At 46.1% G+C, this 144,179-nt stretch overlaps 2 protein-coding genes across 2 annotated transcripts; both read right to left on the bottom strand.

Annotated features, from left to right (window-relative positions):
• Positions 1 to 39,692: 39,692 nt before the first annotated feature.
• LOC144720868 (ETS translocation variant 1-like) lies at positions 39,693 to 56,180 on the bottom strand. Its single transcript, XM_078597966.1, has 12 exons — positions 55,971 to 56,180; positions 53,273 to 53,362; positions 52,615 to 52,705; positions 52,312 to 52,359; positions 51,104 to 51,157; positions 47,741 to 47,864; positions 46,780 to 47,052; positions 45,284 to 45,612; positions 44,047 to 44,109; positions 43,117 to 43,280; positions 42,445 to 42,546; positions 39,693 to 41,691 (listed from the first exon to the last, which is right to left on the bottom strand). Exons 2-12 carry the CDS (start codon positions 53,315 to 53,317, stop codon positions 41,491 to 41,493), a joined length of 1,494 nt encoding a protein of 497 aa, XP_078454092.1. The 5' UTR covers positions 53,318 to 53,362; positions 55,971 to 56,180; the 3' UTR covers positions 39,693 to 41,490.
• A 4,919-nt stretch (positions 56,181 to 61,099) lies between these two features.
• On the bottom strand, positions 61,100 to 126,620 carry LOC144720867 (diacylglycerol kinase beta-like). Its single transcript, XM_078597965.1, has 26 exons — positions 126,137 to 126,620; positions 121,817 to 121,893; positions 119,369 to 119,389; positions 118,286 to 118,448; positions 116,061 to 116,123; positions 113,513 to 113,779; positions 109,565 to 109,729; positions 106,343 to 106,392; positions 105,209 to 105,283; positions 104,067 to 104,186; positions 103,573 to 103,690; positions 101,873 to 101,961; positions 99,798 to 99,917; positions 96,397 to 96,495; positions 95,009 to 95,128; positions 93,076 to 93,149; positions 91,349 to 91,423; positions 90,229 to 90,314; positions 89,068 to 89,157; positions 88,051 to 88,211; positions 87,003 to 87,067; positions 76,656 to 76,746; positions 75,665 to 75,866; positions 69,261 to 69,381; positions 67,813 to 67,873; positions 61,100 to 64,545 (listed from the first exon to the last, which is right to left on the bottom strand). Exons 1-26 carry the CDS (start codon positions 126,198 to 126,200, stop codon positions 64,450 to 64,452), a joined length of 2,733 nt encoding a protein of 910 aa, XP_078454091.1. The 5' UTR covers positions 126,201 to 126,620; the 3' UTR covers positions 61,100 to 64,449.
• Positions 126,621 to 144,179: the final 17,559 nt, after the last annotated feature.

Genomic DNA, 144,179 nt, shown 5'->3' with positions numbered 1-144,179 from the left:
TACAAGCAGGTTAATTTATCTGATAATGTAAATGCCTGTAGCCAAACAGATAATACAGGGATTCAACTAAACTATTTTTATTTTACCAGGTAAGGCCCACTGAGCTATATCGCTCTTTATAGAAGCGACTTGGCCACAAATTATAGCCCAACGAAGTGGCTTATCGCGTGGACATTTCTAGCAGCCAAATACTCTAAACGCATGTTGATTCTAAATGTGGAGGGAAGAACTGGAGGACCCTGAAAAAAATCCACGCGACCGCGGGGAGAGAGAGAACATGCAAAATCCAATTATACAGGCGTCAGTGTCGGGATGTATACCGAGTGAGGGTGTTAACATCTCACCACCGTGGCGCCCCTCAGATTGTATGGAGAAAGTCACAAATTGCAAATCAAAATGAGAGACAGGCAAGGAGATGGCCTCTCGCCAAAGCCGTCCATAAATGACGTCACGCGATTTTGTACGATTTTTGACCCCCCCCCCCCCCCATTCGTCACACGGCATCACAAAATGTCAGACCCCCCTCAAATATGACGTCACAAAGCTCTGTGCCCCGCCCCCCCCCAAAATGCTTCAAATCGCTTTAAACTATTGTCATTGTAGTGCGTATTTAATGTGGCGCTGTACTCTGATGTTGTAGGAGAAAACATTTATTAAAAAGTCTATTTAATTATGTGACGTCACATTTCTCAACCCCCCCCCCCCTCGTCACACATTGTCATAAATGTCTGACCCCCCCCCCCTAGGTGCGTGACGTCATTTATGAACAACCCCAAAGTGGGGCTCAAGATAAATACATGTACATATATATGTATGGACGTACATACCTTGTGAAATTATTGAAGGCAGACCGGGATAAAAATTCTGAAATAAAAACAATAATTATTCTTGTTATGTGAGACCTGGTTGGAGTGATTTTGGAACTTGATGGTGCAAAGCAAAACGAGTAATGTTGCGCATCGCCTGCGATGACATATGGGTTAGACAACCCACTGCAGAGGTGGGGCGATGAGATGAACTCGCGTGCAGGAGCTAGATAGATTGTTGCATCACGAGACCTCGAAGTTTTGGCAACAATTTGGAGACACTTTCATCCAGCAGTGGATCGATCATCGCTGATGGTGGTGGAGCACGGTTGGTGCCACACGCTTGGACTCCAGCACTGGAGAGGCGACGGTTGGTGGATTACACAGATGTTGTGAAACTCCCTTTATGGCAGTATAAAGGTGCCATACCCTGGTTTGCCAGGAGAACGTGGTACGGAAAATGTGAACTCCACCCATTGCACGCGTAGGTTTCTTCGGATGTTCTTGTTTTCTTCCAGATGTAAACACTCATTATATGGCCGTACAATACCTTAATATGCAGGAGGTCGTGGGTTTGATCCTGATCCTGACGCCTGTATATTTGGAGTTTGCATGTTCTCCCCGTGGTTGCGTGGATTTTTCTCCGGGTCCTTCGGTTCTTTCCCTCCACGTTTGCAAACGTGCGTTTTGAGTATTTGGCTGATATACATTTCCACGTGATAAGCCGCTTCTTTGAGCTATATAGCTCAGTGGGCCTTGCCTGCTAAAATATAAAATTGTTGAGTTTTTCTTTTCAATATATTGAGGAACGCAGAGTTTGGGCAATTATTGATGCTGCATTCCCGCCTGTCTGTGGTACCTTGCGCCTGCAAGTCGCAACTTTCTCCTCGAGAGTGAGCAAATACTGTGTGGCGCATTTCAAGTTGAAATTATTCGAATATTTTCATTGTTAAAATAGGAAAGGGGACGGGAGATCGAGTGAAATTCACTGCGATGAGCACGCCTGTGTGCAGATGCTGTACGTAGGTTCACCAGCAAAGTGAAACCCCAAATCGACGAGGCCACGCCGCGAGTGAAAAGCTGCCGTCGAGAAAATGGGCTGCCCCATTTTCTCGAGTTCGCGGTGGATTCATTCGTCAGCAGTGCGCGCGATGACGTCTGTCGATGGAAGAAGGGGAACGCCCCCATCAGAGATGCTGCACACAAAAAAAAAGAATCGAGCGTCTGGAATTCCGCTTGACACCGTGGCTTCAGGCTGCCAGAACTCTCGCGAAGGCTTGAGTCCTCAGCCAGGGGACAATTTTTATTGTTGTTGTTGTTCTCACAAACGCAGGTGGAGGTATTGGCAGTCTGTCTGCGATATTGGGAGTTTTATTTTTTTCGCTCGCACTTAGCAATTGATATGGTGCAAAATAGCAGAACTCAATTCTGTTTATGCACATGAATAAATAACAAATATATTCGAACCCATCAGCCTATTAGCTTTCCAGACCAATGTTATCATGCAAGCAGCATTCGTTTAAGCAAAGCAAACTCTGGGATCTTCGATGTGTCATCAGCAGAGTCCGACTTGTTAAGTAAATGCTGCTGAATTGCCATCTGGGCTTGGCCTCAGCATTTCATCTAAACGATGGGGCCCTATTAAACCAAAAGAGGCAATACAATATTGTAGATGATGCGTCCTCACAAAGCCAGGGGGCCTCTGTTCTCTCGCAAATGCAGTGAATGTATTTATTTAAGTCGGGTTTCTCTGAGATAATAGGGGTTAAATTTCGATTTAAAGCTTTCGTGACTGCAGGGATTCATCTTTTTGGTTCTTTCGGTAAAGTCACGTAGAAGGGAAGTAATAAAATAATAAAAACAAAACATAATAAAATAATTCTCACGACGTTTCGGCCACAACGCAAGCAGCCGTCCTTAGGCCGTCCTTAGGCTGCTTGCGTTGTGGCCGAAACGTCGTGAGAATTATTTTATTATGTTTTGTTTTTATTATTTTATTACTTCCCTTCTACGTGACTTTACCGAAAGAACCAAGAAGATAATAGGGGTTGTTTGTTTGTTTGTTTTTTGCTTTTAAGCACTGCCGTGCCGTGGTGAGTGCCTGCTGTAATTACACCACAGCACGGCCTTCGAGTCACGAAACGGCATCTATGAATTCTTGTTTCTATTGTTAAACCTCTTTAAATGTTGCTTAGCGTCAGTCAGTCGTGCAACACTTCAGGTAAGAATTCCATTCGCCGGCTGCCCAGTGCCGGATTAAGCTAGTGCGGGCCTGTAGTATATGTTATAAAGGGGCACTAAATAAAAAAAAACATTAATATTTCAACACAAATGTAATTATTGCATAGTAAAGTAATTTATCTTTTCATTTTGTATACAGCCAGATAATACGACAAATCTCTAACATTAAACACCCAGTCGTTCATAAAAGTATAGTACTATAGTCATCGAGCAAGTGCAGAATCACTGAACCGGAATTGATAGCTTGAAAGCATTTATCGCGGGGCCCTTGAAAGTGCGGGGCCCGTAGCACGTGTAGCAGCTACTTGTGTAGCTACTTGTGTAGCTACTTGTGCAGCTACTTGTGTAGCTACTTGTGCAGCTACACGTGCAGCTACTTGTGCAGCTACTTGTGTAGCTACTTGTGTAGCTACTTGTGCAGCTACTTGTGCAACTACTTGTGTAGCTACTTGTGTAACTACTTGTGCAGCTACTTGTGCAGCTACTTGTGCAGCTACTTGTGTAGCTACTTGTGTAGCTACTTGTGTAGCTACTTGTGCAGCTACTTGTGTAGCTACTTGTGCAGCTACACGTGCAGCTACTTGTGCAGCTACTTGTGCAGCTACTTGTGTAGCTACTTGTGTAGCTACTTGTGCAGCTACTTGTGTAGCTACTTGTGTAGCTACTTGTGCAGCTACTTGTGCAACTACTTGTGTAGCTACTTGTGTAACTACTTGTGCAGCTACTTGTGCAGCTACTTGTGTAGCTACTTGTGTAACTACTTGTGTAGCTACTTGTGTAGCTACATGTGTAGCTACTTGTGCAGCTACTTGTGTAGCTACTTGTGCAGCTACTTGTGTAGCTACTTGTGTAGCTACTTGTGTAGCTACATGTGTAGCTACTTGTGCAGCTACTTGTGTAACTACTTGTGTAGCTACTTGTGTAGCTACTTGTGCAGCTACTTGTGTAGCTACATGTGCAGCTACTTGTGCAGCTACTTGTGTAGCTACTTGTGCAGCTACTTGTGTAGCTACTGGGATGATCCAGCACTGGGGCTGCCACCGTGACGATCATTTGCATCGGGATCCAAATGCGTCCAGCCACGCTGTGCCGGTGGCTGATCCGTGTGTGTGTCTTCATCGGTGCTCCGGTCCTGGGCCTCCTCTAGGTCGACTCAGCCTCAAATGAGTACTGGTGCGGGGTGTAAAGATCGCCACTAGGGAGACAAAGGCGTCCGGGCGAGGTGCTGGCCACCCACCCCCTCGGCATCTTTGTATTTTGTTTATAGGTGCTCGCTAAGAGCTCAATGGGCCTTGCCTGATAACATAAAAACTAAATCTAGTTGTAGTTTTTTTAATCGTTTGGGCGCGTACGAATTAGCGTCGCGTACCTCCAGCTGCCTCTGCATTCCCGCGTGACTGACGATTACAGAATTACCACGGGGACGATCCGACACGCAGAAACCCCCACCCCGCGTGACGGTGCACTCCGCATGGACAAGCATTCCCACAGCCACACGCTCCAGTAAAACTTCCAAGCAGGAATCACATTTAAAAGCACACTCATCAATGATACTGCCTGAAAGGAAACAAATATATACAATCGGCGACGTTTCAGGAAACGACCCTTTTTATGCTATTATATAATATATGAAAATTATATATTTGTATTTTATTTTAAGGTAGTGTTATTGACCAATGTGTTAGTTTGTTGTTTTAATTGTACCTGTGCACCATTGCCAACGCAGTGGCGTCACCAAACAATTTATTTAAAAAACATACGGAGCTCTCCGACGCGTGTGTTGCCCGGCTCTTTCAGTTCCGGAAGAAGCTCTCACCCAGCACAACGGAGCGAAACGTCGAACACCAATTCTAAACAATCCGAAAAACATACACGTCGGAGAACTATGCAACATAACAGCACATCCGCGATTCTAATCGCCGCCGTATGTTCACGTGTCGAGACTACTGTTCTTGCGTATGTCAGCGATATGTTGAGGAGCAAGATGCCAACAATGTTGGTTGAGGTCTGCCGCTGGCCTCGACCAGAGGGCTTCAGGAGAGAGAGACTTTGACTCTTAAACAACTTTTATTGCCGCCAGCAGCAAAAGCACTGGAGGCGATTTCGATATGAAACACACAAAGTCACCAGCAAACAAATTAAAACAAACGCTACAAATCCACGCGCTGTTGCGCCAAAGGCACCGCACACAACATGAAAGAAAAGTCACGTGGTTGTGGTGGTGGTCATCGCGCACGCCACGGTGACGAGCGAGCGCTTCAGAAGGTGAACACGAGGGTGCCGTCCACGCTGGTACAGAGGGTTCTTCCGGCTCGTGTAGTTTAACTGTTCCTTCTCCTCCATTGAACTAGCGCAGACTACAGTGGGTTTACTGCACGGTGCAGAGTTTGTGTTGCATGACCACAATCGCACCGCTTCGGCATGTCTGTTTGGTATCTTTATGAGTCTCTACGTATGTCTATGGGTCTTTACGTATGTCTATGGGTGTCTATGGTTTTACTGTACGGGGCCATAGTGTGGGGTGCATGGCCACAATCGCACTGCTCTGGCTTGTCTTTAAAATTTTTCCACAGGTGAAACTATTCCGTACGGCGTCCGTCCCTTCGTGTACTTTCTTTCCGTGCGACGGGCCAGAGTGGGGCGCCGTGCCGCCTGTTTAAGTGCCATCCGAGCTCAGCAGACCCCCCCCCTTGGCCCCGTGGCCAGAAGCTCAATCCTTCTTTACTTGGACTCGACACATTCTAAACTAAACTCTTTTTTTTTACTTTACCCGGTAAATCTTGACTTAAAGCTTTTGTGACTGCAGGAATTAATTTGGTAAAGTCACGTATGGAATACGTATAGAAAACGTGACTTTACCGAAAGACCCAAATAATATGAATTCCTGCAGTCACGAAAGCTTTAAGTCAAGATTTACCGGGTGAAGTAAAAAGAATAAAAATGAAAATAAAGTGGAGAATTTTTATTATTATTATTTTTTCTTCACTTTATTAAAAAAATTCTATTCTATACGTGACTTTACCGAAAGACCAAAATAATATTTACCTGGTAAGCCACCACTGAGCTATATAGCTATTTCTCAGAAGCGACCTGGCCACAAAATTATAGCTCAACGAAGTGGATTATCATGTGGAAAGTCTTAGCAGCCAAATACTCAAAACACACGTTTCTAAGTGTGGAGGGAAAGAAAACAGACGACCCGGATAAAAAGTCCACGTGACCAAGTGGAGAGTAACCACGCAAACTCCAAATATACAGGTGTTAGTTCAAGTTCATTTATTTCAAGTTCATTTATTAGGTAAAGCCCTGTGAGCCATTCGGCTCTTGAATCGGGTGCAACCGCAACAAACAAAAAACATGAACAAGAAAACATCTTAAAGTGAATATGTGACTTTGTGCAAACAGAAAATCCAAGAAAAGACAGCAAAATATTGCAGAAAAAGCACCGTACACCAACGCTATGTGCAAAAATCCCAGTGGGATGCAAGCCAAACAACAACAACAACAAGACAACTTAGATTAAGGCCATCAGTCTTACTCCGTACTACAACAAACAAACATGGCCAAACCAGTAAACGTTTCGAAATCACCAAAATAAAACAATGAAACAATGATCATAGGAACTGTGACGGAATTTTCACAATAAATGACATAAACAACATGTACTACCAAAACCCTGCAGTCATAGCTGGCTGCATGAGTCACTCCACAACAGCAGGAGCATCAATCGGAGTATTATAATTTTTCAATGCACCTTTAAGATCAGCACACTAAATCAAAACACAAACACAGGTCATACTTTTCAGCGATCATCCGGAGCGAAACATTTTATTTTAGGCCACTGAATAGCACTGGCAGCTTGGGGTGTACAACTCCTCTAGATCAGTTTTGAGTGAAGATCTAATAGGTAGTGACTCAAGTTGAAATTTATTGGCAATAGCATTCCAGACCCTGGGGACATCAATAGCAAAGGCCCTTCCTCCAGTATATGTACGGTAATAGGGAATGTGCAGCTGGTAAATGAGTGTAGACCTTAGGTCAAATTTGTTCTTTTAAACAGAGAGGAGATCCAGCAGGTAAGGGTCGGGATCGAACCCATGGCTTCGTGCATAGCAGGCGAGGTAGTTAACATCTCGCCACCGTGACAGGCCCCTTCGTCAGCAATACTGCCCCAAAAGGAAACTGATAACAGACGACGTTTTGGGCAGTGATCCTTATTTATTTCAGAGATCATCGCATAGCAACACAATAATAAAGCAGATAATGAAATAATCATTGAGCGTCGTTGGTTATAATCAGAAACAAAATTAATAATCAGACAATGCCACCTCCTCCTCCTCGTTCCCACATTTGTCTCTGCACATCGAAGTCAATGTATTTTCTCACAGCAGATAATTTCTGCGATGAAGGGCCATTTCCCTAAACACATTCCTGCAGAGGGAGCTGGTAGGAACGTTGGGTTGCTCGGTCAATGGCCAGGATCAACGGCGGCGTGGTGTATTCCGCAAATATGCCCGACTGTGAGGGCGGGCACAAGCCGGCGTGAGTAGGTTAAACGTTGAGTTGTATAAGGGCACCACGGGGTGACCAGTCCCTTCCCACCCTCCCCTCCCCACCCAGCCCCTCCCCACCCTCCCCACCCAGCCCCTCCCCACCCTCCCCTCTCCACCCAGCCCCACCCCTCCCATTTTTGGATGCACGACGGACGTACGGACACAATAATCCCCTGTGGACTGGTGTAACCAGGAGGTTCCTTCCAGTATTATATATGTCTTCTATTTAAAAAATATATTCTTTTAGGGCAATATTATTGAAGAATGTGTTGTTATTGGTGCTTGTGCATCACGGCCAAATCAAGCACAGAAACACTTTTTGTTTACTGTTTACTTAGGCTTCCTTCGGCTGCACAAACTTGTTTCAGTTGTTTTTTTAATATACACAGCACAGATTGGATGAAGCTCAATATTGGCTTCAGAATGAGTACAATAGGCCTTGGAATTCACAGCACTGTGAACTCTTTCCCTGTCGCCAAGGGCACTTGTCTAGTTGATTTAATTTTAACGGGTACCAAGTTTTTGCTGCTGCGGTTGAAGAGCTATGTAATAATAACAACGTTATGGTTTATTAGAGTGTTAGTGACCTTTAAAAGTTACCGAGGGTGGAGCGGTGGCTCCGTGGTTAGCGCACTGCGGTATGAAACCCGCCAACCAGAGTTGAATTCCTGGCAATGGCTCACATCAGTGATGAGTGATAGCGGAACTGGTTCTAGATGTCCTGCCTTCACCGGCCCATACTGACCAGAGCGGTGAAGTATGATCTAACGACCCCCACGATCAAAACGGAGGTGGGGGAAGCCTTCATCTAGCAGTGTATTGACAAAGTCCTGAAATCAGAGATTATATTTTTTTTTACGAAAGTGCTCACGTTTTTCTCAGAAATAACGGGACGAAGGATGTTGGCAAGATGAGTCGGGGTTCAAAACACATGTATTTACAAATTGAGTTACAAATGTAAACTTTACAAAGTAGTTAGTACACAAGTACCCGGCTCATTACTGACAAACTTAAATGAATGGTTGGCATAGTATCCTCCTGTTAATTTGATTCATGTTGAAGACGATAGACAATAGTTTCAAGAATTCCCTGGGCTAAAAAATAAATAGCCGGATAAATCAATTGACTAAATAATCTGTCAAAGTAAACTGTGTGATTTATAATTAACACAGCTTTCCCGTACTGCCCTGGGGAATGCTCCTACTGTGTTGTTATCTGTGAGTCAGTCCATTTCCTCGAGAAAACAACCCGGAGTAGACTTAGAAAACAAACTTTCACTGAGACTTTAACATGAATTGGGGGAAATATTAACCACCTTTGGAAGCTTAGGTCGACACTGGTTAATATCAAACCTGGCGACCTTGCAGATAACCTAACCCGCATCTATCCTGGCCTCAAATATTCTCATTTTTAGAATTCTCATTTTTTGAATTTGAGACCAGGAGGCTCCTATCGTGAGCCACAGTGCGACTGTCTTGCCTGAACTTTGACCCTCTCTGAGACATTTCATCTCAGTCTTGGAAGCATCTTGCTCTTAGCGGGACAGAGCAGAACAAAAAAAAATTCCCACATCAAGCCCTCGACATAACAATTGCAATTTCAAATGCATTCCGATCAATCCGCTAAAAACTTTCCGCAGGTTCCCATTTGATGATATTGATCTGCATGTCTCCTGAGCCATTATTGAAAACAGCCGTTTTCATTGGCTTGTGATATAATCCACGGAGCCTGCCTTTACTTGTTGTCAGCTCCCAACTTCGTGGGATGCCTTCGCGAGATTTGTTTTGTTAGTTTATTTGTCGTCTGCAATGATGTTACAGCACGGCACTGCAACTAAAACGATGTTTGCTTGCCGTCCGACCGAGATACGATTTTTTTTTTAAAACAACATCTTTGCTTCACGGGCAATCGTCATCAAATTTAAATTGCTCATCGACCGCAATTCCACGCGCAGACAAAGTGTCAACATTGACATAATTCACGTGCAATGTTTTCCGATAAGTGGCTGAAAATAAGTGCACTATGAAGTGATTGGTGTGTTTAAATTCACATCTACCTCCATTTATCAGACTTTGGCTGCTAGTTTTAATGAAACAAGCAAAACATTTTCTCCGGCAGGCGCTTCCCACAAACACAGCCATCCTCCTCGGCCAATTTTTCTCATTCCACATTCCTTGGCCAGCTCTCCTGTTCCAGAACACATCAGCTAACAATGTTCGGCACATTCCGCTTCATCGGTTAATTCGATTATATGATACGAGGGGAAAACCCATCGAGATTCAACGGGGCTGTGTTATGCCGAACCCTAACCTATGGATCCGAAGAGAAGCCATTGGAGGCTGCGTCCTCCTGAAATGGAGGAGGGATCAGTAACACGACCTGAAGCCCTCTCGTCTTGGCCGCCAGACCTCAACATTGGCATTTGGCTCGTGAGAATATTGCTGCCATCATACGCAAGAATAGAATATGTCGATATGTTGCATGATTTTTAGACTTCGACTCACGTCACATGCAGAGTTATAGGATCGTTATTGAGTTGTTGATAGATTGGAAATGATAGATTGAATAAACAATTTCGGGGCTGATAAGAGTGATCTGGACAAACGTTCAGATCGGCAACTTCTGTACAGAATTTCCTCGTTATTCGCGAGGAACCTGTTTCGGAGATGCTCGTGAATAGGAAATCTTCGAGAAATTATCTCTTTATATATCTCTCTCAACTTTTTATCTCTCATAACTTTATAATAACTTGATCTCTCATCACTTTATCTCTCATCGCTTTATCTCTCGTCACTTTATCTCTCATCGCTTTATCTCTCATCGCTTTATCTCTCATCGCTTTATCTCTCGTAACTTTATCTCTCATCACTTTATCTCTCATTACTGTATCTCTCATCACTTTGTCTCTCATCACTTTATCTCTCATCACTGTATCTCTCATTACTTTATCTCTCATTACTTTATCTGTCATCACTTTATCTCTCATCGCTTTATCTCTCATCACTTTATCTCTCATCACTTTATCTCTCATCACTTTGTCTCTCATCACTTTGTCTCTCATCACTTTATCTCTCATCCCTTTTTATCTCACCACTTTATCTCTCATCACATTATCTCACCACTTTATCTCTCATCACTTTACCTCTCATTGCTTTATCTCTCATCGCTTTATCTCTCATCGCTTTATCCCTCATCGCTTTATCTCTCATCACTTTCTCTCTCATCACTTTATCTCTCATCCCTTTTAATCTCACCACTTTATCTCTCATCACATTATCTCATCACTTTGTCTCTCATCACTTTGTCTCTCACTACTTTATCTCTCATCGCTTTATCTCTCATCACTTTATCTCTCATCACTTTACCTCTCATTGCTTTATCTCTCATCGCTTTATCTCTCATCGCTTTATCTCTCATCACTTTATCTCTCATCACTTTACCTCTCATCACTTTATCTCTCATCCCTTTTTATCTCACCACTTTATCTCTCATCACATTATCTCACCACTTTAGCTCTCATCACTTTGTCTCTCATCACTTTGTCTCTCACTACTTTATCTCTCATCACTTTATCTCTCATCACTTTATCTCTCATCACTTTATCTCTCATCACTTTACCTCTCATTGCTTTATCTCTCATCGCTTTATCTCTCATCGCTTTATCTCTCATCGCTTTATCTCTCATCACTTTATCTCTCATCACTTTATCTCTCATCACTTTATCTCTCATCACTTTATCTCTCATCACTTTATCTCTCATCACTTTATCTCTCATCACTTTACCTCTCATCGCTTTATCTCTCATCAGTTTATCTCTCATCGCTTTATCTCTCATCACTTTATCTCTCATCAGTTTATCTCTCATCGCTTTATCTCTCATCACTTTATCTCTCATCACCTTATCTCTCATCACTTTATCTCTCATCACTTTATCTCTCATCACATTATCTCTCATCACTTTATCTCTCATCGCTTTATCTCTCATCGCTTTATCTCTCATCACTTTATCTCTCATCACTTTATCTCTCATCACTTTATCTCTCATCACTTTATCTCTCATCACTTTATCTCTCATCGCTTTATCTCTCATCACTTTATCTCTCATCACTTTATCTCTCATCACTTTATCTCTCATCACTTTATCTCTCATCACATTATCTCTCATCACATTATCTCTCATCACTTTATCTCTGATCACTTTGTCTCTCATCACTTTGTCTCTCCTCACTTTATCTCTCATCGCTTTTTATCTCACCACTTTGTCTCTCATCACTTTGTCTCTCATTGCTTTATCTCTCATCACTTTATCTCTCATCACTTTATCTCTCATCACTTTATCTCTCATCACTTTATCTCTCATCACTTTATCTCTCATCGCTTTATCTCTCATCACTTTATCTCTCATCACTTTATCTCTCATCACTTTATCTCTCATCACTTTATCTCTCATCACTTTATCTCTCATCACATTATCTCTCATCACATTATCTCTCATCACTTTATCTCTGATCACTTTGTCTCTCATCACTTTGTCTCTCCTCACTTTATCTCTCATCGCTTTTTATCTCACCACTTTGTCTCTCATCACTTTGTCTCTCACTACTTTATCTCTCATCACTTTTATCTCATCAGTTTATTTCTCTCTCTCTCTCTCGATGTAACTGTCGTGTCGAGTTCAATATGCGATTCGGGAATAGTAAGTCCGAGAATAACGAGGGAACAGTGTGGCCAGGTAGTTCCACTACGAACGTGCATGCACCGTGCGATAGCAGCGTGAAACGCTCCGCTCACCCGCTGGTACCAACTCAGCGTTAAATCTACCCCCCCCCCCCGTCAAACCCGTCCCATTACAGCAAGGCTACGTCACCTCACGATTGGCATTGAATTCCCTGCGGACGGTGATAACCCGATCCACGAATGTGCCAAAAGTTGACATCATGGTTCTGACAACGGCAGTGTTCGGTGTCTCAGGCAGTGGGAGCTCATCACGCAGTCGGCTGCTGCGACAGGACACTGCTGCCCAACCTCTCTGGGTGAAGCACGGTGTCACCTGTGTCTCAGTTCCACGTGTTGGCTCGGTCAGTCACTCCATTAGCTGACGTGGCAGTTTAACTGACTGCCCTTTGTTCAGGCAGAACTCTCTAGAACAAATGCAAACTTCAATGTGTTTTTTTTGCCCTTTTCCACAATTTCATCCCTATTCTGCGATCGCCATGCGATGATGCTTTCAGTCGTTGTCTAAAAATCAGTGCAACCGTTCGTGTCAGAGAACAGGCTGCGGGAAGTGGACACCATGGAGCTACCTAAGAAATCCCTTAAAGTGACCTTTGTTCCACACAAATAGGGAGCAGGACCTTCCCACCCACGCTGCTACATAAAAACTTAACTTGTTTGGTTTGTTTATCAGGTAAGGCTCTTTCCCAGAAGCCATTTGGCCACAAATTATCGCTTAAAGAAGTGGCTTATCGCGTGGAAATGTCTCGCGGCCAAATACTCTAAACGCATTTTTCTAAATGTGGAGGGAAAAACCGAAAGACCCGGATAAAAATCTACGCGACCACGTGGAGAAAATACAAACTCCAAATATACAGGCGTCCGAGTTGGGCTCGAACCCACGATCCTCCTCCATACCATTCGAGGCAGTTGACATCTTGCCACCACGGCGCCCCAAATAATCGTCGCATGACAGTAAAACCAATGTGTTGAATTGTTAGAACTGGAACTTATAGTTAAAGCCACGCTGCTTGCGAATGTGCCAAGAGCCTTCATCCTCTTCTTCTTGGTTCTTTTGGTAAAGTCACGTAGAAGGGAAATAATAAAATAATACAAATAAAACATAATAAAATAATTCTCACGACGTTTCGGCCACAACGCAAGCAGCCGTCCTCAGGTGAAGAAAAGGTCTGTCGGAAAGACAGCGTCTGAATGAACACCACCACGCTTGGCAGCGTATATTTAAGCTGGGTTGGAGGGGGAAGAGCGCCTTGACAAAGGAATTTGCATATCCAGAGGAATTTAGCCTTCATCCTGCAGGAGCACTGCCGCTGGGCAATGGTTACGGAGTTGCTGAGTGACAGGAGGCCCTCACCGCCTCATCTCAACCCAGCCCGCTTGCCCATTCCGTGCTCGCGCTTGGACAGACGCAAGTAACGCATCGTTTCGAGGCACCAAGCCCTTTCATTGGCCTTCCTTTGACGAACAAAAGAGACGCGTGCACGGATCGCAGCGTTCGCCGCTGCGTTCGCGGAATATTAACGTCGCTGGATGACGCCGTTGGGTTAGGTGGAGCATTTGAAATTGAATTGGCTGATCATTTGTGCACAATGAAGTGAGAGGGGGTGGAGTTGAGCGGGCTGGGGGTGGGTGGGGGGTGCGTCAGGGGGTGGGTGGGGGGGTCACTGCTTTTGCGGTCCCTGAGGAATTACTGTTTTCGGTTTTTATTTCTGAGTTTCCGCAAAATTCATTCGCGGCTCTGGTCACGTACGTGACTGGTGCCGATGTGGTAATAAAAGCCCGCAGTGAGTGGGCCGCGTGCTGAGGAGTGATTTTTCTTTTTTGTTACAAAGCCCCGGCTATCCTCCTGAGAGTAATTGTGCCGCTCTACCATGGGGGATTATAAAAATGCAATTATGAAAAGAGAAAAAAAAAGCCAGTGGGATCTATATTAGTAATGGGCAGTTATTTGAAACTGCCGGAGAGGCATCACGTAAATCCCACAAGTGTGAATTTTGGGAGATAAAAGTGGTGGGGGAGGGGTACCGATTGGGTAAGTGGACACCGCAGCGCCATGCCTGTTGGCTCCCATTACAGCCAATGAATATTTATGCGAATGGAAAAGTGCAAAGACTGATTAAAGTTTAATACCCTCATGACGGCTGCGAGCACATGACCAGAGGGAAGCGACTGCTGGTCAATGTTTAAATTACAGGCCGGTCTCAGGTTTCGGGAGACAACAGTGGTTGCATATTGGTTGCGGGACTTTCATAAGTGCTGCCCAGTATACAGTGTTGATCATCGTGTGAGATTATCAATACATAGACGAATAAGTTCTATTTCGATTTAAAGCTTTCGTGACTGCACGGATTCATCTTCTTGGTTCATTCGGTAAAGTCACGTAGAAGGGAAATAATAAAATAATACAAATAAAACATAATAAAATAATTCTCACGACGTTTCGGCCACAACGCAAGCAGCCGTCCTCAGGTGAAGAACAGGTCTGTCGGAAAGACAGCGTCTGAAGAATAAGTTATAATATAACTCAGGCTTCATCAGCAGTCCATTGTCATGTAGATGACTTATCCTCTTAATGAGATTTAAGCTATCAGCTTAATGATCGGAGGCTTCCTGCAAAGGTGTCGCCAGAATTTGCATTTGGGATGGAGGTACGGGTAATTAATTTCTACGGAGTTTTCATTTCTCAAAGCGATCCAATTAATTTTTAGTGACACTCACGCCGCATTGTTCAATTTCACCCGAGCACTTATTCTGCTTTAACGCATCATCGCTTCAGTCGGGGAAGATGCATTGGTATTAAAATTACCCTGAATGAAATAAAATGTAACACATGCGGCTTGCATTGCTCATCAGCACTGATAAAAGTTTCATTTGCATAATTTTTTGTACTTAACCAGGCGTGGGTAATTATAATTAATACACCTCTTTATTCAAAAGAATCCTGTTTTTTATAATTTAATTGCAAGTAATTGGAGGTAAATATTAATGGCTATTAACACAATTTTTGTTTCTGGGTACTAAATGTTATTTTTTTATTGCTTATGCCTAAAAAGTATAGAAAATGACTATTATTCCCCACAAACTTTGCTTGTGTGACCAGGACTTTACGTGAACGAAAGACACAAATGCACACCGCGTTTTCTCATTGAAAATAGGTACATTTCTAAATATCACTGTCCTGGTCACAAAAGCAAAGTTTGTGGAGAATAATCACCAGTTTCTGTACTTTTGAGGCATAAGCAATTAGGAAATAATACTAACTACCCCGGAACAATTTTTGTTGTTGTTACACAGTGTATAGTTAATAGCCTGCTTACTGCTATGCATGGTAAATATGTCCATTTCTCCGCCTGTCCGTCCATCTGTGGACACTCAACAATGCTCCATAAAGACGACAAAACCCGTGACCGATGGCCGTGAAACGCACTGCAGCTTCATACCAATAGCCAAAACATACATCGTCCTTTGGCAAAGAATGGCAACAGAAAACTTCCCAAAAAAATATGTTTTAATTGAAAAAATATATTTTTCTTATTGGAAATCCATTTGCTTGCGAACGTGACGAGCGCGTATGCGTCTGAATGTGACCGCGTGGGTGTAAGGGCACCTCGCAACGCGTGCGTCTGCCTGCACGTGCGCGTTCCGTGGTGCGTCTGTACGCGTTTCGCCTCTCTCACGAATCTTTGTACTCGAGTTGCATCCTCCAACAAAATGGGACGCTTTTTTTTCGTCTCCATTGTGCCCGATGCACAAATGCGAAGCAGCAAGCGATGATTCACCACTCCGCTGCTCCTGACGCAATCATCTGGCTCCACCACTCGACCACTTGAATGCAAAATTATTCCTGTTTGCTCGACATCAACATCAGCCACACGAAGATGTTTGATCTGGGTTCGTCAGCTTCTCCCCGATAATCCACATATACCGTTTGTATTTTTTTTGCAGATGGTTTGTTATATCTGCACAGTTATGTGAGAAAGGTCATGCACGCTGATGCTGGCTGCAGCAGCTGAATAGATATCGGCGAACAATTCACCGAATAAACATTTCGTGTTTGCTGGCGATTTGTCAGCTGTGAAAGCGACTTGCCACCAACCCCGAAAGGTCACGTTTCATGTGACCCAAGTCACAGTTTGGGACTCCCTCTCGCTCAGAGATAACAGGAAGATGATGTATATTGCCAGGTGTGTCATGAATGTTATATATGCCATTTATTTTATAAACATGGTAAAAAAAACACGAGTTAGAAAATACCAGTTTATTCGTAACAGAGGAAAACTCCAGGCGAAGGAGGTAACCAAGATGGGAGGGCTCGGGTGGGGGGGGGGGAGAAGAATTCAACCTCCTCCCACTTCCACCACCCTGACAGTGGTGTCGATTTCGAGTGTGCAGGCGGTGCAACTGCGCCCGGCTGAATGAGCCCAGGCGCCGGGCTACGAAGAGGGAGGAAAATTGGACCCCCCCCCCCATTTAATTCCTTACACCAGGTCTTTCAGCAACCCCCACGCCTCCACCACTGCCCATAGGCGCAACACAAATGTTCCGTCAACCATCCAGCTCCAAGGTGAAGTGAGTTTTTACGGCATACACTGTTCGCCCTGTGTTCGCCCTAAGGCAGTAGCGGTAACGAGCGTGAGGGCAAGGGGGGGGGGTGCCTTGCCCAACCCCCCCGCCCCTACCTGTTGGCCAAAGCTACGAGTTGGGGCCCCCTTAACAACCACCATGAGATGTGTTTTCAACAACGGTGTAAAAGAACTAAGCTTATGTAACAACGTGCTGAGGCAAGAGGAGGCGCGATATATAATTGCCTGGGTGCGACCGCGCGAGACAAATCAAATATTGGGGGGCCCCCCACCTGAACGATTACCGCACCCCCTGAGCTGATAATGTCCTTGTTAGACACTGCCCCCAACATGTACCAAACAGTGAAGGGGCAAAAGGAAACTGTAGCTACCCGCCCCCCCACCCCGTTCAATTTAATCACCGTTTTGGCAGAGCCTATGGAAGAAGTGCTGCTGCAATGTCTCGCCAGCCCAGGCATGGCCACGTCCACACCAAGGGGCCGTCCATAAATGACGTCACGCGATTTTGGACGATTTTTGACCCACGTCCCCTCGTCACACGGTGTCACAAAAAGTCAGACCCCCCCTCAAATATGACGTCACAAAGCTCTGTCCCCCCCCCCCCCCCCCAAATTAAACATGCTTCAAATCGCTTTAAACTATTGTCATTGCAGTGCGTGTTTAATGTGCCGCTGCACTCTGATGTTGTAGGAGAAAACATGTATCAAAAAGTCTATTTAATTAAGTAGAACGTGTTGTCTATATTTATTTAAAGTTGCGCATTTTGATGTGACGTCACATTTCTCAACCCCCCCCCCCCCCTTGTCACACATCGTCACAAATGTCTGACCCCCCCCCCCCACCTAGGTGCGTGACGTCATTTATGGACAGCCCCCAAGATGCGTTTCACGTGTGTCTTCAATTAACATCTCGCTTTCGCCCCTCTTGAGGCTGAAATATCCATCTGGCATCGTGACGCTGAGAGCAACTTCGAGACACAGCCTTTGCTGTGTCTCGAAGTTGGATATGTGAAATTCCCTCATGCGCGGGCAGTAATGAAGGCAGCAGCAGCATCAAGGGCAGTACGGCCACGGATTTGCTTTTCTTTCAAACCGCGGATTGCCAACCGATGGCATCTGCCAAACAGCCACTGCGGTTTATTGCATCATAAAGTAAATATATATTCCAGATTTGAAGCTTTCGTGACTGCAAGGATTCATATTCTTAGGTTTTTTTTTCGGTAAAGTCACGTAGGAAAAACATTAAAATTAACAAAAGTAAAATAAAATAAAAATCACGACGTTTCTGGCCACATGGCCTCCCAGCATTGAACCACTTCTTGGACCACATCAATTCTAGACACCCATCCATCAGATTCACCATGGAAGTGGAGAAAGACGGTAAACTACCATTCTTGGATATTCTGTTTGAAAGGAGGCCTGACGGATCCTTGGGACATTCTGTCTACAGGAAAGCCACCCACACAGATTCCTACTTGAAACCGGATTCCCACCACCACCCATCTCAAAACAATTCTCTCATCAAAACGCTATACCACAGAGCCCATGGCATTTCTGACCAACACCACCTGGCCGGTGAATTAAGACATGTACATCGGGCCCTCAGGATGAACGGATACTCTGACCGCACTATCCGCCAAGCTGTTTTTCCCACCACACAGAAACAGCCACATGAAACTCCGACCAAAACTATCACGTTACCATACATAGCAGGCGTGACCAAAAAGATCTCCAAAATTCTAAACAAACATAAGATCCAAGTCCGATTCAGTACAGTGCATAAAATCCGTGATCTGATTCCATCTGTGAAGGATGTCGTTCCTGACTTACAGTATCCTGGAGTCTAGAAATTGAGTTGCATTTGTGGTGATTGCTAGATTGGAGAAACGAAACGTCATGTTTCTGATCGTGTCCGCGAGCACAAGTCAGATCTGAAACACGGCAGAACTGATTCTTCGGCCGTTGCCGATCATTGCTACAACTCGGTGGGCTCTCATGAAATTGTCTTTTCTGAGACCAAGGTTCTCTGCAAACCTCCTGGCTACCATCAAAGGTTTGTACACGAAGCCATACAAATATACAAACACAGACATAATTTCAACCGTGATGATGGTTACAAACTGAGTAATCATTGGAAAGATGTGATTAACCATGCAAAAAAGATTTAACTACACTTATTTGACCAATCTTATTTGACAGACAACTATTACAGGTTTACCATGTTTCTCCTTTGCACACTATTGTTAGGTAGGCCAGGTTGAGTCACAAACCGTACCTCTCCATAACAAAGGCTCACCCTCTTAAGCCTCACCTTACCATATGAATAAAAAGTGTGCTGCACTTGCCTCTTCCCCCCTCTCCAACCATTATATAAACGGAGTGGTAGCTCCTGCAATCTCTCATTTACTTGATACAGCTGTCGTGGCTGTGACGGTTCCACCTGAAGACGGAGGCTTGTGTTGCCTCCGAAACGTCGTGATTTTTATTTTATTTTACTTTTGTTAAATATATATATTTTGTCCCGTCACAGGGTCCCATCGGAGAGATGGCTCTTTCCAAATAGCATGTGAACACTCAGCAGTCGTGTTCTTTAACAAGACCCGGCTCTACTTACGAGCTCCTAAAGGTCGTTTGCTCGTCCAAAGTGTGTTTGTTTAAACGCATTTTGCCTTGGAAAAGCCTATCAGTTGATTAACTTTTTTTTACGTTTAGAGTTGAACAGAGGATCTGTTTCATTACTCCAACCAAACAGCATGTATAGCGGAGTGTGTTATAATATGCATAGTGCGTACAATACTGCGAGCCTATTGTTACTGGTAGGAACCTCCTGGTTACACCAGCCCACAGGGGATTATTGTGTCCGTCCGTCCGTCGTGCATCCAAAAATGGGAGGGATGGGGCTGGGTGGAGAGGGGAGGGTGGGGTGGGGAGGGTGGAGAGGGGCAGGGTGGGGAGGGTGCGGCTGGGTGGGGGGTGGGAGGGGTGGTGCTGGGTGGAGAGGGGCTGGTCACCCCGTCGTGCCCTTATAAAACTCAACGTTTAACCTACTCACGCCGGCTTGTGCCCGCCCTCACAGTCGGCCATATTTGCGGAATACACCACGCCGCCGTTGACCCTGACCATTGACCGAGCAACCCAACGTTCCTACCAGCTCCCTCCGCAGGAATGTGTTTAAACCAGGGGCGAGGTAGCTCCGGCCCGCGAATTCATTTTCACAAAACCCCGTCCACCACACGAGTTCAGTTCAGATTATTTAAAAGTACCCTGTGAGCCGTGAAACTCTTGAATCGGCGTTCATCAACAAAAACAAGACCCACCGCTTCAACACGGCCCTCCTCCGTCAACTCACTCTCTTTCTATCCGTCACTGCAAAAGTATCTTAGCCGCACTAATTGGGGTACTAGAGGGGGGGAGAGTATTCTAGACCTGACCACACTATGTTTTTTTTCTTATTCAATTTTAGCGCACTCACCGATGTCGCTGCAGATGTCTCTTGAAACCCGGGCGACACGCACCTTATTTTGACATCAACATCGTTGTTGTTGTTATTGTTGATATTCTTAGGTTTTTTCGGTAAAGTCACGTAGGTAAAAATTTTAAATTAAAAAAAGTAAAAAAAAATTAAATCACGACGTTTCGGAGGCAACACAAGCTTCCGTCTTCAGGTGGAACCGTCACAGCCCGACTGCTGCATCTTTTAATTTAATTTTTTTTACCTACGTGACTTTACCGAAAAAACCCACGAATATGAATCCTTGCAGTCACGAAAGCTTCAAATCTAGTAGTTATTGTTGATGTTGTTCGAAAACGCCGAGGTGTGCGTGTTGAAACGCTGAAGGCATTTGTAAGTGCATATTGGCCCTCAATATGCAATAGGTTCCCCAGGACTGAACTGTATTTGTAACTTGCAAGAAGTTTGAATCAGAATCCTGGGGCGCCCTCTGCCGTACGCTGGAGCGTCATTTGCAATCGTTCATTGTGCAAGCAACTTTAAAATTAAATAACTTTTAACACAAATTAGTTAACTTAGAGTATCTTCTTGGTTCTTTCGGTAAAGTCACGTGACTTTACCGAAAGAACCAAGAAGATGAATCCCTGCAGTCACGAAAACTTTAAATCGAAACTTAGAGTATGTTTAATCATTGAAGGCTTGTATCTGGTACTCGGTAGTCACTATTAAAAGCTGGTCATCATAAAACATTAACGTAATGTAATTCTACTCAGAGACCACATTGTGCTGAGTGCAGTATTCAGCTTTGATTATCCACTGCCTTTCTGGCGTCTCTGTTTATAAATCTAACGAAACTATTCGTTTATTTCTACCAGGTGAAGCTCACTGAGCTATATACAGAAGCTGTTTTTCAGAAGTGACCCGGTTATTACAAATGATAGCTCAACGAAGTGGCTTAAATTCTTGGTTCTTTCGGTAAAGTCACGTAGGTAGAAAATAAAATAACAGATAATAAAATAAAAATACTACATTGAAAATAATAAAAGCAAAAAACCCACGACGTTTCGATCGCAACACAAGCGGTCTTCATCAGGCGATCGAAACGTCGTGGGGTTTTTGCTTTTATTATTTTCAATGTATTATTTTAATTTTTTAAATGTTTTATTTAATTGCATTATCTTTTATTTTTATTCAATTTTCTATCTACGTGACGTTACCCAAAGAACCAAGAATATGAATTCCTGCAGTCACGAAAGTTTTAAGTCAAAATTGAAGTGGATTATCAAGTGGAAATATACGGCAGCCAACTACTCAAAACGCACGTTTTTCTGTGTTATAAAGAAGGACCATTGCCCGAAACAATTACTATATATGTTTTTATTATTATTTTAAATATTATTATTTGAAGGCAGGGTTGGTAACGAGTGTGTGAAGTGTTTTGCGTGTTAATGTGCAATCTTATCGTAGATGCTATATAGTTACTTCGGTATTTAAACTGATTTGCTGTGACCTATTAATAACATGCCCTGTTCATTCCTAACATGTGTCCATACACCAGCTTGCGTAGTCGGATGTGCAGTTGTGTGGAGTGCGTGAATGCGGTCATATTGATGAAGTCACTTGGTTTATTTTCCGCTACTAAAAGTCGAGGCATTTGTTTTTTTGAAAGTATAACGTGTACTGTACAGCCCTTTGCTAGTCAACTGCAGATTGACGGCCTCACCACGCCGTGTGGGTGCTGGAAAGTCGTTTGACCATACTTCACCACGCTGGTTAGAGGCCGTCCATAAATTACGTCACGTGATTTTGGACGATTTTTGACCCCCCCCCCCTCGTCAAACGGCGTCACAAAAGTCAGACCCCCCCCCTCAAATATGACGTCACAAAGCGCTGCCCCCCGCCCCCCAAAATAAAACATGCTTCAAATCGCTTTAAACTATTGTCATTGTAGTGCGTATTTAATGTGGCGCTGCACTCTGATGTTGTGGGAGAAAACATTTATTAAAAAGTATATTTAATTAAGTAGAACGTGTTGTCTATATTTATTTCAAGTTGCGTATTTTTACGTGACGTCACATTTCCCACTCCCCCCGTCACACATCGTCATAAATGTCTGACCCCCCCCCCCCCCCTAGGTGCGTGACGTCATTTATGGACGGCTCCTTAGTGCGGGTTGCTGCATTGTTATCATTAGGGCAGTATTCACGACGATCGATGCTGTTATCCTTATACAGTATTTCATTTCAATGTAACACTCAACTAAATCCAAATCCTGCGCAATATGTTCAACACAACTTTTTTCTTCTTAATACTGATGTAATGAATATTTGAACGTAATTTGGTTATTTAACTATTCAATGAAATCTTTGTACGGCTGATGTTGCTGTAGAGCATACGGCTGTAATTTTACATGGAGGTGGTCGTTGAGCCAGATGATTGCGTCAAGAGTAGCGGAGTGGTGAATCGCTGCTGTGACGGTGTCTCCTTCTTCGTGTTTGCGAATCGTTATTCCAGGGGTCGGCTATCAAAATAACAAGAAGAGACATTTTTTTTATAATTCGGTACAAAAAAAACCCAGCAATATTTCAAGAGCCGCATTGCATGTGAACACGAGACGGTGCTCCTTAATAAATAACATGACGAAAAGCCGCATGCAGCTCTCGCCCATGGTAAACTGGACTCCCATGGTAAACTGGACTCCCATGGTAAACTGGATTTCATGGTGAACTGGACTCCCATGGTAAACTGGAATTCATGGTGAACTGGACTTCCATGGTAAACTGGACTTCCATGGTAAACTGGATTTCATGGTAAACTGGACTTCCATGGTAAACTGGACTTCCATGGTAAACTGGATTTCATGGTGAACTGGACTCCCATGGTAAACTGGACTTCCATGGTATAGCGGACTTCCATGGTAAACTGGAATTCATGGTGAACTGGACTCCCAAGGTAAACTTTACTCCCGTGGTCAGGGGTCGGAAACCAACATTTTAAAAGAGCCACAATGCATGTGAATACGAGACGGTTATGAATAAATGACGTCATTAGTCGCAGTTGCCGACCCCTGCTCTATGCCCAATACGATGACGATAACCACATCACCCGGAATGCGCCCCATCTCGTCAGACCTCAGGAGCTAAGCAGGCTGCGAGTCCCTGGACAGGCGATTACCGTTTAACAAAATCCATTGTTGTACTGTACTACGGAATGCTCCAACGTCTATGCTCCTCCTGCCTTCAACAACCGGCAATGGACCAGCGCGGTGAAATATTGTCCGCCGATATTTCCACACGGGGAGGAGGGCTTCATCCAGCAGTGGAGCGACAAAACAGCCCTTACACGTTACAGTGCGTGCACAAGACTAAAACGTGAAAAGAAAAATCCACGCGCGTTCTCACGAATATCTGCTTTTTTTTATTTAATCTTCGTGATTAGAAGGAGGCGTTTAGTGCAATCTGCAAACCCTATCTACCTGGCGTGCACCCCTGCCAGGATAATGAGTGCGAGGCGTTAATTGTTGTGTCTGTCTGATGGGACCCTGGCGCTAACCCTCGTGTAAGAGTCATTAGTGCAATTAGTGCAGTGAGCCTCAAATTCCCCCAGGTGTGCAATCACGGAGAGGTGTCGCTTCTTCGTTGTGGGTTTTTTTTTTAACGAGCAGGTGTTTCAGACCCGAACCTCTCCACCCAACGGGGGTGGGGTTGAGAGGTCACCTCGGCGCGTGTTCGATGCCAGATTTCTTCTTCGTCCGCGTTCAGTGCTTCGCTTTGCTACCGAATTCGTCGCAGTTACGATCTTGTTCGAGTGTCTGCCAGCAAAGTCCGTGTCTACGCCACAGGGATTCACGAGTCACGCAGCCAGGTCGCGTTCAATTGAAGTTGCTCATTTGTACAAAACAAATATCTAATTCTTATCAACCCATGTGAGACTAGGCTCTAAGTAAAGCTGTCTCGGGTGTGAACCAATCAACTTCAAGGACAATGCATACATGATCAGAGTTATGTTTTTTGTTTGCATTATGACTGCAGGTATTGTGGTCTATGCAAACATGACTCCTTGTAAAAAAAGGTGTCAGTTTTGTTGCCAGATAGAAGGGTAAAACAATTATCAGACCCCATGGTGTTATAAGGTGCACTCTGTGACTCTTAGTCAATCTCTCTCTTTATAAACGTGCTATGAAGAGTATATGTTAATCCTTCTTTTAAAGTCACCGTGTTATTGACGAAGGTGTTGCGTTTCTTTCTCGACGATTCGTATTGATTCCACTATTTAAATCACTAAATGTCTTTGTTGCACAACTAGTCGCTCAGATGCGGACAAAGCGGTTACAGGTGATTAGAGTCTCGCGATTTCGAGAGCGATTCGCGTGCGCAACTGATGAGACACTTGTTATGTATGGTGTGGAACCCGGCTTAAGATAAAACCTTTATCGCAGTGGCTTCTGATTCTTTCCTGTGAGTGCCAGTGAATTTCCTGAGAAAACATCCTTGAAAATTGTATATTCTCTGCCCATGAGGCTGACCGAAAAGCTCAGAAGACAAGATGAGACATTCTGCTTGTGCGTGTCAATCCACTGCTGGATGAGGACCTCCTCATATCAAGGTGGATAATTAACCATACTGAAGACGGGGAGCATAGACCTTGGAGCATAGTGCAGTACAACAGTGACTTTTACTGCACCGTCTCTGCTGGCAATTTAGTCCCCCAGAAGCCAAAAAACACGCGATTAATGTGTAGTACCATTGTCCTAAACGTTGCACCATCAAATACGTAAATATAAAGTATTTCGTTTTCTGGCAGTGGTTACTGAACAGTGTTGTTTGAGTTTTGTTGCTGTTTAAAGGAGGATGCGGCATCAGCAGCAGCCTCCAGCATCAGCGTGCCCACTGTCAACACGGATTAATTATAACATTCGAAATTACGGCGCTACTCTGTAAACGTAGATTCGTAGTCGTCAAATTATTAACGTACAAGTAACAGTACTCCTGGGATTTGAAGCTTTCGTGACTGCAGGGAGCCATACTCGTTGGGTCTTTCGGTAAAAGTCACGTAGGTAGAAAAATAAGAATAGATAATTATTATCTTTCTATTTTTCTACCTCCGTGACTTGGGAGTTTGTTTGTTCGGCCTCCAGCCATGAGCTAGTTGCCTGATGTCCGCCGCTAGAGGGCGGAGCGGCACCTCTCTGCCCTCCCCCACATCGTAAACAGGCATCGATGGTCCGTCGATGCGCGATTGTTCGCCAACAGGGGTCGCCCCGTGCCATTGCTCTTCACCAATTCGGTGGCATTTTTAGTTCCGAGTCCATAAATGACAAACCCCATCATAAATAAATGGCATTTAGGCTGCTAAACGGCATTTCGTAGCGTGATTTCAGCTGTTACCGTTACGCACGAATGCGCAACACACGGCGATTATTAAACAACGGGCGGTTATTGAACGAGGATTTGGCGGTTTAGGTGCGAGATCGTGAGATCAGATTCGTATTGAGTTGAGGTCGCCTTCATCCAGCGGTGGATTAATCATGCACGCGCAATGATAACAATGTTCATGATGATGATGGACAAATCTAGTGTACGAAGATGTGATCGCACAGCGCTTACCCAGAGATGGTGAACCTAAAGTAAACAACAAAGGCCTTACAATTTGTGACACCAGACAGACACATCGTGGAGGAGGGAGGGAGGGAGGAAGGGATGCAGGGATGGTGTGTGCTGTGTGTGTGAGACTGGGGAATACCTACATAGACCTTTGCCGCTTGGCCATGCTGCTGCTGCCTTGGGATCAGCGCCCGACTGGCCCACAGCGCTCGCCACGTGCCGAAAGCGCTCCCTTGATTGCGCACCTTGGTGGCAGGGACCTCACTCGTGTTGCCACGGAAATCTGCCGATGACGATACAAGTGCGTTTGTAGAAGCATGCGTGTGATTGTTGTGTGCCTCCCATGGGGGGTGGCGTGGGGAGGGCGAAGTCCCATGCCTCTTACCCTCACTACCACCAACCACGTGCCCGCTTCCTTTAGCTGGTTTTCATCATCATCATCAGCAGCAAGTCTTGTACAGGAGTTCACCATATTCAGTAAGGCTTAATTTCAAGTCGGAACTACTGTCCCGGGCTGAGCTCCGGAAAATATTGGCCCCGCCTCCCTCCTGTCAGATCAAGCAATCAAAGTGTATTTATGTAAAGGTGCCTTTCTTAAAATCAAGGCCCCTGGTAATTGATTATGAAATGCAGTCAATGAGAATAATGGGATTCGGGGGGTAATGGGGATTTGAGGTGAGGGGGAGGGGGGCATGAACATATTGCATGTGAAATTAAACCCTGATCATCATCCTCATCATCAGCCGTGGTCAATCCACTGCTGCATGAAGACCTCCCCAAGCCGTCAACATCTCGTACGCCCCTGGTGCAATGTTCAGCGTAATACTATCAATACTACAGTAATCCAGCAAGAAAGCTGTACACGAGCTCATTTCAGCGCTCCATCCAGAGCCGTCCCTACTGTAGGTAGAATACAGCGAATCGGGGTGACCGCCCCGGACCCCGCGCTTTGGGGGGGGGGGCTCCTGCGCTTCGACGTCACGGTTTGAAGACGTTGGGGGGGGGAGGGGGGGGTCCACGCGGTGTGTGGTTTGCCCCGGGCCCCACCTCCCATGGACAACCCTGGCTCCATCTCCTCCACATTGGATGTCCTCTCTCGGACCTTGGCTGCTGAGCTGTGTCCCGCGTTGAGCGCAAAAACCCTCCGCGTGGCACGAGGGGGGACAGGGCCGGCGGAATGCGGCGGCGTTTCTCGTTTAAAAATGTATGCACGAGCATATTTACTGCTTAATTATTTACACCCTTCAATTATGCATGCGCAGTTCTTACAGCGTGCCTTCGGACGCTAATCACGATGGTCCTAAGCATTAGTGGTTTTCATCATTGTCATCCTAGTGATTATCATTCTTCATCCACTGCTAGATCAAGGCCTTTATGCTGCTGCCGACGAGTTCCATTGCATCCTTAAATGATCTCATCACTCCATTTCCGTTTAGTCGCCCCCTAATGCATGTTTCCAATCCTATTTGCAAGCCACGTCACAAGTTTTGTCCATCGATTGCCATCACTTCTGATGGAGTGTGTGCCGTTCTGCTCAAGTTCGCTAAATACTGCCTTTAAGTGAATGCCAGCTTCATTGTTTAGCAGAGGTGGGACAAAGTCATTGTTATGCAAGTCCAAGTCGAGTCGCAAGTCATCAAATTCATGACTCGAGTCTGACTCGAGTCCAAGTCACATGACTCGAGTCCACATCTCATATGTGGGACAAAGTCATTGTTATGCAAGTCCAAGTCGAGTCGCAAGTCATCAGATTCATGACTCGAGTCTGACTCGAGTCCAAGTCACATGACTCGAGTCCACACCTCTGTTGTTTAGTATCGTGAAGTTGCAATGTTCCATCTCCCCAGCCCTGCAATATATTGCTCACGCCATTGCCGGTGGAAGGGCCTCTACTACAGGGCCCCTCTGTCGGGTATTTGGCCTACTGCTCCACAACAAGCAGATGTCATTTACTGGGACCAAGGCTTCATTTCTCATGGAGTTTATCTGCGGATCCCAAACTCCCAGCACCCAGGACTCTGCCCCCCCCCCCTCCTTCAGGAGGGGAGTCGGGGCGGGGGGGATATTTTACCTGAGCTCAACCCCAGACAGTTGGACAGCTCGGACTGAAATGAAGCCCTGGCTGATACCACGTGTTTTGTTATAATGATGTAAGCACGACAGCTGGCAACATGTACTGTAATTTATTAAGCGCATTCTCTTTCAGATGTGATGACATTTCTTCCCCTTTCATGACAAAATCGTTTTTTTTTCCACGAGCCCAGCACACTGCTTCAGTCGTACCCTTCATCTCTACAATTCGGTTATGATCTGTTGTGATCGACCGCCTTGGGCAGACATTTACTGTTGTGGTTTCTTAAATTGTCATTTTAACAATGGCATTGGTTTGCTGTGAATGCAACCCCTGAAAGATTAATCTTCTCTGCCCATGAGCCTGACCCTGGAGTTCAGCAAAAGTCACAAGATGAGACACAAAGACAAAGATCATCCGTATAGCCTTAACATACTTTTTGGGGCAAGAGCTGTGAGCGAGCACCTCTGAAGGCCGGCAAGGCACACGAGGGGGTGGGTGGCCAGCACCACGCCCGGCCACCTAGTGGCGATGATTTCCCACCGCACCAGGTAATAATTTGAGGCTGATTCGACCTAGGGGAAGCCCAGGATCGGTTCAGATATTCGCCACCGATGTTGGCCGTGAGCGTGAATCGAGCTCGTGTCGCATGGTTCGTAAAGCAGTGTGCCAACCATTGCGCCACCGCTCCTGACAAGATGACACACACACATACGCATTCTCCTTAACGTCCCAATATATGTGATGGGGTTGGAGCGGTGGTCCAGTAGTTGGTTTGATTGCCGGCCACGTGGAGCATCAGTGGTGAGTCATGTATCTGAAGAGGTGCTAACTACCCCAGCCTCTCTCACGAACCCGCACTGATCAGCCTGGAAAAGTGTGGGTCAACAACCCTTTATCTAGCCATGAATTGACAAAGGGATTGTGTGCAATGTTTTGAATTATTGCAAATGGCATGTGTTCCGATTGCGCCTGACGGTGAACGGTAATCACATGATCCCCCCCACCACTCCCCATTATGATATGATAGGTTGCTATTCACTAATGATTTTTGAAAAACGAATTGTTCACTGCAGCGGACGTTATAGATAATTATTATTTGTTTCTCCACATGCAATTTATTTTGTTATCGTGTGGAAGGCCTATTGACCTTCAGACTTGTATTAACCAGCATTGTTTGTTTAAGCACGTAAACCCTGGACCAGTTTCGATCTTCTGAGTCTCATCAGCAAAGCCAGACCTGCTTAAACAAATATTAACGTTATTAACCAGATTCCATTAGTGAGAGCACTCCCTCTAATTAGAGTGTTTATTTGCAGTAAAATGAAATAAACAAGAATTGATATGGAGTACAAACACGCATCCTGACAAATATACATTCTCACTCTGAACGTAAAAAAAAACACGAGAAAATTACAAAGCGTAAACAACCCCCGCCCCCACCTCTCAACCCTCCCATGTTCCTACAGAGTGGGAGGGGGGGGATGTCGAAAACAACGCGGAACGCGTCTCCGCAATTAGGCCGGTGCTTGACTACGGAATGCACGTCACCGCCACGGGTTGCAGGGAGGTGACTGTGTCCATGACAGCCGTGGGAGGAGGAGCAGGAAGAGCATGAGGAGCAATGGAGCGGGGGGGGTGGAGATTGTGTCAGCGTTAAATGCAAAGTGACGGAGGAAGGAACTTAGGGGGGTGGGGGGGGAGTGGGGGGAGGTGCTGCACACACGACCCTGTCGTTCTCACCATTCTACTCGTGCCGTTTGTTGCTGGTCGCGTGACATTTTGTGCCTTTGGGCCTGTGCGTATAAACTGTGGTAATAGTCGTAATGCTAATAGAACGTGTATATAGCGCTCTTTATGAAGAACATCCTTAGATGCTATGCAAAAAAAAAACTGCCGTTGCCCCAAATATTATTATTCAAACAGATACGTTTTAACATTTTTGTTAACAAAAAAAAATGTTGCCACCAACATTCCTGATGTCATTTGGAATTGAGTTCCAGAGGCAGGGGGCCATAGCAATTGCAGGTCATTAACCCTCCGGGTTCTAGGCGACTTCCAGGACCAACCACATTTTCAGCATTTGCTAATCACAAGAGGAGCATAAGGTATAAACAGCTATTGTAAATATACCCACTGTCATTTATAAGGCGCTAATTCCCGTAACCAAATGTCGCGAAGCATCGCGCAATTGGAAGAAGAGTCTTCACGCGTACGGTTCAAAATAAGTTCAACATACGCAACAACGCACGGTTGGTCAAGTAGAAGAGTTTTAAATAGTGATCTGATCTCAGGGAGTGGGGGGGGCAGAGGCGAAGACAACTACTGAGTGAGTTCCAGAGGGCTTTATTAGGAGTAAGCCGATTAGAGAGAGAGATAAAAACTCCTAGATTTGCACCAGGAATCAAATGCAGTGATCGAAGAAGCGGAGTTGTGGTACGTTCGGCAGCAAGTGAATCTTATGGCGGTACCCCGGGGTCACCAAATAATACAAAATGGGCCGAGGCAATTAAATATTTTATTTCTGGGACACTATTTTTTCCAGGGGGTGTACTTCAACTCCGCGACTGGGGTAACCAATCAATCCGACATTGGTGCCATTCCGTGATGTCGAAACGCAGTGAGGACGATTGCGCCGAAACCCTGAACGCTCGTACGCACCGTGGTGGTGCATCGTGTCCAGCTCGTCGAGATGAGTCGATTGCCACATCGCTGACCATCAACAGACTAAACATGACTGCATCACGGACATGATGCGAGAGCCGGGGTACTATGGAACCCCGGGGTACCGCCGTAAGGTTCAAATGTGCGCTCAGTGCACTCGGTAAGCCGTGCGGTGACCGGCGCGTTCGTAAACAAACAAAAATCACCGAATCATCATTGCTCTATCGTGTGGTGAGAGCCGTACGAACAGAACAAAAGCAGTGTGTAACTATCCGCGGATAAATCAGGTGTCGAGTGAAGGGCCACACTCGTGCTAAGCTTCCTTGACCTGGAATCGATGTAATGCGTCAAAAGGCGTGATCGCATTTTAGTCGCCAATACCGAAATGCGCTCGTGGCATTTAGCGACTGACACGAGGTGGATAATTCGTGAAGGGGGAGGCGAGGGGAGATGATCGACGGGGAGGGGCGATGAGGAGAGGGAAGTGACCTTTTCCCTGTGTATCCTTGTTACCGTGGCTCCCAGCATGCCTCCATGGCAACTGGTGGCATGATGCTGTGGCCGCATTTGTCTGGAAGGTGTGCATGGCTGTAATTATACTGTACCTCCAGACGCTGCCTGTCGGATGTTTTGGGGATGCAACCGATTGCAAATGCGCGAACCCCGTGTTAAATTTCGATTTAAAGCTTCCGTGACTGCAGGGATTCGTCTTCTGGGTTCTTTCGGTAAAGTCACGTAGAAGGAAAATAATAAAATAATAAAAATAAAACATTATAAAATACAATATAATAAAATAATAAAAATAAAACATTATAAAATACAATGTTTTATTTGTATTATTTTATTATTTCCCTTCTACGTGACTTTACCGAAAGAGCCAAGAAGAGCGACATTTAGTTTTCTCGTTGTAAAATGATCACCCCGTGGCGCTGTTGTTGCCGTGCCGTGCTGCCCCACCACCGATGGGACCGGGGTGCCACGACGAAGCACACGGGGAAGAAGAGCGCGGAGTGGCCGAGCGACCGAAAAGTGACAAATGGAGCATCACCTTGAACCGCTGGGCGTCTTGTCGCCGGTTGAATGATTAAAATCACTCTAGTAAATTGAGTCCGTGTATTTGCATCTCATTTACAATTCAGATCATTCGCCCCTCCAATGTGTCCCCTCCCCCTCCTCGATCGATAATGGTATATGAGCGGAGTTAAAACGAATTGTTTTATTAATCAATGTGCTCACGCAATTGAGGGCGGTAGAGGAGTGGAAGGAATAACCATCTCGTGGCTTCTGAGTGGCTTCCGAAGAAGACAAACCGCTGGGCATGTGATCACTGCCCGTTCGCCGAGATGTCAAATATTGTACAAAGACACATTTCCCCCGTATAGCCGTACACAGGCTGTTGGGGCAAGCGCTGTTAGCGCGTAGCTCCTATGAATGCCGACACGTAGGCCTCGGCAAGGATTCAGTTCCATTTATGATGTATAACCCTGTGAGTCATGCGGCTCTTGACTCGGGTGCATCCGCAACAAACAAAAACATGAAGAAACATCTTAAAGTGACTACACGCAACAGAAAAATCCAGGAAAAAACAGCAAAGTCTTCGAGAAAATACACCGAATTACAACGCTGTGTGCAAAAATCCCAGTGGGATGCAAGTCAAACAAGGTAAGGTAAAAGGTAAAAACAACGAGCCTACCTTTACCTTACCTTTTACCTTACCAGAATACAATCACTCTACCCTTACCTTTTACCCTTTATCAAGGTAAGGTATAAGGTCAAAAGCAACGAACCTACCTTTACCTTACCTTTTACCCTTACCCCATATAAATTACCCGATCACAGGGTAATTATTGGGGCACTACACGTGAAGAAGGTTTATACCAGGTAAATGCTAGGTAGAGCACTTTATTCATATAGAATACTCTCTCGATGATTCCAATTTTAAATGGAGGCCATGGACTGCGCCACGGAGCTTTTAGCGAGTGGTAAACAAGGTATTTACCGGGTAATACTGAGCGCTACCTTTATCCTACCCTTTACCTTACCCCTTGGCATGTCGACAGCTTTACCTTTATCCTTTTACCCGGTTAAAAGGGTAAATTACCTTGCCTTGCCGAGGCCTACCGTACACGGCACGGCACGGTAATCGAGGAGGGTGGGTGGCCAAAACTACACCCGGGCCCCATTTCTGGTGATGTTTTCACACCGCACAAAATGTATGCATGTAAACTTCTTTCGCACCGTACGTAGCCAACCGTACTCATCGAAGGTGAATAGTACTTATTTGAGGCTGAGTCGACCTGGGGTGGGGTGGGGTGGGGCACTAGTACAGATAGTCGTCACTGGTATTGGTGGCCGTGAGCCGGAATCGATCTCGGCTCGCTGGGTTCGTAGCGCCGTGCGCTAACCACTACACCACCGCTCCCCCCCATACACATCGCGTGCACGGCCGACAGCACCACGCAGCTGATCCGATAGGCCGCCGGGATTAGAGGCAGCTGGCCTGCGTTACATTTCACTTTGCGGGAACTGAGATTTGCATGGATTTACAGCTCCCCCCCCACCACCACCACCACCCGTCGCAGCGCAGCGGGGATAACCGGGCGTTGCATCCCAAACCAACAATTAAAGCGGAGTCGGCATTGATTGCATTGCACGTTGCTGGGCGGAGGAAAACGCGCGCCCTAATTCACCGTTTTGGGCTCAACGCTGAGGATCCACACTCACGAGCGTGCTCGCTAACACTCCGGCTATATATAGCGGTCAGTAATTGAAGGACGCGCGCCCGAGTAGCAGTCCTCGCAAAAAATAAGGTTTCTACTTCCGTCTACAACTATATTATCTCGGAGCAAGAGCCGTTGCAGTTGACTTCTGATTTAGTGTGAAGTTTGGTTGTTGTCTTTGTTTTAAGTTGTATTATCTGCCTTGGTCGCGCGTACATTGTTCTGGTGCCAGCAACAACAAAAAACCTTCTCAAAAACTACAGGCCGAGATGATTGAGTTGTTACAATTGGGCGTCAGCCTTCAGATTTATTCCAAGGTGGGCATGGAGTTGACGCCAGTTTTCGTGAGTGAGACCAACCGCTCCAGGTGCACAATGGCCAGTCCCACACTGACAGCTTCTGTAGGGGCAGCAATTTGTTCAGGAGCTAAATACCAATGTCAGAGGTCTGCTGCTAGCCACGACGAGGTGGCTTCAGTGGAGAGTTCGTTGGTGTAAGTTTGCTATTCCTCCGTTGAAGGAGCGCAGGCTGCAGTGGTTTACAATGTGGTCCGTCGTTTGGGTTGCAATGGCCACAGAGTCGCAACTACTGTGGCTTGTGTCTTTATCATTTAATTGGGCCCCAGCGTATTGTTTGTTAAGGATCGGCCTAGGTGTGGAGGAATGGCTTGAGAGACGTGCACTGTGGTCGAGCTGTGTGGAGCGGTGGCCACAGCGGTTAGCGTACTGCGCTACGAACCCAGCGAGCCGACTTCGATTCCAGCTCACGGCCACCTTCGGTGACGATTATCCGAACCGGTCCCGGATCCCCTCGCCTAGGTGTGTAAACATTGCCACTGGGGAGACAAAGGCAGACCCGGCGTGGTGTTGGCCACGCTACCCCCCGCACTCCGGTGCGCCTGAACGGGCTTCATAGGAGCTCGCTCACAGCACTTGCCCCAACAGTCTGTTACAGGCTACAACGGGGCATCTTTTTTTATTGTGTGGCCTGTAACAACAGCAAGCGACGAGAATTTGTTGAACAGGATGAGCAAAGAGGACACACGGGTCTATGTTGAGTACATGCGGGATTAAAAGTACCGCACACATGATAGCTTTTGACGTCTAGGCTCAAGCAGTGGAACTTGTTGGATAAAAGTGTGCAAGTCACAGTTCAGAGGAAGCGTCACCAACCTTTTTGCAGCTTCTTCACCCGTCAAGATGGGCTCTGCTTCTGCCACAATGTGACCAGTCTGTCCGAGGCAATCGGAATCGCCTGTAACCAGAATGAGTGGCGTCTCTTCATTGACAGCTCATCCAGGAGCCTCAAAGCCGTGCTGCTCCATAATGGTAACAAGTACCCGTCTCTTCCCCTGGCTCACTCGGTGCACCTCAGAGGATTACAACAGCATCAAGACCTTGCTGGAGGCCTTGAAGTATGATGAGTACGGCTGGGAGGTCATCGGAGACTTCAAAATGGTGGCATTCCTAATAGTTCTCCAAGGCAGTTTTACCAAGTATCCCTGCTATCTTTGCCTTTGGGACAGCAGATACACCAAGGCGCACTACCACAGGCGGGACTGGCCACAGCGGACCGAGTTCTCTCTGGGGAGGAACAATGTCAAGTGGGAGCCACTGGTGGACCCTGGAAGGTGCTGATGCCACCACTGTACATCAAATTGGGCCTTATGAAACAATTTGTCAGAGCTGTAGATAAGGAGTCGGCAGCCTTCAAGTACCTTCAAGACTTCTTCCCTAAGCTGTCTGAGGCAAAGGTCAAAGCTGGTGTCTTCGTCGGACCACAGATAAAGAAGATCCTGGAGTGCAATGAATTCCCCAAGAAGCTCGCTAGTAAGGAGGAAGCGGCTTGGAACAGCTTTGTCACATTGTTTATGGTTTCCGGGGCAATCACAAGGTCAAAAACTATGTGGAGCTGGTTGAGACTGGTGAAGAACTACGGCACAATGGGCTGTAGGATGTCTCTGAAAGTCCATACCCTTGATGCTCATCTTGATAAATTCAAGGAGAACATTGGAGCATACTCGGAGGAGCAAGGCGAGTGCTTCCACCAGGATATACTGGACTTTGAACGCCAGTACCAAGGACAGTATAACGAGAACATGATGGGAGACTACATTTGGGGGCTGATTCGTGAAAGTGATTTACAGTATAATCGTAAATCTCGAACAACTACTCACTTATAAATATTTTGTAGTCATTTTTGTATTACTTTAGTATAAATACATGTAAATTTTTATTCATGTTTTTTTTCTGACTTTATGTGAACGAAAATACACAAATTCTCAATTTTTCTCATAGAATATAGGTCAATTTCAAAATATCACTGTCCTGGTCACAAAAGCAAAGTTTGTGCGGAATAATAGCCATTTTCTATACTTTTTAGGCAAAAGCAATTACGAAATTACGCTTAATACCCAGGAACAAAAATTGTGTTACATAGTATTACTACTTAATTTTACACGCCCAGCAGACAAGGACAAATGTCTCGTCCAATGAGAACGCCCCACTGTTGCTGGGCAACCTTTGACCAATGAGAGGCGCGCGCTCACAACGCACGCATCGGCATGCCGCCGAAGCGGCCGCTGTGATTTCCTACTTCCTTAGCCGTGAGCACCAACAATTTACAATAATAATGACGACGACGATGATTGATAAGATAATGACACAGTTATACACGGTTATGCTGAAGTTAAAGCGAGCGGCTGAGAACCGTGATCATGTTTTACAATTAAATTGCACTAATTTTATCCCTATTTTGATTGACAACATTTTTCTATCCATATAAATTCTTTAAATTAAAGTGATGATTCTGTGCACGTTGAATACGTTCTCGCGATAGGCACTGCTTCCCGTATATTATAGCATTGCAGTTTGCACGTGTCCTTACCGTATTTTATACTGTACGTTACTTGCTCCCAAAAACGACAATTACAGGCGTTATGCGTCTCGTGTTGTTCTAAATGTAATTTCACGACTTTGCAGTCGGCCAAATCATTATTCTAATTGGTATAATAGTCGTGATGCGTGCTATCAACCTTTAATTACGTAGACTTGTTGTTGTGTAGCAATGCGCATGCTTTCATGTATTGCATGGACATGGTTTGACATAGGCAAAGCCATCATTGTCATCTCTACAGGGTCATAAAAAAAATAGTAAAACAAAAATTAGTCTTTCAATGCACACACTTTTATTTGCACCCAAAATACATTCCCAGAATTGATCACACGTTTGATGTGCTGAATAAAAGTGGGTGGCTGGCATAAAAATGTAAACACATCGAAAGGAGATGTGTGCGTTAAGAACCTTGATTTTTACATTGCAGTGAATGGTGGCACCTCCAGAGGTGATGTGGGCCTCATTACCTTCAAGTTCAAGTTAATTTATTAGGTAGAGCCCTGTGAGCCATTCAGCTCTTGAATCGGGTGCAACCGCAACAAACAAAAAACAAAAACATGAACAAGAAAACATCTCAAAGTGACTATGTGACTAAGTGCAAACAGAAAATCCAAGAAAAGACAACAAAATATTGCAGAAAAAGCACCCTACACCAACACTGTGCAAGTCAAACAACAACAACAACCACGAAGACAACTTAGATTAAGGCCATCAGTCTACAACGTATACGGCGGATTGAAACGCATCGAATCCTCTCCGTACGATTTGATTCCACAGGATGGTTCGGATGTCTTGTGACCCCCCCCCCAACCAATTGACCCCATTAAAAAAGTTTTAGATCATTTAATGGTGGGGGGGGGGGGGGCACATGACATCTGGACCACCTTGTAGAATCAATTCGTATGGGGTTGCTTTGGCCACACTGTGGATATTCACGTGTTCAACACTCTACGTATCAACATCATCGTACAAACTATACTATGCGGGAATGGGGTAGCAACTTAACGCGCGTGCTTTCTAGAAGCACAGCAATGCTGACAATACTGTGCGTGTATATGTAATACTTTTTTTCGGGGGTAAGAGGGGATTATGAAATAAAACGTGGCCCGTGTGTGTACTGTAAGTGATACTGTACAGTTACGGGTGGTGCAGATGTCTTGTTACCCCCCCCCCTCCTATTTACTTCTCTTAAAACGTTATATCTTGTATACCATTGGTTGTGAAAACAGAAATGAATAAGCACAGGGAAATATGTTAAGGGTCAATTAATTGGGGGGGGGGGGTCACAAGGCATCTGGAGCAGCGTGCGTGCTCTAGTTTATATTGTACTCGTGTTGATACGGTGCTCTTCAAAACCTTCCTTGGTTTGAATTTGTCTGCACCATGCGTGAGATAAATTGGAAGCATGGTCGGTGCTAGCGGGCCGACTCACGTCCACTCTGCTTAGCGGGGTATATCCCCAACACACAACACATTCCTGCGGAGGGAGCTGGTAGGAACGTTGGGTTGCTAGGTCAATGGCCAGGGTCAACGGCGGCGTGGTGTATTCCGCAAATATTCCCGACTGTGAGGGCGGGCACAAGCCGGCGTGAGTAGGTTAAACGTTGAGTTTTATCAGGGCACCACAGGGTGACCAGCCCCTCCCCACCCAGCCCCACCCCTCCCACCCCCCACCCAGCCCCACCCTCCCCACCCAGCCCCTCCCCACCCTCCCCTCCTCACCCAGCCCCTCCCCACTCAGCCCCTCCCTGCACGACGGACGGACACAATAATCCCCTGTGGGCTGGTGGAACCAGTGGGTTCCTACCAGTATAATATTCGTTATTTAACCAGAAGTCGCAGCCAAGGGAGGGAACGTGACTTAGAGGATGTCCACTGTGGAGGCGATTAGAGCAATGAAACTCGATGGCACATTACATGTAATAATCTTGAGAGATGGTGACGTTTGGGGAGGCCACCATCCAGTAGTGGATTGATAATGGCTTATGATAATTAACTAATCGTATACTGTACTTACACAATGTATCCAACCCAATTAGTTGATCAAAATTTACTTATTCTTTCGCTCTGCGTGGGTTGTAACAAGCAGCTTATTGTCACTTCCATGCCTGAATAATATTTTTTTTTAAATGACACATCTGAGGCCAAAACTGTTTGGACGCAATAGCTGGTTGCTGGGGGGACAAAGTGACGCACGATTCTGTGTTTAAACTCTCGTGAAAGATCAATATAAAAGCCTCAGTGAATTTGGTGACATCAGTCGGTGACATGTATTCAGTGCTGGATCAAGGTTTCCTTTGCATGGCCGTCCTCACCCCGCCTAACATTCGAAATGTTTCATGGTTATTTATATTTTCATTCTGCGTTCTTGCTACTTTCTTTTCTTCTTCCAAGCGTTTTTCAGTCACATCACGAGTTACAGATTCATCATGCCTGGCTGTTTTCAGGCTGTTCGCAGTTAAGTGAGCTGTTTTATGAATATTATATGGGAGAAATGGAGGGGAAAATATGTACGTGAATGTATGAATCATGTGAGATTTTTGGTTCAGACATTCACTACACATATATATGCGTGTTACTGCTTTCTGTGCAAATAAGTGATGAGAGATGCCAGAGGCACGAGAAAGGAACACGTGGCTTCGAGAACATTTGCGGGTTCACGACGTTGAGTGTTCGGAAGAGTGAATTAAGAATAGCGGGCTGAGGCAGGGACATGTCGGTGAAAAGGATGACAGACGGTGGTCGCGACTAACAAGGGAGTAACACGCTCAAGATGGGAGGCCCACCAGAAATCGAGCGATGATGAAATCCGCTCGCATGGATCGTTCCATCGCAGAACCACGAAATATGGTGACGGCTTGGGGGGGGGGGTGGCATTTGTCCAGCAGTGGATTGATCGTGGCTCACGATGCTAAGCAGTAACAGAATCCATTCGGTGCAATCAAAGCAGCTATGCATCGATTGAAATGAACACCGCGCATCCCTAGATGTCGACATTTAAACTTATAAAGTTGAGTATTTTTGTTAAATGTATTTTTTTCTGGTGCGGGAGCTATGAGAAAACGCGCTTGGCGAGGCAGGTTTCACGTTCGTCACGGAGCATCTGGCTCACGGCTAACGCTACAGCTGTGCACATACATTTAGTCGGTGCCACCCTCGTGTCTGGTACTTGGCATGAACAGCGAGCAATTGGTTGACCACCTGGCCTTGGGGCGGAGGGGATCTACAATTACAACCCACAGTACTGTAATTGTTTAAACAGCACAAAGTGGGCACCCATTTCCTAAGACTGGCCTTTAAAAATAAACACAAAAACGGTCTTTGGGATATCGCTCCTTGAACACGAGCCCGTTAAATACGTCGAGACTTGTATTAATGTCATTTTGAGTTTTATTGTAAAACAAAAGCACCGTATAAACAACATCCGAAGGGTGAGAACAAGTTCACAGAGAAATGTTACATTTATCTTGTAAAAGCTTTCGTGTCAGTATACAGTGTCTATGTACAAGGTTTGACAATTTAACTCCAGCTGTTCTGAACGTGAACAGCTTTTAAATGACGATACCATAGCTTTTAACACAGACATTTGGTATACATGTCGGCGAAAAAGTCGGTATTTTTTTTACTATGTAATTTCAGAAACATTTGTACTGTACTACATTTCTCAGGTGCATACAATCCTCCTAGGCAATTTTTTGCAAGAACTTACAACCTGCAGCAGAAGAGTAATAATGTGCATAACCACGAGTTTAATACTCTGTACCACACATATTTTTAGATAAGAGGAAAAAAAATACTCTTTCAGTACATACAAAATTACAAAAACACTCTTTAAAAAGTTACAAATATCCCATAAATGCGTTGTACCTCCGAATGTATGCAGGTCAGGCCATGTTAACAACACTTCTAATTTCATTATTTGTATATGAATAAAAAAAGGTACCGTTGTTTGATCAAATCACCCAGAATGCACCTGATCTCATTTAGATCTCGAGCGCCAAGTCGGATTGAGCCCAGATATTACGTGGATGTAAAGCCGCTGCAGGGCTGCATTGGCAGCAGAGGTCAATGCCGACAAATCAATTGTTGCACTGTACTATGCTCCTAAATCTATGATTCCTGCCTTCACTGACCCACGCTGACCAGCGTGGTCGGCGACCCACGTTTGACAAAAGAAGCCCGGCAGTGTAGGGGAGGCTCTCATCTGGCAGTGGATTGACAAAACTAACTCTACGTGTGCCCGTACGCAAAGAAGAAGAAGGCATACAATTGTCTGGTGAAATGACAAGTGTTAGCATGCTGAAGAGAATGAGCAGGGTATAACTGCCCTCTAAACCAACAACGCTGAATTGCAACAGTTGGCCAACCTTCCTCCATCCCTTTACAGCACCGTTTGCAAACGGCTTCTTAATATCTTAACGCTGGGATGCGTTTGCGTTGTACAAACAAAATTATATTCCGCACGAGGTCAGCAAGCTACCCAGGGATTTGGGAAAGCCGCATTCATCAAATCCTATTACAGAACATCTTTTCTATAATACATTGAACTTAATCCTTCCCAAAAATAAACTTGTAAATGATAATATAACAAAACATACCGTATATACCATAGTTTGCGTCGTGTTAAAATTACTTTGAATGTATGTACAAATACCAACAAATCAAATGATTGTCATCAGCTTTTACTTATGTGTTTTTTGCGTACTAAGTGGTACATAAACCGAGAGTGAGCATACGCTCTGTCCGAGTACAATGGGATAGCAATAACAGTTCCGTCAGCCACAGCGGTGACACGCATCCACATGGGAACTCTTTTGTTGTTGCAAAACATGCACCGAGGAGACGAGCTGTAAAGGACACCCGATTCTCCATCTTCGTAGTCACACGTTCGAGAATGCCCACAACGTTCTACTCGGGGCTTAATTTCTCACCAAATATATTTTTTGGGGTTGCCCATAGACCAGGGCTTTGGGATGGGTGGGTGGGCTGGCCACGTGAATGAGCCACAGCCAGAGCTGCTATATAGGTATATACTCACCCAGAAAGAACTGGGGAAAAATGAAGCCCTGGCTCTACCGTGGTGTAGGCATATTGCTAGGCAGCTTTTAAGACGGAGGTCACAAGAAGTCTTCGGCGTTCCAGCTTTTATGGGGGGGGGGGGGGGGTACACTCAGTAGACGCCGGTGTCCCTGTAGGTGACCTCAGCATGCTCGTGGGAGTTGAAGTGCACGTGGGGAGGGGCGCTGCCCTCGGCTGGCGGGGCCCGGCGGCGCTCCGTCTTCACCACGGCGCGCTGGCTGTCCGGGAAGGCGAGGGAGAAGACCACCTCGGGGTCGCACACGAAGCGGTACACGTACCGCTCGCCTGCCACCTGCCCGACCGCAGAGCGACGCGGGATCAGAGGTGGGACACGATGGAAGTTGAGTTGATTAGTGCAACAGGAAACAGCTCAAGTTTCTTGTTGTGGTCAAGTACTCGGGAGGGGGCCTCTTTAATAAATTGGAAGCCCCCCCCCCCCACATCCGGCCTTCCCGAAAGGCAGGAAACCACCTACAGACCGTGCTGAGCGTTTATCGTGTTAATGTGGCAAAGCCCAAACTATCACGTCCGATCCGGTCGCACGTGGGGCCTGAGGTGTCATTGGTTTTCCTGATTATTTTCGTGTTATCCGACTGCTTGAGTAATCGATTACTTAAATAATCAGATCGCTCTAGACGAGACCACACTCTATAGCTGGTGGCAGAGTTGATTAGCACACAATAAATACTTTTATTTTTTTATTCTTATATAATGATATACAATTGTGTCTTGTACTGAATGCCACATTGACCACGATATTCTGTTAAACTAAAAAGACATATACAGTACGTTGCATATTCAACTTTCTGGGAACTAAAGCATACATAGGTGGATTAGAAAGGTGGGGATTTGTCAACATCTATAGAAAATTAGTTATGCTATGCACAAATATTGCAATGTGGGTGGTTAATTGGTGAGGGTGGATATGTGACAGTTGGATATGTATCCTTGCACCATAGCTCTTATCTTGCAGTTGCACACCCAGATTGTGTGTTCTGGGATAGTCCTACACGAGTTTGTAAAACGATGAGGGAACATTGCTGACCTTCTGCATGATGCCCTTCTCATAGTAGTATCGCAGGGAGCGACTCAGCTTGTCGTAATTCATGGCTGGCCTGTTCTTCTGGATTCCCCAAAGCCGTGCCACCTGCAGTGCAATGGAACCAATGGGACAATGCTTAGCTTAAAGGGGAAGATGAAATATTTACTGCTCGTAACGGTATTAGCCCCAGTGTCATGGAAAAAAAAATCGAAAGGTCAATGAAGAGAACTCTCTGACACGGCCAGAGGCGAAGGCGAATTTTGCCAATTTCAGACCCACCGAAACATGTACAGCCCTTTATTTTTTATCAATCCACTGCTGGATGAGGGCCTCCCCATGCCATGTGATGTATTGTTTGATGGTCCTTCTCCACACTGGTCAATGCCGAGTCTGTTCGCAGGTGGGTGAGCATAGATGAGCACAAAGACAGACAATTGATTTTGCACCACTGCCCCCACCATGTAAACCTTACAGCCCTCTGACAACATGTTTGTGCACGGCGGTCACCCAACCAAGCAATACGCAGGATCAAGACTGCTTATCTTCTGCAATTTGGTGAATTCTGGGCGATTGGTCAAATGTGACCATGATATAAAATGTACAACAAAGAGCCCACGGGTCTGACCATTTGTCTCAACAGTATTCCGTGCTGACAGCTGAGGCACAGCAACTGACCTCTTCAGGGTCGAGGAGTTTGAACTCCATACCACGCCCCGTCCACACGATGGTGCCGGCGTGTACAGGGTCCTCCAATAGCGCCACCAGGAACTGCCACAGCTGCAGCGAGCCACGGCGCTGGTACATGGGGGGCGGCACGCTTCTGTATCCGCTTACATCACCTGCGGGCGACCACGCACAAATACATTGGGAAGGAAATGTATTTGCAGTCCTTGCTGCAAGAAAATGCAGTCTCTTGCACCATGCTGTTTCGGTCATGGGGGCAGTTTGTTTTGACCATACTTCATCACGCTCATCGGTGGTGGTTATGGAAGGGAGGGGAACGGGGACCGGTTCATTCGCCACCGACGTTACTCGTTGCCAGGAATATAACTTAGAGGTCGCTGGGTTCCTTGACCAATGTGCCAATGCCCCATGAAAAATAAATTTGCCCAAATGATTAACTAAACAAATCGTGCCATTTAACAGCTTAATTAGCCAAGTCCTGGGAATTACATTTAAATGATAAACTGAATATTTAAGTTGCTACTTATAAAACCAAAAATAGAAAGATTTAGCATGTTTAGATAAAATAATTATAAATGTGGGTCGTTACTAAGTGGGGATAGGTGTTAATTGAGTGGAACACTCTTTCCAAACTGAAAATAAACCCACTGTTCTTGGAACCACAAATGTAGCAGCACGTACCCAGGAAGGAAACAATACATACTTTGATGAGCATCTGGAGTGTTTTGTGTTTTCCAAAAATATAAAGGTGCATACACAATCACGTGGAACATACTGACATGTAGTTTCACACACGTGTATGTATTGTTCATTAATGTGTACATTGGACTCTACTGTTGCATTTACGATTATTATCGATAGATTTTTAGCAAAGGGATACGCATTTTTTGTAACGAATCAGTTCGGTGTTTAAATACCAACCTTCATTATGTGATGACGAATAGCCTTCTCCATTCATGTACATGGATTGCCCGGTGGGCATATCTAGAGCAAAAAAAAACAACAACTTAGTACGTCAGCAAGATCATGAAAAAAGTTTACAAAATAGCTGTTAATGTATTCTCCATATAAATTAACATTTTTAAAGTGAACAATACGGGATAATGTAATATAAATGTTGCACGTTAGATGGTAAAGTATAACCATTAACACTCAAGGTCCATCTAATAATTTTCACCTTTAAAATGGTATCGTTTAATTCGGAAATCATTCTATATATCTTGTCTAAGTATTTGAAAACCTTAAAAAAAAATCTCATCCCGTGGGTCACAAACAATAGCAATATTTCAATGCTAAAATAATTGCATAAAAGGGTATTTGTATTGAAGGCATCACAAAACCTTTACGGCCGAGGATGATATAGAAATGATTCTTATGGACAAGGTCTTGTAAGATGGATTCAAGGCCACGTTAGATCAATGTGATGGGGGGACAATTTCACTGGGGCCCAACCGCAGACACCCTCCATTACTGCAGGGGCAAAATCCAAGGTTCAATTTATTTGTGGATATTTCAGACAGATTCCCTGGACGATCTCTCTTCAGTTTTCAAGCGAGAGAATTGGATTATCATGAAAGTACCACAGAGGCTTCGATCAAGATCGTTGTGAGAACTTCGTAATTAATAAAATACAAGTACAGAAATTGGTTTAATCTCGAATTCGGCTTGAATCCATAGTGTTTATATTCTGTTAAATCACCCGTACACAATCTGCAGATCCACCCTTTCCTCTGCAATTAAGTGCATTGCTAATTAGTTTTCCTTTGAAAAAAATCCCATTCAAAGTACTGTACATTTTTGTTAAGATCTGTAGATATGAAAAATTAGATTTACTGTTATTTAATACTTACTACCCATATTATGACGGTATATCAATGTAAGTTAAAGATTAAAATTAACTATAAAATAAAACCTGTTTATACGCGCAATCTGTAATATACACAGAATGCACAACGGCATTCTACGAGCAAGCTGCAATTTTTACGCGAAACATTACATTACGGTACCAAATATTTGTTTACACGTTAATGCACTATCTAACAAATCTGTAAACTAAAATAATTACTTTCTTTGTGTCAGTCTTGATGGTGAAGTAAACTGTTTATGCAAAAAAAGTACGCGAATATAAACAAAACGCAAGAGCTCTGGCAAACCTCACCCGTTTGGTAAGGGCAGTCTGACCGCTCCTGCACCATGTGGGGTGGGGGACGAAATTCTGGCCTCCCCATGTTGCCGTGCATGACATGCGTCTGGGGCGGCTGTGGCCCATGCGAACGCTGGCCCAGGTGGCCAGGGTAGGCATCCTCGCCCGGGTACCCCATGGGCCCCGTGTACTCTTGCTTGATGCCTCCCGGAGGTCCCGGCGGAGGGGGGAAAGGGGCCATGAGCGGCTCGGAGGCTTGGCGGTGGAACGGGATGCAGCCTGGGCGAGACATGTGCTGAGAGGGGGGATACGGAGAGCACGGCTCCGACAGATGCCGCTGAAACCTGTGGTCGAAGAAAAAAAAGAAAAAAATTACACTTGGCTCAGACGCGGAGAAATCAGAGTGCAGCTAAATATCGGTTATGATATGATAACGACTGAATCGTTGCTATTAAGAAAAGTGAGCAGGGCTCCCCATCTTTTTATCCCCTTCTTTTTATAACCGGTTTAGTTGATGTTGACGGTGTGCATGTACGTCACAACGTGATGTAACGGACCCGCGCATTGCCTCAATAAAAAAAAGTGAGTGGGATTGGGAAGAACACGTCGCTCGCTACAAGGAATGATGGCCGGTGGGTGAGACAATTTGCCAAAGGAGTGGCAGCTAAACGAGGGCAGGTTGTCCAAGAGGACTTCACCATAGAGATGGAGGTGCTAGGTGGATTGTTACAACGCAGGACCATGGAGAGATGGTGACGGCTTTGGGAGGCTTTCCTCCAGCAGTGGATTGGTAATGGCTAATGATGATGATGGTGGTGGTTGATTGAGATACGAATGATGGGTGTTAATAGTACAGCAGTTCATTTCAGTAATGTGATGGAAATCAAGAAAACCATTGAGTACTTTGGAATGCTGGCCAAGAAGTGATTTGCTACTCTAAGCATTTCCATACGTAAGATAAGACTGAGATACAAGGGGGAAAGTACAAATATTATCGACATTTGTTATGTCTAATTTTCTTCACCTCCACATTTACATATATGATCACACTATGTTATACGATTAGCATAGACGCTGGCGCTACTTATTCACAATCTCAAAATCGATGTGGGCCAGACGCTTGGAAATAGAAAGTCACAGGGAAATGTTTGAAGTGATCGTAACGGAGAATGAATGACGGGGCACTGTAATGAGATAAAATCGTACACCCGACGAAATCACCAATCAGAGAAATAGGCGTGGCATTCCCCATATTTGGTATTGTGGAACGTGAATTGAGATGAATTGTATCGATTCTGCTCAGTCGATCCATAATAAACTAACTTAAAAATACCGGGTTAATCATAGTGTGCGGGTTAATCGCTGTGTCGATTCATCGCCAATAGATCCATGGATTGAGTAATGATGCGACACGCCCCCTTCATTTGACTGGCTAATATCTGCTAGATTGGCGATTCCACCGCAGTTCCGCTTTAATTGCACCACAGGGCTTCTGGCGGACGCGTGCCAACCTGCTGTCATTGTAGCCGCTGACATCGGCAGGAGAAGGGGCCGTGGTGGGGTACGGGGTTGAAAAGGGCCCCGCGACGGTGTGCGAGGGCGCCGGGGCCGGGCTGGGCATGAGGCGCGAGCACGGTGCCGAGCTGCTGCTGCACGGCTGCTGCTGCTGCTGGTGTTGCTGCTGGTGTTGCTGCTGGTGCTGGAGTGATGACACGGGCGTTGTACAGGAGGGCGAAGGGCTGCCACTCACACTGAGCACCCCATCCCTCTTCAGAGAGTAGCCACTGGAAGACAAGCAAGACAAAACGTTAATAATTATTCACAAACGATTTGTCAATCCACTGCTGAATTAAGGCCTTCCCACATTGTGTTAGTCATGGTTTGTTATTTTTATGCTTTTATTTTAACTCAATGTGAGCACCGATCACAGATGTGTTTTTGAATATAAATTCGATGAACAAACCAAAATTGTACTTGATTACTTTTTTTGTGGTCAATTACTTAGGCCCCTTTTAAAAATGGCAGCTGTACCTCGACATCCTGCCTCTCAAAGGCAGGAAACCCCATAAAAGCCACTCTCGGTGACAAGGCTGATGATGTCAATGACATCGTCAGGTTACGCCCATCAACGCAACCGGCCAGTGGCAGATGTGGGAACAGAGCTGAGGCTTTTTTTTCCGCAACTATTTCCATATTATTTCATTTGTCGAGTAAATGAATGTACGATGATCAGTAAATCAAATGATGACTCAATCCTATTGCCTTCCTCCAACATTCATGTCATGACAAACAGGCGAACGAACACCCCGATGCGCGCAGAAATGCACGTTAAATTTTTTTCGCACCGTACGTAGCCAACCGTGCTGATTGTGATTGGAGGTGCGATTGGCAGGGTTATATGAAATACCGACGTCGAAAAAAAACGCTGAGCCAAAGCAGCATCCTCCAAGGTGCACACGAGGCGCCACTCACCCGGGACTGGAGTGGCAGGGCGCAGCGGACAGCAGGCCCTGCATGTGCTCCTGCGCGCACGTGGACGCCTGCAGGCACGTGCCTCGGCCCTCCTTCTTGATCTTCACAGGGGCGTGGAATGCCACTGGGAGACAACGAAGGGACGTCAACCGATGTGAGCCGCGGCAGTGTTTGTGAAATATCTTCGGACGGCTAACACTCGACACAATTGGCCAGATGAGGCTAATGGCCTTTGTGTGTGTCCCACCCCTTCCCTGTCACATTGTGCTGGCAGTGGAGCTCGATGTTTAATTAAGCAGTAGCTTAATTAGTCAAAGTCAATAATTAAATTACGTACGTTAATGCAGCACACGATATATTTTTTAATGTCCTTTTTCCTTAAAGTATGGTGACTAATTCAAAACCAAAGCACAATGCCAATTGTTTACCTTGCTGGTGGCACTGTTATGTCATCAAAGCCAAGGCAACATATATTCTGCGTGTGTTAATAAACATGACAAAACATAGTAAATTACATGTTTAGTTAACATAGTGCAGTTGCAATACATTTTGAACTACTTTGCCAAGCAGCATTTTTTAAACTTACATTTCAAGTTATAAATAGAATAATAAATAGTGCTTCATAGTAAAGTTGAAACTATTTTTGTCAGTAGGGTATGTTGGTATCGCGTTAAACTAAAATATAAAGTGCTATTGCGAAGTTAATCTTGAATTGCATATTCTTGCTACTGCGTGAGATTGAGTTTTTTGAAGATACGTCATACTGGTTCATAGGGACCATAATAGCCAGGTTCCATTTTTCATTCCAAAAGAAGACGAGGAGCTTCCACTGCTACAGTACGGACTTTAAAAACCAGTGGCTGCTTCATTTGAGAGCTAAGGTACATGTGATATTACTTTTGAAGTAATCAAACAACTTAAAAGTGACAGCGATCACGTTCAGTGATATTAAATTCAATGTCCGGCAAAGCAAAGTCACCGATTCACAACATGTACTTTGTGTGTTTCTGACGGTTGGATCATTGAGACCTTGTGTTGAGAATGTGTGCATTATAAATAACAATGATGGGAAAAAAATGAGAAACATATTTCTAAACTACACCAAATGTCACAAATTCCACATTGTTTTCAGACAGGTGCTCGGTGGGTGAAATGCAAGCAATGTGTTTGTCTTCGAGTCAAATTTCACAACAATAGTGCTCTGTTAAGAACTACTAGAAGCGACACCAGTATCCCCACATTGCAATTCAGGTTAATAGAAGATTAGCAAATACTGTGGCAAGCTTCTACACACTCAATTTTGCAGAGCCATACGATGCATAATGTAACAAAACAGTCTATAGCCGAATGTTAAATCACACCCTTTTACCATTTTAACTTTTGCCAAAAGTCTTAACATCTTGACGGTACAAAAATCATTGCAAAACATCAGTTTCACATATATGTGTGTGTATATATGGGCATGATGCAACCATTTGTTGCAGATTAGCCCTGCACTAAATCTTTCACCTGGGAAAACACTCAAAGAGGGCACACCACTGCGTCAAAGTTAATCTGCAGTGACAGCCAGTGACCCAGCACTTCCCCCAGTACAGTGTTTGGCACGAGATGGCATTAAGCGGGCAGCTACTGAAGCGAAATGGCAACGCATCAATAAATGCAACAATCTCTGTTTGCAAAGGTGACTCCCCCCCCCCCCGCGTCTAGCGTGTGACCATTGAAAGCCCCGATGTGAACCAATAATTTAAACAAATTTTAACTCTGCACACTGTGTAAGGTAAATGCTGCCCCCCCGCACCTGCTGTTTTATCACTACGGAATGTTTTATTCCGCTGCCAAACTCGTATGCGAGTGATGTTCTCGAGCAGCTGACACCTCTGCACTGCTGTACGCTTGATCTTCTAACAGAATTACGAGTGCCCTAACCGTACAGTACTCGTGACCTCATCGCGCGCTTTTGAGCGGTCAGCAGTGAATGGCGTCCGTACAAAACCCTTGACCTGTTATGCAACCACCGACTTCTTTGTGCAGCACAATATACGGCTCTGTACAGCCAACGTAGAGCCCCGCAGTGATTAACGACTACAACTCAGTGACCGAGTCAGCTTTGCTATAAAATGTCTTAATATCTAATTCATGAATTTTTTCGTTATCTCTCAAATCTTCTGCAATGCCCTACTCTTTTTCATAAAGCGAAATCCAGCGATAATGACCACGGTTCCATTTTGCTGGTTGCCACATCGATTATCACAAAAGCTGCCCTGTTATGCAATTTGCAATTTTTTAAAATCCATCAAAAGTATCCCGATTTGATAAACCGAGGAAGCGATCATTATAATCTCTTTGATCTAGATCATCATACATCTCAATGTATACTACTGGCACCCCCCAAAAATCCCTTAGATTATTCACGTTGCTAATTGCCTAAGTGGAATGGGATGTTCCATCTCGCTCCCCTAAGCCGAAAGGCACTTAGCAAAAGTCTGTAAAGTTGCACGCCGACCGACGCGCACGAGCGCAGAGTTGCGAGCATTACAAGCGGCGTTTTTAGTTATTCGAGAAACAATGAGTGGTGGGTGGGAGGCCTCGAGCGACGCTACCACAGACGCGAATGAAAAATCCGCTCAAGTTGAACGCCGACGCTCGGACGAGACCGGTTGTGCGACTTCCGAAAAAAAAAACCCGAGCTGGACAAACACTGCGAGACAGCTCGACGGAGTTGGTTCAATAACGAGAGTGTGGGCGCCTTAATCTCTTAACCACTCTCCACCAAAAAACGCTCTCGTCCGAGTGATGGGAGCGACGGGGCCCTCCACGGTGGCTTACTGTGCAAGATACCTTCGGTCTCTCGGTATGCGAGCTTTATTTACTAACAATGTCAACGTTCATACGTTTTAGTTTAAATAGATGCCTTGCATTTTTTTTCGTTGTTGCTTTAACTTTTAAGCGTTACCCTTGTTGTAAACAACAGATAACCGTGGACAACGAAACGAGCCAATGTAAATGCGTTACGAGCAGCGACTGCCCTCAAAATACATCGGTGTGCACCGTATTAACGTAAATATAATTCTAAATATTTAAACCAAAAAAAGCATCTAGAAAGTCAACAAATACAGAGACGCAAATCAGAGCGTTAGCTCTTCAATAATTCCTACTGTTACAAATAAGCATATAACAGACCATCAGTTAACAGGCTTCAACATCATTGGCTACAATTAGCACCGTACATTCTCAACCTGTTATTATCAAGTCTGCGGTCTATAATTACTACCTTTAGCCCACAGAGCGCCAAGTTTTTTTTTTGTTTAATAAGACACATGCCTACATTTGAAAAAAAAATTTAAGTAAAGGGGGTTAACTTACAATTTTCTGATGAGAAATCCAGCATGAACGGTTCCTCCTCATCAGGAACCTTGGCTGTAAAATAAGAACAATGACTGTTAAAAAAAGCCATTTCTGTGACTTACAAATACACAATCTTCTCATGCTAAATACAAAAAGTGCACACTACATAATATTTATATCAAACATCACATTTGATGTATACATCTTTGTACTCTAATAATTAGTGTATACTTAAACCAGACAGATGTAAAGCAGAACTAGGGATTAATTTTGTATATATTTCGGTATCAAATGTTACACGTGGGTGGATGTCTTCTCTTCCACTATATATTTTATTCTGTAATGTACTTTGCATAAACTTATTCTAGCACCGTCTTTTAAACACAATGCAACTTCCGGCAAAAACACAATAGATTAAAGTACATAGCGACACGGCTTCAACAAATCAAACCTTAGCACGCACACACACATTTCACATAAAGCCTAACACATTCATACATAAATGCGTACGTACACATTACACATTCTCGTACAGAATAAGAGAATGAGACATGCGAAAAAGCCGTTGAACTCGGCTGGAAGGTGAGTTTAACTTGGCAGAAATGTTTGGCAAATAAAATAAATCTCAGTGCACTCTACTTTGTCATCACATACACACACAAATAACAGGACGCAGACGAGATCGTCTGCGCTGGTCCCACAGAGAAGCCCCACTCCTCCTCCTCCTCCCTACCAGCAGCACCCCCACCACCAGCCTGAGCGAGTCTCAACAGCCCCGGCTGTCAAACACCTCCTCGTCTGCACTCCCCCCCCCCACCTCCCTGTCAGGCATCACCTATCATCAAGTCGGTGGTGATTTATAGCGAAACTCCCAACAACAGGGCCGGTAACGCCAGCACGCGCCAGAGTTTTGAAAAGTCATCTCTTTAGAAGAACTGCTTGTTGATGTTTAGATCTTGTTGTCCTTACCACCCCCCCCCGCACCTCCGATTAGCAACGCTTGATTATGGACGATGCGAATGAAGTTCAACATAGTACATACATACACCCGTATGGTTCACCAACTATCGCATGGTGAATTCAAACGATACCAAAACATACACTTGCAGTTTCACATTAATTGATATTCATGGATAACAAGTTTTATTCTAAAAAGATTTTAACACCTGATCCCATTCACCAATGAGAAAGACGTCTGATTCAGTAGAAGTAAATGGCTCACTCACCCTCCACCAGCCAGGCTTCCTGCAGTTGGCTCAGAGTAAGAAAGAGATCTGTGGAGACAGACAGTGAAAATAATTATTAAAATATACATCAAGTCAACAGGTTTCATATTTGTTGACAAAACTTGCTTGCGTTGCACTATTAACAGCAAAAAAGATACCATGTCGAGGTTTTGTCGCGGACGTAACATATATAGCGCTCCGATGCATTTTCTGGTTTTGCTGCATGTCGTTCGGCATGATGTCATGCGGCGCAAGCCAAAAAACACAACAGATAATAATATTAATCTACGCTGCATTCCAAACCTTCAGTGTCTTGAGCCAGGTCTTCATCGAGATCCATACACTTCCTCTTGCGCTCCACGACTAGGCGCTGAGCTCCTCCACCCTCTTGGCTCTGAGAATTCGGCACGGAAGGCGCGCAGTCCATTTCATCGCCCTTAAGGAATTTCCCGTGCACTCTGTGTAGACCTCACTACACACTGGGCCCACTTGGACACAGCGGCAAAGTGCCATTGCATTCATGCACTGGTGTACTTGCGTTAAAAAAAATTAAACTACCATGAAAAAACGTCTTCATTTGATCCAATAACGAGCACCTCGAACTAAAAATAATTATCGCGGTATAATGTAACAATTTAGGGCATCTTGATGAGCATTCGGAAAAAAAAATAGGCGCTCGGATTTCCATGCGCATTTTCTTCTGAGTCGTGGGCGTAGTGCCAGCCCCTTAATTCGTTCTCCGTGCCCTAAAACAATGAAGGACCTTTTAATACAGCACGCTCGGTAATTAAAACCAGAGAATAACCTACCCACCTAAATCATTACCGTCGCTCGGAGCAGGTCCGCAAAACCCCAACCTCTCCAGAAGTCGGGGCGCCCAAATTCATAAAAGAAAAAAACTAGCCACGCTATCCAACGTATGCCGCTAATCCAGGTGACCCGCGCGCGGTGGCCAACGCACCGTTGTGTTCGCGTAGGGGACCTCCTGGTCGTAGATGGTCTCCATGCTCGTCTGGAAGCCCCTTTTGATGTGACGCCACGGCAGGTCCTCCTATGTGTGGCCAGAGGAGGAGGTGCAAGCAACAGGGGGAGGAGGTGGTGATGTTGAAGGGGTAGGAGGTGGTGGTGATGTTGACGGGGTAGGAGATGGGGAAAGGAGTGGAGGCGGGGAGAGCAGGAGAGAGGGGGGGGATATCAGAAGCGGAGATGAAGGAGGAAGATAAGGAACGGGAAAATAGCTGGCGAGGAGATGGCGAGGATGCCAGCAAGAGTGGATAATAATCGGCAGAGAAAGGTTAGGTTTTATAGAAGTTTTGGAAGAATTGAAGATGACATTTTCAGTAGAGTATAAAGTGATGGAGAGTAGAAGTTGGAAAGTGGTAGGGGGGGGGAAAGAGAAGTCGTGGGTGAGAGAGTAGGAGACCCTTGTGAGAAACGGCGACCAAGAGCGCGCAAAACGAAACCCCGACTCGTGAAGTGGGCCAAGTTTGGCGCAAAGCGCGTAACGTAATTAGACGACGAGGAATAAACGAATATTGAGTCTCCACAAAAAGGGCTTGCGGATAAAAGCGCGTGAGATTTACAGTGCGCAGCAGGAGCCAGCGGCTGGCTGAGTAGGCAACCCAGGCAAAGGCAGACCGCAGTTCGATAGCGGAGGTTGTAATGCTCCTTTTCTCCTTGCTCTCAAAGCTCGAGTAACCCTGCCCTTCCCCCACGAAGGACAAGCTGATGAAACCTAAGGCAAAAAAAAATCCCCCACCACCCCGCACTCCTCCTCCTCCTCCCCCCACCTCAGAATCTCTCCACCCCCCCTCCACCCCAAGTCTCTGCAACACACACGCACGCACTGACGCACAAAACTCACAACGCTGAGCTGTAAGTGAGCGAAGCCAATGCGAGGTTTGTGAATGGGCGAGTGGAGTCGCACTGGAGCTCCATTCACAAAAAAACCCCAACCACAACACGTGGCCCCGCCCGCCCGCCCGCCCGCACAACCTCGGAGTAACTGCCCCGGGCTCGGCACAACGTCAAGTTTCAAGACACACGGAGAGAAAACTCACAATACTGCTGCTCAAGACGGGCAGCTAAAGAAGAGAAAGGCAAGCCAGTACCCGCAACAACAACAACTCCACCACCAGCGCAATCATACTGATACTCGCAACTTTATATCGCCCAAAAAATGATAATCACGCCGATCATGTCAGTAACTTTTACAACAGCACCACCGGCTAAAGTATAAGCAACAATATAAACGTCCAGTACCCCAATTAGTAAAACGTAAAACAGCGATGGTAATTTTACCACTTATATAAGATGAACATCAACTCTACTCCCAACTTAACAAACAAACAGCATTAACACCAACGCCATCAACAACGAACCGAACTCTTACAGCGTAAACAAAATCAGCAACACCAGAAATGGCAGATAAACAGTAACTCTACCATCAAAATAACCCCCCAAAAACACCACCACAACATAAAACAGCAGCAGCTGCACACATCAAAACAGCAGCAAAAGACGCCAATCATATCAACAGCTAAACACATCCCACAGCAAGCAGGAACACTGGCAATGTTACAGTGGTTACTTTAGTAAACACCGTTATAGTGGACGTGACACATCCATCAGTGTGCCAGTCTGGCATGATTTCAAAGTTACTTCGCACGGCTTTCTTATATCCAATTGTCAATCCACTGCGGGATGAGAAGACACCTTCCACGCGCCGTCTGTCATTAGGGTTCTTTGACCATACTTCACCACGCTGGTGGGTGTGGGTTGGTGAAAGGGGGGTGGTGGGACATGACTCTTCACTGATGTTGGCCCTAGCCACGAATCGAACTCGGGTCAGCTGGGGGTTGGTAGTGCAGTGCATTAACAACTGCGTCACTGCACCAATGGTTTGCGCAAAAGTCCTTCATTACCGTTATGATGATATGACATACTTTACCGATGGTTGTGATGTACGCTTTTTTTTGTTTATGGTTTTTTTAATTTTAAGTTTTGACCCTTTAACTTTTATAAATATTTTAATTAGCATGTACACCTTTGTACAATAATTATATATTGCATTCACTTGTCCTATGCATTAGTATTAAACATTGATATATGCGATTTTGATTGGCAAAAACTTTATGAAAGTCATATTTATGATGTACAGCCCTTTGTACATGTCGTCTCCTACGCCTTTAGGGCCAATGGTATTTCTATTATTTTGACCATACTTCACCACGCTGGTCATTGCGGATTGAAGGGCGGAGCCTTTCGACCGGTTCAGCGATCTTAGCCGTGGCAAGGAATCGAACTCGGGTCCGGTAGCCGACGGAGCTCACGGCGCAATGCGCTAAGCACTGCACCACCGCTCTGATTCTCATCCAGCAGCGGATCGATACACAGCTACGAAGCCAACTCGATCGGCGCTCAACGTTGTTAAATAACATCCGCTAAACAGGCACCATTCGCACAGTAGTACACACTACTAAGCAAACGTAAAGCGTTCAGTTTTTTTTTTAAACCGCGAGTGGAAACTACGTGAGACAAACCCAGTCCGTTTCTAGTTGACAACAAAGCGAATGAATATAACCTCACCGTTGTTTTATTATTATTGCTGTGAGTTAAAAGCCAAGAGTGAGTGAGTGACACGCATCCATAAACCTTACCTGCGCGTTGGCTGGCTGCTTATCCGCCTCGAATTAACGAGTTGAAGAAGCAGCGTCGTTAAATCATACCAATCTGATTACTATGTCGGTATTTGAAGTAATTATTATTATAAAAAATTGTTGTACAATGTAGGTCGTTGTTGTTGTTGTTCCTGCTGCTACTGCTGCGTCACTGAGTGGCCACCGTAGGCGGGCGCGCGCGCTCGAGTGACCGCCTCGCGCCTCGCGCACGCGGACCCCGGCCCACGGCCCCGCCCCACCAGAGCCCTCCCATTGGCTCAGGGGCGCCGAATACAATTATTTAATTATTCGAGCTCGCGGGGTTTCGCCGACCAATGGGAACCGCGGGTTGGGGTTGGTAGAGGGGGGAGGTTTGTAGTGGGGGGGGGGCACCGCCGCGACTCTGGCCAATGAGGAGACTGGGCGATGGTTCATTCACAAAATGGAACTGGGGGAGGGTGGCTCCATTCATAAAATGGAAGCCTTGAAAAGAAAAAAGCGGATCTTTTTGACTCGTGTTTCTTTCAACATTCCCAGCCTTAAGGTGATTTAGTTTGTCCAAAAAAGCAAATGTATTTCTTGTAAATGATAACAAAAAATTATGCATTTCTAGGTTAACATGAAGCATATAAATTAACCCCCCCCCAATAAAAAAAAATACTTGACGGAGTATTGTATGACAATGCATATTTGTTAAACTTTTATGTATGTGTTGTGTGGTTATAAGGCTTATGGAAGCAGATGAATACGTCCATGGGGAGTTATCCAACTTGCTGGAAGTAGCACCCTTTGTGACATTCACAAGCGGTAAACATGTGCACGGCTGTGTTATCCCAACGTACCATTTTAAGAAATGTTAAACAAATCTCTCGTAACGATAGCAATTTGTATTTAGTAATAATATTACCACTTGCAAAAAAAAACACGATAGGATTGATCTCACTAAGTTAAACATGTAGTTAAGTAATAGATTAAAGAACAGCACCGGTGCATCAAATGGTTGCATATTGTTGCCATTCTATTCTGTTCTTTGCGTATGGCAGCAGTAAGTTTAGGAGCTAGATGCCCACACAATGTCGAGAAGGCTTCAGGAGAGAGCTCGTGGGGTGTTTCGATTCCTCTTCGTCCGTTGAAGGAGCGCAGACTACAAGCGGTTTTACTATACGGTCCATAGTTCGGGTTGCATGAATGTTGCGAAAGTGGTTTCAATATATAATTTAAAAATCCCTGGTTGAGTAATGGGAATGCGTGCAGATGTTTTCAGAAATGTGCGTGTATGTAAATGCGTTGTGTGCGTGCGTGTCGCACAGAGGTATACATAACGGCTTCGCGTGTGATGAGTTAAAAACATTTGTGCCAACTTTTACACGTGCACTCAGAATCCACATACATGCGTGTGCATTCTAAACTACGCACTCGTAAAGTTAAATTCGAACAAAAATAAGCACAAATAAAGTACAAAAAAATAGCGATCTACATTCGTCATTTAACAACTGACTTTAAAAAAAATCCTGTCCTAACCTCGTGGTAAATGAGTAAAAAAGCGAGTTTGGGTTTTACTTGGTTGACCACTGAAACGTAATTTATCCATTGTTGTTTTCATTGTAATGTGCATACATTACTGAATCTATGTTCGTGCATGTAACATGGGTAGGACCTTGTGCGACGTGTTAACATTGCCACTGTGGAGACAAAGGCGGCCAGTCGTGGTGTTGGCCACCACACTCTCTCTCGTGCTGTGCCGGCCTTCATAACAGCACTCGCCCCAACAGTTTGTCTTGCGAATTAAACACCCACGTTATACATTAACAACAGGTAGCGGACAAAGCCCGCGTACTATCGCCAATAACGTCACACTCAACGGGAGGCAAATGTGCATTCATTACTATACTCACTGATGATTGGGATATACTTCTAAAGAGTTTAGCAAAAGACTTAAAGGATTGTAAAACTATACGCTGTTTTGCCCTAATTACCCAGCGTAAGTGAAACCAATCAGCCTTCTAAGCAAGCCATACCTTTTTGTGGCCCAAATAAAATATATATACAGTACATTTTATTTCTCGATGTGCGCTGCTGTGTTAATACCCGACTATAATTGTGCCACATGTCACCGTTCTAGAACACAATGTAGACATTACATTCGCCGTTTTACGTTGTAAATTTCATCTTATTGTTGTGCACTTTACTTTATTGTCGTTATACCTGCCTGCCATTGCAACCCTTAAGACAAAGGCGTGTAAGCTTCACTTGGCTATAAAAATAATTATCGGAGTGACCATTCCCTTAGTCACGGCCTCGTATGTTCCACTGTACGGTGTTAAACGCTTTAAAAACCGAGAGCCACTTTGCCAATCGCACTGCTGGATGAGGCCGTCCTCGCCACGCCGTGTCGGTGATGCCGGGTTGGATGACCATACCTCGCCACCCGTGGTTAGTGCCGGGGTAGGTGATTCGATAAGGATACGTTTGTTCTACAATTATATTCACATCTCAAAACTAGATACGTTGGCTTACACAAGGTAAACATTGTAACGTGACAATTCCGCTCGTACGATGTGTGTAACATAGAGGGAATTGAACTTTATATTTTTCACTTTTTGTTACGACGAATGCTGCCGTGGTGTGATGGATGGTTAGCAACACAGGACTTGCAATCCAGAGGTTGACACTTCGATCTCACAGCGCGGCAGTGTTTTAATTAGATTGTATTTTAATTACATAAACGGTATACTTACTGTACATTAATAAAAACACAGTCAATCGACAAGGCTGCGTTGTCGTGGAGTAAAGTATGGGTACTCCTATTTCTTCCAAGACGTCTGACGAGCGTGTAATGATAGCCCAAATAACTCTCTTTTCAGGGCTATTTCCAGTACAGAGAGAGGGGCCCATCCACCCGGCAAGGGGAGCCGTGGTGGCTAGGAGATGTTGACTACCTCGCCTGCTATACAGGAGGTCGTGGGTTCGATCCCGACCCTGATGCCTGTTGTATATTTGGAGTTTGCGTGTCTCTCTCATCGTCATCACGGTGGCTAGGAGATGTTAACTACCTCGCCTGCTATACAGGAGGTCGTGGGTTCGATCCCGACCCTGATGTCTGTTGTATATTTGGAGTTTGCGGTGTCTCTCTCCCCATGACCGCGTGGATTTTTTCTCCGGGTCCTCAGGTTTTTTCCCCCGCCACATGTAGAATACGTGCGTTTAGAATATTTGGCTGCTATAAGTTCCCACGTGATCAGCAACTGCATTGAGCTATCGTTTGTGGCAAGGTTGCTTCTGAAAAAGAGCTATACAGTATAGCTCAGTGGGCCTTACCTGCTAAAATAAAAAAAAATGTAGTTTATAGTTTTTAGAGACAGGCTGACCATATTTCCAATAGTTACACGGGATATTAGGCTGGGAAAGAACACAGGTGTGAGGGATGCATAGTGTTTGTCAAACTGGGCCGTACCTGCTAAAATATAAAGTTAAGTTTACTAAGTGGCTTGAGTGAGCAATTGCAGTGCTGCACCTTTACCTGGATCTTTTGTTAAGTTGTGTTTGGCAAACCCGCCCCGTCCCCCCCCCTAGGCGGGTGATGTTTGTCCTCAGAACTTGTGGCCTGACGTGAGCAGCACTGGCGGTATGTGTGGAGTTTGAGAAATGAGAACCCGTTTCTGGCAAGGGGAGCTCGTGGCAAGAAAGCCACTGCTGCTTGCCACCGGGGGCTTTTCGTGGGGGTGAGAGAGCGAGAGAGAGAGGTATTTATAGAACACGTTTACCTCGTGTGTACACCAGACCGTGTAGAGAGCCACACACTACTACCCTTTGTTTAGGGTTTCACAATTGTGTATGCTATGCCTGAACACACCGCAAGCACTTGCAATGTCAAAATTGTTCAAGTGTGTTTTAAAGGCCGTGCGTGTATAGTACAGTGCTGTGTGTAAACAAAGTAACGTGCACATTATGCGAAGTTGCGGAGCGTTTTGGGTAAAAGTGTGTGTAAATTATAATCAGAACTCTGTTCTCTTTCTCCACGTAAACAAAACTATATTTAGTCCGTCAGCATTTTGGTTGTCTAGGCCACAAAGGTCAGATATATACATTGCGATCATTTTACAGATACCACACTCATTGCTAAAGCCCCACCTCTTTGTTGTCAACAAGTGATTGAATATTGCGAAGGCGATGGTTCAGTATGTGACAGAGAAAAAGAGTGACCCTATTTAACAAGTGTACTGTGCTGCACTGAAATTGGTGGGAAAACGTGGAGAGGCATTGCAATGTAATGCTGTATTGTCTATCTCGTTTTAGTGGGGTGTTTGTAAATGGATCACCCCGTATACCAAGGTTTATACGTAAAATTAAAGGTTATATTGTATTGGGTCATACTAATTATTGGATGTGACTGTAATCATGGAAAGAACTTGAAATATCCTGTTCTCAAAACTGGTAATTATTGTACACCATTACATCCGCACCTCCGATTAGCACGGTTGGCTACGTACGGTGTAAAAGAAGTTCAACATGCGGGTACATTGCAGCCTAACAAATAGAGATGGAGTGCTATGCATATCCCCAACGTTGTCTGTGGGAGGGTTGGTGCCACGTTCATCAATCGTTGTGGCGTGCGGCGGAAAGCGAAAAAAAAAACTGACCCAACTTGCACGAGTGGTTTCATCTGGTGCCCATTTATTTCTTAGCAAAGCGAAGTTCTGCTCACAAACATGTCAAACGGTAATACTGTACGTAGTATAACACGCAAATGATAGGACTCGCGCACCGCGCTCACGATAAGCAAACAGCACGGGGAAACCAAAAAAATAACGACGACTTCCCACACGAGAGAGAGCGTGATGGCATTAGCCGACCTGCAATAAACACACGGTCAGGCGTGCACGGTCCCGGACTGAGCTCTTGAATGATGACCGGGAGGTGAGAGGGGGCACATCGCAGGCTGCTGATGATGCTGCTGGACCATCGGAGCTGTGAAGCTCAAGTCAGACACCAAGTGTGTGACACGGTTGTGTGTGTGTGTGTTAAAAAATAAAAGTCTTTGCAAGTCTAAAATTATAAAATAATTGTACAATCTTTGTGGCCTTCATAATGCACGTAAAGTTAATGAAATAAATGCATAATGTTTAGTGTTTTGGTAATTGTTCTTTTCTTTTCCTGGCTTTACCACTGAACAGTTAAAATTATACAAAGTCAAAACCTGCCGATGCTGTTGTTAAGTAACCCCCCCCCTTTCACTAAGTTTAAAATGTGATACCATGGCATCAAAAGAAGGAAATAGAAAAATACCATGAACTAACAAATAGTCGAGAAGTAGTCTCTAGGTGCTACGACAGTGGCGCATAAAAGAAGTGTATTTGTAAACGTCCGTATAAATCTTGCATCGGGCTCGTCAGGTTGTACAAATCACGTTTTTTTTTCCAACCACACAATTTACGGGGCCACGTCAATATATAAAGGACACTGACTAAACGGAGCTGCTGCTAGCACCAACAACACACCGTGTCAAAAAGTGCGGACGCAGAAAATTTACCAGCATGCGTGTTCAATACAATGCACAGAACAAAGTGGTGCACGTACTTGTGCATGCAATATTGAATGTGGTTTTGGAGGGGAAAAAATTGGTTTGTAGATTCATTCAATCCACACAAATTTATGGCAGGTAAAAATTGCAACGGTGCACAAGAAAGTGAATACTATACAATCCATGTGTGCGTGTCAAAGCAACAAAGTCTGCATCCTGTGTAGTAGAGGTTTTAGATTGTACAGTGCTTGAGAAACCCCTACAACCGATTACCATTATCTTACATACCAGATTGAACAACAAAAGTCAGTTCTCTATTCAATTTAGTAGCTATAATGGCCTTGAATGCCTGCTAGCCAAAAGGTAGGTTAATCAATTAATGTAAAAAAAATGACAATGTGATTTTAATGTCCTGCATTTGCTTCATTGGGAAATCAATTTATGTTTTGAGGCATAATTCAGTATGCAGTATGTTTTTGTCAACTAGGCAGCACATCGTTCATAATGGCTCTCTGGCCCTGAACATCCGGTCCTGTGTGTAAGCAATTATAGGACCAGTCACGTCTTCTGGCCATGGCTGAGTGGGATACCATTCAAAGTACATTAAGTCAAGTTGACCAAGTTTTATAATTTGCAATGGAAATTGTTGTCCTTGAAGGGATATTTGATCAATTCATATTTTTCTTTAAGCCTACAAATGTTGCATTGAAATGATTAAGTACTAATTTAGAATGTTATAAAATTGATGAATGTTTAACAACACGAGTCAAATATTGTTACCGTCCTAGTAAACAGCACCTCAGTAACATTTCTGGCTTTTTGATTTTGTCACTGTGTATTTACATTTAATATATATTTTTCAAGAATGAATTACCCTTTTTTAAACTCCATAATGTACTCTAATTACATCAAGTTATTGTACAGTTTTATAAGTATTCGTAAATAGAATTTGCATGCATACAGCAGCGTTTAAAAAGTCACAATTGTCGAATATACATACAAATAAATATATAGATAGATAAATAAATAAGTCACTCTAACGTTTTTGTCGAACCAGGCACACAATTTATTTTCCCTCTAGCAAGACATCAAAACGTAGCTGTGCACTATCGGCACCGTTTGCTGAACTCCAAGTAGCTTCAAACAACAAATGCTGCTGCTCACACCCAGACTTTTCCTCGATTCGCAAGCGAATCTCGCTGCACAACTTGCGACGACAGTAATTCCGCCTGCACTCTTAAACAATCAGCGCTGCGTAATTCCAAGCGAACTACACGAAACTCTCTTCTCGAAGCCCCCCCCCCTCCTCGTCTTGGCTCGCAAACCTCGGTATTGGCATTCAGCTCCGAGACGTAACGCTACCATGCGCAAGTATAGCATAGGACCCTGCAAGCTCACAGCGCCGCACACCTAACAGCGCGCAAGGCTCTGTAGGTGCATTGGGCATCTACACCTCAGTTGGCTGGAACCTTAATGAAAGTTAATATTGGCGAAATCTTTATAAAATGTTAACGTTTACTGAACTTATATAGGCGAAGCGGTGGCAAATTGATGATCGCGCCGCGCCACGAACCCAGGAAACCTGCGTTTGGTTTCCAGCCACGACTAAATCAGCGGCGGGTGGTATCTGAACCAGTCCAGGGCTACCTTCCGCAAACCCACACTGACCAGTGTGGTGAAGTATGGTCGGGCAACTCCCGTGAACGACTTGTCACGGGGAGGCGTTCATCCGCAAGTGGATGGATAAAGGGGCTGTAGACGTGTTTTTGGGTTGTACCGCCTGTTGTTTGGCACGAAGAAGCACCCCGCAGCACGTAGAGTAAAATGTCAGACATCATGCAGGATAACTTGCGGTACAACCTGAAAACACATCGGAGAGCTATGCATCACCGCCGTGACATCCTACTTAGTTGTAGTGTGCAGCTGTAAATTTATAATGAAATAAGGTCTGCCTAGAGCCGAGTGTTTTATTCGCTGCAGTTAACATATATTTTTTTCAGTTGGTCAGAAGGATCTGGATGCTTTCCAGTTTCCCGTGGGCACTGGGAGAAACTTCTCGACGGAGTTGGATGAGGCTCTGCGGTGAAATGACCCCGCGGTGCCTCATGCACAATTGGGTCCGCACGCACGCACGAGATGTTCTCCTTGTTTGAACACAGCATCAGATGACCACGGGACTTGAAATGCTTAGCGCAAACATTGCCACTGCTTAAACACTGCTAACAGTGTGGCTAACAGCCACACGGTAAACTCGAACAAGGTAAAAAGTCGATATGCCATTTAAATCCAATTGTACACGATACACTATTTACAAGGACTGTATTAAGTGGTTTTACCTGAAAAATGATACGCGGTAGATGATTGTGAAAATTGAAAGGTCTGCCAGGTGGACTATATAATAACCTTCGCAAATACAAAATCACGTAATCGCCTGGGACCTAATGACCGTAATGATGCAATGTACAAATGTTGTGCTGTAAACCTTGTGTAAAAACGTTTCCCTACAAAATATGCAACAAGTCATAATTTATCTGTATCGTCAAACAATAATTATACAGTCCAAAAAGCATCCACTATATTTGCATGGTACCTTTCCCAAACGGACGTACTGCGCTCACGGACCAGGCCATGCTCAAAAAGTTGACAGATCGACCCTCGTGGACCCCATGATTTGGCTAACTCTGGGCAAATGCACACAACACATGGTGGCTCTGGTGAAAATCCACACAAAAAAAACTTCTCACATCCGAGTTTTGTTTTGGCGTTCGGTCTGCCTTTTTTTCTTTTCCATCTTTCGCCCGCCCGCCGTAAATGAACAACCCGAGTGGAAAAAAACCCCGCAACAACTGAATAAGCACGACCGACCGGCAAATGCTGCGTTCTCCCCCCCCCCACCACCTTCCCTGGGCTCTGACGGAATTCCCTCGTCGTGCCTCCCCAGCTCTCCTCTCCTCGCTCCTAGTGGTGCCCGCTGCGGAAAAACGCCGAGAAGAGGCTGGATTTTGGCTGTGGCCCCATGAGCATGGGCGCCTGGTTCTTGTGTGTCACTTTGATCTGTGGGGAGACAAAGCGATCACGCCGTTTTATGACAAGTCTGCGAAAATCAAACGCCCCATTTTGTTTGCCGTTTAAACCAAAACATGCCACAACGTTGAACTGACCGGTGAATGCAAAACGACGACGACGACGACGATTGAATACGAACGGATAAAATAGAATAAAAAAAAACTCGGAAAGTAAAAAAAAATATGTCGATTTGTTTCCAGGTCTACAATCGTGGAAATATTTTAAGAGTTATTTTCAGATGACAGTCCGATCCTGTGTGCGGTTCCTGCGTGCCTGGGTGTGCGATGCGACAAGCCAGCCATGAGCCTTGACAAACCCGTCCGACAGTGTCGACTTGTTCGCTCGCTCAGAATGCTCACTTGTTTGGACTGGGAGACAAGCTGAGGAGTGTAAGAATCCGCCATAGAACTGGAACAATGGCACCCTATTAGCGATATGTGCGTGCGTGTGTGTACGTTGCCACCGCTATGGAAACCCCACTGGGGGGGCTCTTTCTCAAGCCACTGCGTTTGCTGTGATCGCATGCCGAGCGAAGATGCTAATTGACACGGCGCTGTGATAGAATTCAATAGCTAGCAAACACCAGTTTTACTATAGATCGTGGGCAAGTGCAAACAAAACAAACATCTTGCTCGCTCGCTGCAGTATTGCGTTACTCCTAGCCTCTGCGAAATGTTGCAGTAGATCATGTACACTACTTTGCCTTCATAGCAGGCGGAAACTTATATCCGGTGCAGTTACTTTACACTGCACATGGCAAGGGCAATGTTTTACACAAAAAATGCTGCCATTTTTTCTCTCTCTCTCCAAATGTGTAAATTTTTTCCATTTATTCATTTCTCCGTAGCCATTGCGCAAAAATATAGCAAAATAACCAGGAAAAAATGGAAAGCGAGATTGTCCGTATGCTTTTATGCCTTCAGATTTCAACATTTACTGCGAGGCAAGCCAGCCCTGAGCCTCGACAAACTCCAGTGACGGCTTGTTCACTCGCTCGCTCAGAATGTACCACGGTGGCGAGATGTTAACTACCTTGCCTGGTATACAGGAGTTCGTGGGTTCGACCCTGACGCCTGCTGTATATTTGGAGTTTGCATGTTCTCCGCGTGGTCGCCTGGATTTTTCTCCGGGTCCTCCACTTTTCCCCTCCACATTTAGAAACGAGTATTTGGCTGTTATACATTTCCAGATAAGCCACTACATTCACCTATCATTTATGATCAAGTGGCGTCTAAAAATGAGCTATATAGCTCAGTGGGCCTTTCCTGGTAAAAAAAAAAGTTTTCGTTTCTAGTTTTTACAGACGGGCTGACCATATTTCCAGTAGTTACACAGGAGATTAGGCTGGGAAAGAGCACAGGTGTGAGGGATGCATCGTGTTTGTCAAACTGTAAACAACTTCTCCACAAACAGGTGGTGATACGAAGCTCATTGTTACCCACTCGGTGCTCTTACACAGAGGCTGCCCCCAAAATCACTAAGACGGTTGGAGGGCAACACTGAACCATTTTCCACCGTACATTCTACATCGTAACGTGAATGAGTAGGCCAAAATAGCATCGAGGTGGGGGTTTTAAGCGCCTCCCTCGAGTGGGGGCATCTTCCGCCAGCAGTTGCCTGAGCAAGGCATCGCAAGGTCTGCACCTTCTTTACCTCTTAGTCAACTTTGTGGGAAGTCGAGGGCAATGCAGTAAAATCCATTGTTGTTATCCTACTTGTATATTCCCACCGTGCGTGCTCCTCAGGCCTTCAGCCAACCCGCAGCGAACCAGCGTGGTAAAAAAAATCGGTCAGATAAATCCCACATCCTTTAACAGGCATGGAAAGAGGCCCTCATCCAGCAGCAGATTGGCAAAAGGGCTGTACATGTGCCAAGTTCTCCAAACACGATAAGACGAAATGATTCCCCTGTATTTTAAAGCAAACAAATTGAAGGCTAGTCGTATATGTTCTTTGTGTGTGTGTATGCGCGTGCGTATGTGTGTGACCAGATCTCTGACTTTATTGACAGCGGGAACAAATCTGGGGCGTGTCTTATAATCCAGAAAATAGGTGACATGGGCTTAGGCAACTTTGGTAGCCAAAAAAAATACCTGTGTATGAAAAGGGTGTGCCGAGCGACTGTGCAGCACACACGTACCCAAAGATCCCCCGTAAAGCCTTAACAGACTGTTGGGGCAAGTGCTGTTAGCGAGCACTTATGAAGGCCGGTAAGGCACACGAGGGGGTGGGTGGCCAGCACCACGCCCGGCCACCTTTGTCTCCCTAGTGGCGATATTTACGCATTGCACCAGGTACTTATTTGAGGCTGAGTCGACCTAGGGGAGGCCCAGGACCGGTTCAGATAATCGTTACTGGTATCGACTGTGAACGGGAATCGAACTCGAGCCACCAGATTCGTAGCGCAGCGCAGCGCGCTAACAGCTACACTACCGCTCTACACACACGTACGCACACGCACGCGCGCGCGTGCACGCACACACATCCACCCACCCAAACACAAGCCACGGTGCAGCCTGGCACGTGCGTTGGCCGATCACATTTCCTGCGAGAAACGGTGCACACCCCACACATGTGCAGATTCCACAGCTGGTGCAGAGCTCCAGCCCAGGGCGTGGTGGCAATCCAACGCGGGTTTTGCACATACCTCACCTCCAGGTGTGGCCAAAATGGGGTTCGGGCGATAACAATGGCGCACATTTAAAGTCTTGTGTTTGCCTCAATTAGCACCACACCTAGGGGGTGGCATCTGACAACAAAAAAAACCCCCGCTGTTGTGACGAATCGTGCCTCTATCCTGAACTCGGAAACGTAAAAATCTCACCGTGATTGTCTCCACTAAAACTCAGCACTTTCCGTTGTTGTTCTGTTAGTTTTAAATATTCGTGATTTTACTGTGACACGGGGAAGACCCGTCATGCTCATTGACGTGCACTCTATTTGCCTTCGTGTGTGTTTATCCCACGTCCGCCTTAATTGAAAGGAATTATTTTCAATGGACGCAATGAAGGTTGCCAAATAAATATCACGAATTGAATTAGCTTCACCAACCCGGCACTGACCAGTGTGGTGAAGCAAGCTAAAGTAACCCCCATGTGACCCACACGGCATGGGTAGAACCGTCATTTAGCAGTGGATTGGCAAAAGGCCCGTGCATGTGTGATTGAATGAGCCCAACTTATCCTGAGTATAGCCGAGGCTAGCGATCGATTCTGCTACACCATCAGTATGAGAAGCAATGGTGGGATCACATACGGTGCAGGGCGGCTGCATCCAGGGCTCTCCGTCGATCTGCATGGGCAGCAGTTTGGTCGTCCTACGGTGGAGGAACACAGTGACACAGAGCGAGCCGTTAAGGCCAGTGGCGTAGCCTGTTTGGCATGGGCCCTGGTGGCTGGTGTTGCAAGGAATTAAATGGGCCCCCACCCCCCACCGATGTTCTCCCTACTTTTTGTAGGGCCCCTCTGGCTTGTGGGCCCTGGTGCAGTTGCACCGCCTGCATACTAGGCCAACTGTTGCTGGCGATTGTCACTGGCAATGCATTTATTGTACTATGAGCAATAACTATAGCACCTTGGTAGCGGAGTGGTGTTTAGTGACGGAAGTCTGACTACCCAATGATAAAGTGAGATTGGTGAACATTAATCGGTCTACAGATCATACAACCTCGAGGAACCATGTGACCTCTGTCTGTGATTTAATTGGAAGGTTGCCATCACAGTTGCTCAACTAGGGAGAGCATCGGATCAAATTTGTCCATATTTTGGTGACAACATTTTCTTCGTGAGAAAACGTCGCGGCAACTGCTGCGGGTGACGATTGTTGGCAGCTATTGCTCTTAAAATTGACCAAGTTTATCGTGGCCTTTATACTTTGTCCGTTAGCACAGCATCTGGCAACTGCATCAAGAGGAATGCTAAGGCAAGTGTCGGAGCACGGATCGTTTCTCGTGTCACTGATGAGATGAGACTTTGTGGGGGCGGCGTGTGGGGAGTTGGTGCGGGCAGATAAAGGCCCATTACGAGATGAACCACCTTCATTGATCACACATTATTGATTGGTACCGATCGGAGTGGGGAGGGAGAGGGACACTTTGTTTACCCTCTGTAATGTAATTTATGGGCAGCAATGAAATTGAGAGCCTATGGTTTAACTTAGATTGGAGGCTTCCTTTGGTTTAAGATAAAGAAATATTATTGGTTAAAAAAATATATAATCTTTAATGTTAATTAACGTTCCTGTGTCTCAAACTTACAGCCACAGTAGTGGAGCACTTTTCACCGTAGAGTCGAGTCAAGCAATGGCTCATTCTGATCGGAAATAATTTAGTGTTTGCATTATTGATGATGAGATATGTATGACTTATGGCTTATGACCTAGGTCAGAAAAACCATGAAGGAACATATTCGCCACGCTAATCTCATTGGGTTTTAGAAATTGCCACACTTTCTTTCTTTCCATTCATGTATTTATTTATTTTAGTTAAGTGCCAGGAATATTTTTTTTTATAAAATGAATACAAATTTTGGTAACACGTGCAGGACATATATAGCCTTTGCACTTAAACGGTGACATTTATCAGGCATTTCTAGGTTATACGAGATATATATATATATAATTCTTGAAGTGGAAAATAAATATCTTAAGCGTAGAGGGAGAGTGAGTCGATTGAGTGCATGCTCGAAGCGTGGGCTGCTGGTCACCGGATGGTCACAGAGGAGCACTGAGCCATTCTCTTCCCGGCACTCTTCAGCCCAGTGTAGATTTGGCCCATCTCCATTGCTCCCTCCAACCCCACCACCTCCAACAGCTGGTCGCCCAGATCTGAATTGTCACACAGAAAAAAACGAAAACGCACACAAAAACAATTACGTGAACTTTCAGCTCGTAAGACCTTGAGTTCGATGTCACCTGGTGAAGAGCGAAAAGGTAAAAATGTGGTGCGTGACTGTTTTGTTCCCGCACCTTTGCAAACCTATGCTGATTATAAATTAAAGTGAAAAGAAAAATGCAGCCCATTGTACTCTGACAGAGGATGCATTGCCAAGTCCATAATAATGCTGCCCTCATTATTCCCTGCCTTGCTACCAGATTAGCCCCCCCTGTAAGTTGTCAGTGTATTGCCTTCTGCTTTTGGAATTAATATGTTAATGGAACACGTCGTTAACATATTAATTTCAACACCCTACGTACTGAGCTAGGGCAGTGTGTGCGTGCTTGCGTGTGGAAACTCTGCAGGCACTTATAAATATTTCTTGATGTTCATAAAATAATAACAAGTTCATTTATATAAAAAATTAACGTAGGTTTTATTTTTTTTTGCATCTGTCATCGAGAAGAAAGAGCTCGATATTTTTGCCATCTGATAATTTTCAGTCATCATCATCAGCCATGGTTAATCCACTGCTGGATGTAGGATTCCTTCAAGCCACCACCATCTCGCAGATGATGATGATGTTTGAATCCACCTAGCATCTGGACACGAGTTTATTTCATCGCTCCTTCTCTTCTGTAGTTGCCCTTTTAAAAAAAACTTCAGCAGGCGACAGAAACATTTAAAAACGTTATTATTATTTGGAATTAACCTGTGATTTTATTCACAAGTTAATTGAAGCAGAAATATAACATCGGCAATATGTGTGATTGCCTCAACATGAGCAAATTATTTAGTAAAAAAATAACCTTATAACTAACAGCCCTTTGCCAGATGCCGGTCATGGGAATTATGTGACCATACTACACCGTGCCGGTCAGCGTGAGTTGGCGATGGCAGGAGGCCCCAGGATCGGTTTCAGATTTCACTCGCTACTGATGTTAGCCGTGACTCGGAATTAAACTCAGATCACTGGGTTCCGAGCGCAGAAGCACTTGCGAATGCGCCAACAGAAAATGATCAGAATAAAGTATTCAAATGCTGCAATGTGAAAACAACAAATACAATACGCCACTAAGACAGCGTTTAAAGTAATAATTGGAGCACAGTTCGATTTGCAACTGTATCTTTCTCTCTTTCTCTCTGGATTCACCATCCCCCCCCCCTGCCCAGCCAGACCATCTGGCAACGGCACCTTATGGGTGATAGCCAGGCAAAGAACAACTGCAACGTGCTTTTATTATGGGGCTCAGTGCTAGTTCTGGGATGATTAACACATTTATTGTTGAGTTTTCCACTTCTACCGATATTTGAAAAGCCAGCGCAATTTTCTTGTAGGTGAGCAAACCTACAATCTGGCTCAGGGAGGCTCTCATCCAGCAGAGGATTCATAGTGGACATTGATTTTGATGAACAGACAAACCATGGTGGTGACAGCAATCTTGAAACGTTTCCTTTGTTCGCAAGTATAATTTTATTTTGGGCGATTTGTGAAATGTGGTCTATATACTGCATGTGAATAATACTCTATAATTTGTCATATGATATCGATAATTCTGTTCTTAGATGTTTCTATCGTTACGCTGTAGCTGTAATCCTAATTAAATTGTATAACTGTATTGTATTTGTTAACATTACGTTACAGTATTACGTTAGTGTTGTAATACCGTATCATTAGAATTGCTGCTACAAAGAAAAGTACTTTATGGAGCGATTAAATCAACTTACGTGTCGGGACTTGCCAGATGATCACAATACTTAACTGTGTGAGATGGCAAGAGCAGAGGGATGCCTTCATCCAACAGTGGCTAGATCATGGCCACTGATGATGATGGTGACTGCACGTGACAATATAAGAATAAGATATGCGTTTGTATGCCACCGAAACGTCGTGATTTATTATTTTATTTTGTTTCTATTAATTTTATTTTTTTACCTACGTGACTTTACCGAAAAAACCTAAGAGTATGCCTCGCAGTGTTGCCAGTCCATCGTAACGTGCGCTTGGAAGGGCACTGACATCATGGTTTCGATGTGAGGCCAGTGTAAGCGATGCGCATATGGACTCTGGTGAGATTTAACTGTTCATAAAAGCAAGAGTACAGTATTTGTTTTTTTTTGTTGGCACTTTTTTTATGTTTGACCATTTAAAAATAGAAACCCGTTTTTAACTTGCAATTGTGAGTATATTTTGGCATCTGTTTATTTGGTTAAAAAAAACAGAATAGATGGCCAAGCTTACTTTAAACTTCATTGATGTTGGACTGTACACACAGTATTCACACTGTATGTTTTTTTTGCCACCTAATCAAAAAAAATATAACCACTGGGTTAAATATTTAAGACTCGGCAATAAAAATGTTCATTAAAATTGGTACTTGAAGCGACTAGCCACGCTACTTTCAAATTGTCAAATTTTCCCGATGCTAAATTTAACACTTAAATGTCCCGGACGGACGCGATGCTAATTAAAACTCGACCCAAGATAAGGTCATCGTTTTTTTCTTTCCACACTGGTGTTGAAAGTCATCACGACGAAAAGAACATGCTAAATAGGAGTTATGGGGAGCTCGGGGGTTACGTGATGATGCCTTGGGGACCGAAGGGGCAAGGAGTGATCAAAGGCAAGGCTCGCTCGCGATACATGGAGGGCATGGCTGAAGGAAGTTGGCTGTTAGGAAGGTCTGGAGGACATGCCCCCGTGGATGTCAGATGTCATTTAGACCCCCCTCCCCCCTTAACTATCACCCCACCCCACCGCACTGCACTCCACCCATGGCATATCAAAAGACAACAATGGGAGCTTTTATATTCAAGCGGGTGTCTATGAAATGCAGATGCAGAGAAGAATGAGGAGACAATAAATCTAGGCCACCGCTAATTGCCTCGTTGGGCAGTGGTTGAATACGTGGAGAGGGCTGCTGGGAGATGGCCTTAAGGTGCAGCCATTTTGTAGCCCAAGGAGACAAATGTCTGGACACGGGCGTTGGAATAAACAAACAGACAAACAAGCTGACTGCAGCATCCACTCCCTTGCGGCTTTGATGTCCTTTGTTGGGACCAGATGAAAGTTTGGGAACACCAAAGCTTCCATGTGTTTAGGAATTGTTGTGCTAGGGTTGTAGCCAGGCAGGGCCTGCAGTTTTATTTCTGTCTAACCACATTTTGTCATTCATTAGTCAATTTTACGTTCGTTTTTAACTTATATTTTTCTCGTGGGACTGTAATGAATAAAAATGTCATCTTAATTGCACGTGTGTAAACCTTTGTACTAGTTTTGCAGCTTGATCTCAGGGTAAAATGAAAGGCGCAAGCCTCCAAGAGGGAGTGTCTTATAGAGCCCTTGGAGGGCATGTGGGCCTGCTTGTCCACGCTGGCCAGACATCTTGGAGGAGTTGGAAGTTGGCTCACAAGTGACGACATCATATTCATTCCTCTATTTAAGACCAAAAGAGGATTTCTGCACAAATCTGGCTGCCACCTGATGATGCTGCTTGTAATTACTGGCGAAACGTCGTACTGGAATTGTAAATGTTGTGAGTTTACTCTCCAACACACCGGTGTGCTGTACTAGTAAAGAATTGGCATGTTTTGTTTACGTGACAAACATTACTAATTGTGTCAGGTGGTGGCGGGGTTAACGACACTTTCATATTTACACGATATAACCCAACAAACCTCTTTTATGGATACCCAGACCAACCCAATGACACCTTTCCGATCGACTAACGGCAGATCTCATTGTATATATGTCTTACAATTCTACACAGTGGCAATGATTTATTTTATCAGTCCTGTTATTTTATAACTTTATTTTGTTTATTTACTTTCATTCTCCCCTCTTTTTGTTTGCAAAAGTAAAACAAAAACCCCTCATAGTCTTCTAAGCATATGTGTACAAACATGCTCTTAGATGGTAAAAATGCATCTGATGTTCAAGAGCACTGTGCTGCTTCATTCCAAACTGAAAGTAAACGAGCCAGGCTCTGCAGGTGTACCTGCTAATTGCATTATCTGTTACGAAAGTGGTTCTTGCTCTGATTGCCTGCACAGGGGAGGCAATTACTGCATGTCGTGACTAATTAAGCAATAATGAGGCTCCTTGAATAATGATGTCCCTGGCGAGATCAAAATGCGGCGCTTTGCAGACACGGCGGTGACATGTGGCGTGGCATCATCTGAAGGCTGGCATAACAACAAGCCGCGGTGCGGTCTGTTCACGTTATTTTCTGCACGCGGTCCAACCCCTTGACAGATTGCCTTCGATGTGTAGAATTAAACATTCTCGGGTAAAGATGCGGCCCTGCAAATGCTTGCTCGTGCCACTGCTGGCAGAAGGGCCTTCGCTCCACGCTGAGCAGATTGGTTTGAGTACCCACACTTTACTCCACCACACATGACCTGCTGATGAACGAACTGTAAGTTAACCCATGTATACTGCTGGGTGGGCAGAGGCGAGGTCTGGGGGGGATTTTAGAACTTGCTGCATTGTTTCAACTGCCACTGCCGGGAGATCGAATTTTTGTTTATTTTATTAACTGTTTTTTTTTTTAATCAGGTAAGGCCCACTGAGCTATGTAGCTCTTTTTCAGAAGCGACCTGGCCACAAATGATGGCTCAACGAAGTGGTTCATCATGCGGAAATGTATAGCAGCCACATACTCTAAACACATGTTTCTAACATGCAAACTCGAATAAACAGGTGTCAGGGTCGGGTTCGAACCCACGACTTTCGGTATACCAGGCGAGGTAGGTAACATCTCGCCACCGTGTAGCTGACCACTCGGTCGAGCTGACCGCTAAACCAAGGCAGCATCCATCCAACCTTCTATTAGTATGAATTGAAAGTGGCATTTAAATCACAGGCCCTTGTGATTTAACCACCCCTCCAGCCCATCAGCGATTTGATGAATTGTCATGTTTCAAGGTTGCTATTGATCTTGAATAGATTTTTGTATTGTTTTTACTATCTCAGAAAAAAATGTTTTGTCCACTGTATTAGCCGATCATCTGCATCGTCATCAATCATCAGCTACTGTATAGTCAATCCACTGCTGGATGAACTGGCCCTAGCCGCCACCATCTCTCGCCATCCTGCGATGTAAAAATTCACCTTGCACCTGCCCCAGAGTTGATGTCCGTCGCTCCATCTCCTCTGTGGATGTACTCTCGGATGCGATCCATAACTTGCATATACAGTGCAGTATTGCATAAATTACAAATAATTGATTCTCACACGCACACCTTGATGGACTTCATGTATCTTGCACATAAACAATTCATTTCAATTGATGTATTGCTCCTTGCCTACAATATAAGTGACTTTCTGGACACAGCCAAACGCATTAGCAGAGTGCTTGCTTTATGCACAAAATAAAAACAATTCTATCCTACATAGGAACTAACTTACTCTGAGTTTTCTGACAGCCAATATGACACTCTATTGACTGCCGAAGGCATGACACACTCTCATGAATTGAATTATTAATACAGATGTAATGGAACTGTGACTTGCCACATGTTCAACTGAATCATGCAACAGCCGTGCCTATTAAGCAGAGCCCTTGCCATTCACACACACGTAACGAGTGTGACGGCTGTGAAATGTTATATTTGTCCATGACCAAATCATCGGGAATTCGCCTCAGCTCGTGACACTGAGAGGACGAGGAAAACATGGATTGATGAACATGTGTCAGTTGGGGCTGTCACTTTGACTCTTAACGAGAGGTCATCTTGGACAGGACACGTCGCTAGAAGGGACAGTGGCCGGTGGGTGAGACTAATGACGGAGTGGCAGCCTCGGGAGGGAGTGAATGCTCCGCAAGTATGGCCGCCACAAAGATGGAGTGAGGAAAGCTCCATCTAGTTGTATTATTGAGCGTGTGGATTTGTCTCCGGGTCCTCCGGTTTTCCCCCTCCACATTTAGAAACGTGCGTTTATGAGTATTTCGCTGCTTTAAATTTCGACGTGATAAGCCACTTTGTTGTTGGGATATCATTTGTGGCCAGGTCGCTTCTGAAAAATAGCCGTGTATCTCAGTGGGCCTTACCTTGTTTAAATAAAAGTAGTAAAAAAAAAGTTACATTGTGCCAGCGCCCCGTTGTATTGTTACAGCGCAGCACCACGAGAGTTGTCGACGGCATGGGGAGCCCTTTGCCCAGCAGTAGATTGCTCACGTTCTGATGATGATGGCGATGGCGAGCGCATGACCCTGCGCAGTGTGGTCTCACCCTGCACGCAGTACTTGAGCTCCTTGGGGTCGGTGACGGTGGTCATCGCGCGCTCAGGCGGCCGCTTCTTGCTCTGCCGCCTGTAGTTGCGCCGGCGGCGGCTCTCGCCCCACAGGTTGGAGCCACCGTGCATGCTGGGAATGTTGAGCAGCGCGACCCCCTCCAGGGAGGTGTTGCTCAAGTCCAGGAGCATCCCGTCGCACTGAGAGGGAGACACACACGCACGTAGCTGATAAACGTGGAGATTTTGCATCGGTTTCCACCTTCTGGGCTCTCATCGTCTGGAAGGTCCGGGAGGTCAAAGCTTTATAAAGTGTTTTATTTTCACGTGGAGAGAGGGAAGGTTGTGCGCTTCATTTATTTGATCATTAAAATATCCATGATCAAAATGCTCCACAACAGTCCATAATGTTTTATATGCCAGTCAGTGTTTCTGACCTACTTCTTTGTTTTAAAGAAGGGTTGAAATATCCGTCTATTGTATATTTTTTACATAAAACAATGTAAATGAGTGTAGTGAATATTGTTTAAATTGCTATTTGCACTACTATACGAAAATGTTCTTATTGTTAAAAAGTAAAATAACACACAACAAAAACAGCAACAATAAACCTTAACCAGAACCAGAGTTTCCTGGAGGCCTTGGGCAGAAGGCCACATTGGGCCCTCTTATTCCAAAACTCGGCCCGTTGTAGGGGCCTCTTTTTGTGTGAGACTCGGTGCAGATTTCCTTCATTTGACCCTCCACCCACCCACCCAACGGATTGGCCCTGTGGAACATTGCAAAAAAATGACTTCTTAGCGTTGATTTCTCATACAACTGAAGGGCAAAAAAAAGAAAACAACACTGCGGCGTGCGGTGGATATGTTGCGCAACATTGGAAGGACCGAGTCTTTGCCGGCGGTCGGTCTCCACGGGGGAGTCGGCGTTTGCCGCGCCCCGGCACTGAGAGGGAGACACGCACACGGCGCCTGTCCACTCCTGCGTCACCTCGATCTCGATGCACTCGTGCAGCTTCTTGCAGGTTGCCGAGAACGTCTCCGAGGTGCCGAACTCAAAGTACCACAGCTTGTTCTTCATGCTGCTCTCACACAGTGGTGGGAAGCAGAGGTGGGACAAAGTCATTGTTATGCAAGTCCAAGTCGAGTCGCAAGTCATCAAATTCATGACTCGAGTCTGACTCGAGTCCAAGTCACATGACTCGAGTCCACATCTCATAGGTGGGACAAAGTCATTGTTATGCAAGTCCAAGTCGAGTCGCAAGTCATCAAATTCATGACTCGAGTCTGACTCGAGTCCAAGTCACATGACTCGAGTCCACACCTCTGGTGGGAAGTGTGCCAAGCGCGACATTTAACATCAGCATCGTTGTATATGAGCAGGGTATCTCAGCTGAATCGTCATGCTTCTGAGGTCTTCTTCTTGGTTCTATCGGTAAAGTCACGTAGAATGGAAGTAATAAAATAATAAAAATATAACATAATAAAATAAAATAACGTTGTATTTTTTATTATTTTATTATTTCCATTCTACGTGACTTTACCGGTTCTTTCGGTAAAGTCACGTAGAATGGAAATAATAAAATAATAAAAAGAAAACATAATAAAAGAATATAATATAATGTTTTATTTTTATTATTTTATTATTTCCATTCTACGTGACTTTACCGAAAGAACCAAGAAGATGAATCCCTGCAGTCACGAAAGCTTCAAATCGAAACTTCTGAGGTCTGTTAGATGAGTGCAATCAAGTTTGACATTACCACTTAGTAGGAGCACAAAAGTGGTTGAACACCACTCACTACTCATTTGATGGCAGTGTTTAACATATATTTCCCCCAATTATATCTCAATTGTACGATTGGCATCATGGTATGTGATGAAGAAATGTTCATTTGGAACTCTCGATGGGCAGTGCATCATGTGTTAGAGCACAGTCGGCAGAAATGTATATCACAGGACTACTTTTGAGATTCCTCGTATACACACTGGGCATGCTGGACTTTCCCCAAACACGCTGCTGTAGAGAGATGTGCATCGCATGACAGTCAAACTGAAGTTGGCAATTCTCGGAATTAAATTGTTTTGACAAATTAAGCGAAAACTTAATTTAATACGATCGGTTTTGTTTTTTGTGTGTGTGTGCACTCAGTGGTAGCTGGGCTTAGACCACCAAATCACTACACTTGAGCATCTGGTTCGATCACTGATGGCCACCACCTCAGTGCTTTGACCCCTGAGCCCCCAGGCCACTTGATTGATTTTTTAAAATAATCATATTTTTTGTGGAATTATTATTGATGGGGGGTTAGTGTGCTGTGGTGCAAACACTTAATTTGCAGTGGAAATCAGGATTGTACTGCAAATGAGCTGCTGTTGCTGTAACACAGCGTGTCTTCTGTGGAGAGATGATATTTACACAAATTAAATAGAAATATAAGCAAACTAATTATTACGGAAGTTAATACAGAGGTGTCCAACCGCTTGCTGACGGAGACGCGATTTCTAATTAGCCTCGAAATAGGAACGCGAGCGCAAATTTGAAATATTTTACCGGAAAGTAAACCGGAAATAATGCACAAAGTAAGTGTCACCACAGCAATAATTAACAATATTGCCCACATTTGTAGTGTTTGTTTACTTCCTCACACTCCTGTTGTTTCGGATAAACTCGCGGTTGACACACGCAGCGAACGCAGCGCGTGTGAAGAGGGGCGCAAAGGCATTTTAGGAGGCAATTCCTCTCCTCTCGGCCCAATTGTTGTGAACTTGCAATGATGTGCAACGTCGCTCGGGACTGCGTATTATAGACACTCCCTCTCGCGCTTCTCCGTACTTTTCAGCGAAGGCGTGTTACTTTCCAAGAAGCAGCGACGTAGCAGTGTGTGGCTTTGGTAGCTTTACGAGTTGCCCGCATCACAATGGCAACTCGCGTTGCGCGTAGACAAGTAAGAACACTTCGGCGGCAGGAGTCTATCGCACTTTACATTGAAAAATAAACTCCGAGTAAAATCTAATCATTTTCTTGGTTCTTTCGGTAAAGTCACGTAGAAGGAAAATAATAAAAATAAAACATAATGAAATAATTCTCACGACGTTTCGGCCACAACGCAAGCAGCCGTCTTCAGGTGGAGAACAGGTCTGTCGAGAAGGCAGCTTCTACGTGACTTTACCGAAAGAACTAAGAAAATGAATCCCTGCAGTCACGAAAGCTTCAAATCGAAATTTAAAATCTAATCGTCAGAATTTTGGCAATACATTTATCGTTCGCGCCATTCGTATCACGGAGGCGTTATGTTTCACGAGCGAATGTGGTCTGCGGTCGTTTCACATTATAGTGGGAAAAGACGCTATTTGGTTTGGCAAATTTGTGAGGCAACGCCGGCACACAATGCCTCCACTTTTTCGAATAATGTCACAGGGATCTTTGAAGTCCACTGTGAAGCAGACAGTGCGTAATTATGGTCAATGCGCCACAGCATTAACTGGGGAGGCCGTTGGGCTCGAACCACAAACCTCTGCAACAAACGGCGATACCCACTACCAGAGGTGTGGACTCGAGTCATGTGACTTGGACTCGAGTCAGACTCGAGTCATGAATTTGATGACTTGCGACTCGACTTGGACTTGCATAACAATGACTTTGTCCCACCTATGAGATGTGGACTCGAGTCATGTGACTTGGACTCGAGTCAGACTCGAGTCATGAATTTGATGACTTGCGACTCGACTTGGACTTGCATAACAATGACTTTGTCCCACCTCTGCCCCCTACCGCTCGGCCATGTTGCTGTGAATTAACACTAAACGGGAAATTTCGTGAAGGGTGGCCCAATGTCAAGTAATAAATAAACTCGGCAACTGTTGATTTAACCATTTTGCTTTGCACTCTCAGAAACAAGTGACAGCGTCATATTGCACAAACATACTGTACATTGTCCCTTTTGCCCCTCATGCATAAAATGGCATTTGGGAGATTAAAAAGAAATCTTAATAAGAAAGGGCCGGCGATCGTGAGAACAATAACAACGACGACGATACGATGATGACGCACAAGGTTAAATAATCCGTCCGCTCACACAACCTATCCTCCCCCCCCTCCCAGAACCCTCCATCTCAGGAGAGAATCACAAACAGATCGTTACTGCCTTTCGTCGGCCGCGTGTTAATTGGTCATGTGGGAAGAGCACGAGTGGCTCTCTCTCGCAGTGGGGAGGATGGCATCCACGGCGGGCCCGCGGAATAAAGAGCCGCTCCACGCAGCGCGGCGTTGTGGCCTGCCACCTAAAATTGCCCTGACAAGTGTGAAATTCCCACTTCGGAGAGAGAGAAAAAAAGACTTGACGGCGTCGTTAATTGATCGCTTTCTTCGGCGCGTTACGCAATGCTGCAATTACAATGGCTCGAAATACAGAATTATAATTACGACCGTCACGGAGATGACAGGACTGGACGAGCAGTGGAAAATAAATGTGAATGCAATGAAGGTTCAAAGCAAGTACGAAAGAGAATCGCATGATCATTTTCTCACAACTAATGTTGAATGTAATAAACAGCCCTTTGTCAATGCACTGCTGGACAAGGGCCTTCCCACACCGTGTTGGTCACAGGGCTTCATTGACCATACTTCACCATGCTGGTTCGTACGGGTTCAGTTGTCAGGACGCCACTGGAGCTATGCACTTTAAAATCTGAATTGAAAAATAATTTCTTTAGGACTGCTAATTAGCACGGTTGGCTACGTACGGTGCGAAAGAAGTTCAACATCCATAACGTACATACATAGCCGTGGCTGAAAATCAAACCTCGTCACCGGGTAAATAGTGAAGTGTGCTTACCACTGTGCCACCGCTACACCCGCTCACACTACTAGAGCCGAGTACCCATGAGAATGACACAGAGTGAATCCAATCAGAGAGAAAGGTCCTTGAAAAAGAGACCCAGAGTCTGAGAGCATGCTGCGTTAGATTTACGTATTGATTACATTCTTCATTATCATAAATTCAACATATGGTTGTCCCAAATTGTCAATGTACGTTACACAATATTGTCGGAATGAATGGAGACCAAGTGGTAAAAAAGGCAACAAATGAAATAGCAATTACTTATCACATATCCGCAACAAAATCTGAAAAGTGGGTAAAGAGGAAATTGCACTGAGCGATGGATAGAGGAGTGCATGCATCGGATAACGACCACAAATCAAAAACAAAATATTGACTTGTTGAGAAACGTAAGTGGACACAGGAAGGATGCATCACTGCAAGATACAATGGCTGAGAAACAATGCAGCAAGTAAGGTGGATTGTGGCATCACAGACCCATGAGGGATACTGATGTGGGGAGGACTTCATCCAGGAGTGGACAGAACATGGCTTATGAATATTATAATGATGACCTATGAGGTTTATCCGGAGGTCACATTTTAAAGATCAATCGCCGTTGGTTATTTTCCACAAGTTGAAACGCTCCCTCCCTCCTCTCCCTCACCTCTGACATCGCTAGGTGAGAGCGACAGAAACAGCGGCAGTCTTTTCATCCGGTGGCTAAAGAGAATTCCGTGTCGACTAACAACCAATCCGTAGCTTGTTTGTGCCACCCACACGCCTGCCTGCCCAGTCTGGCTCTATATCACAGCGATGCGTTAATGATGTGCTGGGGCACTTGAATCATCACTTACATTGAGGGTCTATACCTGGTCAGCGGACAAGTAGCTGTCAGAAGTAGCACCCTCGTGTAATTTTTTGAAGTGATGGAACATGTTTTATTCCCTATACCGTGATAATAATAATTCACAGCCCTTTGTCAACGCATCATTGGATGAAGGCTGCCCCATGCCGTTATCGGTTGTGGTGGGTTGTTTGACCATTGGCTGACATGGTGACGAGATGTTCGATCTTGACCCTACCACCTGTATATTTGGAGTTTGCATGTCTATCTCCCCGTGGTCACGTGGATTTTTCTCTGGGTCCTCTGGTTTTTCCCTTCAGATTTAGAACATGCGTTTATAGTATTTTTGGCTGCTATAAGTTTACACATGATAAGCCACTTTGTTGCACTATCGTTTGTGGCCAGGTCGCTTCTGAAAAAGGGCTACATAGCCCAGTGGGCCTTACCTGGTAAAATGAACAGTTTAGTTTTATTTCACCAGGCTGGTCAGTGCGAGTTGATTAAGGGGGCGCCCAGGACTAGGTTTACATATCGCTTGCACTGATGTTTAGTGCGGTGCGATATCCACCCTACCACCACTCAACCCATTCTCTTAGACCTGGTCGCACTAAAACAATATGCTCCGCAGTATGAGCCAGATTCACGTGGTAATGAAATGGCTGAAACACATTTGCTTGATGATTTGCTCCATTGCTGTTGATGGAGGAGACATCGGCATAATTTCATAAGAACATTCGCCGGCTTAAAGATTTCAGTCTGACTAAAGAAATGCTGCAACCACGTAGCATTGGGTTGTTTCTTCTAAAACTGGGATATATTTCCAACTTATTTTTGTAAAAATGCATAACAAAAACACGTCAGCAATTATTAACTGGTGCCTTATGCACTGTACTTGCATGTGGACTACAATACAGTTATTTATCAACGTTATTCGTTTCCTGCTTAGCAAAGGGCCAGAGAAAATGACGCTGCAGTGCGAGCTGGATAAAACAAAGGCGGCGTCGGGGTGCTGGTCTGATCCAAATAGGTAGAATTCTACAAGTACAAAGCGTTTTAATGGGTCCCACCAGTCGTTAAGTGCGGCTCAGTCATGCTGTTTTTAGTCGCCGGGCTGGAAGTGGCAAGCAATGACGCCCATCGTTTTTATTGCGCGTCGCAGTACTTCTGCGTAGAGGCGGCATTAATGTGGCAGTAAAAAAAAAGAGTCGAGCGAGAATTTTGACGTGACATCCCGTGCTCTTTCTCGGCATGCAATGGATATGGATGCTCGGCAATACATTAACGCGTGCGCCGCTTCGGATGTGCACTCAGAAAGGGAGCCGCTCATCGAACGAATGTTTAAAAAAAAATCACGCCGCAATTTCTTAATGCGATGGGCCTTTCAATCGACGTGACGTATGCCCTCTCCAGGGTTGATTGTCACCGCCGCTGGGATTTCCTCCATCATAACAGTGGCTACTGTCACCAACACAAACGTCTCTCTCTCTCTCTCTCCAAACAGACACACGGGCGAGAACACGGAACAATGACGGCCGCGTCCCCACAACCGAGTCACAGTCACAGCTCCTGTTTACACTGGAGGTCAGTTGTGGCCCACACCCCCCTCTCGCGCTCGACCTCATTTCGGCGATCGCCGAGATGGCCACACCAAATTAAGGACGGCATTATTGGAGACGCCCCAGTTTGTTGATGCGCAAAGAAACAAAATCATGTATTTGACAAGGCTTGCCGTGGCCATCGATCGCGTGTTTTAGAAGGGCTTAGTCCGACGACAATCCCATTCTATTTCTCAAAAGGAAGGACCACCGCCCTGCTCGTGATCTTAAAATTGTGCGCTCTAACAGCCCGGTATTGTTGAGTGGCTTTATCATTGTAACACCATCCGGAAGCCTGCGTTTGTCAGTGTGAACTCTGCTCTTAGAGGTGTGAATGCAAGGCTGTGTCGATCTAAAAAAACACATGTAAGCATGCACAAACAAGTGTAAACACGTGTAAACAAGAGTAAACACGTGTAAACAAGTGTCAACATGACAATGTTCACAAAACCACCTCCGAGTTTAACGATACGTATTTTTATCCTTTCTTTGTGTATTGTAGCAGACGATGATTATGAGAAAGTTTAATGACACGTATCGAACTCCTCTCTCGAGCTCTTCATCTGCCTAACTACAAGGGAAGTACCCCCAAGTTTTTGGATGAATCCAAAACAATCAGAAAATTGGGCCGAAATATAAAATGTTGGTCTGATACAAAAACCCAGACGTGACATCGGGTGATGTCCCTTTTGTTAACAGGAGGACAATTTACATTCGTAATGATCTGAAAATCCAAACAAGATCCAAAATTGTCTTTAAAAATCATAATATTTGAGTTTATCCCCCCAAAACCCACTCCTACTACCTACCTATGTGCCCTGCAGAAAACTGGCTGAATTGTGTGGCTACAAACCATAACAGCAGATGCCATGTGCTATGATTTAAACATGTAACACTAATCACCGAGCAAAACAGGGTTCAGACAGGGCTGAGTAAACGAATAAATGTTGAGTGAGCCTAGCATCAGGAACATTGTGTGCGACGAGCAGGTGACGGTGGGTGATGGCGTGGGTTGCGCGTCATGTCAGTGCTCACCAAACATTGCACGATAAACACTGCACGCGTTGGCTCCGCACTAACGGGTCGCACCCAGGGCTTAATTTCTCGCTGAATATTATCTGCGCCGCTGGCAGACTGGAGTATGTGGCACGTGACGAGTATACTCTTAGGTTTTTTCGGTAAAGTCACGTAGGAAAAAAATAAAAATAAAATTAATAAAAGTAAAATAAAAATTCACGACCTTTTGGAGGCAACACAAGCTTCCGTCTTCTGGTGGAACCGTCACAGCACGATCGCTGTATCAAGTAAGTATCAAGTAAAAAAAGCCTTTACTTGATACAGCAATTGTGCTATGACGGTTCCACCTGAAGACGGAAGCTTGTGTTGCCTCCGAAACGTCGTGAATTTTTATTTTACTTTCATTAATTTTATTTTTATTATTTACCTACGTGACTTTACCGAAAAAACCTAAGAGTATGAATCCTTGCAGTCACGAAAGCTTCAAATCTAGAACGTGACGAGTAGCCACAGCCACAGTTAGACAATATACTGAATGCGGTGTGCTGGTTGGGCGCGGAATTTATTTGACGGTTCACCAACCCGGATAGACATGAAATAAAGCACTGTTTGCAACACTTTGAGCGTTTTGTCCTCAAAAGTCAATGAGCGTCTATGCAATATTCGAAAAAGTGACAGTTACAGCTTGATGGACAATCTTGCCCCATTGATGCCATGATAAATCACCACTGATGTTGACAGGTTAGGTCGCTTTGTAGGAGGTTACGTGAGCAATGGACGCTGCTCACTGCGTTGAGCTCATGACGTGATAAAACAACAACTTCAATCATCCACAGCCCCTATGGCAATCAATTGATGGATGAAGGCTTCCCCCATGCTACGATTGACCATACTTCACCATGCTGGCCAGTGCAGGTTGGTTGAAAGGGGCCCAGGATCTGTATGGATATCATTCGCCATGATGTTAGCGGTGATCAGGTATCAAACTCAGGCTACCAGGTTCATACTGCCGTGCACTTCACCACCGCGGCACTCCTCCACCCACTCCGCTCGATGATGCAATCAGGAGCTCGATGATGCAATCAGGAGCTGTATGCAACGTGACCTCATCGTTCTCATAAACAGGGCACTCTACACAAGGCCTCCTCCGTATTCATCAGCCACCTTCTTTATTTATATTTTTACCGGCGGTTATTTTTTTTGCAAGACCCACCTAACGTCTTGGTAATATTATTCAAATGAAATCTATCTACGATTAAAAAAAAAACTTTATTATGTATGATATTGGTTTGCGAAAGCCTACGTGTTAAATCGATCTTCGATTAATTGGCGAGCTCTCGGAAACATTTATATGAAAGCAAATAAGCCAACATGTTACGCAGATGTCATACAAGTGATTAAACGTTGGGGGGGACTTTGATTGATACTTGGAAAGCCATAAAAAGCCATGTATTTTTGAAGTGGTGCAATTAAAATATATTTCATTATTTATTACTCATGTTGTATGCTGATTTAATTATAATTGAATAACAGACGCTATAATGTTGGCCACAAGCGCATGGTTTTATCATTAAGTGGTTAATATACATACATATGGTATCGGTCCATTATCTAGCTAGGTAAAATGAAAAGACGTGATATGTATAATAGATCATAATATCTTTGTATTCTTGGTTCTTTCGGTAAAGTCACCTAAAAAAATTAAATCACGACGTTTCAATTGCAACACAAGCAATCATCATCAGGTGTGACAACCACAGCAATACATTTTACTGAAGTGGGATCCTTGCAGTCACGAAAATTTCAAATCTAGAATAATATCTTTGCTTTACATTGCCTTATTTTAAAATAATTGGCATAAAAAGCAAACATTATTTGTTTACATGATATAGAAAATGAGGCTATATTTGACTGTGCGTCAAAACGTAGCTGGGTTTGTTTTCACCAGCAGTATATATTGTTGGTGTACGATGAACGCTTCCCTATGCCATATCGGGCGTGGGGGTTGTTTGACTATACTTCACCACGTTGGTCAGTGCGGATTGCTGAAGGGCTGGGAGGAGGCATATGATCTATTCAGATATCACTAACCAGCGCTGTTATCTGTGGCCGGGATATCAAACTCAAATCACCGGGTTCGTAGCTTGCAGTGCGCTTAGAGTATTTTGTTGCAAAAAAATGTCCACGTGATAAGCCACTTTGTTCAGCTATCCTTTGTGATAGCCAGGTCGCTTCTGAAAAAAAAGCTTCATAGCTCAGTGGGCCTTACCTAGTCAAATGAAAATAGAAAAAAACACTGCACCACCGCTCCAAAATAATAAAAATTACAAATATTAAAACACCGCAGCACGAGGCTGGATGTGGTGGCGGTGGTTAAGGGGGTTTTGCGGTTGTGGGCTGGGGGATGGGGTTGGGTAGGGGGGGGATGCGGTGATGGAGTTAGGGCTTGCTTGATCACAGGGACGGATTCTGATTGACAATTACATGGCGAGTGAGCTTTATTGCCCAGGTTCCCCCGCCTGCCACCCCCTCTCATTTCCTCTCCTCTCTGAAGATTAACCAGGACGGTGAATTGAGCAGCGGCGGCACAACCAGTAGGAATGGGAAGCGGAGCGGCGATGTGTGACTGCGGCTAAATGCCAGTAAAAGGGCGGCCCTGCCACGCCAGGAGGCAACAAAGGACCCCCCCCACCTCTCTCTCCACCCTGCCCCCCCCCACTGCTCCCCCACCACCTCCCTGGACACCCTCCCTCCCTCTCCTTTCCTTCGCCTCGTGGTGGGGAAATCTGCTGACTAAGTATTTAACCATTGGATATTATCACCGAGCTACGTAGCTCTTTTCCAGAAGCGACCTGGCCACAAATGACAGCTCAACGAAGTGGCTTATCGTCGTCATTTAAAGCGGCCAAACACTCTAAAAGGCAGCAGGAGCACCAGCGGAGTGGGCAGTGCCACCGCCGCGGTTGGGAGCAGCCAGCGGTGTAAGGTGGGGGCAGGGGGTGGGAAGGGGAGGAAGTGAGTGGCGACGCCGCCACGAGTGTTGATGATCCACGTACCGGCTGTTAAACCTCTCCGGGTGCTTCTCACGCATCAGATGGAACCGGTGTGCGATGGACGCGTCCTTGTGGTTGGGATAAACAAATAAGCAATGCACGCACACACACACACACTTCGCGTTACATTATGGAATAGGATTAAATGCGGTACATGGGATAGGAAAGCAGAAGAGTACGATTATGACACGGTACTTAGTTAAAGCTGTTGTCAAGTATATTTACCACGTGTGCTGGAATTTACACGCCTTTGTTCACCACTGCTGGATGAAGCCCTCCCCATGCCGCTTCAGTCGTGTTTTTTTTTTACCATACTTCACCACACTGGCCGGTGTGGGTTGGTGAACGGAGTGACCAGGGCCTTCTCAGGTATCACTCAACACTGATGTTAGCTGTGGCTGGGAATGGAATTCAGGGTTCATTGAGCGGTGCTCTAACCACTGCGTCACCGCTCCTCCCTCAAAGCCATTGAAAACTCTTTAACTCCAAATACGTGTGTGTGTAAGTGATGCAGATTTTCTTGCGGTCATTTTAAACAAACCACTGACAATGGAATGTGTTTTGCTAGGTTAGGCATGTTTACATTTACTCTGTGGCAAATACATAACTCATGTAACCCCACGGAAACATTTACACATATGTAATAAAAATCGTAATTTCAACCCTTTTGTCAATCCACTGCTGGATAAAGGCCTCTCCACTCTGTTTCGGTCATGGGGATCGTTTAAACATACTTCACCATGCTGGATTGGTACAGGGAGGCCCAGTACAGCTTCAAATATCACTCGCCAAACCGTGTTAGCCTTGACCGGGAATCCAACCCCGCTTCAGCGCACTTCTCAGTATAGGTAAATTTTACGTTTGCTCTACTTAAAAGTGGAGGACATAATGCAGTCAATTTTCACTCGCTAAAAATGCCGTGGTTTCTTTTGTATGTTGTCCAATCATTCCTGACTCTCAATCTTCCAGTCGAGCTGAGGCTGCCGGTACAACCGTTGGCTCGATGGCTTGGTGACATCAGGCACTGCCTGCAATGACCAGTACTGCTCACCACTCCCATGGAGAAGTAGTTATTGATGATGGAGTAGGGCACCGGGTCACCCTTCTCCTCCGAGGTGTGCGGAGTCACGTCGAACCACCAGCGGTCGAGCATCACGACGGAGCTGTTCTCAATGTCCTTCATCACCTTCATCAAACTGCCACCTTCGTAGCCTTCACGGCGAACAAAACACACCCAGCGCGAGGTGCCTTCAAAAAAGTCCAGCAACATTACGCAACGAACTCCAAAACAAACCTCCAACAAGTCTCCAGAACCAATGACTGAGCAATCAAGATCAATGTACGTACGTTAAACTTCTTTCGCGCCTTACGTAGCCAACCGTGCTAATCGGAGGTGCGGGGGGGAAGGCCAATGAACTAAACACAAAATGACGCTGTACATAACTGAAGCAGCAGACCATGATGATATACCGTGCCGATGAGTCCAAATAAGCATGAAAACCGCCATTCAGTTGCCACGTTGTTCGGAATGATGTCGCTGACGTGTCAGTGATGTTTTGCGCCACTTTGCTGGGAGCTTCTTCAGGAACTGTCCCTGAACTAATCCAGGAAACGTTCCTGGAAAATGTTCCAGGAACTGATCCTGAACTGTTCCGGCAGAAGCTTCCAGCACATGGAGTGAAACATCCGCGACACATCAGGCACCATGCCAAACAACAAGTAGTGCAACCTACATCATCAAGCCATACAGTCTAACCACAAAAACATAGGCCGTGGTTTGCTAGGATTCCGGTAATGTTTTTTTTCTTCCACTTAGGAAACATTTTTGCATACATTACTTTATTTGTATCCCGCCTGCATGCATTTTTTCCTCGCGCGTTAAACAGCCGCTTCGGCTAGAGAATGTGCATGGATTTGGTGTATCGATGAGAATCGTCCAAAACATGCGTGTGCCAGGCAGTGAAAGATATACCGCCCTCCCCACCTAAAAGTTAAAACCCACGCAAGTCGTGATTTCTGCCGTGTTTCTTAAGCCAGACGCCCATTGCAGAGAGTAAACATACAGTACCTCCTCCCCATCTCAGGCAGCGGGCCAAGTCATTTCCTGTGCCAAGGGGCAGTACGGCCACGGGCGGGTGTCTGGTCAGGCCAGCCTTGTCTGCAGCGCGCGGAAGTGGGAGCGAGAAAGAGAGAAGGAAAAGCACTTTCCGATGTTGAACGCGGAGCTTCGAATACGAGTCAAATGCTTTGCAAATGTCGAAGAATGCTTTGCCTGAGGGTCACTGCTATTACTGCAGCCGTGGTTGAATGGACGCCGGGCCTTTAGTGGCTGTGACCCGAGGCCTCGAATTTTGAGGAGTCCCCGAGAAATATCTGAGAGGTTGAGTGGCAAAGGCGCAGCGCTGCAATTGCTTGCACGTGCCCCTGCTGGCGGAAGGGCCTCCCCTCGAGGGAGGTTTAGAGAACCGCCTCTCTCCATTGGCCCACTCTTCCATGCTGGCCAAATGTCTTGCAAGACGTGGCAGTAGCCCACACCTCAGCCCACCGCACATGACCTGCCGATGGACTTAACTGTGGTGCTACTCAATTATACTTCTGGCTGGACGGACGCAGTGGGGGACTTTAAAAAAGCTTGCCGATTGTTTCAGCTGCCGCGCCAGGAAATCAAATGGAACCGGCAACCTTTGGATTGCAAGTCTAATGTGATAATAATGATGACAACATTGCAGCATCTGCTTTATAATGGTTGAAATGCAGTGCTGTCGCACTATGATAGATCTTATCCGTGTCATTTGGTAATGAAAGCCATTGCATCAATGTGTATATAACTTCCAATTATGTACCAAAATGTATATATTCGGATATCGCATTAACAAAAATTATAACTCAAATAAACAAGGTAAACAACATTGAAAGTGTTTACCATTGGGCACAGGTGGTGGTAAAACAGTCAAGGGAAGGAATAGAATGGACAAAGATGAGACCCCCAAAACTATAACAGCCCCAAGCCCCCCCTTAAACTTAATCCGGCCCTGACTACAGCATCCTGTCCCCACAGCCAGCAGAATTCGAAAACACGTGTGCGCTTATACCCTGTAAAATCTTTTTTTTTTGGGTAAGTTCTAAGACCATCCAAAAGTCTGTTTGCACAAGTGGCCAAGGAAATGCGTTTATTTTTTGTTGTTTTTGTTTCCTAATGTCGAGTCAGAAAGGTGGCGGCCGGACCGACCTATGCAGTCGAGGACCCATCCAACGGTGCCATCACCGCCGCAAGCCAGGACTCGGAAATCCGGCACATCCCGGAAAAAGCTCAGCCTGCCGTGAGAAAAAGCGTGAGACATTCCCCCCTCCGTTGTCAGCTGCAGGCACTGCGGCGTTTATACGTCGCCGCCGTATAAACGTGCCTCAAAAGGGGGGAGCCGGTTTGCGTAGTAGCTGGAGCGTTGCCCCACGAGGTGGGCGACCAGAGTTCAATTCCCACTCAAGTTGGACCTCCCCTCTGTTCGACTCACGCCTTACATATTTTTGCAAGTTTATTATTTTATTCGTTACACAGATGGTCTCGTTAGAGCCAGCTGCCCGGCTATTTTACAAGGGAGATCCGAGGTGCCGTGGGCACGGCGAACAACAAAACAAAGACACAAACGTCAATATCGCAGAGAACGAGTACAGTGCCTGGTGCGGTGTTTCAATATTAGCACTGGTGGCTGGGAGTGGTGTTGGCCACCCATCCCCTCGTGTGTTGTGCCGGTCTTATTAGGCGCTTGCTAACAGCACTTGCCCCAACAGTACGTTTAAAGCTTTCGGGCGCATCTTTATATTTTTGTCTTTTTTACGCTTAAATAATGTGTCCGTCACAAAGTGAGATTTCCCTTCATATTGGGTGCTTATATTGTGCTTATAAACATGCACTTAAGGTGGTTAATTATTCACGCAATGAAACAGATGCAAGACTTCAGTTTTATTTTGTGCAGTCGAATGTCAAACGGCGCTCTGTTCTCACGTCCGTCCGCATTGCGGTAGAAAGCCAACAAACGCACGTCCACCCATTACAAGTGTCCATGTTTGTCTGTCAGGTCCTCAATGGCATTACAGGACTACAATCTCCTCCTTTACCGTGTTCCCACGTGACACAATACGTGCCTCATTGCTTTTTTGTGAATTTTATTTCTAGAGCAGAACATCCTCTACCCCTCTCTGGCAAGTAATGCGAGTACTCCCTTGGATTCTAGCCACATTTGTTTTGTTCTTTCCATCAATCGCTTGTTATGCTTAATTGAGTCTGAAAGCTGTTTCGCAGGTGATTTATAGATAAATGAACTTTTTTTGGACACGCGCAAGATACTCACCCTGGCATTGGCCCCCCTTTGGCGAGGTTATACACTTGCCTTGGGTTCAGGAGATATTGAATTTTTCTCAATATCCTGCACAGCGAAATGTAAAAAAAAAGCAACTAAATATAGCAACAGAAAAACAAGGCATTTAATGACCTATGAAACATCCCACAGGAAATAATAATAATAATAATAAATCATACCTACACCACACCTTTTGTTCAACACCAACTCGAGGTGCCTAACCGTAACGCACATCCTTCATGCACTCTTCATGCCACACTCCACTGCCGGCCATGCAAATTTACTGAGGTGTCACATTCAGTCACTCGCTACACAAACCCTTATCAGACTGAAAACTCCTTGCAGCAGAGCGACGTGCTGAGGCCTGGCTGTGGAGGAGCCATAGGTTTGCTGTGGCGATATGTTATCTGCCTCGCCTGGTATGCAGGAGGTCGTGGGTTCAATTCCGACCCTGACGTCTGTATATTTGGAGTTTGCATTTCTATCCCCGTGGTCGTGTGGATTTTTCTCCGGATCCTCTGTTTTTCCCCCTCCAAATCTAGAAACGTGCATATACAGTATTTGGCTGTTATAAATTTCCACATGCTGAGCCACTTCGTTGAGCTATCATTTGTGGCCAGGTCGCTTCTTAAAAAGTCATAACAGCTCAGTGGGCTTTCCTTGGCAAATAAAATTGTTTAGATATAACGGACGGTATAAGTCAGGGGTCGGCAACCAAAATAACAATAGGAGCCATTTTTTTCGAGTTCGGTAAAAAGCAGTCCTTAAAGAGCCGCATGTGGCTCCAGAGCCGCAGGTTGCTGACCCCTTAACCAGGTGAAGGTGCCGATGCCACTGCTGGTGGGAAGGCCTCCACTAGATGGGCTCGAGGAGAGCCCTTCTCGACCTATTCTTCCACAGTGGCCAGATGTCTTGATTTAAGAAACCTGCCCCGTTGTTTTAACTGCCGTGCCGGATGAAGGACCGGGCCACTGATGGATTTCAGGTCCAGTGTGATAACTGTTACACCATTGCAGCATCCATCCCATTATGTTCTGAGGCCTGACTTACAAGAGGACATAAACAGTAGAACCTCGGAGATCGAACGCACCAGAACACGAACACGAACAAATCGGTGTTTGACCGATATTTCCGAACATTTTTTGCCCTGGAAACCGAAATAAATTCGGAGGTCGAACGGGCAATAGCGACTTGAAAGAACCTGTACGGCTGAGACGCGTATGGCCAGCGTGCGTGACGCTTGCCCAGACAAAGGGGACTCCCCTTCCAAACAATAACACCACCTACTCCTCACCACCTTGCACTCAAGCCATCAACTCTCCTTACTACAGGTAAAGTGAAGTTCAATGTCCATTTATTTCATTTATTCCATATATTTATTCATTTATTCCATTTATTTATTGTGTTTCTTGTTTTTTTGTATGATTTTATGCATGTAATTACTGTAAACTTCGTGTAAAAATGCTTTATAATGAGAGATTTCGTGTGTCTGGAACCAATTAATGTCATTTACATTCATTCTTATGAGGAAAATTAATTCGGTGTTCAAACAAATCGGTGTTCGAATGGCCTTCTGGAACGAATTAAGTTCGATCTCCGGGGTACCACTATACTGGCAACGTTGGTTGTTGTAACGACACATTTATATTTACGTGATCTAACCCAAATAAAAACCTATAATAATGACAAAAAATTGATTATGCAGTGTGGTACTTTACCTGTCGCCTTGCTTCCCACCACTCTTGGGATTCCCGAACACCAGGAGTGGATGAGTCCCGAGCACAGGCGTGATCTGAGAAAGGAGGCACACGGTTGACGATCCACAATGCGTTTTTTTTGGTTCGTTTGTGGCACCGTCTGCTGAGTGCTATCGCTGCAAGCAACGGCATTCCCTCGTTATTCACGAACTGACTATCCGCGATTTTGGCTCTCCGCGAATCGCATCTGGAACTCTGCACGACTGCTTCGCGAGAAAGGGTGGGAAAGAAAGAGATAAAGTGACGAGAGAGAATGCGATGAGCTAAAGAGATGTGTTATTATGATACTTTTCATGTATTTAATAGCTTATTTACGTTATTATTTAAGGTAATTAATTCAAAAGATTGTTTTTTGTCGGCCAATATCATTATCCGCAAAATCTGCCCTTCACGAGCATCTCTGGAATGTATCCCTCGCGAATAACGATGGAATACTGTACCGGTTTCCAAAAATGTTTACTTCTTGTTGAACACGGCAATTCTAAAGCAACGGTTGATCCAGAATAGCAAGGTGTATCGCCGCTGCCGACTCAAGGTGATTGACACAAATTGGGTGGCAGTTTTAGTCGAAAAAGAATCTTTATTCAACAAAAAATTGTTCAAATATAGATCGACACATTTGAACAGTGAGATGTGGTCAGATGGCTTGGAGCAATGAGCTAGCAACCGCTGAGATCTTGGCTCAGCGATCAAATCCACGGAGCAACCCACGATCAAAACCGGGTTATTAAGTGCAGAGAGTTGGTGGTATCAGCCTGGTCACCAGTGACTTCATAAATCCACCCCCTGCCCCCCATCCATCATATTTAATTTGGTGCACCACTTCGTTTAGTGCCTTTTTAACTCTGAGTACGAAGCATTCTTCGCTTGGGAAACAGCTGCAGACTGTGTCCGTGAAACACTGCGCCATCCATCGCGATGGCCTTGCACTGTAAGAATGGCGCGAATACCAAATGAACGACATCATTCAATTAATCCAGTGTGGATAAGAGGCAACTGAATGGATCTGAGAATTAGTTTTGCGATATCATCTTCCACGGACCAATCTCTCACACGGGGGTCACTGCTCTCTTCGGGGGATCTGAATGGATGCTGATAAGCACAATTGAAATATAATTGGTAAAACGACCAAACAATTGAAGACTAAACAGCGATAGCGGCCTTATTGTTTTTTAACACAGGCTTACGTAAAAGGAAGTACATTCACGAGTTTCCAGTGCCAGAATTAGACACCGCATCTGACATCTTTGTTTTTGACATCTGGCGCCACATTCATGCGTTGATGGAAACCATTCTTCTGTTGGTCATCGTTGAAAAAAAAAAATGCCAAATCAGCAGAAAAAACATCAATCATTTGACCATCCGTCCCAGCAAAAGTTGCGGAAACTGCTGTTCCGCCAACACCCGAGTCTCGCTCTGGGACTGGTTTACAACTCAAACGCCCCTCCAGGGAACTCCCATCAGCACTCCTTGCCGATGTGCCGGACCGGCGTTCTCACAAAACATGGGAAATTCTGTCAAACTCGGGGCCCAGGTTATGTGTGGTCGATGCGGTCAGGTGCGGTTAATGTTGTTGGGGCAGGTTGGGGGTGGTTATTGCGGTAGAGGGTGGTTAGTGAGGTTTGAGGGGGGGGGGGGGGTTGTGGTTGATGTGCTGGAGGATGGTTAGTGCGGTTGGGGGGTGCTCGTTGCTGTCATAGACGGTGGCCAGCGTGGTTATGAAATCGTTGGTGTGGTTGCAGAGTAGTTTGCATGAATATTTTTGTGCGGTTGTTGCGGTTGCACGGGTGGTCGGCGTGGTTCTTGAGTGATTGGCACGATCGCGTGGGGTGGTTGGCGCGGTTGTTAGGTGGCTTTGTGTGGGTGTCGCGTTTGGAGAGAGAGAGAGTGACACCTGCAGGCCCTGTCCCTCCAGCGTCACTGAATTCTCGCGCCGCATGCTGCTCCTCTCGCTCGTCCGCCGCTGCTGTGTCGGGGAGCTGCTCTCCGACTTCTGCAGCGTGGCCTTCCTGTCCTGCCCGCCGCCACCACCCGGCAGATGTGGCACAGGCAAAGACAAAGATCCCACCGTATAGCCTTAACAAACTGCCGGGGCAAGTGCTGTTAGCGAGCAACTATGACGGTCGTGTGGCATGTACAAAACAAAGATTGCCCCGTATAGCTTTAATGTAATTTTGGGGCAAGTGCTGTTAGAGAGCACCTATGAAGGTCGTGTGGCATGTACAAAACAAAGATTGCCCCGTATAGCTTTAACGTAATTTTGGGGCAAGTGCTGTTAGCGAGCACCTATAAAGGCCGGAACGACACATGAGGGGGAGGGTGGTCAACACCACGCCCGGCCGCCTTTGTCTCCCGAGTGGTGATGTTAACACACCACACCACATACTCATTTGAGGCTGAGTCGAGTGGAGACCAGGGACCGGTTCAGGTAATAGTCACTGGTGTTGATCACTGGGTTCGTAGCACAGTGCGTTAACCGCTGCGCCACCGCTCCCCACATGTATACACACAATGCCCATATACAGGATTATTCACACACACTGCTGCCTTAGCTAACGAACCTGTGTTGTGCGTTCACTTCCAGTTTTTAAATTTTTACAAAAAAATGTACATCAACTTGCTCAGTTCTATAAAGTATCGATTATGGGGTGCATACGCTAAGCTATCCATATATATACAATTAATTTTAGTATCATCGGAAGGTCGTAATCCTGTTTCACAGAAATGCAGGCATTTTAAAGGATGCAATTTGTATCATCAACGTGTTCAATGCTGCATGTCAATAAAAGTCAAAGAACCCCGTATAGCTGTTACAGACGTTTGGGGTCAAGTGCTGTTAGCACCAAGATATTTGCATCTTGACTTAAAGCTTTCGTGACTGCAGGAATTAATTCTCTTTGGGTTTTGCCTCAGCAGCTCTCCCGCTATATTTTTTCACCTGGTGACGATTGCTTGTGTTGCGATCGAAACGTCGTGATATTTTTTTTCTATCTACGTGACCAGAGAGTATATTTGCATCTATAAATCTGACTTCAATATCAGAGAGGTAGTGACCCAGTTTTTCCTTTACACACAGTGGCCGAGAACAACTGGTAAATACAGTAGCTCGCGTAATTTTCCACAAGGTGGAAAAATCACGTACACCCACGTATGGATGTGTGGATGTGCTGACCACAACACAGAGACTGGAGCCGGTGACTACATCCTTGTGGAATAGAGCCGCACTGACAGCTTGAGTTCAGTGTGGGAGTGGGGGCAGGGGGGGGGGTGGGTGCAGCTCACGAGTACGATGGGGCAGATGGAGCTGGGGGGCAGCACGTGGTCCTTGAGGGGCCCACAGTCGCACTCCGGCTTCACGTGCGAGGCACATTTGTTGTGCAGCTGTGTGGCGGCGTGGGAAGCACAGTGCGTGAAACTCGCACTCGCTCAGCTGTCCATCACTGCCATTGCTACGGATTTCTGAGCAATTACCAGCAAAATGAGCAACGTTTTCCCGTGACTACGATATAATCACAAGCATACTATTCTAATATTTACCCGGGACATCTTAACTCTATAACAACTCGTTTTTTTTTTCAGGAGGGCCCTGCATTGACAAGTCTTGGCCCTCGCATATTTAAAAGATATCGATTTTTATTGAGGCAATGTGTGGGCCCATTACTCTCGCGTTTTTATTATTTTTACGGAGTGTTGTCCAAATCGTTGGTAACGGCAGTAACCGGAGAAATCCCACACGTGTAAGTGGATAACACGTGTTGGACTCGTGAACCCACTCTCTCTGCTGTCACCTCGTGGCCGAACTCGCAGCCCAGCACGTTTGGGAGTTTCATAAATCTCGATGTGATGCACCAACATTTGCCTCCAAGGCGCCGGATTACAGGCGTGCACCACCACAACCCAACATCACGTATGACTGAAAAAAGGCTTCAGGTTATAATATCAACTAACGATCCCCTTTATTAATTTTCACGTACAATTATGCTATTTTTATCTGTTTTTGCCGAGTAAAATGTGGCAACAATAATAATTGCAACAACGTGAATGCATATCGTGCCGTTTATCAACACAAACAGTGACACTGCACAACACACGACACGCAACGTAAACAGAACACACAAACAGAGAATATGTCCGTGCAGCGGCAATGCCCCAATGGCAGCATCGGCTGCAAGGCCATGTGAGAAATGTGTCACAGCAACAACAGCAGCAGCAGCAGCTGCAGCTGTGAACGGTGGCGGCACGCACGGCCTAATTTAATGAGCTGGAGGGGATTGGGTAAACCACCATCACGCACACACCCCGGTCATCCTCGTAGCAACAGCAGCAGCAGCGGTGGCTTTTTTCCATCAGATTGCGCTTCTGGGGCCGTCTGGAACGCTCTTCCATCCGATATTACAACGCCACTGGAGCTGTGCACTTTTACATCTAAATTCAAAACTAATTTCTTTAGAACTGATTTTTGTGTTTAGTTTGTAGTGCTTCCCCCCTCCCCGCGCCTCGGATTAGCACGGTTGGCTTACGCACGGTGCGAAAAAAATTCAACGTACGGGTAATTGTGTCCGCACTGTCGGTCACACTGGCGACGGTGCTAAACGGTTGCAAGTAACGGCGCTGCAGCCTCGATCATCATTCCACCCACCCCACCAGCCCCTATCCACCCAGCCCTTTACGCCCACGGGGATACAGCATAGCGGTGACTCAACTCCTGCTGCGCTCCCAAATCCTGACCCAGCAGATTAGATATTGACCTTTTCTCTCAATGTGCTGGCGCTGGGTGACTCAGGTTTTTGTTGTTGTTGGAACAGAATGTGACGAATTAGCGTGGCGCGTTGCTTGCTTGTTTGTTCGCGAACGTGCGTGCTTGCTTGTGGAAACGATCTCTGATGAGCCTTTGTTATTTCACATCAGTACTGCTGCCAGAGTGTGAAACGTTGGATAATGATGGCGTAACTAGGTCAATGAGAAGTTCTGAAACCTCTTTCTGGCACGTCGAACCGTGACAAGTGTGGGGAGTTGTTCGGGTCGACAGAGTTCCGTGTTGACCAATTCGGAATGGTTTACAAAATAATCTCTCAAAACGACAGAAATTGTGGTTTTTAGGTATCACCAAACACATCTTAGCAAATCTTCTTGAGTATGGCTGATGTAGATGCAGAACAACAACAACTACAATTTCACATTCAGGCGGTCAAGCCAGGTAACTGCATCAGGAGCAACGAAGTGTGTCGCTGTGATGTCTCCTTCGTATTTGTGGCTTGGGCATTCCATCGTTATATGGTGTATGAATTGTTCTGGATGGCCACAGTTGCACTTGTGCATCAAATGTGCAGATGCGATTTATGGTGGACCATGCACATGATCATGAATGACATGATGAGAGTGGTGGCAATCTATTTTCAGTCTTATAAGCCCTTTGCAGCTGTGTGACACACTGACCCACATACAATATGACGTGGGTTTACATCACGTACGCACGCCGGACTGCATCTCAAAACGCACGCAGTGCCGTGATCACAAGAAAGAGCGGCACACTCAACGCCCGCGTACCCTCGTGTACGTAACGTAGTTTGCTGTAGGTCCCCGTCATATATATGGCATGTAAACAATCGTTTAAACAAGACATTAGATGGCAAATGCCAGCATTACCATTCGACCCATGATCCTTGCTGTATGCCCGATTAAGTTTGATGAGGGCCCAGGGCTGTCAGAGTTAGAGGGGCTCCCGCTTTGTAATATTACATTTCTTCCCTTACTGTTTGACCACTATTGCATGCCCAATGCCAAATTCTGCATTTGTTAATTTCGCCACGGTTATTTCAGTTCTGGTTTTTTAATTGTGGTGTACGAATTGTTAAGCCAATTCAGATCTAAAACAAACAAAAAATAACGCATTTGTAGTTCTATATCTTGAATGACCAAGTGACCGATTAGGATTTCTCAAAGTGCAAACAGAAGTGCGTTTCAGCTATCATAAAGCAGCATAACACGTAGCCTTTCATGACCAATATTATCGATAACAACGTTTTTTATGGGAGCGAAACGTCGTACTCGAATTGTAAATGTTGTGGGTTTACTTTACAACACACCGTTGTGCTGAAGTAGTAACTGATTGGCATGTTTTGTTTGCGTTACAAACCTTACTGGCTGTGATCTAACCCAAAAAAATCCCCGATTATTATGGACTAGCTTTACTACCCGGCTTCGCCCGGGACTTGGATTCTTGTCTTGGATTAATACACGGCCTACGCGGAGGGTGGGGGGGGGGATGCGTGACGTCAGCAGGCACACTGCGTGACGCTGCCGCATGCGGGTCACATCACAGATATGACGTCACCGCTCAAATATAACCATTATTGTGCCCCCCCCCCCCCAAAAAAAAATACAAAAGTCTATTTTTATATTTTTTGCATTGTGTACAGTCTGGAAGCGACCCACATGCCACATTTCAAGTTTGTTGCATGTTGTGAAGTATGCTCAACATTTCTATCAGGCACACATATTCACAAATTTCCCTTATATATATAAAATTAACAAGTACAGTATACATATTGTTTGGGATAATTAAAACATATCCAAGGCCCTGGGCCGCAGGCACCTAAAGCCTCTCGGTTAATCCAGCCTCGCTGCCCGCATGCCTCGCCAGGCTGCTCTCTACCGCCCAATCTCCCGTGACCCCGACTCACGGTGATCTGGCACCAAGCACAGTGCAGTCCGGTGAGGCCCTGGTAGCACTTGATGGCCTTGTGGCACTTGTGGCACTTGGTGTGGCAGTTCCCCTCCACCCAGAAGTGGTGCATCACTTTCTGCAAGGCCACGTTCAACGGAGACAGATACAACTGTGGTTCATAAATAATCATCGTGTCAGTATTGTTAATCATGATAATGATGTACATGTCCGTTCCCATTTGTCAATGTACTGGTGAGTGAGTGCCTCCACCCACACTGTGCAGGTCGTGGGGGTTATTTGACCATACTTCACCACGGCAGTGGTCAGTGCGGGTGGGTGTACGAGGAGTCGGGACCGGTTGAGAAACCTCACGCCACCGTTGAGAGTGGTTTCCAGGAATTGAACTTAGATCACCGGGGTTTGTAGAGCAATGCACGAACATTGTGATTACGTTATTATATCGGCAAATCTTGAGAATGGTTACAAGTTGAGCTATTTTTGTCAGGTTTAGTAAATTTAATTAGACCTCTACTCTTTGGTTCTTTCGGTAAAGTCACGTAGGTAGCAAAATAAAATAAATATCACGACGTTTCGATCGCAACACAAGCGGTAATTAGATCTGCGTGCAGACCGTGCGACGGGCAGTCACATCAGTTTGAGAATAGGAAAGTATAGCTGCACACTGATCTGCATATTGCTCATTATAGCATCAGTAGACTTATAATATCATGTAATTAGTACCTGGAGAGAGAGAGGGACTTCAACCAAATCGAGCATTGGGCAATTGAGAAATATTGATTTATTTCCCCCTTGAATTTTTAAGCATCCCATTCTCCAGACGGTTCTTTTTTTCCTCGTCATATATGGGGCAGCTATGCAATTTTAATATGCTTTAACATAAACGGTGAAAGTATTAAACCATCGCAGGTTAAACATATGACAAAGTCATTATAACAACCAACGTCAGTGAGCTGCAGGAAATGATTGAAGAACTTAATGAAATTAGCTGGAGGTAATTACCATTGCTTTCTTAGTGACACCTTCTCAATTAACAAATGGGTGAGTGTGATGGCATCGGGTTTAGCGCACTGTGCTATGAACTCGGTTACCTCAATTAATTCCCGGCCACGGCTAACATCAGTGATGATTTGGTTCTTTCGGTTAAGTCACGTCTAAAGATAAAATAATAAATAAAATAAAATAATAGAATACGACGTTTCGATTGCAACACAAGCAATCATCATCAGGTATAACCAACCCGCACTGATGATGATTGCTTGTGTTGCAATCGAAACGTCGTATTCTATTATTTAATTTAATTTATTATTTTATCTTTAGACGTGACTTAACCGAAAGAACCAAATAATAATTCCTGCAGTCACGAAAGTTCTAAAATTAAGAACATCAGTGATGATTGATATCTGAACCGGTGCCGGGCTCCCCTCCCCGCCAACACCCGACTTACTTTAACCAACCCGCACTGACCAGCCTGGTGAAGTATGGTCAAACAGCCCTCACTGCTGACAGCACGAGGGGGCCTTTCATGCAGCAGTGGCTTTGGCAAAGGGGCTGACATGACTATACACGTGTGATTTCATCGCAGGGTTACAAGAGTGAGTTATGTATTTACCACAGAGTAAATGTAAACATGCCGAACCTGGCAAAACAAATTCCATTGTCAATGGTTTGTTTAAAATGACCATAAGAAACTCTGAATTGCTTATACAAAGATCCCCCCTGTAGCCTTCACAGACGGTTGGGGCACGTTTAGATAGCGAGCGCTGATAAAGGCTGGCACGGCACACGAGGGGGTGGGTGGCCAGCACCATGCCCGGCCGCCTTTGTCTCACCAGTGGCGATGTTTACACTCTGCACCTGGTACTGTACTAATTTGAGGCTGAGTCGACCTCGGGGAGGCTCAAGACCAGTTCAGATAATCGTCACTGGTGTTGGCCGTGAGTGGGAATCAAACTTGGGTCGCCGGGTTCATCGCACAGCGCACTAAATGCTACACTACCGCTTGCGTACACACACACACGCTCCACTGTTTAGCGAGGCGCACAGGTGAAGTATAACGGGGCGAGGGCTTACGTTGGCATCCTTCTTGGACTTGACATAGGTGGTGATGCAGGAGAGGGGCGCCCGTGCCACGCAGCGCTCGTGCACCGTGTACTTGCAGACTGGGACAACACCGTTAGGGGGGGGGGGTGGGGGGGGCAGGAGGAGTCAAGATGTTACTCGCGAAATCTTTCCGAGGTACGCTGGGGCCCCTCTGCGGAGGTTCGTGCGGTCATCTGGGAAGTCGCTCTCTTAAGGCGCCACGGCAAGCTGCCGTGCGGGTGTCAAGGGCCGCTACGAGGACGCGAGTCACTCTGCGCAATCGCTCGCTCGACAACCCACGCGGCATCAACGGAAGCTATTTGCGACCTCGCGTCGAGGTTGAGATGAGCTGTTTGCGAAAATTATACTTTGGTGCAGGGCACTTAAAGTCTAAGAGTCGCGAGTCATCCTTAGCGATCAATTTCAAGGGGTTCTGGGCAAATTAAAGCCACTCGTTGACTTCTTAGTGTTCACGTGCACAGATCTGACAACAACACTCATTGTGGACGGAACTTAAGAGGTCTACTTGTAGGAAAATTTACAACCCAGATAATGCGCAATATTTTTTATTGCGTTTGTGTTAGAACTTTGCTGTATTTAAATTAGGTTGGTTTGAACTATCACAACCCGTCATTAATCCTTGTAGCAGGTATTGCACAAGCACACGATTCAGGGGGTGGGTCTGCTGATGAGATCTAGAAGGTCGTAACCGGCCCAGCGTTTGCTGGATGAAACAAATGCTGCTGGATAAATGTTCAGTTTATATCATAAATAATAAGTTAATACCTCAGTAAGATTTTCCTGGTGGGATGGGAATGGTTTAGTTTTGTTTGTATGTATGTGTTTTGGTGATTTGTTTACCTTTCTTGTACTTTGCATAACTGTCATGTTTTTGTATTGTTGTTATGTTCTCACCCGCCCCTACTGGACATCTTAAAAAAAAATAGCTTTATAGCTCATCGGATTCCTCCAGTATAAATAAACATTCGGATTCAGAAGTGGCCGATGAATTAAGACGCATTTTATTTGTGCGTAGAGACGCAGAGCGGAGGTCTATGAATTACTCCTGACGCTCCACAGCAACACGTGTTAGTCCATGCGAAGCAGACCAAATATTTTACTCGATTGTAACAGCTGAGATGGCAACACTGGAGTTGCACCAACATCTTTACATCGCCAATGAAAGTGAATTACGCAATATCACATAATACACTTTTTATTAAGCATATTACAGAAAGTGGTAATCAATGAATATTTGCCACCTATTGCGGTAATGAATTCTGCTCTGGCCCATGGACTCTGTCTGTCGCCTGATGAGGCTGGTTGTAATTATCAGCGAAACGTCACGATACTCGAATTGTAAATGTCGTGGGTTTACTCTCCAACACCCCGGTTAGTGCTGAACTAGTAACGAATTGGTACGTTTTGTTTACGTGACAAACCTTACTAACTGGGTGGTGGCGGGGTTAACGACACATTTATTTACGCGATCTAGCCCAAAATACCTCTTATGTTATCATGAGTTTGTGCTCAGGAGGCCGGTCTGCCGGATGTATGCACAGTATGTTGAGCTTCTTTCACACCGTACGTAGCCAACAGTGGTAATCAGAGGTGTGTGTGTGCGTGTGTAAAGGTGCGTGTGCGAGGACATGCGTGTTCGTGTCAACATGTGGGCTATCGGAAGCACTCACAGGAGCAGCACAGGCCTTGCTTGCCGAGCCCCACCAGCATGTTGAGGCACAGGTTGCAGTACGCTGGCTTGTTGAAGTGCTTCAGCCTCCACACGTGCTGCCCGTCGTCTTTCACGTTCTGCACCGAGGGTTACACGGAGGGGGGCGAGTGCTCGTGTGAGCTGGGTTCAACAAGGCGAGCGAGCGCTCACGTGAGTTGGGTTAGACATTGAGAAAGTGCTCGTGTGAGCTGCATTAGAGCGAGCGAGTGCTCGTGTGAGCTGTCTGTGTGTGTGTGTGGGGGGTTGATGGAGGAAACAACAACACGAGTGGACACAGGCGCACGTTGGCTGGGCTGTAGAAAGGTTTTGAAGGTGTGGGGTCAAATACCAGGTGAAAACCCTTTGCTCTTTACAAGGGCCCCCTGCGGATCGGAAGCCCGCGGAGAACGGCCGCTCCCCCCCCCCTACCCTGCAGTCCAGCATCGTGGTGCACGCGCGATCTTGCTCGCTCACCGTCTCCAAGCCGAGCAGCACCAGCAGCGGAATCGTGGTGAGCCCTCCCCGGATCCACTCGTCCAGCGACACCGTTCCGTCCTGGTCGTAGTCGATCTCCTCCATCATCTCCTGCAGAATCTGCACAGTGCAGATGCCGATAACATCAGCACACGCCGGAGAGCCACGGGGTTGTCCTTTCTCCCCCCCCACCCCTACGATTAGCACAGTTGGCTACGTACGGTGCGAAAGAAGTTCAACATAAAAATGTATATTATTGGTTCTCTCGGTAAAGTCACGTAGAAGGGAAACAATAAAATAAAAAAATATAAACAAATGTAGTGTTGCTTTCTTGCCTGTGGTTGAGTGAATAGCGACGTTTAAGCCCGTGTCCAAACTCGTTGGCCAGAGAATGGCTTTTGCTGATGTGAGGTGTATTGCTTCATCGCCTCCGTTGAATTAACTTTCAGATTTCACATCGGCTCAATACTATTGCCCAATTTTTCGCGGAATATTTCCCGAGGCCCCCCAACTCGAAACCTCTCGGACCCTGTCCTCCCTCCCCGACAACAGGAGGGGGGTTGGTGGGGGGAAAAATATATTTTACAGAGCTTCAGTTGAAACAAGCCCCGTTCACTCGTGCGTGGTCGATGGGCCTGGCTGGTGTGTCTGCAATCGCATGCCGTGCTTTCTTTGGGGCACCGCGGTGGCGGGATGTTAACGACCTCACCTGGTACACCGGAGGTCGTGGCGTTCGATTCCAATCCCCACCCTGACAGCCGTATATTTTGAGTTTGCAAGTTCTCCCCATGGCCGCATGCATTTTTCTCTGGGTCCTCCGATTTTTCCCTCCACGTTTAGAAACGTGCATTTAGAGTATTTTGCAGCTATACATTTTCCGCGTGATAATCCACTTCGTTGAGCGATCATTTGTGGCCAGGTCGATCCTGAAAAAGAGCTATTTAGCTCAGTGGGCCTTACCTGGTAAGATAAAAAAAAAATGTTTCTCTTTAGTTTAGTTTTTCGAACGTCCGCTCGCGAAGGTAGCGGCAGCGGGGGGCGAATCTGCCGTGCGTCCACGCGGATTCGATTTAAGCGTGGGCATTTTGTCACGGCTCGATCGCCGCGTTCTCCCGCTCGCCGGCGTCCCCGTCGCCACGCACCGGCTTGAGCTCCGTCACGTCCCACTCCAGGTACTCGGCGACGTGCATCATCTGCGTGATGATGCGATCCAGCTCCTGCGCGACAACGTCACGGCGGTCGGGCACAGGTGGTAGCAGCTGTGTGCGAAGCGCGGCTGTAGTCGTTGGTACTGTCGTGATTGCGCCGCGGTCAAGTTTTAGGCGTAAATGGCGTTCTAACTTGACGCTCATGCCAATGACGCGGGTTTGATTTCCCGTGTCTGCCCTCCGCCGTTGAGGCACTTCCACAGCCTTAACTCAGCGTTGCTTAAAACATCGGCGAGGTGTTCGGGGAATGGACCAAGAAGCAAGTACTAGTATCTCGAGTGCAGTATAGCCGACGTTTATGTGTACATGAAAAGTACTTTTATCACTCCACTGCTGGATGAGGCCACCACGCACCGTGTAGAATGTGGTCAATGTCCATTAATAACTGTGTTTTTTCACGTGATTTTTTTCCTTCTACATTTCTGGACAGTGAATGGAAATATATCAGTCTCCTGGACAGACATCTTTCCGTAGAAGGGTGTGTGGAAAAGTGCAGTTTCCCCCACAGCATGGTTGATGACGCACCTCTGATTAGTACGGTTGGCTACGTATGATGCAAAAGAAGTTCAACATATATACAATAAAATAGCCCATATGAAGGAATTTCACGATCAGGTTTGTGTTGTGCCCTTTCGCAGGCCGTGCCATAACACGGCGTGATGAATCCCTCTGCGAGAGCTCTGAAAAGCAACTTCACCTCATGACACGGTGCCAAGAGTGAAATTGGGAGACAAATAAAATATCAGCTAATGTTTCTGGGTATTGCAGCCAAACAGTGATGTGCTGTGATCGCTGTGATAGCTATACCACAGAGGCGATGGGACAGCTGTGTTTTTGCCGCGTTAATAAGTGGCGTAGCGCGTTTGGCGCTGGGCCCTGGTGCAAAGAATGAAATGGGGCCCCGTCCAATTTTCCCCCTCTCTCTTCAGAGCCCCGTGCCTGGAGCCCCCCCCCTCCGACCTGTAGAACGCAGTGCAGCTGCACCGCCTGCGCGCTCCATCGTTGCACCACCACTGGACAAAAGGAGACCCCTTGAATTACTGAGGAACAATGGAGAGGTTTGCTCACCGAGTGGTCCAGGAGTCCGTTTCCGTCGGTGTCGTACAGGCGGAACATGACTGCGGAACGCAGATAAATGCAATGTGCGTTAATTCACAGCATCACAACCAACCACCATGTCTAAAAGTAAACTAAACTTTTTATTTTACCAGGTAAGGCCCCATTGAGTTATATAGCTATTTTAACAGAAGGGACCTGAACACAAGTATGTATATTCTTGATTCTTACGGTAAAGTCACGTAGAAGGGAAACAATACAATAATAAAAATATAAAACAATAGTGAGAATTGTATTGTTTTATATTTTTATTATTTTATTGTTTCCCTTCTACGTGACTTTACCGAAAGAACCAAGAATATGAATCTCTGCAGTCACGAAAGCTTTAAATCAACATGCATGTATGTTGCACCGTATGTAGCCAGCCGTGACAATCCGAGGTGCGTGAGCGGGAATCGAACAAATGAAAGCAGCTAAATACTCTTAAACGCATGTTGATTCTAAATGTGAAGGGAAAAACCAGAGGACCCGGATAAAAAAAATCCACGTGACCACGGGGAGAACATGGAAAACTCCGAATATCGGGATCGGGATCAAACCCACGACCTCCTGTGTACCAGGTGAGCTAGTCAGCGTCTCGCCACCACGGTGCCGAGATGTCAACTCCATTGTTAGTCTTGACCACGAGCCACTATTCCTCTTAGCGACGTGTCCTGCCCGAGCCAACTTGCAAGACGAGATATTTAACTTGTGTTTGTTCCCTGTTAATAAACAGATCTGTGTTATCTCCACATAATATATAAAATAAGTTTTTGTTTATTCGCCTATGGGCTTTCCTGACCAATAATATTAAGTCAACTGCCTCTGGCAATACAGCAGTTTTCAATTAATTGGCCTGACTCTGCTGATGATACCCAGATGGTTGAAACCAGTCCAGAGTTTGCATGGTTAAACAAATGCAGCAGAATTTTGCTTTGGCAGTCCAATCGGCTGAGGGAATAGAAATAAATTATTATGTGTGGAGAAATGAATAGAGGTCTTTATTTTAACTTCCTCAGGCAGTGTTTATTTACGTTTGTAAACACCCGTTATCATCTCTCCCGCTAAAATTTTTATTTTTTAACCCCCCCCCCCCAGAAAAAAAAGTAGCGTGCAGTTTTCCTGTTTGCCGATGTGAAATGAACCTTTACAAAGCAGATTGGTGATAGGTAAGAAGTAATGAAATAGGGGCACATGGCGCTGATGCCAGTAGTGATACGAGTAGCGATACGAGTCTTTGCGCGCTGAGAATTTGAACAATTGTAAAAGACGAGGCGTTTGGTATAACTGGTTTCTTCCCCCTCGCCTGTGTGTGCGGCAGCAACACACAAGCCATCCCAGCGAGCGTTCTTTAGAGATCTTATCTCGCTCCCCATGGGCCACAAAGCGGAATAGAGAATGGGGGTCAGAGGAGGGGTGGGGGTGGTAGCGGGGGGAGGGAGATGGGGGGGTCAGGAGTGGCAGGAAGCCCTCAGGGTTTGCCTACCGCTCAAACTTGACATGCCTCATTAGCCGTCCCCTATCACTGGAGGTGGAACACGGCAGGCGCTTGCAAGTCATGCACGGGGTCAGGGAGGCAACTAGGGGGTCACTCCGCACCACCGGGCCCCCCCGTCCCGATGAGGCGGAACACCCTCATCGATCCGTTCGGAGTTCCCCGAGCCTGCTCTGTGCGACGAATCGTCGCAAAAAAACACCGCGACGCATCAACACCGCCTCTTTCGCGTCGGTGCAGGGAATCTGCCATCAACCGTTTTGGCTCGGGTCAAGGCGCGTTTTGTTTCTGACCCGGCCACCCCCCCCCCCCCCCTCGAACACGCGACCAAGATGCCCACTGAGGAGCGGCCCTTGAGGAACCGTCCGCGTTCTGGCGGCGTGCGCCTCGCCACAAAGGGGCTGGGGAGCAGTCGTGCCACCCAGCGCCGTCTGCCTATCGAATGCGGAGGCTACGCTACTGCGTCCGAGGCCGGCCGAAGGGGCCTTGTCGCCGGCGCTGTGAAGAGAGGGGAGAGCCCCGTGTCGTTCCTCTGATGAGCAGGGCGCGTGGCTATTGTGCGACTCCCACCGGTGGGAACTGCGACTGCGGAGTCGTGGACCGTTGGGTTGATGATGTTGATGTTGTTGTGATTGCGTGGAGTGGTCGTGTAGTGGTTAGGGCGTTGAGCTATGAAACCCAGCGACCTGGGGTTCATTCACAGACGTGACGGACTTGAGTATGTGTGTGTGTTTAACTTATTTTGCACCATAAGTAGCCATCCGTGCTAATCGGAAGTGAGTAGTGACATCTGAACTAGCCCTGGGGCTCCCCTAGGTTTACTCAGTCTTAAATGAGTATCTGGTGTGGCACAAAAAAAGCCACCGCTGGGGAGACAAAGGCGCACAACTCCCTCTGCACCGCTGGCCTTCGTGCTAACCAAGCACTTGCTCCAACAGGCTGCGTAGGCTACACAGGGGATCTTTGTCTTTGCGGGGCTGGCAGGGGCTCCGCCCCTCCTGCTGCAAGCTCACGTGCCCGTGTTGGAGCGATGTTCCTCATGAACACGGGGGGTGAGAGAGAGAGCTAGAACAGAATGCACGACAGACAAAATCGGATCGTATCATTCCTCATTTTTTTTCAGGAGGGTTTCGCTGTGTTCGGCAGAAGGGGGGTGGTGGTGGGGGTGTTGCTCCGTGTTTTCTCAATTGAGTTATTTGTGGGACATTTTCTCATTTGGCAACTTTGGACGATAGCAGCGACGAGTTACAGATTTACACTTTTGAGATTTTGGGATTTTTTTTCATTTTAAAGATAATTCCATATTAATTAAAATCAGATGTCACGTGACAATTTAACGTGTCTTTGTGCTAACAAAAGTGACATCACCCGATGCCACGTACCGCCACATTTGTGCGGGGGGGGGGGCGTAACACGTGATATCATTTCCTGTGACAAACTTTCTAATCAATCCAAAATAGTTTTTTATTCGGATCGTCCACAAATGTAATATCTGCATGTATGTTGAACTTCTTTCGCACCATACGTAGGCCAACCGTGCTAATCGTAGCTGCGATTTCTTTTTGGATCCATCCAACAATCGGCGAACGCGTCGCTCGACCCGACCACGTGCGTTGCGTTCCCGGATATTTTTTGTGCGGTTGTCGAGAGAGGGATGGGGGGGGGCGAAGACTTTGCGCCCGTGAGTCGCGGGCGCTCACACTCCAGCTTGTCCTCGGGCCGGCCCCCCTCGAGCAGCGAGAGGTAGCACACGATGTCCTTGAGGAAGACCACCTGGGGCAGCGCGGGCTGCGTGAGCGACACTGAGCGAGATCGCCCGGGGCTTCCCTTCAGCAGGTTCAGCCCCAGCTTGCGCTCGCGCATGGCTGCGGCACACGCACACACACACAAAGGGACCGTCCATAAATGACGTCACGCACCTAGGGGGGGGGGGGGGGTGTCAGACATTTGTGACGATGTGTGACGAGGGGGAGGGGTTTGAGAAATGTGACGTCACATCAAAATGCGCAACTTTAAATAAATAAATGCTATAACTCTCATTGTTATAACAACACTCCTACAACATCAGAGTGCAGCGCCACATTAAATACGCACTGCAATGACAATAGTTTAAAGCGATTTGAAACATGTTTTATTTTGGGGGGGGCAGAGCTTTGTGACGTCATATTTGAGGGGAGGTCTGACTTTTGTGACGCCGTGTGACGAAGGGGGGGGGGGTCAAACATCGTCCAAAATCGCGTGACGTCATTTATGGACGCCCCCAAAGACAAAGATCCCTCCCCCCCCCCGTGTCGCCTTAACAGACTGTTGGGGCGAGTGAAGGCCGGCACGGCCGGCATGACCTTCACAGGTGCAGAATGGTAACTACTCAAGTGGGTATGTAGTCAGGCTAGTAACTAGGTATGGAGATTCATAGGTGGATAGGCAGGCAGGCAAGCAAGTAGGTGGGCAGGCAAGTCGGTAGACAGGCAGAGAAGTCGGTAGGTGGGTAGAGGTGAATAGGTCGGCTGGCAGGGAGATCAGGTAGGTGGGTAGACGGTCAGGCAAGTAATTATAACGTATTGGAGTTGTTTGTGGTAAAAAAAATATCCATGGATAAATAAAGAGAAACAGGTCTGTGTCACCATAGGCACGCTTAAGCGGTTGTTCTTTCGCTGTGTCTGTCCCCACCTGAAGACGGACGCTTGTGCTGCGCCCGAAACGTCGTGATTTAATTTAGTTGTTTTCATTTTAATTTATTGTTTTTTACCTACGTGACTTTACCGAAAAAAACTAAATGTCTGTATCACCATCATAATTATAAAATAACATTGAAGTCCATAAATCAATTTACCAACGTGGGGTCGGCACCATCACTTTAAGCAGACAAACGCCAAACTGTTTTCACCTAACACATGTTAGGTAGTTGGATTGGTAGGTAGATATGATTATTATTAAAATCAGTTGAGAACTCATTGAAATGATAATTGTTTTTTTACCCTTCTATCTGGCAACAAAACTGACACCTTTTTACAAGGAGTCATGTTTGCATAGACCGCAATACCTGCAGTCATAATACAAACAAAAGAACATAACTCTGATAATGTGCACTGTCCTTGAAGTTGATTGGTCCACACCCGAGACAGCTTTCCTTAGAGCCTCGTCTCACATGGGTTGGACCAGATGACGCCAAAAGGCGCACAACAAGAAGGGTAAAACACCAATTATCATATTTTTACTGGCAAATGAGGTTCCCATAGTGTAACTCATTGAAACTTAAATGTTTATTTTCGTCTGGGCGGCCTGGCATGTGACTCTGTTAACATCGAGCACACGACGTCATTCACGGCCAGACTGCGGAAGCTTCTTCTCCTCGACTCGATTGCCATCTGCTGATTACTTTCAGCAATGGCCATGCAGTGTGCATTAGGCATTTCCTGCAAGTGTTACACCAAACCATAATGGACAAATTTGATTTACACCCGGGGACTTAATTGCAGCCAAAAATATCCGCGTTGATGACGGAGGAAATATTTCTGTACTCGGCACACCACATCCACCACTCGCTGTGGCTACTAGTCAGGTGCCTACTCAAGTGTAACGGCAACCCGGGAAATATTTGGTGGGAAATGAAGCCCTGGTTACACCATCTTTTGACCTGTTCCAAAACAACTGTTTAAAATGTAGTTTTATTCTCACTGGGAATTTTTTTTGGAGTTTTATTTACACTTTAGAGAAAGGAATATAATTATTTGTGTAAATGATACAATTTATCATTCCTCTTTTTCAGTCTACTGTACCGTAATTGACAGACAGAAAAAAACCCTAGGCATTAGAAACAACCACATCATTGCAGAAGCCTTCATCCAGGAGTGGATAGATCGTGGCTTAAGGTAGCAGTAATGATGAAGCCTTCCACCACGCCACAAGACGTGTTCCGTGAACGTGTCACCAGACACACTGGCGAGACGGGTCACCACAACATTTGCATAGGGGTGACATTTACCAGGTGGAGGTGACAATTACAAGTCTGTGAAATCCCAAAAACCGACACCAGAGGAGTTTTGGGCTTCCTCATGACGGTCCAGGAATGGAACTTCCAGCCAAAAAAACCTTTCGTACGCCCAGAGTTGTGTGCAGTCCTGCGCAGCACGCACGCACCCGCTGTGAATGGAATGGCACGGTGGCTCCAGGCTCCGTTAATCCACACAAACACGGTCTCAGGTGCGTGTGTGAACAGAGTGATGTGAAGGCAGTCATCACCGATGACCGGCAGCAGCGGTGTCACGATTGCCCTCTGTGGTGGAGGCTCATGGAAGACGCTACTGGGCAGTTGGACGCAGCGAGCCTTGGACACTCTACATGGCCTCAAAGTGCACCTAGCCTGGCACAAGTGCTGTGGTGATGTCACCGCCACTTAGTGGCGAATGACGGCTGTTGTTAAGGCATTTGAATTTGTATGAAATATACAAATTTGGAAAACCCGTATAATCCATAAATTCTCATTGTCCAGAAAGCAAACTGTTAGTTGAGTGTAGGCAGATATAAGTCGATGGATAAATGGAATGATTAAATACATTGTGCAACCATATGTGGGGGAGATGATACAATAACAGCTTTGAACAGCGGATTGTAGAGCGTTGCTGTGATGTTAGCATGGTTTATTTTAAAATGAATCCCCAACGGAATCGAGAGTGGTGCGAGTGAAAACCGGTCAAATAATATCGCAGCGAGCTCATCTCCTTACTCAGGATGATAACGTTTAAAGCGTCCCTTGTGGGTCCCAGGTACCATCACCCAGCGTTCCGTGCTGCATTTTTCAATCGCCGCCACCAGGTGGCAGAGCAACCAAAGCTCACCGAGGGCTGAGTCGGTCCTTGCAGCCTCCACCAATTGAGCTCCGAATCAATGGGTAGCAAGGAAAGTTTTCCCCGTAACATACACACGCGCTACCACTGCTGGCTATTCAGTGGAACCTGACTCGAGCCCGAGTGTTCGTCCAAATTCTGGCCACTGGCACTGGCGCGTCATCCACCGTTATTGCTCTCTGCGCATAATTGGAACGTCTTGCATTACTGACGGAGCAGACAGGAATTTTGGCCCAATTGTAAAGGATGCTTAACACTGTGCGTAGCTCTCTTCTATATTGTGCCGGAAAAATTTGAGAGCTAGCGATCGCACATGAGCCAGTTATCAGATGTACACAGTCACTCGCCGGCACCTGTAAAAATATACTCGTCCAAAGAGCTGTGTTTATTTTGAACGTCAGACTGCGCTTCAAACCGCCGGTTTAACCTAGCAGGATTGTTAAAGCAAACAAAGGCGGTAATTCCATCTGTCCGGTGAAAATTGGAAGGGAATAATGAAGAGCGTATGCTTTCGCACGGGCGTAAATATCACTGTCTTTGGAATTTATCACCGTCAAATTATCGCAACAATTTTGAGGTCAGGAGCCATTGGTGGTGAATTGGCTGCAAACCAGGGCGCCGCTCGCCATCTCAGAAAAAAAGGGGCTCTGACTTAATGGAGAGAAGGAGCGCGGAGACCTCTTGGGATTTACATTGAGCGGAGGGTGACGCACGCCGAAGAATTTTGATTTTATGACTTAAGGACGGGTGAAATCCAGGCTAAGCCGATATGAATTGGCGGCAGAAATCTCCGCACTACACCTGGCGATTTCGGCGGCAGGAGCGACTGGGGCAGCTTGGAGGAGCCGCGGGACTTGTTGAGGCCCGGCGTGCCCGTGGAGCGCTGCGAGGATGATCTGGACGAGGTGGGCGTTGAGGAGGCGACGGCCTGCAGGGAGAGCTGGTCGGACTGGCCGAGTCGCGCCGCGCCGTCCGTGCCCTGGGCCCCTTGCGTCTCGCCGTGGAACACGAGTGGGCTCCGCTTCTCCGACTGCCTCATCGCCTGGATGATGCTCTTGCCGTTCAGGCCTGGTGCGGTCAGAGGGCGTCATGGTGGCGAGGTGTTAAATACCTCGCCTGGTATACAGGAGGCCGTGGGTTCCATACTGACCCTGACGCCTGCTGTATAGTATAATTTGCGTGTTCTCCCCGTGGTCGCAAGGATTTTTCTCCGGCTGGAATACATTTCCACATGATAAGCCACTTCGTTAAGCTATAATTAGTGAACATGTCGCTTCTGAAAAATAGGTATATAGCTTAGTGGGCCTTACCTGGTAAAATAAAAAATTGCTTTTTCATTTGTATAGTTTATAGGGTTCAGCGCTATCGAAGCTTTAAAACGTTTGACATTCACCGTCATCGGCTGTGATCTAACCATGGCTGGATGACGGCCTCCCCAAGCCGTTGCTATCTAAACATCTTGATGTTACAAGAATGTAAATGTAGACGTTCCATCCCATTCGTGATCGAGGGCGCTTCCAGATGTAAAACAAAATGGAAAATTCTGGCCTCAGACTTTGGGAAACAAATATTGTCTTAGGTAAGCACGTTCTATTTCTGTAACGCCCACGGGCACACTTGATCATGGGGCAGCAGAGGAGAGGGAGCAACCTCATGTTGAGTGATGGCTAACTCTGGGGGCTTCCACTAAAAGCCTTGATTGTATCTGGCTGTAGTTGTTGGGAGAAACTTTTAGATTTATCGTCATCATTTTTATTATTATCAATAATCGATTTTAAAGCACATGGCAATTTGAGAGTAACACGTCTATTTTTTCAAAGGGCATTCGGATAGTAACGTCAATATTGTTGCACAAGTGGTTAGAAAAAGGGTTGATGCAGCATCACTCACGGACAAATGTGTGAGCAATGCAGAAAAAGCCTTAAGTCGGTACAAAACCCTTTGGATGTGGTTAATAATTCAGCAACGCCTTCAAGAAAAGGTGAGACCAGATTGAGAAGCTCACTGCTGACAAAAGGAAGAGCCGTTTCATTAACACGTCACTCCACTGCGGAAAACCACAGTGGAGCCATGGGGCAGAAAATGGGGTCAGTGGTTGAGCAAGGAGGTGTGTGAAATTAAATAAGGGAGGCACCCATACTCTTTGGTTCTTTCGGTAAAGTCACGTAGGTATTAAATAATTGATTTTAAAATAATTTATTTTAATAATTTATTTTATACCCACGTGACTTTACCGAAAGAACCAAGGAGTATTGATTTCTGCAGTCATGAAAGCTTCAAATCAAGAAAGGGAGGCACCGTTATCTCGGAGGGCTTAAAACTGAAGAGGAGTACGTCTTTAAAAACAAACAAACATCATCATGGGTGATGTCAAAGTCACAGGAAAGTTGTTTCAAAAGGTCAGGGTAATGCGTTCTCAATTTACTACAAAAACCATTGACAGCAGGAGTGTTATGGATGTCAAGACACCTCCAAAATGTTTTGATTTAAAGCTTTCGTGACTGCAGGGATTCATATTCTTGGTTCTTTTGGTAAAGTCACGTAGGATTTTTTATTATTATTATTTTATTATTTCCCTTCTACGTGACTTTACCGAAAGAACCAAGAATATACCTCCAAAATGCTTTAGAAAGAAACACCCACGACATCGAGGACACAAAATATAATGGTATTTTAGATTCCGCATTTTTTGGGGTCAGTAGCCAGTCGCTGCATGCAGTTGATATGTGTTAGAACCGCTCTTACGACAAAATGGGGGGGGGGGGGGGTGTGGGTGAATTTCGCGGATCGCGTCTATAATGTGACCAACAAAAAACCGAGCGGCGTTCGTGAGTAGCACGCACCCTTCTCTCGCTCCTCCAAACTTCCACAGATGGGAGCGAGCCCCTCGCATGACGCCCGGCGTCAGTGCCGGATTATCCTCGTAGCAAAAGTAGCATATGTAGCTACGGGCCCCGCGCGAAATGCTTTCAAGCTATCAATTCCGGTTCAGTGATTCTGCACTTGCCCTATTACTATATGTAGTACTATACTACCTTCAACTTTTATAAACGACTGGGTGTTTAAGGTTTAGCTATTTGTCGTATTATCTGGCTGTATAGCAAATGATTTTTTTTTTTACTATGCAAGTAAAAAATTTGTGTTTAAATACGTTTTTATTTTTATTTTGGGCCCCTTTATAACATATGCTACAGGCCCCTTACTAGCTTAATCCGGCACTGCCCGGCGTCGTGTGGCGCCAACCGCTAGGCAAAGCTGTTGCAGCATAAGACAGTTCCTTTTTGGTATTGTTTCGTTTTGATTTGGGAGTAGGAAAGTGCCCAGACTGGGTGGGTGTGGGAGGGCTCACCCGTCACCGGAGCACAGGCCACAGCCGTATGAGCTGTGATGCCGCTGTCGATCGTTCGCATCTCTGCAACACAACCAACCAATTACGGGTCAGAAAACGACGTTTACCAACAGATTAACAATTCAGGCTTCAGCAACGAATCAGCGAATTAGGGTTTATTACTTTGTGGGATTAGGCGAACACCGGTAATCCCGAGCAAGCGCCTGGTTGCCGATGCCACTAAAGAGCCTCCAGGATTAAATCCATACCTCGAAAACAAAACAGTCGACATTAAATGGAATCTGCACGTCTCACTGCAGATCAGCCCACCACCACTGCCTTTCACAAGTGGAAGTTTAGAGAAAGCCTCGTGTGGGATTTTAGATATGCCGACTGGACCATCGACAACAGAATGGTAAAGCGATGTGACTCCTGCGTGGGCCTGAGGGTCTCTACGTGAGTTTGTTGATCCCTATGAGAGTCTATCGCTGTCGACGTGCCACTATGTGAGACCACATCGGGGTGAACCACCGTTAGTAGTCGCATTTCAAAGGAGGCATTGAAGAATTGCACCCAATATATGCCGAAGAGTAATTTGCTGGATAATTAATCTGGACATAGATGTATTTTACTCATTCAGCCATACTCAAGAGAGACTTTGTAGGCGTTTTAAATTACTGACAATTTACTTTTTACGGACGTTATTTAAAGGCATGTGTCAAGATGTGCTAATGACATCATCAGGGCCCATCGTTGACAAAATCGTAAAGTGCTTCTTCTGGAATGAGACTATGAAGAAAAACGTGAAATGTCACGCTCTTCATCGATTGTCAAAGCATTTTTAACTCAGGCAAATTGAAAGGCAGCAAATCAATTAAAACATACCCGTGTTGTGACTATCTTCTTGTAATTCACAGACCATTAGGTAAAGAAATATTCATAATTTCACACTGCACAAATTTGCAGACTACTGACAACCTCGTGGCAAATCCAACAGGTCTCTCTCTCTGTCTGGTGAGTGTGTGTGATTACACTTAAATGCCCTTTGTTCTCCTTCACATTTGAAATGTTCGCGACGAAATTTTAACGATTGTTTTCAGGAAGCGTCGCTGAGATACGGCGCCTGTTGCAACTCAGCCCTGGTGGCGAGTGCTCGTGGTCAATTGAAGCAAAGGAGAACTCGTACCTGCCACGGTGGCGACATGTTAACTACCTTGCCTGGTATGCACGAGATCGTGGGTTCAACCGTGATGCCTGTATATTTGGCGTTTGCATGTTCTCCCCTTGGTTGTGTCGTGTTTTCTGTGTGTCTTCCGGTTTTTCCCTCCACATTTAGAAACGTGCGTTTAGAGTATTTGGCTGCTGCTATGAATGTCCACGTGATGAGCCACTTAGTTGAGCTATCATTTGTGGCCAGGTCGTTTATGAAAAAGGACGATATAGCTCAGTGGGCCTCGCCTGGTAAAATAAAAATAGTTTCGTTTAATTTTATCGTTGAATGTTTATTATGGGTCGTTGGTCGACTGTTTATGTTTGCGCACCGACCAGATGTGAATTATCATCATTTGAATGGAATGAACGGGTTCAGGCAGTCAGCAGCGCCCCCCCCCTGCTGCACGCATTGTTTAAAATTATATTCAACAACAAGGGAGCAGTTGGAACAATCGGATACGGTAAGATGTTACAAATTCCTATAATAAAATGTTCAAATAAGATTTGGCCCAGGGATTAATTTCTCGCTAAACATTTTCTGCATTGCTGGTAGAGTGAAATAGGTGGCACGTGACCCATAGCCATCGTGAGAGGTATACTGGATGTGGTGTGCTGGGCGCAAAATAATTTCATGGGTCGCTGGTAGACTGAAGTAGGTGGCACGTGACTAGGAACCACAGCCTTAGTGCGAAGAATACTGGATGTGGAGTTCTAGATTTGAAGCTTTCATGACTGCAAGGATTCATACTCTTAGTTCTTTCGGTAAAGTCACGTAGGTAATAAATTAAATTAAAATTAATCAAAATAAAACAATAAAATCACGACGTTTCGGAGGCAACACAAGTCATCAGGTGGGATCTGGCTGTGACGGTCCCACCTGATGACGGAGACTTGTGTTGCCTCCGAAACGTCGTGATTTTATTGTTTTATTTTTATTAATTTAAATTTCATTTTTTACCTACATGACTTTACCGAAAGAACTAAGAGTATGGATGTGGAGTGCCGGATGTGGACACAATGCCGCCCGCTCGTACCCGTGGAGCTGAAGAGCGAAGTGGCTCGGTGGAGCTGCGAGGCGGGGCTGGCCTGGCTCGACTTCTTCTGGAACGACATGAAGAGGTGGCGGCACAGGTCCTCAGGGATGTCCGTCTCCAGGTACGTCCTCATGAAGAGACGGAATCCCTCAAGGTCGATGGGCTGGGGGAGCGGAGGCGAGCGCTTTTAACAACAACAACAAAAACCGCAGCACGGTCGGACAGGCATTGCTTTCACTTGAAAAGGAGCAGGGCCCAACCGCGCGTACCCGAGCGAGCGCACGCGGTGCGCAACTCGGAACCGTCGTGGGATTTGGGAAAAAAGTGTCCGGGGAGGGAGGCGCGTATTACTGCGCTCATGCTCGATACTTCGGAGCACATCGGCACATCGAGCGGGGTGGGGGGCAAATGGAGGTGGCTGAGACACGGGGGGCAAGCCGGGTGTTTCTGCCGGCGCTGGATTGGGGGGCTCAGCTGGCGCAGGTGATCAACAAAACAAGACGTTTGCAGAGCCGTCTCCTCCACGAGGGCTCGCGACTCGCAAACTGACATTTTTGGCAGGACAGGTTTTGGCCGGATTGTATGCAAATGAGATGGGGCATTTGATTTTAGGTCGGCTGTCACGAACAATGTTCATGATTCGTGATCGGTTTCCTTTGGGTTAGATCGTTTAGGTATGATGACAAATGTTAACTATAGCCCTCCACCACCCAACAGAATCAATCTAATCGTGCCGTCACGTCATGGACAAATACACCCAAATGATTTGTTTTTTATCAGCAAAACAGGAGAAATGTCCGAAGAGGGATGAAAAGATTGACAATTTTTACGTGCGACATTTCGCTGTAGATTACACCCAGCATCATCAGATGTTGAACAAAAGGCTCAGATTTTACACGTTATGGAGAGTTATAGTTAAAAATGAACATTATACCTCCACTATCTAATCCAAACAAAAAACGCATTAAGAAATGGAGCAAAAATGAATGTAAATAGATTGCTGTTTTAAAATTGGAGGTGAAATATGAATGTGATTCATGGGGTGGCTAATTGCATGCAGGTGACCCCAATGAATGCACTCACCTGATTTAGAACGTCTGGTTTCTGTGGGCATTTGCAGATTTAAAAAATTCAGGCAGAGTTAAAATCACAAAACGGGGACATCTGATGACTCGATGTGAACATCGCATGGGTGAGGAGTTCTGGCAAGGTGACATTCAAATGCAGTAATAGGCATTAAACTCGTTTTTAAACCAATTAATCGTTCCCACAAAATTTTACTTTAAATTTTAATTGCTCACCTTTTTTAAAAGTACTGGTATTCCATAATGAACTGATGTCATTTTTTTTTTAAATCAAGAGCAGAGTAACAATTCGTCTTTGGAATGCATCGATTTAATCATAACATCTTAATCGAAGAACGTTTTTGTGTCAACCCCATGTGCGTGTGATATGCGAGAACTTTGATCCAAAATTGTAAAATGGATCTTCGGGTTGTATTCATGTAATACAAATGGAGGTTCTTAATATATATAAAAAAAATACTCCTTTAAACCCAGTGAGAAAAGCAAATAAATTTGTGGTTAAAATGTCAAAAGTGACAGGAGACCATGCACGTGGTTGGAAGACAACTATTCTGAAACTTGAATCGTTTAATTTGAATTTTCTCCGTGAGTTCGGTCTGAAAAGGCTGATGAATTGCACGACGCAGCCATGTCAACGGTTTTATAAAAAACGAGCCCCAGCCTCGTTGCGGCTCTTCATTGTGCTGGCGCCATTCAGCGTTTCGCATTTCCACGGGGAAAACACGCTCCACGTTTCACTCGCTGCTAATGTCCGTTTCACTAGTGGGCAGTAATAGCCGCAAACAAGAGGGCGGCGTGCAGCATAATAATTTGCGCACAATCTTGCCGCCCATTAGTGGGCCCCCTTTTTTCGTCTAAAACGCCGTACTTTGGTGAGATTTTATCTCTCTCTCTCTCTCTCTGAGATTTCGTCTTTTAAGTACACCGAGTACCAAACCTGTGCTGTGACAATGCCCTCCCAATACGTTTTGTATCTGCAGCAACAGCCACACACTAGCGGCGGATGACTGAGAAATGTGGATGACCTCCAAATGAAACAACGAAATTAAAATTTCCAAAATCTGACAGCGTAAAATTCCTAACGTATTTTTTTCGTACTATATTACAAGTTTTGCAATAAAAAACACACTGAATAACCGAGACACTGATATTTTTTTTCCTTAATTAATATAAATAATATCCAGTGTTCCAACTTGGTGAGATTATAGAGAATCGTTTTAACCACCGGGGAAAGAAAGGGAAAGAAATGGAATGGGAGGGGGGGAAGGGGGGAACTGGAGGTACATCGATTCGTAGGACGTCAGCCTGATGTGGTCAGTATCTGAAGGGGAATAGTCATCAAAATCTAAATCTTTGGATAGGTTTGAGAAAAGACAAAAAAAATATGGAGATCACATCTCTGAAAAAGATTACATCCCTCCCTAAAATACATTCCTGCGGATGGAGCTGGTAGGAACGTTGGGTTGCTCGGTCAATGGCCAGGGTCAACGGCGGCGTGGTGTATTCCGCAAATATTCCCGACTGTGAGGGCGGGCACAAGCCGGCGTGAGTAGGTTAAACGTTGAGTTTTATAAGGGCACCACGGGGTGACCAGCCCCTCCCCACCCAGCCCCACCCCTCCCACCCCCCACCCAGCCCACCCTCCCCACCCAGCCCACTCTCCCCACCCTCCCCACCCAGCCCCTCCCCACCCTCCCCACCCTCCCCACCCAGCCCTACCCTCCCCACCCAGTCCCTCCCCACCCTCCCCTCCTCACCCAGCCCCTCCCTCCCCACCCAGCCCCTCCCCACCCTCCCCTCTCCACCCAGCCCCACCCCTCCCATTTTTGGATGCACGACGGACGGACGGACACAATAATCCCCTGTGGGCTGGTGTAACCAGGAGGTTCTTACCAATATAATCTTGTAAACTAAGTACTCAAAGGAAGCTTCAAATCTAGAAATATTCAAAGGAAGTCAGACTGAATAAAGTGTTGACCCAAGTACTGACCGCAGGTGGTTCACGTCCCTTCTAGGTTTACACGCCGACTTACGGCTAGGACTATGAGTCGGTGAAGCAGATGAATCAAACACAAACTTGTAATCGACCACTTTCTGATAAATTTGCTCAGGTCCCATTTAAGACTGGCGACCGCTTGACATCCTGCAACCCGAAGGTGGGAAACCCCCCTACAAGCCACGTCCAGCGTGACGACGCTGATGATACTGATGACATCACAAAGCCCCCTCCCAAAACATCGCGTCCAGCATCACACGTGGGAAGAGACACTTTTTCTCTCTCAACTATTTTCATGTTCCCCGAGTAATCAAACCTATAATCGGTAGAATAATTGATTGCTGTACTTAAATAATGGGATATCCCAGCTCTACTCCGGCCTTGAATACATTTTATAATTGAGCTGAACACGTGACAGATCGTAGGACGACGATAACTTGTTGTGTCTACCTGCTCTGGGTTGTACTTCGCCAGCACTCCCTCCCCTTGAAACTCCTCCAGGACATCCTTCAGCTTCTTGTTGGAGTCTAGAAAAGAGGGCATGATCGTTAGTTGCAGGTACAAAGGGATTTCCCGTGCCAAAGAAAATCAATAAAACCGCAGACCGAAAATAAAGCACTGCCAATGTCATTACCACTGTCATGTGACCACAAATAGATATAAACGTTACTAATATATCAGCAATGCCATTTATTTATCCTTAAAAACCTCATTGAGTCTCGAGACCTTTTTTTGTCGGGAGGGTGCTGATTACACTGGGATGTTTGACCAATTTCATGATTGAGTGATTGGCTTCGTATTCAGTTTCAGTTTTCAGTTTCATTTATTAGTTATACTGTAGCTCTGTGAGCCATTAGGCTCTTGAATCGGGTGCAACCGCAACAACCAAAAGACAAAAACATGAACTAGAAAACATCTTAAAGTGACTGTGACTAAGTGCAAACAGAAAATCCAGGAAAAAACAGCTAAATATTCCAGAAAAAGCACGTACACCAACGCTGTGTGCAAAAATCCCAGTGGGATACAAGTCAAACAACAACAACAACCAATGCTCCACACATACATACCATTGCTCCACACATACATTTAAGAATGTACCACTCTATTGACACCTTCTGGCTACCCTCAACCCTAAGTACTAACCAGGCTCAAACCTGCTTGGCTTCTGATATATGACAGGATTGGGTGCGTTCATGGTGTTTTGGTGAATATTTTTGGGAAATGGCCGTTCTTCAAGGTAGCCAGAATATATTTGTAGATGTTTAATTGTATAATTAAAAATCTCCAAATATGAATAAACAGCGATTGGGGTGGTATTGCGGTGGTTAACGTACTGGGCCATGAACCCGATCACCTGAGTTATATTCCTGGCCAGGGATAACATCAGGGCCATCTGAATAATTAGTCATCATCTGCCCTCACCAACCCGATCAGCACGATGACGAATGGTCAAACAACCCCCATGTCCAACACGGCGTGGGGAGGCCTTCATTCAGAAGTGGATTTATTATTATCTGTATTTGTAGATAACGATCTGCAACGTGATAGCTGCTTGACAACACCTACAGCTGTCTCTAATGAGCTCAGCTGGAGATGCAGCCTTATTAGCCGATGGATAATTGCCTAACAAGGGCAGATGAAAGCAGCATCCGTGGATAATCCCATGTTGCCACTGCAGGGAGGAGAGGCAGGGGAAGCACTTGATGTGCAGCTCATTGTGCTGGGCGGCACTACTGAGAGGACAAATGCTACGTTGGCGAGATGTTAACTACCTCGCCTGGTGGGCAGGAGATCGTGGGTTCGATCCTGACACTGATGATTGTATATTTGAATTATTTGGTTATTTTGGTAAAGTCATGTAGAGAAACATTATAATAAAGTAAATAAAAAACACTAATGTAGACTGTAGCCTGGTTTTGAAATGTGTTTTTGTTTTTTATTATTTTATTCACTTTATTTTTTTTCTATCTACGTGACTTCACCGAAAGAACCAAAGAATATGAATTCCTGCAGTCACGAACGTTTAAGTAAAAAAAAATGTATATTTGGAGTTGAACATGTGTCTCCGTGGTCCTGTGGACCTTTTTCCAGGTCCTCTGTTTTTTCCCTTCACATTTAGAATCAACATGTATATTTGGCTGCTATACATTTCCACGTGATAAGCCACTTCATTGAGCTATCATCTGGGGCCAGGTCGATAAAAAAAATAGTTAAATAGCTCAGGGGGCCTGACCTGATAAAATAAAAAATGGTGAAGTTTTTTGTATTTTACAAATTCACCAAGGCAGCTCGAAGTGATGGAAATAAAAGGCAACTCGAAATGATGCAAAACACATTATTGATTGTCTTAATTCCTGCTTTTTAAAAATATGTAATTCAGACACGCCAGTAAACAGTGCATCATTCAAGCCGTTAAAGGAAAGTATAGTGGGGCTTGGGTAAGACTTGCCGCCAGAAGGGATGGCCGATGGTCAAGAATAATAATGGATTGACAGCCGAGGAATGGAACTTGTCCGAGAGGACGTTCACTGAGATGGAGTGGTGATTCAATTGTTTAATGTGCAGGCTGCCAGGTGGATTATTACATCACAGGCTCACGAGGGGGAAGCAGCAGATCATCATCAAGCAGTTGGATTTACCATAGCCGATGACGATAAACAGTGGTGAATACGAAGTTGCAAAGTTTGTGAAAAAAACCTGCGGTAAATTTCACAAAACGCATCTTCATTCTGTCGTTGAGTAGAAGAAGCAAACATTTTCCTTCACACTGTAAGCCGATTGATAGCTCTGCCTCAGAGTAAACAGAGCCATTTAAAAAAAAAATTCAGACCCTCGGGGGGGCAAAGAGGAGAGAAAATTAAATTTGGCGCTGTAAATTTGTCACGTCATTTACAGCTCAATGAGCCACTGCAGGTTTTATGGTTCACGTTTCACAGGAGTGGCGCCAGCGATTCCGGACAATGTTCCGGCTAGAGGAGCACAGACAAAACCAATATTCACGTGTGCGGTGTGTGTGCTCGTGACGGCTCCGTCTCATCCATACTGTGTGCAACCAGAACACTGCAGGTCACAATACTTCTCTGCTTCTCCCTTCGCATTGCTCCACTTTGGAATTTGCTCCCACCGTCTCTTCCCAAGCTCTCATCGTAACCTTGCTCAATTCCCGCAAAAAAAAAATACGTATCGACTCCTTTAAGTGTTTCATTTCAGTCGGAATGCCGTTCCCCAAATTATTTTGACACGCCACATCCATCTCGCCTCTATCGTCTATACTGAACAAAGGTTACAATAATGTGGATTATTCATAGGCATACTTTGTACTCTCATGCTAGTGCCTTACACTGATAACCTCCTGCTGCAAGCCAGCCATGGCAGCGTTCGGGAAAATCATCGAGTGAGAAATTAAACCTCGACGCTTTTATAGTCAGGGGTTTCCTCCTGCCACAGCGCTGTTTGTTGCTGGACCACTTGGACATTTTGGGGCCTCTTGGTGTACGTGCTCAACAACTGTCAACTGTGATTAAAAAAATAAACGAAGAGCGGTCTCCACCGCGCCGACCCATCATCGATCGGCGCCGGAGTGGAGGAGACCCAGGGCACCGCGGTTGTCACGGTGGGTGGGGGGTGGGGAGGTCGGGAGACGTGGGAGGCTCAGGCAGGGTCCGTGGGAAGTTGACGGTGATCTGGGATCAATCACAGCGGTCCGACGCCGCTGCTGTGACCACCGCCAGCACCACCACCACCACCGCAGCCGACGCCACGAGACGAGCCCCCTTGCCCACCGCGATGCCGAGTACAGTGGAGGAGACACGCTTCACCGCATCAATTATTCATGACCCGGATTTCCGCGTGCCGCTCTCAGGACACGGACGAGGGACACGTGGGATTATTTGGGCTGCCTTGCCGGGGGGGGGCGGGGGGGGGGGTATATCTATTGTAAAGCCGGCACTGGGTGCTTCCCTGAATTACTAGTTGCGTTATTATGTCGACGGTTATTAACACGCGTCAGGGATGTTGCTCCTGATTTTAAGATTCGTCTGGAGATTCCGAACATCAGGCCAGGCCTCGATGTGAAAATTCGGACGACGATCCAAAACGTTTCGTTTGTTTTTGTTGATTGATTTGTAAATTTAAATTGAAAGCAATAATATGGTCGTGTCACGTCTGTGCCCCCCCCCCCCCGCAGACACAAAGTCGAGCATCTTTGATTTAAATCTGAAACGCATTCCTCATATATATTTGAATAAAAAGATGCAGTATTTCAAAAGTGGCTATATTGAGTTTCATTCCCTTTTTATGCTTTTTGAAGATAAAAAAAATCTAATTAAAGCAATGACTTAAAATATGCTGAGCAGAGAGCAATACTTCAGAGGCTTTACGAGCTATCGTTTTCACACGGAATGTGGTTTTCGTATGGTACCATATAATTGCATTCACGCATACGTTTATCTGCAATGCAAATTAAAATGCTTTCCTCCGATGGGGTTGTTTGGGCATCATCATTGCATAAGACATTGCATTCAGAATGAATTGTCTTGAACGTTTATCCTCTACCATTTGCTCGTCATTGCAGCCCTGTAACTTTAATCTGGAGAAAAAAAAACCGTGATAAATCTATTACACACGTTACAGCGGCCAGAAAATTTTCAAAGCCCTGTTACATATGGCGAATTGCTCCCAGTGGAATCACCAGCGGAGTGCAATAATTTGCGGCATAAATCTCGCGCCGGCGTTATGGATCTGGTTGTCCGTCGGACCGAGTGGACTTACATTGGGTGCATTTCTGCAGCAACGAGAACTCCGCGGGACTCAGCGTGGTCCATTTGCCGCTCATCTTGCCGGCGCTGGGCTTCCGATGGTGCGACGCTTCCGATGGTGCGACGCTTCCGATGGTGCGACGCTTCCGATGGTGCGACGCTTCCGATGGTGCGACGCTTCCGATGGTGCGACGCTTCCGATGGTGCGACGCTTCCGATGGTGCGACGCTTCCGATGGTGCGACGCTTCCGATGGTGCGACGCTTGCTCTCCCGAGAGCTCGTCCCGCGTCGCTCGTCGATCGTCGCTGGCCGCTTGTCCTGAACTCCCTCGTTCACATTCTCACTCGCCCTTGACTTCTGCTCACCGGCAGTCACTGCTAGCCATGAGTCAAGGACGTGGGCTGTGAACTGGCGGATGGGTGGGTGTACAATTGTGTTTTTTTCCCGAGCGGCAATCAGCGTGACACGAAACTCATTATCCCGCGTTCGTTGCAGCCCTGCGAAGAGGAAGGAGAGGCAGTGTTGGTTTAAAATACTCAAAAGGGAGATTTATATTTCCCACGTGCACTACCCACGAATAAACGGTGCGCAAATTGTTATCTTAAACATTTCTCGTACGAATAACTGTAGTACTCTCTCCGGAGAGTACGAATAACTCGAGTACTCTCTGTAATTTTAATCTTTGTCATCTCCCAGATAAAGAGCTTCACATTCACGATGACGAGTGTTGCTTTATTTGAATTTTTTTTATATAATAATGTTACATATTCCAAACTGTACAAAAACCTGTGTTGCCCTGAGGCATCGTGGGTATAAGCAAGAATAAGCAGAAGTCCGTTCTGTCTCTGCAAATATAAATACAAATATATTTCAGTCCATCGGTGTATTTGCTATCCAGACCAATATTATGAAGCAACTTGAAAAATATATTTTCTTATCCAACAGGTCACCTTCATTCTGTGCCCTGGCATTGAAAGATGGCACTGGTTAACGGTGTGGTTGAAAACAGTAGAGCGAGCACATTTTTGCAGAAATCGAAAAGGAGTGTTTACCCGGCTGGGATTTTTTATTTTTGCTGCGAGAGACGAACGAAAGCATATGCAGTGCACTATCAAGTTGTACTGGCAATTAAAACAAATGTTGAGCCCATACGGATTGCGATACCTCTAATGAGGTCTGCGGGTGAATATTTGTCACATTACACTGAGAACTGTTGCACTGTGCGAGGGCCTGTGAGGTGAACGGTGCGTTTGCTCTGTGATAAGCCTCAATCTTTGGAGCAACCAACTCCACATTGTACAACTAATGCTCCATTGTCTTGGTGTGTGTCTCGCTCAGTGTGTCTTTGTGTGTGTGTCTCTCTCTCTCTCTGCATGTGTCTGCCTATGTTGTTTCCGTGTCTGTGTTTTATCATTAATTCTCACCTGACGATGGTTGCTTGTGTTGCAATCGAAACGTCGTATTCTATTATTATTTGATTCTATTTTCTACGTGACTTTACCGAAAGAACCAAAGAGTGATGTTCCATGTTTTTCTTGCTGACCAAGTCATCTGCACATTTAAACCTACTACTACTGCTATTTTTTTTTTATTTTACCAGATATTGCCCACTGGACCACGTTACTCTCTATCAGAAGCGACGTGACCACAAATGAGATTCAATGAAGTGGCTTATCGCATGGAAATGTACTGCAGACAAATACTCGAAACGCGTGTTTCTAAATGTGGAGGGAAAAACCAGAGGATCCGGAGAAAAATCCATGTGAGCACGGGGAAAACATTCAAACTCCAAATACGCAGGCGTCAGGCTCGGGATCGAACCCACGACCCTCCTGCAGATGAGGTAGCGAACATATCGAATATGGTGAGTCATAATTATGAACAAAGAATCCTATTTTGGGGGGGGGGGGGGGGCTTTTATAGACTTGAGCGTCACAACTACGGTATGACTTCACACGGTCATAGTGTAAAACAGTGGCGTAGTGTAAAACAGTGGCGTAGTGTAAAACAGTGGCGTAGTGTAAAACAGTGGCGTAGTGTAAAACAGTGGCATAGTGTAAAACAGTGGCATAGTGTAAAACAGTGGCATAGTGTAAAACAGTGGTGTAGTGTAAAACAGTGGCGTAGTGTAAAACAGTGGCATAGTGTAAAACAGTGGCGTAGCTAATGAGGAGTGTGGTGCAGACGATCAGATGGCACCAGGGCCCCACGAACTGAAGAGGCCCAGGCACCGGGATATGAAGAGCGGGGGGCAATTACACGGGGGGTGGGGGGGGGGTCTTGGGTGACTCCATTTCATTCCTTGCACCAGGAGGCATGCCAACCACGCTATGCTACCGGTCTGAAGAATAACAATGTTAAATCACGTTTACGTTGCAACTGTCATCGTACAACCTTACAATAAAGATATTTGATTTGAAGCTTTCGTGACTGCAGGAATTACTCTTTGGTTATTTTGGTAAAGTCACGTAGAAAGGAAATAAATGAAATCATAGAATACGACGTTTCGATTGCAACACAAGCAACCGTCATCAGGTAGAACTAAATTTGAGAGAGAGACAAAACACAGACACGGAGACACACAGACAGACACACAAGCAAAGAGATACAACACAGAGACACAGAGAGACACACACACAACATAGACACACAGAGACCCAATGCCTCTGTGTCGAGGCCTTAAATAGAGAGAGAGGTGAGTCTGCTGGAGTAGAGAAATTAGCACGTCAATGAAAGACTCAACAAGACTGGTACATTTTAGAGAGAGTTGTGTGGAAATCCACCCCGAAGCGACCGACACAGAGGCATTGGGACTCTGTGTGTCTATGTTGTGTGTCTCTCTGTCTGTGTCTCTGTTGTCTCTCTCTGCTTGTGTGTCTGTCTGTGTGTCTCCGTGTCTGTGTTTTGTCTCTCTCTAGAATTTCGGTCTACCTGATGACGATTGCTTGTGTTGCAATCGAAACGTCGTATTCTATTATATAATGTATTTTCTTTCTACGTGACTTTACCGAAAGAACCAAAGAGTAATACATATATTCTTCATGCAACATTGCACCACCGCACAAAACTATTAATCGTATAGCATTCAACCAGTGACCGCACTTTCTCTTATAGGCCGTACTCATTTGAGCATTCCCCACGACAGAGCCATGTTTTGTGGTCTGACTTTAAATCAAGGAAGGGCACGGCCGAAGTTGCAGCGCAAGAAGGTTCCGTAATGCCGGGGTTAACGCTTTACGATATTCTCACAATGTTACCCCGATTCTGCTCTCGGCGTCAGATGTCTTTCTGTCACGTGCAACCCTGCACGTGACAGGATGTCCCACGGTGCGGAAATCACAGCGCTACCTCTGAGATCCCTTCAAGGGAGCACTAATCCACACAGTACAGAGCAGGACTTTCCCACCTGCTGAGGAGTGGTCATCGCATGACGATTAAAACGAATATTTTAATTCTCAAGAGCTGGAATTTTGCCACTTTAAGTGCAGAACAAAGTGAAATGTGATATTGTGTGTGTGTAGAGTGGTGGAGCGGTTAGCGTGCTGCGCTGTGAATCCGGTGACCCGAATTGTATTCCCGTTCACGGCCAACACCCAGTGACGAATATCTGAACCGGTACTGGGCCTCCCCTAGGTCGACTCGGCCTGAAATTATTACCTGATGCGATGTGTAAACATCACCACTGGGGAGACAAAGGCGGACGGGCGTGGTTCTGGCCACCCACCCCCTCGTGTGCCGTGCCGGCTTGCATAGGTGCTCGCTAACAGCACTCGCCCCAACAGTCTGTGAAGGCTATACGGGGGATCTTTGTCTTTATTTGCAGTCATTGGTGACCCGGCTGAGATCATGAACTGGGTAAAATTGAACAGACGCTCTGTCACTGGCACTAGTCAGATTGGGGTTGGCGGTTCACCAGGAGAATTCACTGATCGCAGTGTCACACGACGACAATGATCTCCACAAGATTGGTCGTCTCGGGTCCACGAATCGCCTTGAATGTCAATGTTAAAAATAATAACAAAATGCCGTGGTGTCCTTTCACTCGAAGGCAACGCCACCATGCCGCCAGACACTGGCACACGCCCCGCAGATGCCACCCACGGGAAAGTTGTGGAAGCTTTGGGGTGGGGGTGGGGGAGGGGGTCAGCACAGAGAGGTCGCGTGAGGATCAGAGGCAACGGCCATGCAAAATTGATCACAGACGACGGTTTCAAAAGGCGAAAGCGGCGTGGCCCAACTCCTTTGTGCGTTTACACTTTAAAGTCGCCTTCAAGCTGACCAGAGGTGGGTTGGAAGAGCTCCACCGGCGCCTTTGAACCGGCCCTCTGCGAGGTCCTCGGCCGTTCGAGTCATGTCTTAAGCGCGCGCACCTGCGGGCACGCGCTGTTTTGTCTCGCGCGCGTGACCCTCGGAGCGTATTCCGGTCACGTCGGGCTCGAGCTTCCCGTGGCATTACGAACGCCGCCAGCGAGCGAGCGGCTTCATTCCCAGCGGAGCGGGGGGCCACGCGCGCGAGACGCTTTGTCAATCCCCCTTTCCGCGCCCGTACAGGTGATCGGGGTTATCCGACCATACTTCATCGATGGAACGGAGCGCGCGTCCAAGGGAGCTACCGAGGGGAGAGGAGTGATGAAATCGGCTCCGTGCAGACGTGATTGTTGCATTGCGCAATCGTGAGAGATAGGGGCGGCTTGGGAAGGCTGATGATGACGATGATGACTTCACCAAGCTGAATCAGTGCGGGTTGGTGCAACAGTCGACAATGCAGCACTGCCCTCTGCTGACAACGTAGGCTCGCAGCAGCCTATAGCAGCTTGGCATGCATGGTGGTTGCCGATCCAGGCTCTATTCAGGCTCAACCCCGGGCCGTAAGTCTCCTTGGGAATGTATTCTTTTGCTTTGGCTCTCTGCCTTGCCAAAGTTAATTACAGTGGCTTATTAACAGAGGTGGGACAAAGTCATTGTTATGCAAGTCCAAGTCGAGTCGCAAGTCATCAAATTCATGACTCGAGTCTGACTCGAGTCCAAGTCACATGACTCGAGTCCACATCTCATAGGTGGGACAAAGTCATTGTTATGCAAGTCCAAGTCGAGTCGCAAGTCATCAAATTCATGACTCGAGTCTGACTCGAGTCCAAGTCACATGACTCGAGTCCACACCTCTGCTTATTAATATTCATAGTTCTGTTCTGAACAGTCCTTCAGTACGAATTCGTGAGCAACAACAACAATAAAAAAAAATCCCCCAAAAATATTTATTTAATTTAATCATAAAATGGGCATTAATAGTAAAAAAAAATGCATAACAATGATAAACGCAGTGAACCGGCGACACTTGAGGTCTCACACTGCTCACGTTTCGCACCGCCTGCCAGACTAAGCCGAGGCAGCTGATGGAGCGACCGTACGCACAGAGGGGGGGGGGGGCATTGCCCGTGTTCGTGCCCCGGATTAAGAGCCACAGAATCCTGAAAGTCGCAGCGATGCTCGCCAGACATTCAAAGTTGTTTCCTGCTGCTCAAACAAGCACTCAGCCAGTGGTCGACAATTCCAGATTCCTATGGGCGAGGGGCAAGTCCGACAGCTGTTGATTTCCCCACAAAATAGTCCCTATTTTATCGAGCCCATAGGGATGATGGGTTGAGTCAACCACCAACCGAGATTTGTTCTTGCAACCTTCCGATTGCGAGCCACCAGGTTGCCGTGCCAACAGGCTGCTGTGCCAGGTATTGCTCTGCACACAAACGAGCGAGTGGCCACTCGTTTCCCGTTCGGCGATGATGAATGGCAGATGCGTACCGCATGCTCCGCCAGAGAGCTGTTCGCATTGTTTATTAGTGCTCAGAGCCACGCATAGAATTCATCAGAGCCCGCCACAGCACCTGTGCCTATTGTGCCATACCCCCGTCTCGCCGCCCCATTAATGAGCCATATTCACAGTTAAGTCATTTGAAATAGCAAAGGCCTAAACAAATACATAATACAGCCGCGCATGGATTTATTGGGGAGGCTGAGACGGTGTCATGTAAAGTAATGTAATATTGGTGCCAATTTCTCTTTTGTACAGCGGATGAGGTATCGATCAGTACGAGCAACATCTTAAATGATGTTGGAGCTTTACTAATTTATGAGATCTGCAATGCCCAATTAAGAATGTTGGTTTGTTTATATGAGACACCCAATAGCTCACAAACCTTGCCACAGAACCGGAGGCACACATTTTTTTTCTAAATTTAATATATTTCTGTAATGTATTTGTATATAATAATGCGGGGAAATTATAACCCTTTTGACACGGTAATTTACATATTAATTTTGACCGAGTATTGATTCCATATTCACCAGTGACGGGCGTGTGTGGAGATGTTAATGAAGATCATTTGTGAATAATGTAATTACGGTCTATCATAAAACCTTATGACTCAAGTTTATAGCATTACATGCCTTTGTAATTCAAGAAAAAAAACATCAATTGGTAGCAAATATAGAATGGTCCCATCAACGATTCAGATATAGGTAAGCTTGAGTTGTCTATTTCTGTTCAACTGTTTTTGAGAATTCAAGTAAGAGGGGCTTGGGCAATTCGACATCGCTAGGAGAGACGATGGCCAGTGGTCGAGATCAACGACGGAGTTGGGGGCAAAGGAGGGAAACGCATCCGGGAGGATGTCCACTACGTAGATGGAGCGATGAAATCGGCTCCGTGTGCATGAGCTGGGCGCATTGTTGTCATCGCGTCTGACAAAGGCCTTCATCGAGCATTGGTTTAATCATGGCTGATGACGAGGATGATGTACTGCATTGTACTTTGTTGGTCTTTTTACTCCATTCGCCTTTTATGATTATTATCACTCCACTCGTTTACTCAGGAGCATCAATGAGGTTCGGTATATCGGTACGGCACCGGAGTGGATTGAGTCACACCTACATGGGCGATCACAGTTCGTCAAGCTGGGTGACGAACAGTCATCGCTCATGCCGTGCCTGGTTGGTGTACCACAGTGGTCCCTCCCCGGGCCCATCCTATTTTGACATACGTCTCTCCAATCGCCGATGTCATGCCATCTCATCCCATCAGGCGACAACAAGTTCCGTCACTATGCTGACGATACACAATTGTAAACCACAGTGAAGATCTTCTAGGTTCTTTCGGTAAAGTCACGTAGAAGGGAAATAATAAAATAATAAAAATAAAACATAATAAAATAATTCTCACGACGTTTCGGCCACAACGCAAGCAGCCGTCCTCAGGTGAAGAACAGGTCTGTCGGGAAGACAGCGTCTGAATGAAACACCACCAGGCTTGGCAGCGTATATTTAAGCTGGGTTAGAGGAGGGAAGGGGCGCCTTGACGAAGAAATTTGCATATCAAGAGAAATTTAGCATATGTATTTTTATTATTTTATTATTTCCCTTCTACGTGACTTTACCGAAAGAACCAAGAAGATGAATCCCTGCAGTCACGAAAGCTTTAAACCACAGTGAAGATGTGGAGAGCCTCGGTAACCTCCAAGATTGCACACGAGCGGCGCACGTGTGGTTTGCAATACACGAGATAGGAGGTTCTGCTGATGGTTGGCACTTGGGCTCAGGCGAAAACATTTTGGGGGGGGGGGGGGTCAGGTGTGGCGGTCGCAGGAATCAGTTTTCTATTCATCTAAAGAGCCTCGGCACCATACTCGACCAGAATATGTCGTTTGATCAACACGTGCAAAATATAGTGAGGTCTTGCAATTTTCACATTAGGGCTCTTCAACAGATTCGATCACTATTGAGTCATGACACAGCCAAGACGGTGGCATGCAGCACCAGTATTGACAAGGCTCGATTGTTGGAACGCACTACTCTACGAAACATCTGCCAAAAAAACATTACAAAGCTGCAGCGTGTACAACATTCTTTGGCACGCATTGTGAAGGGAACTACAAGATCTGACCATGTCCGTCCAGTGCTCACTGAGCTGCAGTGGCTTCCGGTTGCTGAAAGCCTACATCATAAGGTCACACTTGCCACAAATAAACCACAATTCGATTTAAAGCTTTCGTGACTGCAGGGATTCATCTTCTTGGTTCTTTCGGTAAAGTCACGTGTTGTGGCCGAAACGTCGTGAGAATTATTTTATTATGTTTTATTTTTATTATTTTATTACTTCCCTTCTACGTGACTTTACCGAAAGAACCAAGAAGATAAACCACAATTCCTTGCTGATCTCGTCAAGTAGCATAAACCATCACGCAAACTCCAGTCATCCTCGCACCAGCTGTTGGCGAACCATCGAACAAAGATGGGCACCGCATCGCGCGCTTTCAAATGCGCTTCTGCGGCCGTCTGGAACGCTCTTCCTTACGATATTCAGAAGCCACTGGAGCTATGCACTTTTAAATCTGGATTGAAAACTCATTTATTTGGAACTGCATTTTGTGTTTAATTTGTTGTCCTTCCCCCGCACCTCCGATTAGCACAGTTGGCTACGTATGTTGTGAAAGAAGTTCAACATGCATACATACAATGAGTCTCAAATTCATGTTCAGGAGGGTCCTGCTATGTTTTCACAGTAGGGGGTGATGTTGTTTTTGCTGTGTGTTATCCAAATTGACTAACTTACAGGTAATTTTTCATAATTGGGATGTTTGGCCATACCAATTACATTGCACGTTGTATTGTTTAGCTATGGGAGGAAACCCATGCAGAACGGGGTGAGAAACACACAAACGTCACGCAGAAAGGTACTGAACCCAGGGACCACTTGCCGTGAGGCACACGTGTTACCACAGCGCCACACCGATGCCCACCCAGCCTAAATATAACATTTGCATATTATTTGTAAAAATCAATGCTGCACTGTATACCTATAGAACTACGTACATCGACTGCAATGATTTGTCGTGCCTCTATCTATCGGACAATAATCCGGTGAAATGGATGTCTCGGGGTTTATTCGTTTTCACCTGCCAACTTACTTTTTCGAGAACGTTCCACCTGTATTCGAGGCCAGATGCCCCCCCCCCCCTCATACAACACCTGAAATAAGTTAGCAGGATGGAGGGTCGGGAGACGGGGACTGAGGATAAGGGACATAATCACCGCAAGATTGGATGGGAGCCGGATTCGGAGGCGTGGAAAGAAAATGTATTAGTTTAGGCCTCCTCTTGTGTTTTTCTTTTCTTTATGTCAGCTGTGTTTTGGTTATATCCCTCTCTCCCCTTGTCATCCCTTCCCCCTAACTTAAAAAAAAACAATTACCATTTCCCCCCAAGGTGGGACCCCGTACGGTTTGGGGTTCCCCAATCTTTCTATATCCCTCTGCTTTCCACAACCGGTTCGGCTTATGTTGGCGGTGTGTACGTGTGTCACAAGGTGATGTATCGGGCCCACACATTCCCTCAAATAAAAAAAATAAAAAAACGCTCCACCTCTGGCCGCAAATACGCGTCCACTTTTGCCGCACCACCGAGACATCCCTGAGGGTGCAACGCGGCGGCGGCGGCGGTCAAATGCCGAGTTTCCTGCGCGGAGGACCGTAGCAATTGTCCCCGCTGGCTCGGTTTTTGCATGCTTTGCGGTCAGCCCGAAGTGTGCGCACAAAACCAAACAGTCTATTTCGAGAGGAATGCTCACAGTGCTTCGCGCCGAACGCAGTTTACATTCACACAAGCCTCGCCGCGTCGGGGTTGCGGTTTCCCGTCGCGTCGAGTTTCACGCCGCGCCGTCGGCGGTGCCGTTATTTTAATTCGGCGTCGGCCACTGCTTCTTCTCCATTGGTGCGGAGAATACGCGCCATGATTCACCGGTGTGCTATTATTAACACCGTTATCGTTGTTATTCATTACTGGAGCGGGTGGCAGCAGTTGTGGCGGTGTGTGGTGGTGCGCACTGCGCGATGAACCTGGTGAGCTGAGTTTCAATTCCTCGCCATAGCTAACATCAGTGATGAGTTGTTATCGGAACCAGTCTTGGGTCTCTTCACCCCCACACCCACCAAAGCAAATGAAGCAGTGCAGTAAAGTACGGTCAAACATCCACCATGACTGACATAGTGTGAGGAGGTCTTCATTTGGCAATGGATTGACAATAGGACATTCATTAACATCATTCATTTCTGCTCGGTGACTTGCTGGTTAGGGTATTTCAGGCAATAATCCTAGTCTTTAACTCCAACTGCAGTCACCCGATTGCAGTACGCAGGAACGCTATCATTGAATAACTCAGATTTTTGTTGTTGCAAATGTTAACTATCTCATGGGATCATTTGACGTAACAGAAGCTCTATGCTGACGTCATAGCGAAATTCCATAAAATCACTAATTTCCCCTTTTGTGAGTGAATCTCGTGACAAAAGGGCTCTCAACTCTGCTCGGAAGATTTTAATGACGTTAGACGGCTACACAGTAATAATCTATGATGTGATCGTTAGACATTTTATTTTATTTTAGTGCTAATGTATTTATTTCTACAGGAAAACCTGACTGAGATTCAAGACTTGTTTTTAGTTAAGATCAAGATATCATCATGGCCAGAGCCATCATTGGCCCCACATCTCGACAATTATTTCTACCTTGTGCCAAATCTCACAGCTACTGCAAAGTAAACAAGCAACCTCCAAGATCCGATCCATCAGCATCCCACAATCTGTTCTTAGGTCTTCCTCTTAGTCATCGGATTATCACGGTCGGCTAAGTATGGTGCGAAAGAAGTTCAACATACATACATACCACTCCAATTCCTGTCTTGGTAACCGGCTTTCCTCAATCTTTGCAAACTTGTCCCAGCCACCACAATATTATTTGACGACATTTGTGACGATGTGTGACGAGGGGGGGTAGTTTGAGAAATGTGACGTCACATCAGCATGCGCAACTTTAAATAAATATAGAATTGTTATAACAACACTAATTGTTATAACAACACTCCTACAACATCAGAGTGCAGCGCCACATTAAATACGCACTACAATGACAATAGTTTAAAGCGATTTGAAGCATGTTTTATTTTCAAAATGGAAATATGGTTTGGGGGTGGGGGGGACAGAGCTTTATGACGTCATATTTGAGGGGGGGTCTGACTTTTGTGACGCCGTGTGACGAGGAGGGGGGGGGGGGGTCAAAAATCGTCCAAAATCGCGTGACGTCATTTATGGACGGCCCCTTGAGGAGGTGTTTACATCAGCCACTCAATATCCACCACTGAATGAAGACCGTTCCATGATGACACAGTGAATTGATGTATTTGTTCACTCGTTAATAACAAACCATTCCGTTTGCCATAATTATTATCATTGGTGGTGCTAGAGTAACTTTGCATGGAACGAAAATAAATTTGTCATTCGCATCCCTCCATACCCTCGGCATGTTAGTTAAAAAAAGTGTTTTATCGTTTGCGTACACAAGACAAAAAGACATCTAAATACCGCGGCACTCCATGGCAACCTTCTAACCATCTCTGGACACCATGCCAGACCATTTTTGGGGCAACGGGACACATCTGTGGTCTCATACTCATCCTCGGGGGCATGCAGTGTGCTCTTTTAATCTAACCTGATGTGCTGGCAATTCCAATTCCAGGCCCTCGCAGTCTTATTGACCCGGGCGACAGAGTGTGGTTTGTTGTTAATTTTCGCTGCTTCGAGGGCACTGTGTGCGTGAGGTCACTGTGTGTTTCTTATGGGGATGGGATGGGGGGGGGGGGTTCGTGGGGGGTCATGGGGGGCTCTATGGGGGGGGGGGGTATTATTAAGGTTTCCTGCCAGTGATAATTTAATCAGCATTTCTTATTTCAGTTACAGTCCTGGTCGAGTCGATGCCAACGGGTGCGAGCTGAGGCAAGTCTCAGTTTGTGGATTTCAATAACTTATTACATTTTTCTAGTTGACTCAAAGCAGTCGTCGGTCAAATCATTTTCACGCCTCTATTTTGAAGAGGTAAGAACACTTTGGCTGTGTCGCAACTATGTCGCGGTGTTCCTTGAGCAGACGTGGAGGACGAGTCGTTTCTGGGCGGAGCAGGGGCAAGGACAGGTGTGCTGTAATGTGTGCAGCTCAATCTGAAATGTCACAAATTGCTTCCGCTACACCGGAGAGTGTCCATCACAATGGTGTGGATGTTTAGTTTCGGGTCTGATCACGACTGTATCCTCAGTGAAGTCTAAACGGTGGCATCGACGGCTTTGGCCACGATGGCATTTTGATCTTGTAGTTTAAACGCCTTTCTTGTTAAATAAGCGGCTGTGTGCGACCCGTATTATTATCATCATCATCGTGAGCACTGTATTCATACTTCCAGCCAAAGCGTCTCTGTGTGCTCAAATGAGTATTGCTTGGCGCTAGGCCAGTGGTGGATGTTCCACAACCCTATTGCAAGGGCCAGAATATGTGTAATCTGACCAAGTGACTCAGTGATAGGGCGAGCGGCTTTCAATCAGACCGTTGCAAGTTCAAATTATTAATAATAATTGACATTTTCTATGGCGTATTTCATCCGTAGATGCCAATGCATACATGTTTGGAAAGCAGGAAACGAACAGAACCAGACTAAACGGCCAGAACCGGGGAGTAAATGCCAATTTAAAGAAGATGAGTATTCAAGACGGACTTAAATATATCTATCGACTCTGATTGTCTTAAATTCTGGTTGACGTTTGACTCAGTCTATCATCCCTTAGCATAGGAATGTGAAATTACTACCACTTGCTCAGGGCTGTAAACTGGAAATGAGCATAGCTTCGATACTAATTTGAGCAGGGCATCGATTAGATTTTCTTTTAAATATCCCAAAAATGATCACCGTTCACCTCCTCATTATTTAGCTATTGCATTGAACTGTATGACACAGCAAAAACATCTATCGTGGCACAAATGGTACCCAGGGGCTTCATCAGAGTTCCCTGCTGGGATCCTAAAAATACCTTCGGATGGCTTCTGCTATTGTTGGAGCCTCTGATGGGTCTCCTCGGCCACCTCTAAGCTACACGACTGTCATCCCATGGGGTCAGATGCTGCTGCAGGTTTCTCCAAATGCACGGGGTGAGACGCTGCTGCAGGTTTCTCCAAATGCAAGCAACAATGCAACTGGCCCGAGCAGATGGTGCAAAAAAGAAAAATCGAACGAAAAAACCTGCCCCAACCGAATGTCGCACGGTTTAAATAAAATCCACTGCTTGGATGATGTGCTGGTCAGGGTGGTTGTTTTGTCCGGTGCGGTTCGGCGAAGGTGTCACCCAGGACCAGTTCATATATCAGTCGCCACTCGTGTTAAGAAATGACAATCTGAAATCATTGCCACGTTTTTTTGTGTGTTCTTTTTCATTTTTCAACATGTGATAGTAACACCTATTAGCATGACACCCATTCTGTCTCAGCTCCTCGGGCTCCACTGTCATTCTCATCCCATGTTTACCTGCTCCCAGTTCCCCCCCCCCCACTGTAATTTGGCACGGACGCCACCGGCTGGCAATACCCACTGTGCCCAAATTTGTGAGTGTTTTGCGAGATCACGCAATAGGGGCAGCTCATGACTTATTAACTTCCCACCTCTGCCCACCTGCTAATTTTACTTAGGCAATGCCCCCCTTTCAATTATTAATTCACACCTTGCCTCCTTTTTTCGCTCTCTCTCTCTTTTAATTCGCTTTTACTGCACTGCAGCTCAAACTTAAACGCAGCCACCGCAGGGCACGGAGGGAGGGGTAGCGAGAGCCGTCGCATCTTCTCACTCCTCCGGCAAAAACAAACACTTTGACGCCGTTTAACTCTACACCTGCCATCTTGGCAGTTGGATGATGACAAGGCAGTCGAGTGCGCATGAAGATTAATGGAGCCACTGGCGCACAACAGGGGACAGTTGCCCCACAGTGTTTGTGCCTTGCAGTCAGTATCGCCTCTCGGACGAGTTCTCCTGCCGTTAATTTACTGGCGGTCATCATTGTCATCTCGCCTGGTAATAAATAAAGGACACGAGCGATTGATTGATGAGTGTATTATTTTCTTTCCGTGCGCTCCCGTAATTGTGAGGTGATTACGTGCTCGTCCATAAATTACTGCCAGTCGTCGAAACTTGCGTCTCGAACCCTGGCCACATTTCGCAATTAAACGCAGTAACGCGCATCGTGCCATTTCCCAGAGCACGCTCCGATCGTAATCGATCATTGAAAATAAGAAGCAAAAATCCATCACTGAAAATGGATACCAAAAAGGTTGCGATATTTTTTGTTGTTTGTATATACGAGGCCGTGAAAAATAAAAGTTGTCCGCAAATTTGTTAAATAAATAAATCTCAATTTTTTTTTTCTAAACCGCGCGCGCGCACGCACGGAGAGGTCGTCGGTTTTGCGAGCGGTGCCATCCACGCGACCATGGATACTGCGGGGCCGTTGTTTGGCATCCGATTCAGCCATTAGGCCCCTTCCTCCTCAGCCACGCATATGGCGGGAGCGTACCGCAGTGCAGGTCGCGGGCTCCTTCTCACGAGGAAGAGCACCCCCCCCCCACCCCCCTTCCCATTCGTCACTCACGGTCAAACGAGCAGAGCGCCTTGCTTGAACACGTCTGCACGGGCCGAGCTAATGAACCATCCTCATTCGGGCGACAGCATTTCATCTGGCTGACCACCGTGTCAAATAACAAACCGAATCGGCAAGGGGGGTGTGTGGGAGGGGGTGGGTGGGGGGAAACACATTCACGCGTGCGACTATTTATACACTGTATACATTTTTCTAAATGTAATTAGTGTGTCGGGCGTGATAAAAAAAAATAATGAATAATAAAATCCTCTCCCCCGTGCCACCCGTTGCTATTATAAATAAATACAAATTACTGCGTTAAGATTGCTACCAATATCAGGTCCGAAAATGTCTCGCTGCTCAATGCCAAATCACAGATAAGGCGCGTGCATTGCTAATGATATTCAAATGAACCGACGCGGCTGATACAGCAATACGGGACAGACTCCACCTCGGCATCTCGAGGTCATATATTCTGCCTGACAGATTCATCAAGTGGAGGGTTGCATTCAATGCAGTGCGGGGGCTTTGGAAATTGCAAGCAGATACACGCGCACACAGCACCGAGCATTAATCTCACATTGACACCTGAAGCGTGGACCTGACAGATATTAGCAGCGCTCATCGCAACCTCGCGACCATCATGATGCCGTTGATCGCCAAAGCAAAAATCAAGAAATAATCGCGTTTAGTCACAATGCTTGTGAATGCAATAGGCGTACAACCTAAACAGGTTAGTTTCACTTTAATCGAGAAACACATTTCGTGACGATATTGACAGAAATCCTGTTGATATTGGTCATCAAGCAAATGCATCTGTTGAGACATCCGCAGCCCCATGCTTAATTACCCTGGGAATAAATATGCCCAAAAATGGCTTGCAGTGGGTGCTGAATATAAATGGAATCCATTCAAGCAAGTAGCAGAGAGCACACGGATGTCAGAGACGATGAGATCGTTCCTTAAACGTGGACGAACGCGTGCGTTGTAGCGCGACGCGGCAATATCAATCTGTTGACAAATGCAAAAAAAAAACCCGTAATCAATCCGCACACACCACACAAAACTCAAATCACAACACCGTTAGCTGAGAGAAGGATAGTCACACACACACATATACAGAGAGATCGAGCGAGAAAGAAACAAAAAACGTCTTACCAGCGGAAGGAAACGTTCGTTATCGAGCCATGATTCCATGCCGGCTGGGAGATTCCCGTCGAAGGTGACAGCGGGCATCATGAGGGCAGCATGGGTCCGAGAGAGAGCCACGAGCGGCAGGGAATTCTCCGGGACGTGCCACGCCGTTTGCTGTGGAGGTCCCAGGCAGCGCGAGGCAATGGCTCTGCTGTGAGAACCTCCCCCACCCACCACCACCCCCACCCACCCACCACCACCACAAGCCGGCAAGCGGCGCAATCGCCGTGACGACGCGGCAGCGGTGAAGAGGCCCGGGGCACAGCACGCGGCTTCCCGTCTCCCTCCGCCCACCACAGGATTAGTGGGGACGGAGGGGGTGTAGGACGGTGGGGAGAGACCGAGACTCGGGCAGACACAGTTAGGGGACAGGCAGCTAGCCAGGTGGGGTAGAGACACAGGCAGGGGCAGGCAGCTAGCCATGCGGGGTAGAGACAAAGACAGGGGCAGGCAGCTAGCCAGCTGGGGTAGAGACAGGGTCAGGCAGCTAGCCAGGTGGGGTAGAGACACAGGCAGGGGCAGGCAGCTAGCCAGGTGGGGGTAGAGACAGAGACAGGGGCAGGCAGCTAGCCAGGTGGGGGTAGAGACAGAGACAGGGGCAGGCAGCTAGCCAGGTGGGGTAGAGACACAGGCAGGGGCAGGCAGCTAGCCAGGTGGGGTAGAGACACAGACAGGGGCAGGCAGCTAGCCAGGCGGGGTAGAGACACAGACAGGGGCAGGCAGCTAGCCAGGTGGGGTAGAGACACAGGCAGGGGCAGGCAGCTAGCCAGGTGGGGTAGAGACACAGGCAGGGGCAGGCAGCTAGCCAGGTGGGGGTAGAGACAGAGACAGGGGCAGGCAGCTAGCCAGGTGGGGTAGAGACACAGGCAGGGGCAGGCAGCTAGCCAGGTGGGGTAGAGACAAAGACAGGGACAGGCAGCTAGCCAGGCGGGGTAGAGACACAGACAGGGACAGGCAGCTAGCCAGGCGGGGTAGAGACAGAGACAGGGTCAGGCAGCTAGCCAGGTGGGGTAGAGACACAGGCAGAGGCAGGCAGCTAGCCATGCGGGGTAGAGACAAAGACAGGGGCAGGCAGCTAGCCAGGTGGGGTAGAGACACAGGCAGGGGCAGGCAGCTAGCCAGGTGGGGTAGAGACACAGACAGGGGCAGGCAGCTAGCCAGGCGGGGTAGAGACACAGGCAGAGGCAGGCAGCTAGCCAGGCGGGGTAGAGACAGAGACAGGGTCAGGCAGCTAGCCAGGCGGGGTAGAGACAGAGACAGGGGCAGGCAGCTAGCCAGGTGGGGTAGAGACACAGGCAGAGGCAGGCAGCTAGCCAGGCGGGGTAGAGACAGAGACAGGGTCAGGCAGCTAGCCAGGTGGGGGTAGAGACAGAGACAGGGGCAGGCAGCTAGCCAGGTGGGGTAGAGACACAGACAGGGGCAGGCAGCTAGCCAGGCGGGGTAGAGACAGGGGCAGGCAGCTAGCCAGGTGGGGGTAGAGACAGAGACAGGGGCAGGCAGCTAGCCAGGCGGGGTAGAGACAGAGACAGGGGCAGGCAGCTAGCCAGGTGGGGGTAGAGACAGAGACAGGGGCAGGCAGCTAGCCAGGTGGGGGTAGAGACACAGGCAGAGGCAGGCAGCTAGCCAGGCGGGGTAGAGACAGAGACAGGGGCAGGCAGCTAGCCAGGTGGGGGTAGAGACAGAGACAGGGGCAGGCAGCTAGCCAGGCGGGGTAGAGACACAGACAGGGGCAGGCAGCTAGCCAGGTGGGGGTAGAGATACAGACAGGGTCAGGCAGCTAGCCAGGTGGGGTAGAGACACAGACAGGGGCAGGCAGCTAGCCAGGTGGGGTAGAGACAAAGACAGGGGCAGGCAGCTAGCCAGGTGGGGTAGAGACACAGACAGGGGCAGGCAGCTAGCCAGGCGGGGTAGAGACAGAGACAGGGACAGGTAGCTAGCCAGGTGGGGTAGAGACACAGGCAGGGGCAGGCAGCTAGCCAGGTGGGGTAGAGACAAAGACAGGGTCAGGCAGCTAGCCAGGTGGGGTAGAGACACAGACAGGGGCAGGCAGCTAGCCAGGTGGGGTAGAGACAGAGACAGGGTCAGGCAGCTAGCCAGGCGGGGTAGAGACACAGGCAGGGGCAGGCAGCTAGCCAGGTGGGGGTAGAGACACAGACAGGGGCAGGCAGCTAGCCAGGTGGGGTAGAGACAGAGACAGGGGCAGGCAGCTAGCCAGGTGGGGGTAGAGACACAGACAGGGGCAGGCAGCTAGCCAGGTGGGGTAGAGACACAGACAGGGGCAGGCAGCTAACCAGGTGGGGGTAGAGACAGAGACAGGGTCAGGCAGCTAGCCAGGTGGGGTAGAGACACAGACAGGGTCAGGCAGCTA

Source organism: Lampetra planeri, chromosome 10 (genome assembly GCF_965212315.1).
Source record: "Lampetra planeri chromosome 10, kcLamPlan1.2.h2, whole genome shotgun sequence".
Lineage (NCBI taxonomy): Eukaryota > Metazoa > Chordata > Hyperoartia > Petromyzontiformes > Petromyzontidae > Lampetra > Lampetra planeri.
Note: the sequence above shows the minus strand (reverse complement) of the source record. Positions and strands in the feature narration are given on the sequence as shown.

Coding starts and splice junctions, on each gene's coding strand:
- LOC144720868 (XM_078597966.1), bottom strand. CDS start 53,317: ATGGAGACCATCTACGACCAGGAGGTCCCCTACGCGAACACAACG. Junction 47,865..51,103: donor GGATTTCTCATCAGAAAATT/GTAAGTTAACCC, acceptor GTTGTCTCCCAG/TGGCATTCCACGCCCCTGTG. Junction 47,053..47,740: donor CCCTGCCACTCCAGTCCCGG/GTGAGTGGCGCC, acceptor CTTGTCTTCCAG/TGGCTACTCTCTGAAGAGGG.
- LOC144720867 (XM_078597965.1), bottom strand. CDS start 126,200: ATGAGCGGCAAATGGACCACGCTGAGTCCCGCGGAGTTCTCGTTGCTG. Junction 109,730..113,512: donor CCTGCCGCCGAAATCGCCAG/GTGTAGTGCGGA, acceptor CGTGTGCCGCAG/CCATGCGCGAGCGCAAGCTG. Junction 76,747..87,002: donor CCGGAGAGGTTTAACAGCCG/GTACGTGGATCA, acceptor GTGTGAGAGCAG/CATGAAGAACAAGCTGTGGT.